The following is a 143043-nucleotide window of genomic DNA, read 5'->3' as shown; positions in this document are numbered from 1 at the left end:
AAAATACTTTAAAAAGTGGAAAAGAGAATGAACAATTGCGAAAGGAAATGCACAAATGATAGAATAAAGTGGTAAAAAAGACGAAATGCTGCCATCTAGCAAGGCGCCAACAGATTATAAGACCTTCGACCTCCAACTTGTTGAAAAACTTTTATTTCCTTTCAGAGAGCACCTTTTTGGATCTGATAGATGTGTATTGCGATGGTTGTAACCAATCGTAGTAATGACAAATAGTAATTGTTCTTAAAATGTTTTAGAGTTTGTATTTCCTGGAAAACAATCAAAATGGTGGTCGTATACACATGTGTCCAATTTAACTCTGTTTATACATGTATATAAACACAGGCCTATTGTGATGCTTCAGCTCTATAGCAATGATGAGCCTGTGTCTTCACCCACTGTATCACATCTTCAGATCTCTTATATGTTTGGACTCGCTCATAAAACCATTTTGAATGTTGTTCACCTGGATGCAATTTTTCCATCTGGAATAATAAAGTGACTGAAGTTCACTGAGTCCATTTTGGATGAATTCAGCAACTGTGTCAAAGAGTTTCGTTTTTTTAATTGCAGCAATTAAATATTTTAAATTGGTTACAGCTCTGATTCATGCCGCTGAATGGCTTCTTTCCTGAAGGCAAATCTTTTTAAATATATATAATTATGAATGATGGCCATAATGTAAATACTGTCGTTAAGTTTTACGCAAGACACTTTAAACTAACACTGAACACGGAAGATATACCTTAAAGGAAACCTTAAATAGGTTGCTAAAAGCAGTTATGCTTGTACATGATGTGAGGTGTAAAACACCTGTTAACATTTCCTCTTGCAGTTGTTCTGTGTTCAAGTAACTCAAGAAAATATCTATACCAAATATATAGAAAGTTACAAATCTGTCAAAATGACATGAGTGTTGCCTTGTTTCAATGCAGTAAAATCCGCCGTAAAAATATTTTCCTATTACAAACCTAAAACTATTAAACGTTATCTTTTTATAATATTTAACATTATATATGTGTCATGTGAGGATTTTTGTGTGTGCGATCTAATGGCTGACCAATCTCCCAAAAACCTGTGTATGCCTTTAAGATCGGCAGATGCTCTCGTCGGGTCATTATGGACCTCCTCTTCCTCTCTGTCTGTCTCTCACTACACTCTCCTATTTATCATTTTTTCGGTCACACTCTGTCTCCCAATCTTTTTCCCATATGTCTCTCTGACTTCCTTCACCGTGTCCATCCTGTCTCAAACTGCACGAGTAGCCATTTTGTGTCACTTTTGCTTCATTTTCTCCCCATGTGTCCCCTTTTCTCTGCTACAATCAAACCCTTTCACGCTTTCCTCAAATTCCCTCGGCCACCCCCGTGTTCCCTCTGTCTTTTTCCATCTGTCTATCTCCTCGTCTCCTCTTCCCTCTCCCCTCCCTCCCTCTCTGTTCTGCTCACCTGCAGCACATAAAAATTCCTCTTTTCTTTCTCCAGAGGATTGTTCAGTCTCTTAGGGATTTACTGCATTCCTCTATGCTTTCTCTCCCTCTTTCTCTCCATATTTGTCTCTCTGTGTTTCTCTCGGTTTTGGCAGCACTACACAACGTTTGATTCAGATCTTCTCTTTTGTCTTTTTAACACATTTGTATCCCTCTTTAAGCCCCTCTATGTTTTCTTTCTCTATCCCTCCCTGTCTTTATAATAACACATACTAATCCTATTGCTGTCGTTTCCATGACCCACCCTTTTTTTTACTCCATTGCGCCCACTTTACCTGCCCCACCTGGCCTCTCCCTGCTGCTGGGTTTCTGCCATGAGCTGAAACATCCCGCCTCCACTTACTTAGCTGGAGGGTACAGGGTTGGGCTGCAGCTTCTCATCGTTGTTTTTTATTTTGGGGGGGGTTGGTGGAGAGGCACTCCAGGGCCCGGGGCCTGGGATGAGTTTGATTTACGAGTTAATCAATCGGTCGTCCGTGTGAGTGAGCAAAACCGCAGAGGTGTGTGAGCTCTTTCATGTCACTGTCTCATCATGTTGACTTAGTCCCTTAGGAAAACACCGGGAGCTGTCATTCCCCATGTTGCTCAGCTCCCTGACATGTTTTCAAAAGCAATTAGGGAGAAAAAGGGGCCGGGTGTTCATTCATCTGATGGTTGAATGGGTTGTATGGTTGAGTATGTTTGTGTGCGTATCTCACAAAAGTATTACCTGTCCATGGAAAGCAGTGACATGGCGTAAAAGGTTTTAAAATGTTGGCCTCGGAAACAAACTCAAGCCTTGTTTTGCTATGTCAACTTATCATCTTCACATGGTGGATGTGACAGCAGACAACTTTCGAACATCCCTCACACTGCCAGCAGACTCGCAGTAACATCCCACTGCATTGATGCTACTCGCCTTTTGAAACTTATCCGCAATATCCAGTGTAAAACTGATTTGAATACCTTCAGTTCATTCATTTGTAAGATGATGAGAGATAATGTACAATATGATTACAAATTAATGTGTAGGACAAGAGTGCAGATGTCCCTCTTTTATCACCTAAAACTTCCCTATCATGTTAAAATTGGTCTAAAGAAAAGCTGATGAAATTGTTAAGGGTCAGTTTTTTCTGAGGCTCGGTTAGCAGGCTCAAATCTAAATCCCCTATATATTACAAGACCAAGAAGAAAAGTTCAACGTCTAATCTTTCAAATCAGGCATTATAGCTTCAGAAAAACATTTGCAGTTTTTCTTTCCTTGTGCTTTTCTTTCCCCCGCACTCACCGTTTCTCTTTTTTTCTGCTTGTCAGTCTTGCCAATGTTTGCGTTCAACCTATGCTGGGGAGAAAGTGATGAAAGAGAAAACAGGCAAGCTACTTTAAAGGGAGATCCAGATGACAGACATATGAAAGAGCAGACGTATGATGGCATCTAGAAAGTCTGATAACTGACATGCATCCTGGCAAAAGCCCAGAAGAATACATTCAAAACAGAGGGGGAAGCGAAACAGAGCGAGGTAAAGACATTCATCCATCACAGGTTACATCTCTGCACCTTTGTTCCATGAGCCAAGCTATCCTGAGGTGATTCCGGTTTTTAAAGCCAGGAACTTCCCTCTGTGCATTTATTTTTGATCAATTGATGACAATCATATTCCTCCCCATCCCTTGTGTGTGAGCAAAGACGTTTTTTTTTTGTTCTCTTTTCTTTTCCCCAAGGCCTTGGGTGGGAGTCAATGAGGCATTTTACATGTTGCTGTGTAGTGGTCTACATTAGATGTTTGACGTGTCACGGTTTGTTAGAGACTAAAACGCCTGTTTTGGACCAGCTGTCCACCCACACAGGAGGACTTACAGAGCTCTGTCTCACTCTTTGTCTGTCTCTCTCTCTCTCTCACACACTCACCTTCATCCCACTCTGTGACCTGAAAATGGGAGAATGGTGTGAAAGGTAAATAGAAAGCTTTTAAACTGTCTGCGGGACACACAAAGGCAGGAGATTATAGAAGAACTACCGACAATCTCTCTCTCTGTCACACACACACACACACACACACACACACACACACACACACACACACACACACACACACACACACACACACACACACACACACACACACACACACACACCACACACACACATCCACACACTTGTTATTGTCACTTAGTAGGAGACGTTGACTTATATTCATTCCTTGGAGACCTACCCTATAATCTTTACCCCACATTCCACAACCCCACCTTAACCCTAAAAGATAAGTATAATGATATTTTATATTTTTCTCATAGTCAATAAACTATATATTTAACCTTCCAATAAAAAAAAATAACAAGCATCCATCAGCCATTGTTGCGTTGGGTTCCTTTATTATGATGAACATGGGTTGTCGGTTTTGTTAACGGAAATTAAATAAAACAACCTACAAATGCAAGTCGAAGAAATGTATTCAAATCTTTAAAAAGTATATTTTGTGACAACTCTTCAAAAATATTTGCATATTTGGGAGCCACCATCCGGCTTGGGGAGCCAGACAGTTAGTTCTCTGTTGATTTCTGGTATTTTCATGGGCTTTGAAGACAACAATAAAAAAATATATATTGCAAGTCTTTTAACCAGAAACCTAAACCAAATAAATGTACATAAATGTTCGTTACAATCCCTCGAGGATTGGTTTGTTTGTCAGCAGGATTACAGAAAATCTAATGGCCTGATTTGTATTAAACTTGGGGCCATGGACAAGGAAGAATGCATTAGAATTAGAATGCATTTACTTTTGGAACAAATCCGAAATTCAGGGCAGACTAACAAATTACATTTTCACTGTTGTTAAAGTTGCAATAGAGCCTCTTCACAATGTGAATGTAGAAACCTTATTTTGTTCCAACAAAAAATGGTGTAAAGGAATACGCAGAAAGAGATTCATAAGCAGATTACCCACACCCTGACTTGTACACTCCTGAATACACAACACACATTTCCCTCAGACTCACAAGACTCGTTCAAGGCTTCCCTGTTCTTCTTTCCTAAAATTCTCACAAACGCTGGACTTTTTTTCCCCTATTCCTGACCCACAGTTCACCATTTCAAAAGCGTAGGAAATGGCAGAACCAAATATTTCCCCGTTCCAGGCCTGGAAAGTACACAGTGCATATCTTTTTACGGTCCTCTTAAGGACCCTAGGTAATACGATGCTACTTCTTCATTCCGTCACGCTGTCTGAGTTTTCTTTTCTTTAATTCCTTTCTGGTCTTTCACAATTTGAGCACATTAAGACAAGACTCGACCAAAAACAACCCACCAAGGCTTTTTTGTGTTTGCCTGGAAGGACAGACAATGATGAGCAAGGAAGAACGTTTAGAGAAATAAAGACAGTCTGGATTCTTTGTCTTCCTGACCAGATGGATGAATGACTCTGAGCGGCTTTGATTCACATTCTATTTGTGGCAATAGTTTGATGTTTGACAGAGATATCAAACCTGCAGAACCACTGCACAGATATCCAAAGGAGAGATTCCCACAGTCTCTGTTTCTCTCAGTGCTGGCAGTTTGAATAAAAGAAAAATCTCACAGCTGCCATGCAAGTATTTACTGCTAGGAGCAAGAACATTCAAAAGGATCCAGAACAAGTTGCTTTGAATAAGTTTGAAGTTTGAATAAGTGCTTTCATGTTGGGTTTGCTTGGTAGATGGAACAAAGATCAGTGGCGCTGGTCAGTTTCACCCTGGGTTCCTCGGTTCTGTGTGACAGTCGATGTTTGTCCCTGGGCAAATATCTCAGTGGGAGCTGAAGTAACGAATGACAAGAATTAGATTTTGCGCAACGTGCCCCCGCGTGATTGACACTTTATACAATCAAATCAAAGTGCTGACAGCTGGGACTGATTTCCCACAACTGTTGTGGTTTAGGGACAGAAAGCCGAACGAATGGGAAAGCAAAATACAGAGGAACCGAGTAAAACAGAGACAGAGCTTGAAATAAGGGAATAGGATTTTTTTTTCCTTGACGTCACATGAGATTATAATTTGGAGCTAGGATGCTATTTGTAATCTGTTACACTGACTGTTGTCGTTGTTTTAACAGGAAGAGTGACTGAAAAATGGGAAATTGAACATTACCACAGGATGCTCTTATAGATAGAGTCCCACAATCCACAGCAGCTACAGTCATCCAAGCCTGCAAGAAAGGAGTTTTGTGTCTATTCTCTTTTTTTACATATGTAACAGGTTGTGCTCGTAGTTTCAGATCCCATGTGAAGAAGCGTATGTGAAGCACCGACACAAAAAGCACAGCAATGAGCTAAAAGACACTAAAACTGTCTGTAAAGATGAGGGTAAGTGACCCCCTTTAACATTACACATCATCGGATCCATTGTTGACATACAAAATATTGATAAGAGCAACTTTAAGAACTCAGTTTGGTTGAAACAAACCATGTTGAATAACGTTAAACCACGTTTAAACTCGGGGCAGGACATCGTAGCGTCTGCCCGGCTACATCACACTGCCTCCCTGCTCTTTTTCTTTCTGAATATGTTGTGCGTCTCTGTAGCCTTGACATAGTGAACCTTACAAATTGGGATAACAGCAAAGAAAATTCACACCATCTAATTGTGTTGGACTTGGATGTACACACAAAAGGTGACAGTAGTACATACAACAGGCAGTCTTGTTTGTACAGGAAGAGGGGTTCCACTTTGTTGCCCTGCCTAAGATTTCTTTTTTTCTGCTTGTTTAAGTGATTTTATAAGGGTTTTCTTTCAGTATCCAAACCAAGTCATCGTATCTTGAAGCGCTTTGAGACACATTTGTATTTTGTGTATACTGAACTTTCTTAACTTTATTTGTTGGTAGTAGACATACATGTTTAAAGGCTGGAAAAGACAGCCTGCCAAGCACTGTGTTTGAAGCCCTTCTCTGGCACATATGATTCCAATAAGGGTCAAAGAAGACTTTAAAGTTGACTCAATCACTGTTGATTTGAACACAGGGCTGAGGTTGCGGCCTCTTCCTGAATTTGCTTTGCCCTCTCGTGGCTCCTCATGAGTCACAACATTTCTACAAAGACACTGAAGCTTGGGATTTTAAAAAACGTTTTCTCTTTGCTGCAATTTGTTTTATAAGGCGGTAAAGGAAGATGGGAACTGTGGCTAGGTAAAATGAGAAACATGAGGATAGTAAATAATTGTCTGAAGGGCATCGGGAGTTAAATGTAAAATCAGGAACTCAAAAACTTCTATCACAAACTTGTATTTTCTTAACCTACGTGGGACCTATCTTTGCTTCCCAGTCTCCAAAGCTCTCCGGGAAGTTTCATTAAAGTATGCTTTTAAGTTAATGCAAGATCTTATCACGCATCTCCACTCAGCTCAGCTCCTCTCTCTGCCTCTCTCGCTTCACTTGTTATCACTTCTAATCTTCTTCTTCCTTCCACCGTTTCCCACTGCCTCGCTCAGTCCACCCTCACCCCCCCTCACACACCTTTTCTCTCCCTCTGTCTGATTTACTCAGCCTGCTTCAAGGCACTCATTATCTACTTGAAGTTATGGAGTTCCTTAAAAGGCAGAAATAGAAGAGGGGCAATACTTGAGGCCTGAGACTGTAAGACCTCCACTCTTCTCTCCTCCTCCCTCAATCCATCTTTTGTTTTGCCTTTCACTCCGTCCACAGTTTGTGTTACACCAGTAGCCCTGTCGCTTGTTCATGTTTTCTTTCCCTGGCTCATCCATCATGTGCTGTCGCCAGCGGTTGTGATGCTGTCGTGTAATTATCTCATATTTATGCGAATATGCTTGTTCTGTACTAGTGCTGCTTGGTTTTATGCGCACTCAGGGTTCCTTTGACTCCATGCCCTTGGCTTTAAAAGCTTCATGTCATAATTCAAGCCAGAAGGAGACGTTTGATTGGCCCACAGGCCCAACGGCACAGCGGGATCTCTTTGATTTTTCACCACTCCCAGTGGGGGCTGTCATTTTCAGACAAACAATGAATGTGCTAAATTACTTATAGGCATCTATTCGCCTAACAGGGCATAAATGCACCACAAGCAATCCGGAGGATACAATTTATTATTGGTCTTTCAGTACTGTGAAAACATACAGTTTCAATTTGAGGAGCCACGCTGGGAGTCTAACCCATAACCACAGCACGGCTGGTGCCATGCTCTGCCCATGAGCTTCAGAGCAGGAGCGTGCACAGAAACAGCAGGCAGGGTAATCACAAACTACACCCGATGCCCTGAAGCTCCAAAAGCCTCCCGAAAGCATACTGTGGCTCAGGCCATGTTCAACCTGGACTCCATTTTCACATCTTCTTTCAATTCTGACCAAAGTCTTATTTGCTTATAATAAATCTTAGTACATCTTTCTTTGCCAGAATGCCTGGCTCTTAGTTCCAAAAAGCCTCCCAGGGTCTGCTTGTGCTTTAATGATGGATAATGCAGAAAGGTTTTCATTTTTTGAATAAGGAATCTATTATGCAGCTATTGTGTGATTTTTCAAAAGAGAATAAACCTGTTTTTTGGAAATAAATGTTGAAGTTGTACGTTAGTAGTTGCTACAAAGCCTTGGATTCGTTTTGCAGCAGAGTGACATCTTATGTCTAACATTGCAAGGAGACATGATGTCAGCGGTGTTGGGGAAATATTTTCCAAGGCCCATAACTTTGACCCAGTTTATCAGTTCATACTGTCCTGACTGAGCACACGCACCTGCAACCTTGGCTGCTGTGCTCTCAGTGGTTTGTCTCCCTGTTCCTGCCTGTTGGCGTCAGCTGATAGAGGTGTTATGATTCTATCTTGTTTTGCACAATGTTGATTATTCTCTCTGAACTAGCTAAATACATGGGTCTGGGGTAGAGTTCTTCAGAATTGATTGTGGCATCTCAACCGTGTGGTCAACCCGTGGCCCGTGACATGTCTTGTGAATTCTCCGGCCGAAGCTCCAAATAAACCGTCAGTGTTTGCCATCAAAGCTCCAGCTCTCCATCGTGTCTCTCTTTGAGTCCTGACTCCAATTGCTTCAGAAGTTTCCCCCACAAGCGGTACACTACAGCCCACTACAGTCATAGCCCTGTAGTCGATTTTTATTTTTTATTTTTCCCTCTCCTTTACCAAATACAACATTCAACATTTTGGAGGACCAAGCTTGTATTTCTGATAACTTCCACTGGCTTCCAAATTAGCCTGATTCCCACTTGACATTACCTTTCGTTATTTCATCTCCTGCTGAGTGCCATGTTAAGCCTCTTGCACATTAAGTTAATATAAAGTATGGTTTATGCAAAGAAAGGGGTCTTAGTTGTCTCTCTTGATGTGGTCGGAGCCCCACTCAGCGTTTTGTAGCACCTCATATGTTAACCTGTGGTGGTGACCTGTGAGGCGACTTGTAGTCACACCAAATAAATAGCCTAAATTGACTGTCCTTGTTGTGTTTGTAGTGATTCATTAGCAAGTGAAACCAGACACAAACAGCAGATAGCTCCAAGGGAATCTAATGTATCAGTGCCAATATTTGATTTTGCCAGTAGTGGTTGTTTTGCAGCCATGAGTGAAATATCGGAAATTCTGTTTTTCCAACTCTGCTGCTTGTAATTAAAGTTTAAACAGCGTTACATAAAAGTGGCAACTTCAGGTTTACTGCCTTGGCGGTTGGAGACAAAGAAAAGTGTAACTATAGTGGCCACCTATAATCAAACTTCCAGTACAGAAATTACCTAAAATTGTAATCACATCAAATAAATAAAATGAAGTTTTCTGATTATAATTGGTTTAAGTCAAAACAAACAGCAAGGCCACATCCTTTAATCTGTTCCTAATACCGTTTTCTTGTTTCCTTGCTCATTATTGACTAAACAAATGAATGACAGGTGGGCTTCAAGGTGTTGAAAACACTGCTGGGGCTGCTAGTAGGATTTGATTTCTTGTAAATCCATTCATATACAGGGTAACTGGCCGCAGCCACTTGAGGGAAGATGAGACGGCGACTGATGAGTTGTTGAGCAGAATGAGTTCAATGACGGTTAATGGGGAAATACTTTCCAAGTTGGATAATGCAATAGTTATAGATGGCTTTAGGAACGAAAAGAAGTAGAAAAGCCACAAAGTAACACAAGGGAACAAAAGGCTGGAAACAAGGCGAAAGATGTATTCACGCTCTGTTTTTCTTGAACACAGCACTGGATTACATTAAGGAAAAAGCTCCTGCTCTAAATCTTACCAGAGGGTAAATAACCTCACTGGAAACTCTTTTGTTTCAGCCCACAGAACAGTTTCCTAAATGATTGGCCAGTAGTTAAAAAGGTTAAATAGACTTCTCTTGTAAAAAGTAGCCCCATGCTGTTTTATAGGGCTCTGTTGCCCTCCTGTGGCAGGCAGTAAGCGTTACTATTAGTGGATCATGCCGCTTCAGGAGCTGTGAGTGTGTTTAACCACCTGTGTGTAGTTTTGAGCTGAGAAGAGTGATGTGTTATGGTCTCCTGCTAATGGAATCACAGGATTAGATATGTTTTATGTTTCAGGTACCGTGAGACTCGCCCTCTCCCCTGCCAACCCAACAAGCGTCCTCACATTAATGAAAATTAAGACCACATTGAGTTTGTGAGGGTGTGTATGCATTCGCTGATTGCTGTCTGGACCTTATTTAAGTAGAAACAGATTGAAGAATGATAATTAGGTCTAATAAGATGGAATTTCCCTAACTATGTCAAACAGCAGCCGCATCACAGGGTTGCTTTTAAAGGAAATTCAGGTCAATTGGAACCACACACACACACACACGCACACACACACACACACACACACACACACACATACACACACACACACACACACACACACACACACACACACACACACACACACACACACACACACACACGCACACACACACACACACACACACTATCCTGAGCACAAAACGTCATATGAGGATATGAGGCCTTTTTCTGCTATCATCTTCTCCTTCGTAAAGTAGTTTTTAATGTAAACTGTTTTATGTTAAATGTCAACTTCAGGCAGTAGTTCAACATTTTGGGGGAGATATTTTCTTCATTAAAAAACAATTAATAATAAGATTGATTCCATATCAGTGAACGGTTAATGTGAAGCAACATTCAGCAGCTGGTTAGCTTAGCCTTGCACAAAGACTGGATTCAGGGGAAACAGCTAGCCTGCGTACCAGCACTTCACAAAGTCAATGCGCTTAACCAAGAAATAGTCTAACATAACTCCCTCTAAAAACATAACTTGTTAATTTACTTGTATAGTTTTAGTACAGATTAAACAATCAAGATAATAATTATGTAATAAATATTGACTTTGATGGGTGCTCCTAGGCATGTTTTTTTCCCAACTTTATGCTAAGCTAAGTTTATTTAGAATTGGAGGATGAAACCCTCTTTAATTGTCACACATGCACACAGCACACACAGTGAAATGTGACCTCTGCATTTAACCCATTCTAGTGCTAGGAGCAGTGGGGGAAGAGAAAGATGTTGTTGGGAATATGCTTATTATAGCTGACGCAAAGTTAGATGAGGAAATCGATACCAGTCTCAAGTCTTTCTATGGTAAATATGAAACTAAAGTATACCGGCCGGGTTACTTGGCTTTGCTCAAAGATTGGAAGCAGAAGCATACAGCTTAAATGTAACACAATCGGCCAGCACCCCTCAAGCTCTCTATTTACCGTGTTACATGGTTGAATTAAGAACATTTGGACCTTTATTTTGGCTTCAGAGTCAAAAAAGAGAATGCTCACTTGATAAACAAAGTAAAAACCCCTCATAAAAGAAGCCAAAAGTCATTTTACAAACAAGATATAACATGTTCATTAGTGGGCTAACTTTCAAGCTTGTTTCCATTCTTCATGCTAATGTAAGCTTCCTATCTGTTTGCATTAGCCTCAAGTTTAACAGCCAGGTGTGAAAATAGTAAGATAGTTTTCTCAGCACTTTCTCACATTGTGAGATCAGTGGGAGTTGTTGAAAATATAACATTATCCATTGCTTCTTTTATATATTGTTAGTGCAGTCTCTCAGTTCTCAAACGTGGCAGCTAAATCCTGTCTGATTTGGAGCAGAACTGACACCTCTGAGAAAAGTTGGCCATGAGAGAAAACAGTGCCACGTCGGGATCAAACACAATCCATCAACGTCTCCAGAGATGGGATGTTGATGCCTGTCAGTCTTTAAATTCTTCCAAAGTCGTGCCAAAAGCTCCAGGGCTCCTCTGAATCCAGTCCAACTGCATGTTGTACAAATGGAGAAACTGTGAGACAGTAGTGAATCTTATAAGAAGTGATCATCCTGCCAAAATATCTCTTAAAGCAAAGTATAAAAAATGAGAAGGTCAAAACAGAACGCCTATTTCAATGTCCAGAGGTTTACAAGATCCTTTTGTCCTTGGCTTCAGTCACTGTTCATGAGTCCACCAACAATAAGAAGCTGGAGAAAAAAAATGAGATTCATGGCAGAGTACCAAGACAGAAATCACTGCTCCATGGGAAGAAAAATGAAAGCTTGTCTATATTTGGCCGAAAAACTTCAGTGATCTTAAAGCTTTTTGGCAAACACACATACAGTATGCTTCATAACCCAAGCCCTGCTGTTTATGGCATTACAAATGATATTGAGAAATATTATAGTAAAACCATAGATTGTATGAGTCAAACATGATAGAAGTAGTGTCTTTATTGTTTGCTGAATTGTCAATCAATTTGGATTCAGCAGGCTTGTATTAAGCTGATCAGAAAGTCTAAAAGTCATCATTTTAAGAATGTATCTTCCTAGTTTATTAACTCAGTTTTCAAGTTTGTTGTTATCAAGAGAGTTGTTTATTATTCGCGCAGTTAGAAAAGCAGAAGTTTTTGCAAAGGGTTAAGTAGCTTTTATAGAAATCTACAACTGCTTATGAGGTAATGGGCCATTTCAAAGCACAGCATTTGTTACTGCAGATATTGGAGCCGATAAAAACTCTGCTTTGTTCATGTAAACTTCTAAATTTCAATAACATCTTGGATCTTTTTGGGTGGAGATGTTCTGATATAGCCTCTGGATTTGCGACAAGCCTACTAATACAGAAGTGCAATAAAACTAAATAAATATGTAAATCAGCAAAAAGGACCTTGTTCAATGGTATTGAACCTAAAAGTAATAGATATGGTTCACATAAATGTGTTTCACCCATGCTTTTCCTGCTATGATAAGTGAAAATGTATGGTGTGAACAGACCTTGTCATATTCACTGAAATGGAAGTAGATAAAGCAAGCCCCTCATTCTCTGAGACCCCATCGAGGAATTCTCACTGTGAGAAGGCGTGAGATGGAGAACGTTTTTGGCTGCAACGGTTATTCTGAAATGGGATGATAGTCATTTTTGGATAAAATGATAGGTTATTGTTTGACATCCATAAGAGACAAGGCATTTTGCAGATGAACATACTGTATCAGGCACTAGATTTAAAGAAAACTTCCTTAGTTTGTCACTTCATTGTGCTTTTTAGAGGTAGGCAAAGTGAAAGGTTGTCATATTTTATCAGGCACTGATTTCATTTCCTAGGGCTCTCATTGCAAACAAACAAAATCACACTTGAAGATTGAATGTAGGGCATTGGTTATGATGTGGAGAAGTGATAATGTTATGGCATTGACCATGGGTGTCCAAACTACGGCCCGCGGCCCATTTTGAAACGGCCCTCAGCTAATTCAAAAGAATAATGAAATATGGCCCACAAATTAAACTAACAAAAATATATAATACAGTATTCATGTGTTAATAAGCCCACTTTTCAAATAAATTCAGTCTATTGAAGTTGAAAAAAATGTCTAACAGATCTTAGCTGATTACATAACAAGCTGGAAATCTACCCTTCATATTTCCTCTTTTTATAAGCAATCTGAAGCTTCTGTTTTAAAGAATGAGCTGCCAACAAAATAAATGAAACCCTGTGGTAAGCTGTGATGTATAGGCTGTTGTGTTTCTTAAAGCATTTTCAAGTATCAAGCATAATTTATTTGATTGATTTTGCTAACTTATAACTTAACTGATGAGGCAATATACCTCACCTCTAGTGGTGAGCCCTTCGTATATTGTTCTGTATGTGGCCCTCAGTGAAAAAAGTGTGGACACCCCTGGCATAGACGTTTCTTAATACCAGCTATTTTATTGTACATTTGGGTTGAAGATGCACACATTTTCTTTGACCCATGAGATTCCTTTTCTCGTTTGCAAAGTACTTTTTGATATATATTTGCAATACTTGCCCACTTTATTACTTTGTGTGTTTTCTCCCACAGCTGGAGTACTGTCCCAGTCACGCAAACATGTCATTTTGTCTTTGATTCAAATCAAAAACATGCTCTCTCGGAAGTCCATCTCCCTATTGTCATTCATGGAAGTCAGATGTCTTCATTGAACTCATCCGACTGTGTACTGTTTGTCCAAAGTTTGCCCGTTGCTCATGGTGACAAAACAATTTATTTAATCTCTTTAATGAGACGTTTTTGAGAAGAATGAAAGTGTTTCCATGGCCGTGCAGGCAGAATAAATGTCAGGAAACAAGTGTCTTTGTTTTGTTAATTATTTTAATACGAATATAAGTTTAATCATAACAATATACTCCATTTGATCACCCTGACTGTTTGAGATAAACATTTCTGAATGTCTGAGTTAAATACAGATGGCTTTAGAGATTTTAATTAATACATTTTGAATTACATTTAGTTCCTTTTCTTTTTCCTGAATGTGTTATCTATTAACTAAGTTATTTAAAAGCATTTAAAGTTCTGCTTTGACTCCTCTCAGTGGCTGTGTAACATAATTTTATTTTATGTATGCAACAAAAACAAAAAGATCATGGCAACAAAAACATCACGTTCAACGAGATGGTTGGGGGTTCGATCCCAGCCCTTGCAGTCAACATGTCAATGTTTCCTTTGGCAAGATACCTAACCCTAAGTTGCTCATGATGGCATGGTGTGAATGTTAGCTTAGTTGAGGAAATGGCACTTTGCTCTGTATGAATGAGGGGTGAATGGATGAGTGATGAATTGTAGATGTAAAGCGATTTAAGGAGTTTTTTTAAGTGCTTTATAAATACAGTCCATTAACCATTTACCATGTAGTCTTCAGGCTGTTCCATAACTAAAAAGGAGAGGACCTTCATGAAACTGGATATGTGTTCATGGTTGACAAAATGTTATCTTCTGGTTGTTGCCTGAATCCCTCTACAGTACCGCTGCCAGTCCAGCAGGTGGAGCCCTCGACCAGGAGTCCAAATGTGGCATCCTTTGTACGTTTTCTACTATGAATATGAAGTATTTTAACAGATCGGTCTCCGAATACATACAGAACTTTTTCTTACATGTAAAGAAAACCGATGCACTGTCGTCACTCCTTGTTATCATTTTAATGTGTGGTAGGTATTTTGATATGTAGATGAAGAAATTATCAAATGAAAAGTGTGAAGAATCAGTTTTGGCACTTACAAACCAAAAAGAGGGACATTACCAAAACAGTAATATCTGTACTATGATCTGTTGTAGCAGTAAGGCCTTGTCTGCACTATCTGACTGAACAGACTGTAGTTAGAAATGGACTGACGTCATGTTTTGAAGCATGGATTCTTGAGTTACCATCTTTGTACACAGTGGAACCTAACAAACTAAATTTGGATAAGAGCAGAGGATCCTGTGTGAAGAAAACTTTCATCACGGCTGAGACTTCGGTCAGTTCAGCACGCAGTCTGCTACTCTAAGCCCTAAATTAACATAAAGATTCACACTGGAAGAATGCTATAAAGACAATATCTTGATAGGAGGAACCTTTGCACCTATATAATAAATATATCCATGGAGCTTAAAATAGTTTGGATCCATCGGAATAATTAGCTGGTAACGTATAAAAGGTGTTGAAATGTGTAGTAACATCCCAAAACTGCAACAATTATGAAGTCAAAATCTTCATAATCTTATAACTTAGCTTTGAATCTTTTTCACTAGTTAAAACACTTGTAATAACCCTGAGTCCGTAGTGTTTTATTGTCTCTACTTTATATCCATGATGGCAGTCCCAACAAAAATTGTACATGAGAGTTTCACAAGGGTTTTTTCTGCATCGTGTCCACTCTACTCTGTACTCTAAAATCGCTCAGCTAAACATTTCTACCCGACTTCCCTGCTGTGAGGTATGTGCAGAACAACATTATCAACCTGAGTGTAAGTTGACCTGACTGACTGCATTTCAGTTTGCAGGTGGGGTCAAAGAGGACATTTCCAGGTGTCCGCAGCTGGAGAGGGCTCACACAAATTCCAATGGGATTATTTTATTAAGAAATTGGGGCCCAGAGTTCCTAAATTTGTCCCCGCAGCTGGAACACATTTTTCATGACTAACTGTAAAGGTGTGACTGTCAGGAGCCAACTATGGCAAATGTTCTCTGTTAGACATGGAAAACTGGACAGTTCCCTGTAGAGCCCAGCAGGGAGCAGATTTCCCTTTGTGGAGGGAGCACAGTGAGAGTGAATGAAAAGACAGGGCTAATGCTTTTGTGTGGGAACCAGAATTACAAGAGCTGAGCTGCACATACATGCTTACATGCTTGAAAGTCTTACTCATACGGAAAGTTAAGCTGGATCTTCTCTTTTTGTACCTTCACGTTTCAGGAAATCATTTTCTAGATATGTTGTGCTTTATTAACAACAGCCTCTATCAATTATGTATTTTATGAGCTGGACCAGGGTGTTTGTTCTGGACCAGAATTGGGAATCTTGGATGCCAAATATCATGCAATACCCTCATAAATCTGAGGGTCTTCATGCAATGGCAAATCGCCAGATTTCAATGTTAGCTTCAAAGATTTTTATCTATGACTTTTTATAATCTTATTTCCTTTATTTGTTACTTAATATGTAGACTCCACCCCAATTCAGATTAAAAAAAGTTCCTTTTGACTAAAATACCTTTAGTTTACACTTTAACTTACTTGGCAGAGTCAAACATTGTTTTATAAAGTGTGGTATTGCCACTTTTACTCAAGTAAAATATCTGAATTATTATTCTACTACTGGTTCCTTGTTTAGTAATGTTATTAAATATGAAAGTTAATTTTGTAATAGATAGCAAATGTTTTATTTCTATCATTTGTTTCTCACATTTGGAGTAAAAACGACTTGGTGAATGACTCCACTCCACCCATTGAAAGAGGGAGGGAATTAAAAGTCAAATTAGGAGAAGAGGGGGAGTCTGCGTAAAACTAGAGAAAGAAGTGTGGAGGTTCTTAAAGACTACAAGGGATCCTCCTCCACAAAAAAAGGAAGCAGAGAGAGGCAACGCTTTAATTCACTGCCTACAAGAACAACACTCATCTGAGAGCACTTTTTATTCCTTATTTTCTCCTCTCAGTGAGCAACAAACACTTTTACTTTTTTCCCTCTGAGAAGACCCACAACTGACGTAAGTAGCCCATATGAGTTTTTACACTTTGTTGGCATTGTTGGTCAATAATGTGTCTATATAAGGCATATAAACTGTAGTAACGTGTGTGTGCGTTTTCGGGGAGTGACGCGGCAGCATGACGAACCGGCAGCAGTAACACACACGTGGCATGAAACTGAGACTTTTAGCCCACGTTAGATACTATAAAACACTCTATTTTCCTACACAGTCTGAAGACTATTAAAGCTGATAAGGCTGATTCAACTTTTGGGGCGTTCATAGAAAGCGAGAGTGTCATTAGAAAATAGGAAATGAGCAGTAGTAGCTTCCCTGAAGATGTTTCGGGAAGTGACCATCCAAATGACTTCTGTTTCTGTGTTTACCTTTCATTGAGTGGAAAACCTCAAATGCTGTCATGGTTGCTCATGTGTAATCCTATAAAGTGCACGTAGCTAACTAGACACATGTTTCATTACAGTATAATTTAAAGGTAATTACCTGAAGCAGTGATCGCAGGAGTGTTTGGGTTAGATACATGGATGCCCCTTAAAGTCAGATAAAAACAAATATATATATAAAATACAAAACTGAATTTTATTATTTTTTATGATTCACTTCAACAAACAACTAAACATTTTCAAGGTGTTTTGTGACATATTTCCTTGTGGCAACTATATTTTGTGATAATTTACAAAAATCAAAAATTGACACCGTCACATTCTTGTTCCCAGCACTACCAATCCCATTTGATTCCATGCCTCTTTCACTGTCACCTGCACCAGGTGTAGTGAAACTGGAAACACGTAGTTTAGTATCCACCACTTTTTTGGGACAGGACAACACGTGAACGCCGCAGCAGACTTGCTCCGGGACACTGACAGGTCTTTTCAGCGGTCCTCCCGGTAACCAGAGCCCGGGCTGAGGTCATGCCCGCGGAGAGACAGCTGCTCGCCGGCCGGGCAGCCTCGTTGCTGGACTCCTCGAGGAACAGAGGCTCCCAGGGCGCGTGGTTTATTTTCTTGGAAACTTGTGAGAGTAAAGAGTTTGCCCTGCAGTCCTTTATGTCCGGCAGAGGTTGATAAACACAACTGGTCAAGGTCAGAAACATCCCTGCAGGGAAAAAAGAGCAACTCAGGATGGGGGCATTAACAGAAAGACTTGAAAGAAAGCAGTTCACGTGATGACTGAAGTACATCATGTTTAAGCCAAATTGTTATAGCCTACAGAAGAAGTTAAAAATAAATCGTCCTTATCCACCATAGCCTTTATTGTAAAAACTCTACATAGCCTATACAAAAACTCTCCTCTGACAGTGGAGTCACTCATGGCAACATTGCATCAGCTACTGGTGCTCAGGTATTTCAGGAAGCAGGATCCTTATATGGTTTTTAGCACGGTGCATACTTCACCTGCTCTCCAAGACACACTCACACACACACACACACACACACACACACACACACACACACACACACACACACACACACACACACACACACACACACACACACACTATGACAACAGCTCACAACTCCCTACCAACCAGCGTATTAGCTTGTTTGCATATCTTTGTTGTTTGTACGGCACTCCTTTTGGTCAATAATGACAACGTGAAAGGTTCTAGTGACTGCTGCTGTAACACGCAGCACAGAATAGGCGGGAAACAGAGCGAAGGAATCTGGGTAATCATAATAGAAAAGGAGGCATATGGTTTTTTCTTTACGGTACGTATACACAGCAGCATTAAAAAAATCTTGGAGGTGGGCGTATCTGAAGCTTGGGGATTTTTTGCGAACAACCAATCACATGAATCTCCCGCCCGCGACATACGAAGCAAAAAAGCCCGAAGTAAACTGGATATAAACTCCCCAAAACAGGCGAAAACATACCACTGTCTCTGCCACCTCCCTCCATGCCTGGCTCCTCCGGTTTATATCCCGGTAGGTCTGGTCATAAAGCACCGGGTGATTGATTCGCTACCGCTAATTTCTCCTCCATTTTTTGGAATATGAGGAAATGACCTGCGGTATGTCTCTCCCAGCATACACGCCGTTTGATTGGCTAGAGCTTGAACTGTCAGATTTGCGTACACGGGATTTGATTGGCTGACGCTTCCACCTCAGCCTCGAATCCTCAAAATCCTCAAAATCTCCGCTCGCCTGCCCACAATGCATTTCGGCGAAAAGTGAAACTATGCAGATACAAGCAGTTTTCTCCTCGTGTAAACGGCGCCTTATCCGACCGGCCCACCTCGATGCCGCAAGTAAATACCGCTAGTAAATTGTCAACGGGGGGGGCATCCGACCGGCCTGTGCATGATAGCCCTATTATTTACACGAGGCCGATAGAAACTGACCCCACAAACGATAACGGGTCCCAAGGTGGATAGATTTGCAAACGAAACGCTCTGGGGGATCAACCGAGTCCGTGTAATCACCTCTATACGAATATTTCCTGAAAAAATTGCGATAGCCCCACCTCTCCTGCTCACTGCTGTAGCAACTATCAAAAATAGCTGTGTTAATTAAACGCACAAGGGGTTCTTGAATGAAATAATATTATAAAAGGCAAACCAGAATAGTTAACGCCCAATATACTCCTTAAACAAAATAAACAGAGTCAGATTTCATGCATTGATCCATTATATTGACAAAGGAGGATCTCACCCGGTGTTTGTAGAGAATATCTCTCTTTTCTGAGCGGGTCCTCTCCACGGAGACGTCGGTCGATGCAATATCCACAGATTCGGTTTCTTTCAGTTAACTTCCCCGTTGCATTTATCCATATGCTGAGGAAATTACTATATCCCGCTGAATACCAGCAATCGCCACACACACCTGTCAGTAGCTACTGCTAGTGCTACTGCTACTGACCATGCTACATATATTAGTGCAAAAATATACAGCTCCTCTACCACAACCATCAGCAACAAGTGGACATGGAGAATTACATGAACTACATGTTGCTAAATACACTGCGGAGCATGAACAGAAGGGTAGCCATGGCAACATTGCGGCGGGGGCTGCTGGGCTGCTCTTCTTCGCTACTTTTGGTGTATTTTGGCGGAAGTTACAGCGCCACTTACAGTCCCGGCATATGTACTACAGCGTTTCCAGCGGTCTCGTTTGAACAGACACGTTAAATGAAACGAATGCATGTGAACGGAAGACTTTTTTGAATACGCATACTGTGCATAAACGCAAATGTTCCCGTGTGAGCGGGGCCTTATGTGTCGTACATCAGTCCAGGTGGGGAATAAAACATGAGCTGAAATACACACCAAGGAGCAACTGATACCTTTCATGCGGACCAATGCTCTGTTGTTGTGACACCAAGTAGCCATTGCCCCATGTTGAATTTAATATGTTGACTCTCTGTGCTATATGTGTGAATGTTATGTGTATTTATTGTGTGTTGCAGCCACAGCACAGCAAATCCAATCCATGTGACAGTAGCCTCTACTTAGGCCTTCCGTAGACTGTTCATGTTTGAAATCCTGGTCTGTCTAACCGTTCTGCTGCATTTACTCAAAGAGAAAAAGAGACCGTTTATCAACCCGATGAAAGAGCATCCGCACCCTCAAATCTGTGCACTTTTTTAATCTTATGGCAGCATCAGACATTTTAATGCTATATATTTCTTGCAGTTTTCTGACTGATGCATCTTCTGTGGCTTGTTTTCTGCTTCAGGCCTCCAAGCGTTTGATTTCAGCCGTGGGACCTTTGTTGCATGTCATGTCTCTCTTTACATTACTACACTTCTGCACTTTTCTACAATTTACTACACTTCTGCACTTTTCTTAAGAAATGCTCAAAAAGCAATCTCAAAAGTTAAAGAATAAATTCACTTTTTTTTTTTACAATTTTCATAGCCACTTAGTCTCTGATATTCTGCCATTTGTCAAGGTTTTCTGATGTATTATAGGCCAAACATTTATTTGAGAATTTTAATCCATCATGAAGACAATCGTTACTTGTCCTTATCGGCTATAGTCTTAGCGCTGATTTCAGACACCCATGGGCCACAAGTTAGCCTGTTTACTGTGCAAATCTACTCTTGTGGTTTAATGATCAGGTTAATTTGTGGATTAAGCATTCACAGGACTGAATGAGCGCCGCCTTGCTCTGTCGCCTCATTGAGAGTTGGGGAGTTGTGTGTGTACTAAAGGGGTTTCCAGACTTGGGTGTCAGTTACACAGAAATCCCCCCTTTTCAAACTCTGTTTTCAGCACAAAGGCAGTTCAGTGTGCTTTAGATAATCGCATTACAAGCGCGAGCACATATGCAGACTGGTAGACACACGCAGAGACAAATCTGTCCCATTAGATCCTCCTGACTTCTTCCGTACAACACACACACAAACACACACAGACACCAAAGAGACACCCTGTTAGTAACTACTTTGTGTTTCCTGTTTGAGGCCTTGACTTGCAGCCCTTCCCCCCCTCTCTTCAAATGTGGTTTGACTGTACCTCCCACTGTTTCTCTCCACCTCTTCTCTGGTTTCCGCCAAATGGAGTTGCTGGTTACTGTGTGTGTGTGTGTGTATGTGTGTGTGTGTGTGCGTGTTTCTATTTGTTTGTGTGTGTGTTATTTGATTTATAAAGTCTATATATATCCTGTCAGGGTGGTGGGGTTGACTTCACTGTGTTTTGGTCACCCGAGTCCAAGGTTACAGTGACCAATGACCTGACCTGTGTGTTTATGTGTATACATGTACGTGTGTGTGTTTGTTTGTTTGCAGTATCACTGCGGTCGGTTTTTCTATAAGCTGCCTCACCACTCACCTTTTACCCATTAATCCCAGGCAGTTAAACCCCTAAACTAAGCTGTGGTTACATGCTGTTTAAAGACTCCTTGAATCCAACTTTCAGATTGAAATGTCGTCCTTTTAAGATGCTATCCCTATTTCTAGAACAAAAGTAGACACATTGAGCGCTCAGCATTGTTTCCTCTGGTACCCCTTTCACACCAACGGTGTTTCAGGGCCGGTTCGGTGCTGGTGCTTGAAAAGCACCGGGTTTTCCTGTTCACACCGCAGCGGAGCAGCGTCATAGCTCCGGAATCCGGTTCGTTTCGAGCACCAAAAAGTTGTCCGTCTAGAAGCAAGAACCGCATACGTCACGCTTACGTCGGAGGGGGGCGAGATTAACCTGAGCTAACACTTAAGGCGAGTACGGCAAAATACAAGTTGTAACAAGCAGTAGTGCTGAGCAAAGTGACTAGAACGCAACCACACACTTGTTAAAAAAAACACACTTTATAAAGTCAGGCAACACTAACCAGGCTTCGTGTGATTCTGTTTACTTTGACCATCCGTTCGCTGTTATTGATCATTGTGGAGAGCAGGCAGACGTTTTGTTTGTTATTATAGCAGCTATCGGATGGAATCAATACATGGGCTGCACAGGTTGTCATGTCCGACTATCACAAGTAGAATCATAATGAAAAATACGTCGGTAAAAAGTGCCTGTAGAAAACTGCTTAGCAAGTAGTCAGTTTAGCTTCGGTTGCTATGCTAACATCACCCATGTTATACCAGAGAAACTTTCATAACAGCGTTGTGATGCCAAACAGCGTCAATTCAGACTGACACCAAACAGCGTCAATTCAGACTGACACACATTCACTTAAGGGGAACTGGGGATATGTATCAGCTGCTTGTGTGACAGTCAGACAGTGAATACTTTAGAGCCGTGTGAGCTAACCCGGAGCTAACGGGAGAATACACTCCCGTTGAAGAGCAGCCGGCCAGCACTGCAGCGGTCGGTAAATGCCGCTGAAACACATTAATAAACAATGAACCACGGCACTCTGGAGAAAAGTATAAGGTTGGAGAAGTCGTTATTTAATTTAATCTGGCTTCGTATGATTAAAAGCAACGCAGTCCCCGGCCCGTTGTTGTGAGGTGAGCTCCGGCGTTGGGGAGAAACTCAGCGACGTAAACTGTGACGTCATGACGCAGCAGCGGCAGCACCAGTCGGGCTCTGAGCGGTGTGAAAAGAGCCGGCGCTAAACCGAAGAACCGGTTCTGAACCAGAAAAGCTCTAGCACGGAGCTTGAACCGGAGTTGCGTTGGTGTGAAAGGGGCATGGGAGAAATAGCTGGTCTGCTGACAGCACAGTGGGAGTATTTCTGAGGACAATGCAGTGCAAGGTGTCAGGTACCCAACTGGGATTTACAAAACAATGACTGGTCACATGGGCACTCATTAGGCAAACCGAGAGAAGAATGTCCCGTCTCAAGGGGCTTCATTAGGTCTCCCCAGTGAAGTAAAAATAATAATTATGTCAGATTTTCAATGGAGAGTAAATAGATGCTGTTTTGTAAATCTTTGTTTTTGTCATATATGTGGAGCGTCTTACTCAAAATGGATCCTTTTAAACTCAAGTTGTATCAACTTCTCATAAAGAGGATCATTATTCATGAATTATCTAATGCTTCCTTTTATTTTGTTGGCAATATTGTTTGTTTACTGTTCTGTTTGTTCTTGAGGTTCAACCATAAGTCAATCAACAAAAAAATAGGCAGAACTAAGCATGTGTTAATCAAAAGTAGCAAAACGTTTTTTTATATTTCATACTTTTCTTATTTTTTTATGAATGTTTATTAAAGGTCCCATGTCATGGCCATTTCTACTGATCATAATTCCATTGTTGAGGTCTACTAAAATATATTTACATTGTTCAATGTTCCAAAATCACATTGGTTTTCTCATACAGCATCTCTGTATAGTATGTGTATTCACTCTCTGTCCTACACGCCTTGTTGGAGCTCCTGCCCCCCCCCCCCCCCCCCCCCCCCCCCCCCCCCCCCCCTCTCCCTATGAGCCCACTGTGCTCTGATGTGTGTTTATGTGTTACAATGGCGTTTGTTAGCAACCAGAAAATGACACCAATAATAACAAACTGATGAGAATGCTGCGTGGGGTCTGGGTGCCGTGTTGGCGGGACGTTGCGGGGCTCGCTGCTCCGCCCTTTGAGACTCGAGGAGCCGACAGTGTGAGCTGTATTACTGGTGTTGTTTCCTGGTTGCTGCGTGGGGTCTGCGAGACAGCGAGACAACGCGGAACTCAGCCTGAACACGTGTGTGGTGAACTGTGAGTGGAGATCCACGCAGCTGCGGCTGAGAAAAGTTCTATGCAAATCAATGGGACTCCCTGATAGTTGAAAATCTACGCTAAAGGTCCCCCCGCTGCGTTTGATAGTGACGCCAAGGGATCCTGGTGTGTGAGGAGCTCCACGGATTGGTCCATTTGGACCAATTGGTCCATTGGGTCGTCGTTACGTCACAAAAATCTCCAACGAGGCGTTCTGGGGCAGCATAGACAGGTATTTTCTGTGTTAGAGTTGTACTCGCTACAGGGTGTACTTTGAGGGTTTGTGACTTTGCAGACCGTTTACATGCATAAAAAGCTACATAACACACAAGGGGACGGGTAATAACCGGAAAAGCATGACATGGGACCTTTAAATAAAATGGTATATTTGACTGATGATCACATCCTGATAACAACTTGCGCTCCGGAATTGTTGTGATGGATTTTATTTACAATAGTTGAATAGAGATGGATAGATTGCTGCCTTTAAATAGTTTCTTGTTGAGTTTTGTATATTTGGATAAAAGCTAATCTAGGGGCCTGCTGCGCTATGTGGAAGTGGTACATTGTATATACTTTGTTGCTGGACAATCATTTACCCACTAAAATGGCCTTACATCTGAAAATTCTTGTTCGACATTAAATGAATTCTCACATGTGTTTCCTCGCAGAGCAGCAGCGATGGCGCCCTCTCTCCTGCAGGCGTACAGGAGGCGCTGGTGGATGGCGGGTGACGGCAGTGCTGGAGAACCTGCTGTGTTCGGCCGTGCTGCTGGGATGGGGCTCGCTGCTCATCATGCTGAAACGAGAGGGCTTCTACTCCCACCTGTGCTCAGGTAAAACCAGCAGCTGTCCATCACTTAACCCTTGATGTGTTTCTCTTAAACAGCTCCCAAAGCATACTCGTCATACTTAAATCACTGTGACACTTTTTGATTCTTTTTGATTTACAGAAGCATTACAGAGGAATGTTATATTTTGTATATCTGTGTTGGTGTTTATAGTCATTTGTATGCTGCACGTTTTTTAGAGTTTTGTTAACTTGGGTCGAGTTGACCTCAAACATGAGTAATACTATTTTTAAGATAACATACTGGACATTTGAATACAAGTGAATGACTTGAGCAACTCAAAGGAGTATATGTTTGTTTATAGGTAGCCATTATATCTTGTTAATCATTAAAAGGTTGCCTTAGCTTTTCTATATTTTGATATCTTTATCATATGTGCAAGCTAATGTGGCAAAGAAAAAGGCTATTTTCCATGTATTTAATTTGTTTTTAAATGGCAATTTGCAATTATTATTTATATGTTTTCAATGTACACTGTACTCAGAGTCTCTGTGACCCTACATAATGAGTATTTAAAGCTAATGTTAACAGTGGTTTCCAACTTGTATGGCTTGTGATCCCTCAGTTTGGAAGCAGTGTTACTTGGAAACTCTGTGACACTGATTGCACATGTCTACCTGTTGTAGCTATTTAGAGACATGAGACGGACAATTCTTCCAATACCCAATAAAGGGCAAAGGTTAGAGAAAAGTCTGGAGGAAACATTTTTTGGTAGCATATCTGGTACCTGATTACTTTCTTCTACACCGTCTGTAGACCCAATGCATGGTCTTTCTCTGTTCATATTCTAACTTTCCCCTGTCTTATCTCGCCCCCACAGTGAATGAGTCCTTAGTCGCGTCTTCGGGTAACTCTTCTGAAGGTGACGTTGAGTGGCTCTACTGCCTGGACCAGGAAGAGATGCTGAATCTGGGCTTCACTATTGGGTCCTTCTTGCTCAGTGCCACCACCCTGCCACTCGGGATCCTGATGGACAGGTTTGGACCACGCCCAATTCGCCTGGTGGGCAGGTAATGATTTTAAAATAGTCAGAGACATTTTACCATGTTAACTTGTTTCATATTCAGTATAATTTATAAAAAACCTAAATCCGTTTTTTCACAATTGCTTATTGAAAAAGTGTTGAATTTGTCCTTTTGACTACTTCCGATTATGATAACATTTCTGCGATACTGAAATCTGGAAGGAGAGTCAATTCCTCAACTACTACTGAGATGATAGTTAAAAAATGTTGACGGCCCACATTCCTAAAATGGCTTTTGTGTGTGAATGAATACATTTAGGTGGGGCAGAATGTGTGTGTGTGTCTTTGGCAGATAACTAACAAAATAACTGCTGTTCTGTGAATCCTACTTTTAATGTTTTCCATGTATGGAAATATGGTAAAGTGTAATCCAGTCCATTTTTTACGATCTCTTTGTCATACTGAACAGTGTCTATTTTGAATCATACTTTCACTAAATAGCGTAGCAGTTGTATGACTGAAGACACTTACTTCCACAGATAGTGCTGAGTAATCTGTGGTATTTCCAACACGGCCCTCTGGGAGTTTTTATACGTCCTACATTGTTCCTAAAAACACTTAGAATAATTAAATGCAACTTAATAAAAATAAGATGTGCCATGTAAGAGCTTATAATGTTCTTTTTTAACTTTTGTTACAGTTTCTGTTTCGGCCTGTCCTGTGTTATAATGGCCGGGTCTGCCTACAATCCTCAGGGTGAGTACAAACACATACAGTGAAAAATGCATGTGCCGGATATCGATGAATCAGATGCAAAATGTGACGTAAGAAATGTTTAGATCTATTTCAGTTATCTTTCAGTTTAAGTTGAGTGTCAGCTTTTAGCACACCATCCGTGGTCATGATTACATGCTGCTTGTCTTGAAGAGCAACATCTTCACGTTTACAAATTATTAATAAATAAAACAACTCACTCGCAGCTAAGACAATAAGGGCTACATGAAGCATGCCCTAAATAAAAACATTACAAAAACAAATAACACTGATATAAGTGGTGCCATTTTTATCTCCATAGGTCCAATAAAAAAAAATACATTATAGCAAATCCGTTTTAGTTTTCAGTTTTTCTTTATTTTTAAGCATTTTAACAAATGATACAATTAAATGTGTTGGACAAGAGAACGAGTTTGCTCAGCAATAAAAAGATAAAATAAGATTTAAAAAATGACAAAAAGGATAGTGAGGTATAAATAAAGTATAATATTTAGCAGTGTAACGCTACATACATATAGAACATAATGTATTAGTCCAAGAGTAAGGTACAAGTTGATCCAACATTATCTCACAAGTGTAATGACAAGCAGGAATGTGATAAGAATATAAGAAATAAAGCACTGAAAACATACATGAAGAAGAGCATTTTACAGGGTATTACATTTCCATATACATTACCACAAACATTTTCTCAGCAGTGACACAAAAGGTCAAAAAGTGTGATCTGTGTGTGGTCAAAGTTACCCATTAGTAAACTTCAACACAAGGCAATTGAGCACTTACAGCAGGTGTAATTGGATAGGTGCGAAAATATGTAAAAATAGACAAAACAATCCATATTTAATTTTGTCCACATTCTTTACACTCCTTTCTTCACAAATGTCCATCTCACTGTTTGATCTAACCGATGCCTCCGGCTGCAATGGAAACCAGGTGGTTAAGTTTCAAATGTGATTGAAATCAGGATTAGGTTCAACAGTCGCCTCTTACCACACTACACACATTATAAAACGAAGTGACTCAGCTGGTCAAATACACACCAGGAAGTGCCCGTGAGCTACCGAAAAATGCTATATTTACTTCCTGAAGCTTATTTATTTAACTCCTATATAAACTGATACTGCAGTGTCACATGTCTTTTCTTGAAGCTATTATTAAATGTGCTATAATTACACCAGGTAGTTTATAAAGATGGACTTTGAAGGGTGGGTGTACAAACATAACATAAACAAGCAAAAATATAGCAAGAAAAAAATACTTACTTTTACCTTAATTGTGACGTAAACTTCTTGCTTAATCTTCAAGTGCAGTCAATAAAAGGATTGTAAACACTTCGGTGGATGAGGTTGAAGACATGTCCTGATTTTATTTTGAGAGAGTTGATTTTAACTCTTCCGTGTTTCTGTTTTATTTTTTAACGCAGTCCTGTCAGCGCTCATTTTCTTGGCTCTCTCCTTTAATGGCTTCGGAGGCATCTGTCTGACCTTCACATCACTCACGGTGAGACACAATAATAGACCGGTACTTATAAGACCAATGTTTTAAAATGAGACGGATTACATAATCAGTAGCAAATTATTTCAGATCCTCAAGATTCATCATTAGAGTATTGTATATGTACACTGCATAGAGTTCACTTGTATTCACCTGTGATACAAATCTGATCCTTTCTAACTATAACTACTGTTAGTTGTTGCTAAAACAGATCCAGTGTTGTTGTTTTTTCACAGAACAATCAAAAGCTGGCTTCTATCAATGTGTCTATCTTGTTTTGATAGTAAACATATTTATTGTGTATTTTTGAAGAGACAGTCGCTCACCTGTGTTCGCTCACATTGTTTTGGTAGACGAGGTCCTGCTCATTGATACCTGTATTTTGACGGCTGTTGTCACCTTTGCTGACGTTGTAAAGAAAGATAGACAGATAGAGAGGAAAAAAAGAAAAGGAAATGACATTAACCTCTAGGGTGGATTGTATTTCAGGAAAACAACATTACACGGTCGTCTCAGGCTCAGAGGCTACACTTGTTTTCACACTATGTATTGTATTAGTACATTGTGTGCTGTGCTAATACTGTGTGTCCCTGATCAATTTCAGTAATGTTGTGAGTGTGTCTTATATTTAAAGCTGTCCAAGAAAAGCTGCCACAAAAGAACACGGACAGTCGTTAAAGATACTTTAATTGGCTACAGGGTTTAAATCTTTAAACGTAATAATAATTCCAGACTCTTAGCCAAAAGGAAACACGTCAATATCTCTCTGTTCCTCCATCTGTCAATGTTTGAGTTGCTAAACATACAAACCGGCGCGTGTGAGAAAATTTAAACACGTCTATTTGATCAAGAATATATAAACAATTCCAGATATCAGCACCGTGAGAGGGTTATTTGAAAGGATATAAATCACAATTTGTTCCATAATTAGCCTTTTCCTTTCTTTTTTGCTGTAGTTACGTAACTCATATTCTGAGAAAGTAGTAATTTGTGTTCCAGGAATAAATGAGCAGGAAAGTTTTAGTAGCTGAGAGTCTCAACGTGGTCGGAGCCTATTTGTGTCAGCTGAGGAAACAGTGTGTGCTGCGACTGGGAGCTGTGTTTGTTTACACTCACGCCAGGCATGTGTGTTTGTGTGTGATGTGTCAGCTGGTACCAACATTATCAAGTGTTTTTATTGTTGCTGCCGCCTCCTGTGTCATGGCAGGTATTCCGGTATGTGTGTGCATGTCCCAGAGTCAGAGCAGCGCACGACCTCTCCCAAATGGAAACTCTCCCATTTGTGTTTCCACCAATAACGGCCCGTCAATGATAACACACCCTCCCCAAAGCTCGGCCCCTGCACCTCTATTCAAAACACTCAAGGACACGCTTTCTGTAGTCTCCTCAGTTACCTCTCTCTTATTCCTTTGTTCTTTTTTCCCATGTTCCCACTCTCTTATATTCCACTGTTCTGCACAGCAGTCAGCAGAAAATCAATGCAGAACCTTTTCAACTCTGCATGACTGTGCGTATGTACACACGTGGTGGCATGGTTATGTACATACAGGAGACGAACATGAAACATATGTTTAGATAAGGAAGCTGAGTATAGAAAGATGACCCTCGCCGGTGACTTTCCCCCCTGTAGCCTCGCTCTGTGGAAAAGAAAGCAAGGCTCTCAGTCTGGGGATACATTTAAATAAATAGTCTGCTCCTTTCAACTGTTACCATATATCTCACTGAGACGGTTTTCAATGTGAATCTGAGAGGGCTGTTTAACTAAAGAAACATATAAGGAATTGTTTGCACTATGTCACAAGTTATGTTAGTTTTTTTATTTGAGAGATTTAAAATCCCAACAACATTGTTAAACGAAATCATTTGCCGAGGCGTTATGTTGGGTTGTCCATCTGTCTGTCCGTGCGTCCCATCCCTTCAAACATGATCGCTAAGGAAGAATTTCTTTAGATTTGGTGCAAACCTTTACTTAAACTCACGGATGATCTGTTTAGAAAAGATGGCTTCAAAGGTCAAGGTCACTGGGACCTCACAAACATGTTTTTCGGGCTTACTCAACAATGTATTCATGTTTATTAGTGCAATCTCACATAAATGTCAAGGATGGAAAAATGGCATGTTGATGGAATTAAGTTCATAGCTTTACCAAGTGGATCATATGTTCTGTATATATTTATCCAGGTGGTGCCTTTTCCACCAACAATTGGCTTGTAAGAGTTCTACAAAGGTTGTATTGATACCAGTACATTTTCATAGGCAAACACACCATGTGAAACACACACCAACACACACACACCCACACACACACTTGAGTAATTTCCAACTCCTCCCTCCTCTGTGTCCCTGTACGACCTCTGTATCTCAATTGGGTTTGGTGTACCAGCATTGACTGACCTCCACACTGTTGTTGTTGCTCTGAAACAAATGATGGCATGGTTCAAAGATGAGAGATATACGCACACATACCATCATCATTAAAATCATATGCTTTACAGAAATAGCTCAGAACACAATAATCTCTGTTACTGCAAGGACAACATTTTCCCAAGTCAGTTAATGAGGGCAAACCTCCCGATTCAGATGCTATGATATCTGTTTTGGTAGAATTACATGTAGCACTTTATAATATAGAACAATACAATTTGAACAATCATAATCTTTTTCCAATTCCGGCAGAAATCCCATATCATGATTGCTTTTGCTTAAAGGAAAGTTTTGAATGTTGATAATGAATTAATCTGCCTGTGTGACCTTGATCAAGGTAGTCAACTGGTGTTATGTGCACATTCACTTTGTGTGTACTAATATAATAATATATCAAATTATGTTGCAACTAATTGGCAGAGAAATATATATTTCGAAATGAATTACAGCAAAAAGGCCAAAGGGTTTTACTGAAATAAGGCAGTGATGAAAATGTTAAATGAATAGCACACCAGCAGTTCAGCTGAACAGGGGACAAAATGAAACATTTCTAGAGAGCTCAAATAGCCCTCTTTAAAATCATACAGAAGTTCAGTTTGTGACACGATTTAAAAACTATTTTGTGTGCTTTTGTGAAGGAATGGAGGACACATTTTGAAAGTAAAAATGTTAAATAGAACAACATAATAGAGGGTTACATTTTTAATAAATGTTCATAAGATGCAATTATCATCTTGTTAAATGTCCATATAATTGTAAATTCTTACACTGACAGGCTCTGACTGAAGCAGTGATCAGAGACTGATGCAGGCGCAGTGATTTTCAATCTACTGGAAATGGCAATTTAAAAGGCGTTCCTTAACTGGAAATTCAGAAAAAAAGCTTTGATACACGTCCAAATCTTGTGCTAGACTAATTTACCTGTGCGTACACACCCTTGTGGTTTCCTTGTCACACACAGCCCTTAACTACCCTTAATGGTGCATGTTAACTATGTATGGTATGTATTTCCCTTTGTCAATGAAGGAATGTGGACAGTCTTCCTGCTCTTACAGTCAGTGGACAGTCTTCCTGCTCTTACCCTGCCCTTCATCTGCATTGGGGCCTGTCTGATCACATGCTAGTGAGAAAAGTGCTCTCGGCTATTTCTCACTGCTTGTTAAGAGGGCTGTCAGTCGTCTGCATGCTAACTTTGGTCGAAGCTAGAAAGAGAGGCTCTTTTTAAATGTACTCGACAAATGGAGCCCATTACCGGGAATTTGGTATGATAGTTTGGGACAAATACAAGAAACCAGTCAAAAGTGAGTCCCACGTTGTGGTTTGAAGTTTCCAGACAGGGCAGTTGAACCACCACCATCTTTACATTGGACCATTATATTTTGTGTTATATAAGTGTATTGCAGCTGGACACTCCGCCAGCGCTGTGAGGAATACGGGTTTGAATCCATGAACAGTGTGAAAGGGCTGCAGAGGATTGAGGTGGAGAGAAGAAGCATGTGTTAATCAGCTGTGGTTGAGTGTTTCCTGCTGGGATCTCCACAGAGAGAGGGGGTGCAGCTGCAGCTTGGGGAGATCAGTCAAATCTAAAAAAATGTTCTCCCACTACCTCTTTTTTTTGCTATTTCTATCCTTGCTTATTTTCATGCACGGCTCTCCTTCTTTCTCCCTCTCTCCTGTTCCCTTTCTCTTCCCATTCCCCATATCAAAATCTCACTGCTCATTAAGCTACCATTTGGCCTGTTCTCTCAGCGATTAAAGTCTTAATTAAACTCAATGCCAAAGTCTTACAACACCCAAGTGAGCGAGCACAGCAGGAGTAGAGCCTGAACTGATTTGTCGTGACAAGCGAAAGGCCAAATCTCCAGTTGTGTGTGACTTCCTGACTCCGGTTGACCCTAGTGTTGCCTCCACAAAGGTCACGTGTTTCTCTCGTTGGCATTAGCATGCAGAACATGTGCTGCAAGGCTCTTTTTGAAAAATGTATTTATTAAAAACTGCCCCAACACCAGTGGTGGGAGTCCCGCTTGCTGCTGGCACATGCACACACACGTGCAAACACACATACAGACGCACATTTCACACTTTTTCTTTACTTTCCACCTCACATACAGATTTCTCAGACACACTACTGCACCTCTGAAAGCAAACATCAGTTATCTGACATCTCACATGGCCGGGAACATCTTCGCTTTAACATTAGTAAGAGATGTATACTGTCCTGTGTGCTCAGAGGCTCCTCTCGGCTACGTTCAACAAACCTCCGCAGCCAGAGAGTCCAGCGCTTTACATCTCATGGTCACAGTTAGACCGCGAAGTATTTGGATTCTCAGAAGCGCTGAAAGGGACGGGTGTTCAGCGGGATGTTTTTCTCATCTCACCCTGACAGTTGGGCTCGCTTTTTGAACATCCTCAGGAAAGCTTTTTTTCCTGTTTACCTGCAGACCTCCTTATGTAAGACTTAAGAGTAGATCTTTCTTCCGCCTGCGACAAAAACACACACACGAACATATTAGTCTGCCAGCCACAAACAGTCACCACAGCCTAATCTCCAAACAACAGCACAAGAACACACACCAACATTTCTACAAAGAAAAGTACACATTAGTTCTCACCGTCATTTAAGATCTTACTGGACGTAGGAGGCAGAACAACTCTAGAAATCCTTAAGGGGTTCTACATTTCCTGGAAAGCCTTTCTTGTAAGTTATTTTAATGGTTTGTGGCTCCCCAGAGACCTGTGTCCTGGTGACCTTGTGGTCAGGATGCATACCAGAAAGCTGCAGATTTACGCTGCAGCTGAATTCCCCATGTTTTAGTTGATTCAATTAGTTTGAAGTGTATTATTGTCACAGCGTTCCCAATTTCCCAACTCTGACTTGCCATCATGTGGTCCAGCGTCAGTAAGTGATAAGTGAGGAAAGGGCAGACTGGGAGGAAAAATGAGGCACACTGACACTACAGGATGAACTCTGACCCAGCGGGGAGATTAGGTGACGTCAGTAGAAGTTTGTAAAACCCTGGTCAGTGTTGAGAGAGAATAGTGAGCTTGTCATGCAGCCCACCAACAATCCCATACATGTGATTTTATAATCGTGATTGACCCTTTTACAACTCTAATCAAAGGACACTGAGTGGGCTGCCAGCACAATAGGTCATTGTTACATTGTTAAGCTTCTTACTACAATAAATAGGTCGACCTAATATATGATGTGTTAGTGCCTGGTGCCCACCACCTTGTTTCCTTTGCTGTGTGTCATGCGTGCCCCCTGACTGGGTCCACCGAACCCTCAGAAGTTCTTTGATAGCTGCCTATAGATCGGCTTCCAAATGTTTAATCCCAACTCAAAGAATGTGTTGGAAAAAGCAGGAATAAAGACGATGGAAGGGTGTCCAAGTAAAGCTTAGTCTGCGTTTGAACTATAGGGTCAGTGAGGACAAAACCTGGGTCATGGTTTTGTTTCTTGTTCCCTCACGACATGGAAACTAATATTTCTTTAATGAGTCTGCTCTGTGGGGCGAGAGAAGTGTGACAAGGTGCAAACGCCAGAGGCAGGAACCCTTCAAGAGGAACTCCAGCCTGCTTCATCCTGCTCACACAAAGCAGCTTTCTGCCCTCTGCTGGTCAAAATAACATACTGCGTCAGCCCATCTATGTTACATACCAAAGTATTGTATGTCCTATTGTGAGGTGTAGCGGTGAATATGATTGATCAATAACTAACATATATTTCCCCTGCAGCTGCCCAACATGTTTGGTTCTCTGAGCTCCACCATCCTGTCTCTGATGATCGGCTCCTACGCCTCCTCTGCTGTCACCTTCCCTGGAGTCAAGGTAAATTACAAAGCATATGTTAAAAGATCACTTTGTACAACACAAATGGACACTTGTATTGACCCTTAAGAATACATTGAAGAGCATTTTGGGATATATAACATTTTAGAGCATTATTGCAATATAAAGACAAATTATCACATTTCTTTTTATTACTTCTTGTTCTGACATTCTTAGATGTTTCCTTGAAGTCAAAAACAATGTCAATCTCTGTGCCTTTACATTTCACAGCTGCTTAAGCACATACATTAGCATTAACACTTGTGGAAGTGAAAAGGGTCTTTTGTAGTGATGAACCCACAGATCAAAATCTCATGACTGCCACTCCCCTTAGCTCTACATGGTGCCGTTTACACGAGGACAAAACGGCTTGTATCTGCATAGTTTCTCGTGCGTATAGCCCTATTATTTACATGAGGCCGATAGAAACGGACCCCACAAACGATAACGGGTCTCAAGGTGGATAGATTTGCAAACGAAACTCTCTGGGGGGTCAAACGAGTCCGTGTAATCACCTCTATACGAATATTTCCTGAAAAAATAGCGATAGCCCCACCTCTCCTGCTCACTGCTGTAGCATGGCCAGTAGCCATCTGTAACGATCAACTATCAAAAATAGCTGTGTTAATTAAACGCACAAGGGGTTCTTGAATGAAATAATATTATAAAAGGCAAACCAGAATTGTTAACGCCCAATATACTCCTTAAACAAAATAAACAGAGTCAGATTTCATGCATTGATCCATTATATTGACAATTTTCCAGCCAAACAACACAAACAAAATTAAACAGTCCGCTCTGCGATACACCAAACTTGTCTTTACTGCCTAATCCAGGCCATTATTGTTCATTGCTCCTGCGCCCGTCGGCGGCAAAAAGAAAAATGTTTGTAGGCAGAGGACCGGCGTGTCCCAGAGGAGCGATCTCACCCGGTGTTTGTAAAGAATATCTCTCTTTCTGAGCGCGTCCTCTCCACGGAGACGTGCTTCTTGGTCGGTCGATGCAATATCCACAGATTCGGTTTCTTTCAGTTAACTTCCCCGTTGCATTTATCCATATATTTACATGCTGAGGAAATTACTATATCCCGCTGAATACCAGCAATCGCCACACACACTTCCTCCTGTCAGTAGCTACTGCTGGTGCTACTGCTACTGACCATGCTACAGATGTTAGTGCAAAATCTACAGCTCCTCTACCACAACCATCAGCAACAAGTGGACATGGAGAATTACATGAACTACATGTTGCTAAATCCACCGCGGGGCATAAACAGAAGGGTAGCCATGGCAACATTGCTCCGGGCTGCTCCGGGGTCTTCTTCGCTGCTTTTGGTGTATTTTGTGGCGGAAGTTACAGCGCCACTTACAGTCCCGGCATATGTACTACAGCATGTCCAGCGTTTCCAGCGGTCTCGTTTGAACAGACACGTTAAATGAAACGAATGCATGTGAACGGAAGACTTTTTTGAAAACGCATACTGTGCATAAACGCAAATGTTCCCGTGTGCACAACGCCTAAGTGTTTTTCATTGAATTAACCATGTGAATGCTACATTCACACTTTCCCCATTACCTAAAGGCCGCTACACACCCACCTGAGACCAAAGAACGCGTACCGAAGGCGTCCCGACTTTTCCCGACTTTTACGTCAGCTACGTCGCCTGCGTCGGCTATGCCGCCCGCCTACACCGCCCGCCTACGAACACACCGCAAATACTTCGGTCGACGAGTGGCAATAACTGTCCTTACCAGCAGGCAGCGGTAGTGTGAACAGCCAATCAGAGTGATTGCTTGTCCCGACTTTCTCTGACCTCGTCGGGAGGTGTGAAAAGGTGCCGTAAAGAGACGACGGTGCGGGACATACAAACCTGAGTAGGGCGCCGCGAATGCCCGACTGCCTCTGACGGCCTCTGACGGCCTCTGACGGCCTCTGACGGCCTCTGACGGCCTCTGACTCCCAAAATCGGGCTGGTGTGTCCGGGCCTTAACAAGCAAACATAACAAAAACAACTCAAAGCAAATACCAGATGCTTAAACAATCTGACAACCCTTCCGCTCTCTTTCTACCAGCTCATCTACGATGCAGGTGTGTCCTTCAACGTGATCATGTGGGTTTGGGCAGGCCTTGCCGGGTTCGTCTTCTTCAACTGTTTCCTCAACTGGCCCACTGAAGGCTTCCCAACCCCCGACGAGGTAGACTACAGGTGAGTGTGAACGCCAGTTGATCGCCTTATCTCTTGAAGATACCAAGGCACAAGCATGTTCATCAGAAGAGCGGACCTTTACTTCAACCTCAATGTGTGTGTCTGTGTGTTTATAATAACAGTAAGATCCTCACACTGCAAGAGACGCCTTCACCTGACCAGAAGATTGTCGCAGAGAGACTCAGCGAGAAAAATGGAGATATCCGACACTCCACAGAGAAACTCCCTAATGGACCTGACTTTGATTCTGCACCCAGTAAGTCAACAAACACAACTAATTATCTCTGCTTTTATATCCTGCCAGTCTGTGGTCAAATGTGTGGTTTTACTTATGAAGGTTCTTTAGTGAGTAATATAACCTGGAAATATCGCATTTGTAGCTAAGATAAGAGCTGGTTGAATTTTCCAAATACTTAAAGGGGACCTATCATGCAAAATGCACTTTTGTACGTCTTTTATACATGAATATGTGTCCCCGGTGTTCCAGGGAACTCACCAAGTGTCAGAAAACACAACCCTCTCTATTTTCCTCCATACCCAAATCTCTAAAAAAGGGGCTGCAACGGATCTGATAAAAACTGATCCAGATTTGAACACTGTCCTGACGTCAGGACAGTGGCGCTACGGCTATTGGGCCAACTCCACCAATCAGGAGGAGACAGCCACGGCCATTGCCGTTCGAAAGCGCTGGAGACGCTGTAGTACATATGCCAGGCCTGTAGGTGGTGCTGTTCTCACATAATCTGCCCTTGCAAAAACAGAGCTAAAAAATTTCAAATTGAGTGAAATGAGGCATGGCTAAAATGCATGATCTGTTTGGTATTTTGGAAAAAAAAAAAGTATAAATATGCCTTATATAGGTATGGTCCTACACTATATTATTGAAATATAGCATGATAGGTCCACTTTAAATATTGCCTCAGTGTTTCCATTCTGAATCCCTGTAACATAAGATTTACTTGACAATCCTTTACAAAAGGTAAGAAGATAACGCCGTCCCACAGTTCCTTCTAGCAGCATAATATGTAGCCTAGTAAAAGTACAATCAAAGAAGTCCTAAGTCCTCATGATTTCTCCTTCACATCAAAACTGGGTGGAGATCAGCTCCCACATTTGTAATCCTAACTCAAAGAACATGCAAGAAGAAAGACGGTAGCTTAGTCTGTGTTTGAGCGACAGGGTCACTGAGGACACAACCGGGGTCATGGCTTTGTTTCTTGTTCCCTCACGACATGGAAACAAATTTTTCTTTAATGAGTCTGCTTCGTGGGGAGAGAGAGAAGTGTGACCGGGTGCAAAGCCAGGGGCAGGAACAGTTCACGGAGTCTGGGTTCCCCGGCTCACACAAAGCAGCTGTCTGCCCTCTGCTTGTCAAAAGAACATACTACATCTGGATTAAAAGACTGTTCAGAGTCAAGACAGCCCATATATTTTACATATGGATGTAAAATTAGGTGCTTGTTTAAAATACGTTTTAGAGGCTCATATGGCCATTTATAATAAAAGTCCTTACAGAATGTTTCTTAAGTTACTTCTGTCTATATTGTAAATCATTTAGTTATCCCTCTGATATATCATTAGACCCTTTGACCTTTGATCTAAAGATATATCTGAGAAGGGGTCACTAAGAAAGGAAGGCTGTTCCCCTCGTCGGGATGCGACCCCTAAGATGGGAACTACCAATTTATACTGTATGATAAAACTGCTTTTCTGAAAGACTGACAGACTCTATGTTTTACAACGTTTACACTCTGATAAGAAAGGTCATCTCTAATATGCATATAAATGTACTTGCGTCTCGTCTCTCAGAGTCTCCTCCCTTCCGCCGGTCTGTGTTCTCGCCCATCTTCCTGTGGAGTCTGGTGACGATGGGGATGTCCCAGTTGAGGATCATCTTCTTCATGGGAGCGATGAACAAGATGCTGGAGTTCATGGTCACCCACGGTGAAGAGTCTCGTGAGTTTCGAACCCCCAAGCACTTTCCCAGCCATTTTATTGTTATCAAGAACTAAAATCAAATCAAATCAAATCAAATCAGGTTTTATTTATAAAGCACATTTAAAAGCGATTTTTGGTCGAGCCAAAGTGCTGTACATGTAATAAAAACACATTACTACAAAACACAATAAACGACAATAAATTACAACAGATATATCTTAAAAAACAAAATAAGAATAAAACACGGAATAGTCAGGAGTCGTGCTCCGCTCTAACTAGAAAGCCAGAGAGAAGAAGTGTGTTTTTAGTTTTGATTTAAAAACCCCTAGGGTCTGGGCCGACCTCACATGGAGGGGCAGAGTGTTCCAGAGCCTAGGGCCAGCTGCTGCGAAGGCTCGGTGCCCTTGGGTTTTTAGCCTGGTCTTGGGCACTACCAGCAGCAGCTGGTCAGCAGACCTTAAAGCTCTGGCTGGGGTGTAGCGCTGGAGCAGTTCAGCTATATAGGCCGGAGCCAGCCCATTTAGTGCTTTAAAAACAAATAAAAGGATTTTAAAATCAATTCTGAACCGAACTGGAAGCCAGTGTAGTGAGGCCAGAATAGGGGTGATGTGGTCGCGCTTTTTGTGACCAGTCAGCAAACGTGCAGCAGCGTTTTGGACTAGCTGTAAGCGTTTGATTGAGGCCTGGTCCATACCCACATACAGAGCATTACAATAGTCCAGTCTCGAGGTTACAAAGGCGTTGACAACCCTTTCTAAGTCATTAAAAGATAAATACGACTTGGTTTTGGCCAATAGTCTTATTTTAAAAAAGCAGGATTTTACTACGGTGCTGACCTGCTTGTCAAATTTAAAAGTGCTGGTGAAGGTCACTCCAAGGTTCATGACCGAGGGGAGGATGTTTTTTTTGATAGAGCCCAGAATATCAACCGGAGAGGCTGGAGGTTGCGGTCCAAAAAAGATGACCTCGGTCTTGCTCTCGTTGAGGTTGAGGAAGTTTTTGCTCAGCCAGGATTTTATCTCTGCTAAGCAGTAAAAAGAACATTTACTGACAGAGTGGTGTTTATTTTTACATTTCAGCATCTGACGAGCTCGAGATAGAAGAGAAAGGTTAGTAATGGAATTTTAATTTGTATAATTTCTCCGGCAAATCCTTCTATTTTCTTTATTCTTATTTGATTAAATGTCTTGTTCTTCAGTGAGTTTCTACTCGTCCATCTTCGGCACACTGCAGCTGCTGTGCCTGCTCACATGTCCTCTGATTGGATACATCATGGACTGGAGGATGAAGGATTGCACCGATGAGAAGACTGTCCCCCCAGGCACAGAGCAGAGGTACATTTTTGAGATAAAATAAAACAATAATTACCAACAGAAAACACAAAGGTGACTAACAATTGAGAATTCCCTTTTCAAAAGAGAAATAAATTGACATATTTGGTAATCAACCTCTTATTCTTTAGTTTGTATTCTTTAGCCTTTAACAAAGTGTTGTGTTGACGGTACATTATGTTCGATGTTTCTAGATATGACAGACATAAACATGAATATTGGATGGTGTCTTCGAGAATAACAATAATGTTAAAACCCCTCTCTGTCTGTTCCCCATCAGGCAGACCAGTTTACCCACGAGAGACCGTAAGATCCAGAAAGTGACCAACGCCATGAGGGCTTTCATTTTAACCAACCTGCTGCTGCTCGCCTTTGGAATTTGCTGCCTCATCGACAACATGCCTCTACAGGTAGCACACACACTTCAAAACACATGAGAACACACCATGGATGGCTTACTGGGCACTAACCTATGGGCCCATAGTGTCAGACATAAGAAATGTTACTTTTAGAGACACATGAAAACCACAATGGTATAATATAACTACAAAGAGACACCAAACTACACCATAAAGTCACAAATGAACCAAAAAGTGAGCCACCAAACATCTACCAAGACACACATGACTGTCCATGTACAGAACACTATTATAAAGACACAGGATTATCTCTAAAACAAAAAGAATAGAGGCAAAACCACTACAAAGTCTGTGTCTGCGGTCCAGTGCCATAATCACACATTATGGTAAACAAGTAAATATAAACAGTCCCCGTTGATTGTGTTGCTTCTCTTCTCCTTCTCTACCTCAGATCCTGACCTTCATCCTCCACACGATGGTCCGAGGCTTCATCCACTCCTGCTGCGGAGGGCTTTATGCTGCTGTGTGAGTGCAGCACTGCTAATTCATCAAGCTACTACATCTAACTCCCTGTTAAACACATTCACAGCTAAAAAGAAGTTGAAAAACAAACCTTAGGGGGTGATGTTTCACAAAGTGCACGCCTAAATCACAACAAAATAGTTCTAAGTGGCTTCACAATTTAAGATATTTCTATTAAATGATATTTGAGCCACATGGGGATGCTGCATTATATGTGTCAAACATTCACACCACTGAAACATATTCTTTTGACAACAATTAGGAACTAGTCGACAGAGTAAGGCATTCAAAAGGTATACTTCTTCAATGGAGTGTCTTTGTTACTTAACCTTTTTCTTTTGTAAATTGGGGCTCATTTAATTTGGTGCTTCAAACTCTTGGTAACCACTTGATTCTCTCCCACAGATACCCGTCCAACCACTTCGGCACGCTGACAGGCCTCCAATCCATGATCAGCGCTTTGTTCGCTCTCCTGCAGCAGCCGCTCTTTATCGCCATGGTCGGACCACTGAAAGGAGACCCCTACTGGGTGAGGACATACACTGTTCTCTAACTCCACACACTTGCAGCGAGTTACAAAATGAATGAACTTTGTGACTGAAACTGTAACTTTCTTCTCTCAGATAAACCTGGGCCTGATCCTCTTCTCCTTGGCTGGCTTCCTGTTACCGGGTTATCTGTACTACCACCGCAGACAGCTGATCAGGGAAAAGGAGGCCAACGACAAGAAGGCGGCCGGACAGGAGATGCAGGCGCTCAACGAGAATGAGACCAACGGATACAAACCTCACACTAACGGGCTCCATGCTGCAGAGGCTTAGAGCGGCCACACAGAGCACAGAGGGCCTTGTAGGTTTTTTTAATAGGTGCCTTCAGAATGAGCACCAGTAATCTACGCATCCATATACACTCACTGGCCACTTTATTTGGTACACCTGCTCATTAATGCAAATATCTAATCAGCCAATTAAACGGCAGCAACTCAATGCTTTTAGGCATGTATACATGGTCAAGATGACCTGGTGAAGTTCAAACAGAGCATCAGAATTGGGAGGAAAGGTGATTTAAGTGACTTTGATTGTGGCATGGTTGTTGGTGCTAGACAGGCTGGTCTTGGAGTATTTCAGAAACTGCTGATCTACTGGGATTTTTTCGTTGTTCCAGTTGTGTTTTGGTCACTGCTGGTATACATTTAACTCACTACAAACCAAACCACAGAGAAAATAGGATTCCTCATGTTTCATTATGACTCAGATTTAGTCTTTCAGTTCCTTGTGATTTCAGTAGATGTGTCATCATCATTTATTTATTTATTTTGGAAATAAGTGTCAAATAGCCAAATTACTGTGATTTTAAGCCATAGATTTCAATATCTACCACACAAAGAAACGTGCACACACCCTTTGACAGACTGTGTGTTAGGTTGCGGATATCATGGTACTTGAAATTCTATTATATAGTTTTAGAAATCGCCTGATAATCATTACAATCCTCGCTAAAACCAAAGAACAGCTTGAAAATACTTGGAAAGTTGCACTTTTTACTTCAGTATTGTTTCAAAAGTGTGCTTAATGAAGCAAACTTTTTGTGTATTGTGCTGTTTCTACTGTACACCCTCCGGTTAAAAAAAACTATACTTATATATGTGTAAAACAGATCATATACGTATCAAAGAAAAAATAAAGCGTTTGAACATCTCAATACCAGACTTCTGGTACATGTAAAGAAGCATTTGAGGTCATTTCAGAGCCCAAGTTATTCATACACACACACACACACACACACACACACGCACAGATAGGCTGGTTGTAGAGACACCATATCTACCTCCTCTGTTTCATTTTTGTGTACTGTCTCTCTGCAACCGACCCCCTCGTCTGTTCATCAATGTTTTGTTGTCATTAGGAACAATTAAACATATTATTGTTAAATACCTGAAATGAAAAATTAATCATTAATCATTTCTTATTGTGCATTCATCACAGAGGTATTGCTTAGTCAGCCCTTGCATTTCTGGATTTTTATATTTAAATATTTTTTTATATAAAGGAAAAGTTTGTTTTATGGAACATTCACAAGGAAAAATATGACTGATTTAAAATTCTGGCACACAGTGTTTGTTAATGTTTTTGATCACTTCGTACTGCTTTATGCACAGAAATGAACTAGTGTGTGTATAAAATAGGTATTTAAGTGTATTTTTTTACTCTAGCTGCATTAGCTTTAAAAGGGAAGCGTTTGTTTCATCAACAGTTATTTTGTAGTGTGCTTATCATAAATGAAGCTTTGATGATTGATTGTGTATTCTGCATTTGCCTTTTTTGGTTGCTTTTTTTTGTAAACAAACTTCCATCAAATTGTTTTTTGTAAATATAACTGAGGTGTGCCTTGTATTTTATCACATATTCTGCTTGCTTTACTATATATGGGTGTGTACAGTATATCAACCGATGGCTTTGTTTTAACATGCTTTTTAAATTTGATTGTTCTGCTTGGATTCCCAAAGTCACATTAAAAGGACAGTTTCAACACAGAAATTATATTATCCCAAAGTGACAACAAATGTTTGTATACATGTTTGATCTGAACACAGCAACAGTAAATTGTAGAGTTATTGAATCAATTGTACAATTTTAAATGTGTTGACTATTATTTTCAGTGTGAAGTGTGCTTTAGATGTTTTTCGTTCTGGTCTGATGCATTTATTTCCTGATTTTTTTTTCCGTACATAAAACGTTTTAGCTTTTTGAATTCTTGCTCACTTGCCATGAAGGAGATTGTGTTTTGTTTTAACCCTGTGCCTTTGCTCCTATCTTGCCTTTATTTCAACAGATTTGAATGTAAGATGAATGCCTCTGCCAAACATCTTTCTAGGTGAACCAAAGCCAATGAGTAGCTTGATATGTTGAGTGCATTACAATAAGAGTTGGTGAGGTTCTCCAGTTTGGCTTATGTCATTACTTTCCTCTTGTACAGTATTTTGTGATGTTTGAAACATGAACCAGCAATTCCAGCAACTACTGACTTGTCTGTACCTCTGCAAGTTTCCATAAAGGTCAATAAATAATTATTATTTATGTCAGACAACAGTAATTTGCTGTCTGATTCCTTGGGTTGAAGTTTAGTCAACATCTCTGATATCCTCTACTACAACAAAACATCCTTTGCCTTGTCTGTATTAAGACCAACACATACAGTGGCGTATCTTATTTCCTTACCCTTGGGGGTTGAAGTGTAAAAGTGTGTCTTCTTTCCTTCCATAACTATATCCAGCTTGTGCATTTGTTAAACAAATAAAATAATAATTGTAAACATATCATTTTGCTTTCCATTGAATGATTGTTGTTGCTGCTGCAGAGTAAACCATGTATCTATGAACCTGATCACATTATCTAAACGCCCACAAGATGCCCTACAAGGAAGCACAAGCAAAGATAATAACCAAAGTTTATTGGATTTTGGCATTATGGTCAAAAGATATCACAACAAAATCATAGAGGGACATTCATACAGTGCCAGCTCGCTCAGTCATTCATAACATCAGCATCTTTCTGCCTTTGACACTGTTCTGTAACGTTGCCTTTCATCATCACACAAAACCACTGCTCCTTTCATTCACCCACACATCATTGCATCCCCTCTCTCATTAAACATACTCCCAATAATACAATTATCTGAAAAACACACACACGCATCCTCTTACAAAATGCACAGTCACACACACACTCAAACACAGGCGTGCACACAGTGGGCTCCTGTCTATCTGAGGCTGTTGCTGTTAGGTTGTGATCCAGCGAGGCCGGGGTGGTCGGGACTGTGGCGGTTCTGGAGGGAGACAGAGAGCAGCAACACACTGTTTACATGCTGATTTAAACAAGACTGAGCCAAGCACACAGCTGTTGTGTTCACTGTCTCTGGATGATGTGGGAATTGACATTAGAGCAGGATCTTGTTTACAGTTTAATACCATATTTAGGGGAACAAATTAGCTTTTTATTAGCTTTAGATTAGAGATTAGTTCAACTGACCAACTATCCATACATATTGCTTTAATAATACGTTTTGGGCAATAATTACATCACATTACATGTCACTTGTTAGATGCTTTTATCCAAATATTCATCTTGTGGTGAAAATCTGACATTGTGACAGTCCAATTTAATATATTAGGGGGATGTGAACTGTCTAACTAACCCTTCCCCAGCGACTACTATGCACCTGGACGTAAAAAAAGCCATATTTGGTAAGATGCTGTTGTCTGCCAGCGTCATTTTGTGTTAGCTCTTTTACCATCCTGAAACCTGAAAATACCTAAAAATGTATTTGCTGAAAAACTTGGTATTTGATATACGTTTTTAAATAAAGTTTAATTATGGGTTTGGTTTGGTTAGGGTCAGGGCACTATATCTCTGTCCATAAACATAAAGACCCACAACAAAACCTATGGGTCAACTTTATAGTTACTGGGTACTTGATATATTTTTCTTACCTTCTTCTTTTTCTTGTCTTTCTTCTTTTTCTTGCGGTCAGGATCGTCGTCCCTCTTCTTCTTCTTCTTCTTGGGATCGGTGTCTGATGGAGTTTCTGTGACGCCAAGAAAGAAGCAGTTTAGTCGACTGAAAACATTCCTTTGCCTTGGTGTAAAAATGTATAATTGATGTTATACCTTGTGGTAATGGGTCCTGTTGTCGATGGTGTTTGTGCTTGTGTTTGCTCTTCTTCTTTGGAGGCTGTATGTGCATCAATCTGTACTGTTCTGGTAGCTGGGGAAAAGAAACACAAACACATGGATGCATGTAAGAATGATCTGAACACTATAATTAAGAGATTAAAGAAACCTGTAGGCCAGGGTTTGCAAATGAAATAGACTTTGCCATAATATTGTTAATATATGCAGTAAGTACCGGTCCTGTGTGTAGTCTGAAGCCTGTAAGCAGGGCGCCTGTCAGCGGGCTGAAGGAGTTCCCACACACTGGAGGCTTATCAATCAGAGAGCGCAACGAGCTGCCCTCCTGAGTGCCCGGACAGTCGATCATACCTGCAGAGCAGAAGAGAAAAAGGACAGGTTGGAGTAAATGTGAGAAACATCAAAATATAAGCAATGAAAGAGCAAGGTTGTCCTTCATTTGGAACGTGAGCAACTAAGTTGTAACGCATAAAGGATTTCCAGATTTCTTTGTCAAAATGCCAAAGACAAGATGTGCAATTAATAAATATGAATAATATAACAAAAACAATCAAATACAACTAAACATCACTAGCAAAAGTCCAATAAATGGACAGTATTACAGATATGTAATTAATCATAATGGTGTGTTGAATGACATGCGTAGATTGTATGGGAATACTGCACATAATCGGTGGCTTTGAGCGACATGAAAGCTGATATAATGTTCTCTACACCTGTTTATGTGGCGAGTTTATAGATCAGAACAATGATGGATCCTAAATTATTATACAATATCTACTTATAGAACATCATTTACTTTTAGGTTTGGGCAGCATTTATCATCAACCCTTGACAGTCAGACCATAACCCACCTGGTAACTCTGGCAGGAAGTTGCTGAGCTTCTCCTTCACTTTCTTTCCACAGAATTTGTTGTAGGCGTGCTCTAGGTTGTAGTGTGTGATGAGGTTGGTGTTGCCCGTTAACTCGTTTCCCACTAAACACACAGATTGATATCACGGTCATTTAAGCAAAAACAACAAATCATGTAATATGTAATTCATTTTCATCGTAATAAGTATCAGCAAAAAATATTGCTAGGTCTATCCACTAAATACATTTACTCAAGTAATGACTTTTGAGAGCTTGGTACTCTGCTTGAGTTTTTATTTCTACCCAATTACAATTCAGAGGCAATCATTATGTGAAATATTAACAACACTTAAATCAAACTTTAGTTTCACCTAAAAGTCAGTAAGTCATTCAAACTAGATGCACCTTTATAATCTTTGATACAACTTTAATGCATCAATAATTATAATCAAAACATATGATATATGATTCTGAAATGGGCCAATCTGCATATTGAGTACTTTTACTCCGATGACAATACTTTTGTACTTTTACTTGAGTAACATTTGTATTGCAGGACACACTCTGGTACTTCTACCGTTACTTTTACTCAAGTACAAGATCTGTGTACTTTTACAACCTCGGCTAGCCACATATGACTTATATTACGTTAAACACAGATGCAAAGTAATGCGTAGAAAACTCAAGTGATTGTTTTTGTGTAACATAAGATATTAAATAACAATACCTATTAAAACAGTTAGGCTAATACCTGTTCTGTTAAAGAGCTAACTCACTATTTTAGGTTTCACTCTTGTTGGCTAACATTAGCTAGCATTGTTTACTCACTGCTTGGCAACCTTTGGTGACAGCTAAACTATTTGTTCTAATAAACAGACAAACATAATACAAAGTATAAAACAGATATAACTGTATGCCAGTACCAGGAAGCTCCCGCAGTAAGTAGAAAGGTTCATTCATGGCTCCGGGCTTCCGCAGAGCAGGCCCTTCATCCCCGAGCTGCGGTGGCATCTGCCCCGTCATGGAGGCTTGGTTTTGCGGCAGAGGCGGCGGAGGTTTCCCCGGTCCGAAACCCAGAGACGAAGAGCCGGGCGGTCCCTGGGCTTCATTTTGCCCGAACAGAGTTGAAAACATTTCCGTCATATCTATACCACGTTTCTACAAGCAATTGGTGTTATTTGTTGAGATGTTCACGTCAAATCCACCCGTGGTTCAACCCAGAGAACTACTCGACTCTTCACTTCTTTGTGGCATTATTTTTCATGGCCAGAGTACCGTAATACCAGGCGACAACACGCACGTTACCATAATGATTGTTGTACGGTGGCCCTCATGGAAATAATCAATGAGCTCACCAAATGGTTTTAGTTTTGACGATATTTCATTTAATTTCAAACCTTTATTTATGCAGGTGAATCCCATTGAGATCATTGATCTCTTTTTCAAGGGTGACCTGCTGCAAGTAGGTTCCACATGAACACATATAAACATAACAGAAATATTAATTAACTTTATTTTCAGAAAACAGGCAGAGTAAACAAACAATATATATGTACAGTTAATTTAGAGAAGATATATGCAGGTCAATGAATTAGATGATCACACATCGAAGACATCAGCAGGGCCAAAAGAAGATGTCAACCTTTCAAACTCTGTGACCGTCGTCTAAAAGGGAGAGAGAAAAGAAGACTTAAAGCAAACTTCCATTTTATAATCCTACATTTTTCATGTGCACATTTCATCTGTCAGCAGTTGCAACATAATTTTAAAACACATCAGTCCTATTTACAATACATTTATGCGTCTTGATAAATACTTTCCAATTATGCAGCTTTTATATAATTGATGATACTTATGTTGAAAATATATAGTTTAATCTATACAAATGTACATATTATATTTAAATATACATTTAAGAGTAAGTAATTTAGCATTTCCTACTCATGCATCCCCTTTTTGAGTGTAAAAACAAACATCTTGATTATGTTTTTTTCTGAGTATTATCCTGTACAGCTATATTGTCTCTTTCTCTCTCACCTTCCACTCATCCACAGCGGTAGAAAGAAGTTGTCCAGTCTGAGAAACGCTCTCTCTGCCAGCCAGAACCTTCTGTGCCAGGGCAGCATTCTCTGCTTGAATCTTTTTCAGCTCCAGTCCCATGTAGATCTCCTGCTTTTTATAGTATGGCATCAAAAAGCTGCAAAAGTCCTTCTCAGGAACCCCGCTCGGCCGCCTGAATGAACAAGGGACAGGGTTACAAATTAACATTTGAATCACATTGCAAAATAGAAATATTACAGAGGTGATGCACAATGCATAGAATCAACAGGGTTTCCCACACATAGACTATACTTGGGCGGGCCGCCCAGGTATATTAACGGCCGCCCAAGTATATTTCGCAACCCATTTAGGTTTTTTTCTTTTTTTCTTAATTTTAATATATTTTTTTTTTCCGTCCGCAACCACGATGCCATCTGCGATCGATTAACTTGTGGACAATGATCTCTCGCTCTACGCCTCCTGTACCCAGTGCCATCGGGAGGGCCGGGGGGTTTCCCGATGGCCTGGCCTGTTAAGTGGCCTGCTGGCCTGAGGATTTTTTGATTTTTTGATTTTTTTTTTAATGTATTGTGAACGCAACACTGCGCAAATGTGGGTCTGCCTCACACAGGGTGACTGGCTGTCTACATGATGTGGCCTGCCGACATGGCCACTGTCATACAGATCATAAATCAAAGCCCTTGATTGGTCTCTGTGTGTCATTCAAGCTCGGGATAACCTCAGCTCAGGTGAGGTAAAGGACTCTCCGAGTGTTTAGATAGTTAACTTAGTCTAAGTTCTCAGTGGGTCTCAAACGGTTTGGTCACCATTTATGTAAACACATATTTCCATTTGAGGGGGTAGTGATTAGTAAAATATGCATGAATAAAAAAAAAGAAAAGTTAACTAGGTGAAAAAAGGTAAGATACACTTTTAAAACTTGTTGAGAGCTAAAACTAGTCTTTGCTGCTGCCTCAAAGAGGAGCAGGGGGATAGGAGGGAGAGGGGGGAGAGGAGCAGGGGGGAGAGGGGGGAGACAGGTGAGGCGGATTCAGGAGCCCAGACACACTCACAACTATAAATGAACCAAATATAAATAAACAAGTTTCAGTGTTTTTTCATATTGGATATGGTGTGTTATTGGTTATGGCCATGATTGTATGATTATTGAAATGTATACAGTTCTGTTTCATATAGGTGTTCCCATAGATCTAGTCTCTTTATTTCCCCCTCAAAATGCACCAGAATGATGCATTTAACTCCAAAATAAAATAAAAAAATCTTACCGGGGGAGCATGCCCCCGGACCCCCCTAGAGGAGTTGAGGTCCATCCCCACTTAAAATCACAGGGATAGGTTCCTAAATACATTTACAATTTGTTTAAAATAGTAACCCATGTCCATATGTTTATTTGTGGGTAGTAGATTTAAACTATAGGGCTATCACTATGGGCCCTGCCTGTACCTGTTCGCTCTGCCATCGCTTGAAGGGTCTGCTAACAAGCGACCAACAGAAAGGTTAATGTTAATGTTGTTGCACGACACAAAGGCACGTTACCTCAAATCCACTATTAGCTACCACCACCCCCCCCCAAGTATATTTCAGATCTGTGGGAAACACTGATCAATGCACTGCACCTTAATTACAGGTCCTTTTGGTGAGGACAAAAAGCATCAAATAGTGTATACAAGTGCCTAGACAATAACATAATCCATACTGGTTAACACAACAATGCTGGGGCAAATACTTTTGTACTGTTACCCTTTGTATCCACCTTTATGTATCTACTTTTAGGAATTCTTAAAATTTCAATTATGACTATATTTTCAATCTTACAACAATCATCAGTTAGATATTTTATTTAACTACAGTTTACATAGACATGTTTTTTAAGCCGTTGCATTCAGAAACACATCAGATCAAAATGCAGCTCAGAAGGTTTGGATTACCCACTGACTCACTACTCGCTTGTTGTTTGCAGAAGGTGCTGGAAGGTGAAGATTAATGCTTTTTACTCACCATGCAGGGGCTGTATTGTTCTGGGCGGCGCTCTCCAGTTTGTCTAGCTCATTCATTTTTAACTCTAAGCGGCCTTCTTCAATCAATCTGCTGATGTCCTCCTACACATGATACACAGGCAGGTAAGCAAGTGCATACACATGTTTAATACAAACAACAAGACAGTACATCTTACATTTGTTATTATTATTTTCATAAATGTGATGTGCTACATACCTGTATACTTTTCCTCAACTCCTCAATGAACTGCTTGTGAATGCTTTCCATCTTCTGCGGGTTCTTCTTGTACAACGGGCGAAACGTGCTGGCGAATCTGTTGAAACTGTGAGTGGAAGCAGTGTCAACCAACAGTGCAGCGAACAGTGGCTTTTCCAAAACACCAGACATTTTCTCACCTAACTAATCAAGTACTGAAAGTATATATGAATCTATTATTGATAGACAGAACATTATTCATGACAGCAGTTCCATTTACCGAGTACTTTTCAATTATTTTATCAAGGGAAAGTTACAACTTTTTACAGGATGTGAGGATTTTTTGCTTTTCTTTATTATATCATTCAAGGCATATATATCTGGGTGCTGGATTGTACATTTGACAAATCAACTTAAAAAGGGGTCCCCTTGGACTTAAGGAACCTTTCTGGGCATATTTCACTATTTTCGGAAATAAAAAGACAAAATATCTATTGATAACGCTGACATAATGAAAATATACTGAATTGTTGATGCCATGCTATTTTAATATATATATATTAAAATAGACAATAAAAAGAAATTAAGCAGTTATTATTTACAAACAATTAAAAGTCTAATCTTGTCAATCAATAAACACAAGTCTTGCATTAACTCGAGTAAAATAACTTCTAAAAAGCAGGTCTTTTCTACAAGGTTTGGGGATTCTTTGTATTGTTAGTTTTGACTTTTTCTCTGATGGTTTTTCTTTTGGTCAGAAACACACCGAGGCAGGTCCCTCATGATTGATTGATTGATTGAAAAGTTTATTAACAGCTTGTATATTGGGTACAGTACAGTACAGCTCAAAACATACAATTGTTAAGGGGATGCAGACCAGAGAAAGACTTTCGTCTTGTTTACATCAGGGTCCCCCATTTCCAATTCATCATATCATTTAAGACATATAAGACATATTTGACATACAGATGGCTTATTTACAATTTACATACAGGTGGTTTTTTACATACAGATGGCTTATTTACAATTTTCATTTTAGATTTCGTTCTAATACATCCTAACCGGACATTTAAGACATACCAAGTCTACAGATATACAGTTAGTAACAGAGTCTAAAATGCGAGTATATACATAGATGGGGGGGGGGAAGCTGTCCATTGTACGACAGGTTGAGATTTGTACCATTACCGGGGCCAGTTTTGCAATGCTTTCCCCCGAAGGTGCTCTTTAAGAGAGGTTTTGAAGGTAAGTATAGTTTTACTTTCCTTTACAGTTGTGGGAAGAGCGTTCCACCTTGATGTGGCATAATTGCGAAACGTGTATTCCCCTTTTTTTGTGCCAAATCTGGGTTTTACATGATTTGTGGAGCTCCCTCTGGTGTTATGATCATGGTATTCCTTGACCTTTGGGAAGAATTTTGACATGTACATGGGTACCATAGAGGTGTAGTGGATCTTGTAGACCAGGCCCATTGCAAGTAGCTGTACTCTGTCATCTACTCTAAGCCATCCTAGGTTGTCAAAGTGGGCAGAGGTGAGGTGGGTTCTAGATGAAAGGTCAAGCAGTAGTCTGACCAGTTTATTTTGCGATGTTTGAAGTTTTATTTTTAGCGCCTTGGAGGTGCTATGGTACCATGACGTGCAAGCATAGTCATAGTACCCTTGAATGAGTGCTCCTGCCAGAGTTTTCAGGGTGTTTTTGTTTACCAGAGAGGAGATCCGGTATAGGAATCTAGTTCTTTGATTGACTTTTTTTTATTACATTGGATGCCATTTTGTCACAGGAGAGGTTTGCCTCAAGAATAGATCCTAGGTATGTAATTTCCTTCTTACTTGTGACAATAATGTCCTTTTTTTGCGCCAAATCTGGGTTTTACATGATTTGTGTATGACAAATATGACAATTAAGTTGTATGACAATACAGTATTTAATCTTGGGCAACTCAAATGACAATTGTTTCAATGAATGCTACAGTCATGATCATCATTTACAATGCTAAGACCTCAGTCATTTACACCAGCACTTACACACTGTTTTCGTCGCTCATCTCTGTCTTCATGTTAGCTTCGTTGCAACTTCAGAAACATACCTCTCCCACTCATCTCAGTTTATGCCTTACACTGTAAATTAGCGAAAAATAATGATCTCGAAGAGCGCTACAAACTTTAACTATTGCATACAAGGCTTTTTACTGTCGTTTTGGGACATGTTTCCACAATAAACACAAATTACTCTTTACGTTACCTGGCATGCTCGATGAACTTTTCCAGGCTTTTCTGCATTACTTTGTCGAACAGCTTCAGCCTGTTATAACCAGCTTCCGGCTTGTCGGGCGGCTTATCAACTGATTCAGTCTTGGACAGATTTGAGGAAAGGTTTCCTTTAGCTTCATTATTTCGAGTTTCAGCCTGCTTTTGTGTTGGGGCTGCAATTTCCTCCATGTTCAGCTTGCTCTCTTTATGTTCTTCTTCTTCTTCTTTAGTGTTTACTGTTTTTGCAGTACCCGCCAAATCTACGGCGAATCGCTGAGCCCAAAACATACGAACTCGGTTTTGTTTTGCGCATGCGCGAATGTAGTAGAAGTCTTGCCAGTTGTTCCTCAGCTGTCATTGCCCCTCATACCCCTCGAGGTGGACTGTAGTCTTTGCCACCATGGGTCTTATCACAGGACTGTTCTCTTTCTTGTACCACTTACCTCAGATATACAAATGGCTGCTAAAACCGTATTATATCGCCTCGGTTATTATGACTGTCGCCTTTCTGCTGGTCCGAAAGACTCCAGGTCTGTGCGAGCACCTGGCGACCCAGCGCGAGGACGGCAACTCCTGCGACTTTGACTGGGTGAGCATGCTGGGGATAGTGTTGCAGACATGCTGCTGCTAAATATGGACGGGCCCTGCTACAGGAGAAAGCTAATTTACTCTTTTAATATTGCATTTTTTTTTATTTTACAGAGAGAGCTGGAGATTCTTATGTTTCTGGGTGCAATAGTGATGATGAAGAACAGAAGAGCAAGTAAGTATACACATCACACACACACACACACACACACACACACACACACACACACACACACACACACACACACACACACACACACACACACACACACACACACGCACACACACACAGAACACAACCCCCTTTGTTTATGTGTAAACCAACAATTTATATTGTTTACACTGTAAACAAACACATCTCAAAGGGGGCCCCATGGGTTAAGCAGATGGGATACTCAATTTGGGAGGAGGGGTGGACCAACATGAGAAATGTGTCTTCTTAATAAAGTTGTACTGTATACAAACGGTATACACAGTTATCTAGGGCTACAACTAACTCGTATTTCCACTATTGATTAATCGGACAATTATTTTTTAATATAAATATTTTGGTCTGAAAATGTCAGAAAATTGTGAAAAATATTCATTCCTGCCCCTCAAATCAACTTGGTGTTGTGATGTCTTGTTTTGTTGGTCCTAATTTCTGAATACATTCTTTGATGTATTTTTATCTTATAATGTGTAACTTTCAAACTTTTACCCAATAGCTATTTATGACTTAATGTGTAACTGTTTTCTAATTGTTAACCTGAAACCAGAGGAGAAGCTCTGCAGCAAGCCACACAAGAAGTGCTTCCCCCAAAACGTTGCTTTGTTGTGTAAACATGCAGTGTGATCCCACCTTCTCTTGACCTTGTTTCCACAACCTGAAGGTTTTCCATGTGCTCCATTCATTGTTCCTCCAATTCTTCTCTCCCTGTTCCTCAGTCACAATGGAGCAGCACGTGGGCAACTTGTTCATGTTCAGTAAAGTGGCCAACGCCATCCTCTTCTTCAGACTGGACATCCGGCTCGGCATCTTTTACCTCACATTGTGTGTTGGTCAGTGGTCTTAAAACTTCTGCCCCACCCACAACATATTGAAGTTATTTGAAGGGATATTAATTATAAGCAGTCTGTCATAAAGGTCACATTACACCTTCTCACACATATTGGTGTTTAATCTGCGTTTTTTAGTAAATAAACAATAGAAAACTCATAAAAAATGTAACATGCGCTAATCAAAGTAGCACATCTGCTCTTTTTCCCATAAACGTGTATAAGTATTAATAATGTTTGAGTATAATGAAACTTAAGAACACTACAGGAGACCCTCTAAATAGGGCTTCTAAGGCTTCATATTGACTTGGAGCTATATATTCCCTTACAGTTTCTATAGAATTACTGGTAGATATCTGTAAAGTCATCCAACATTAGGGGAAATTGACTTATGTGAGTACAAAAAAAAAATAGCAGCAAATTGCAGTTGATACCCATTTCTTAACACAACGTGGCTATTCCTCAGGACACCGTGACTAAAGCTTAAAAAATTCTGATTCCAGTGTTTCCTTTCTTTTATACAACTCTTCCACTGAAGTCTTGTAGATTGGCACATCACTGCTTTTGCTAAATTGCATTACATGTTTAGTATCAAACAAAGCTTATAGAGTTGAAATGCAATTTATTAACCTAAGCTGATATTTTCATAGTTTTAATAAATGTAAAACTTACATTTAATAATTGTTTCTTTCACCACAAGCCTGTGTAATGTTAACTTATCAGTCTCTTTCTCTGTGCCTTCTCTTCAGCTTTCGTCATGACCTGTAAGCCTCCGCTCTACATGGGTCCCGAGTACATCAAGTACTTCAGTGACAAGACCATCGATGTGAGTGTTTCACTACAGGCCACACTGAATTACAGTTTGTTTTTAAAAGGCTTGTACATTCCTTTATGATGGGTTACTACCATTTGGATGTACAGCAGAACCTCAGGCATTTGAAATGTTAGGGAAAAATAACAATTAGTGGGCATTATAACAGAAAATCTAGTATTCGTATTCAATATAATACAAACATAAACAAGCTAACTTCTTATTTACAAGACTTTAACCCGCACTCACATCTGCACACTTATGTTAATATATTTAACATGTTCATTCAACGTTTTACTGTGATATCTTGTTTCAACACTTTATCACTTTATTTAACATTTTTTAATTTGTATTTAATTTAATTTGTATTTTGACCTTGTGTAAATCCTGTTTTTAACTCTTACCTTGTTGCTGCTTCAAACGCCGGAATTTCCCCAAGGGGATAAATAAAGTTCCATCTTATCTTATTTTATTACACAATGCAATAGGAATGTTTTTGCATTTATGACAGTGTCCATGAGACAGACACATTATAATAGCAGTATGCCAAATTATATTATGTAATTGAATTTGAAAAGAAAATAGTGAAATGTAAGACCTCTCTATCTGATGATGTCCCAGTCGTGGAGGCGAGGAGAAGTCAATGACTGACATACTGATTAAATACTCTGTTTTTTATTCATCAGGAGGAGCTACAGAAAGACAGCCGTGTCACCTGGATTGTTGAACTCTACGCAAACTGGTCCTCTGACTGCCATTCTTTTGCTCCTGTCTTTGCAGACCTTTCACTCAAGTAAGAGTCTCAGTCATGGTTTCCCTAGGCCCCTGAACAAGTTAATAAGTCACTTATATAGAAAGACATCTATGTGATAGGATTAGTTAAGTTAAAATAGTAGAGAAATACACACTTTTTACTATAAACCTACAAATCACTAGTGTTGCTTTCACTTTAACAAGCAACCATTATATCTATTTCGTTTTTATAAAGTATTTTTGCTTGAAGATCTACTTTATTAATAAACAATTATACGTTTTACATCCATATATTTCTCGCATTCACCCCTGCATTCCCTGTAAAAGCATGGTCTTTGATATGAAAAATAAGAATAATTGCATTTATTTAATACCAGCTACAAACAGTCAACAGCCTCCTGCTACATGACAGTGTTTTATTTGTATGCATTTATTCCATGGAAGATTGGCTTAATAACTCACTTTCATATACGATACAGTATTTCTGTCTAAATTTGTCTTTAGATTTGAACATTAAAATAACATTTAAATTCATGTTTACATACTTCCTTCAGTAATTATAACCATGATGTTTGATTAAACAGATGTGACTGTTCTGCAGAGGTATCAAAGTCATATGCTCACCAAAAATGGACTAATTTTAGGAAGTGTTTGCCTACCATTAGTTAGGCATGAATGTCTCACGCTTCTTTCCCCTGCGTTCTGTAGGTACAACTGTCCTGGACTCAGATTTGGGAAGGTGGACATCGGTCGCTATGCAGAGGTTGCAGAGAGGTAAGCCTGTCTATAATGATATAGAAGTACAATAACATACTATTGGTGTTTATGCTAACCACATGTTTTACATATTCTCTGAGCTATGGTTTTGACTGTCCCATGATTTGTTCCTACACAGGTACAGAGTTAGTACTTCTCCTCTGGCCAGGCAGCTGCCCTCACTGATGCTTTTTCAAGAAGGGCAGGAACTTATGAGACGTCCAATGGTGGACAACAAAGCAAGAGCTGTGTCTTGGACCTTCAGTGAGGTAAGACTCGTCCGTTACAAACACATTGAGCAAGTTCTGCGACATTGATGCTAACTTGTACATTATTTAATCTCTAGGAGAACATCATCCGAGAGTTTAACCTGAATGAGCTCTTCCAAAAATCCAAGAAGATGAACAAAAGTAAAGCTTTGAAGGAAGAGGAGCAGAACGACGCTCAGCCAGAGGAGGGCAGCGACGAGCTCGAGCCTGAAACCGAAATCACGGAGCAGCCCACAGAAAGCAAGAAAGACCAGTAAAGAGAAAAGAAGAAGATTGCATGAAGTCTCTCCTTTTCTTACCACGCCTTAATTTTTGCAGAAGTCCAGAGTATTATGGAACGTAGAGAGGAAAATAGGTTGGACCCCTGCTAGATGTCATCTCTTTACATGGGAAAATAATGACCCAGTAAACTGCACCATGTTCCCCTGGTCCATCTGGGTATTAGGCAGGGTGGTGCATATTACATTTATAACTTAAATTATTTGAGAACATGTGCCTTTTTTGTAATGAATGCCTTTTGATACTCTCAGCAACATCTCATCCCTGCGTGTGACATTTAGCTGCCTGTATTTTGCAATGTGTGTGTTTACTGATGTCTCATGTTTAATACCAAAGAATTGAAACTGAAAAAAAATACACAAATCCAGTTTTTATCAATTTGACCTTTTTTATTCTGAGAAGACATCTTGTTAAAAATTCTTTATAAGGCCATTTTGGAAATGTCTTTAATGTACTCGTTACAGATATTTGTGAAACTCGTTCCATTCGCCACAGCCCACGATAGCGATATTTTATCTCACACAGAAGTATACATACTGTTCTCATATAGTTTCAAATTGTTCAGTGGCCATCATCCTCGGCCAGAGTAGGAAGAAAAGTAACACAGGTTCTCTTAATCTCCTGTGCCATTAATGCTTCTTTTCTTGTTTGCACCCACACGTCAACCAGGTGGGCTTCTGACAATATTCTCACAAGTACACACGCCAGAGAAGCATTCAGCACGACAAACAAAAATCACATGCACACTAACGACATAGGGAACTGGCAGGGATGAAAATCACGGCCATTTGGGTTAAACAATGATACCTGTGTGCTTCAAGCGTGTTCTTTCCCCCAAATACGTGCCACATTCAGCCAGCTTTGACATTCTACTGCTAGAAAAACTAAAACCATAACTCTAATGCCCAATCCTGAAACTCAAGCACACCTCCCTTTCTGTAATTACTCTTCAACATGGCTGTGGGTTAAAAAATAATCAACTGTACCTTTACAGACGTTTTAAAGTCAATCCAAAAAATCTGCGTTACATATTTTTTCCTTGGAAAAAAGTGTAAAAAATACAAACCAATAGAAAAAATTAAAATGTGCACGATTCACTATGAATGGTCTCAAGGCAAAAAAAGAGCAATGAACAGCGTCTCCAATTGCAAACCAGTCCCCACTTCTTTGTTTTCTGTTCAGTGGCATATTGCATTCACAATATCATTTATAGTATGATTTTTCATAAAAATAATATATTCTTCTATCCATTAAAATAAAAGAACTGAAACGAGTAGAGACTGGTTTGAAATCGTGCCCAAAACTACAAGGTCTGGTGAAATAAAGAAATAAATAAGCCCATCCCTCGCTGGCCATCTGGTAAAGGTTCTGCAAGCATCTTGATAGACTGACTGACAGAGCATTACAGAAACTGAAATAAAAAACACCAAAAAGACATACCATGGTCTTAAAGCTACTAACAGATTTTGCATAATGTCTCTAGCATCAACATTACAAGCGTACATTCCACAAAGACGCTTGTGCCGAAAACCGTGATACTGAATTTCTTTGTGGCTTTCAGAAAATTAAGCTCAATTATTTGCCATTTCAGCTGTCCACCAAACGATCATCCTTCTCTTTGGACGATGATATTTCCAGCAAGAGCTCATGAGCGGCTGATGCAGCCATTAAATACAAACCGGCAACTGATTTGAAATCGCTTTCATGAATAATTACACACAGTACATCTGCCACCCTCATCCATAGTCATCTTCAATACCTGACAAGTTGACCCAATAATAATCTGCAAGATTTTACACATTTATATAAAACAATATTTAAAAAAAAGATTTATAAAACTAAAATGATACTGTGTTTATAGGTTGGACTCTTTTTCCATGACTTATCGTTAAACAGGTTGTGTGGTCCATTCAGAAAGTGAAGAAGATGTTTCTATTGGTCAACAAATCCTCGCGGTCCACTGGATAAAGGCCATCCTCTGTTGAAGGGTCAGACACAGTGGTCAATGTGTGTGCTAATATACCAAATGAAACAGCAAATCATTGGATAACTCTCTGTGTTCTGCAGATGTTTATACCCAGCCTTGATCGTACAGTCTATGGCTCACAAAGTGGCTGAATGGAGACGACTTGATCCTGTGAAAAATGAGGTGTCCCCTTATACTCTTTGTTCAAATCTGAAAGGATTGGCCAGTGGCGTTACAAATATAACAAAGTGGGTACCAGACAGGTCTGCTCCTTTAGTCTTTTGCCGTGGAAAAAAAGTATTTTTTCAGGAGCCTGCAGTCGTGAATAATGTTCAGCTCAGGTCAGAGACAAGTGGAAGTAGTCAGGGGACGTTTCCCCTCCTGTGATGGACAGCAAAGGATGTCTGTCCCTCAAACCGATATTTCATAAGTGGTCCCTCCGACGCCTGTCACCTTCTTCACTCCGCCACCTGGTTTCGATGTGGTGTGATTGGCCAAGACTGGACGAGAGGTGGATCTGATTGGACAGCCATCAGGAAGGGGAAAGGAGGAGGGGGAGAGATTAGGGGTGAGGACAGGGATAAAAGGATGTGGAGGTGAGTGGTTCTACTTCAATACAAACAACAAACAATTACAAACAGCACTGTTTTTCTCTACCATCAATCTTGTAAGGCATTTGGTAACTTGGTGAGTAAGAAAAGGAAAGAAAAGGTTACATGACAAATAAATGGTAAGGCATGCTTCCACAGAGCTACCATGCTTTTATTACTAACCCACAAACTGAACCGATAAGACTTACATACACACAACAACTGTTAAACACTTAACAAGCAAACACTGACGGTAAACCGCGGAAGAGGAAAAGGAAGACTCACACAGATCAGGGAGGAAGAGGAGGACTGACAAACCAGGGAGAAAGAAGCAGAGAATTAGGAGGAAAAGGAGGAAAGGTAGCAGGCTGAAGGGTCTGGAGACGGATCATTACTCACTGTGGAGCCTGTGGCCCTCCTCCAGCTCCTCCTCCCCCCAGCACAATGCCTCCTCCTGCAGGCCGAGGCTTGTGCTGAGGCCCTACCTCCGCTATGTAAGACGGGGACTTGCCGAGGGAGAGGCCGCGAGGTGGCGGGGAGATAGGGGGCTCGAATGAGCGAGGGGAAGAGGATGAGGAGGAAAGGTGACGAGGGGCTCGGGAAGAGTCCTGGTTATGTTGGAGCAGGTGCTGGACCTCAGGAAGCCCAGAGGGGGAGTGGGGGGGCGGGCTGACGGCACGCAGGTAAGCCCTGTGGGGGGAGGAGAAAGTGGCAGAGCCCTGGAGGAGCTGCCCCTCCCTCTGCTGGGCGATCTGAGCTGAGAGGAAGGGCGACGTGTAGCCCTGCAGTGGGCTGCTGGGCGACACCCTGTCATGCTGGCCGGTCACAGTTGCCGAGGGAAACGGAGCACGAGGCTTCTGCGGCGACAGCTCATGAACAGCGGACTCAAACTCTGGGCTCTCGGATGGCGTCAGGAGGCTGTCATAGGACAGGCTGCCATTCCGAGGCGTCTGATTGGCCAGGCTTTTGTAGCTGGTGTCTGTGGTGCCCTCTGATTGGAGCGTGGTCAGCGGGTTATGTGCCGTTTGCGCTGAGCGCAGGCTGGAGGAGCGAGAGCCGCCAGCGGACAGAACCAGAGAGGACGGGTAGGAGGTGTAGGAGCGCCCAGTCAGGGAGTAGCCCGACATGCCCCCCGACATCGTCCCAGCAGTCCCGCCAGGGCCTCCGGGGCCCTCACCCCTTTCCACTCCCCCTCTGCGCGCCCCCATACCTCCCCCCACCACTGTGGTCCCGTCCAGGCTGCTCGGTTCCGAGCGGTAGCTAGACTGACGGCTGGACTGGAGGATGGTGGGAGACGGAGAGTCAAGACTCTCCCCACGGATCATCTGAGAGGAGAAACAGATAGAAGGTAGAAAGAGGAGGAAGTGTGATGAAGATGAATGCAGGGATGAAGAGGAGGGGAGAGAGATTAAAATCACCATGTGTCTTCAGGAATTTATTAAATATTCTTACAGAAAAAAAAGAGTGTTGGGGAAATATTGGATGCTTGACCGGTGCTCTACTCCAACATCACACTACTGGAGTGGAAACATTGACTGGCTTGAACAGGCACTGACACTGCATGTCAAAGAATGTGTATCAACATAGAAATGGAAATACAAGTACATACAGTACAGGAAGTACACATTGCAGTCAATGCAGTCTTAGGGGAAAGGATAGATCCACTCAAACACAGAGACAACCAGAAGGACACACAGAGATGACACTAGCTGAGACTTACTGATCGACCGATGGCCACTGAATGGTCAATTCAAAGTAAAAACAAAAAAGAGGGGCATGGCATTAACCACAAAGGAAATTAGAAGGGTGCGGGCATAACAGCCACCAGACCATCTGTTACAGAAATCAATGGGATATTGTTTCCATCTTTTTGTGCGATAAGGTTAACCACATCCCTTTATGCTTTTTTAAATGTCTTGCTATTTGATATCAACAAGGTTTTATATATTCATAAGTACAAGGTTAGATTTGCATGAGTCTAACATGTGTCTGTTTTTCTAATAAGGCATGACATGCGGTTAGCTTCACTCTAGGCTGCTTATTATCTTATGTGAATAGTTGATACCTTATACCTGTGCAGGTGTATGTACCTTGTTGGGGTGTGTGAGTGCAGTGTGGTTCCTTCCCGGGCTGTTGAAGGCTGGTCGGTACTTGAACATTGACGGTGTGGGTGGAGCTTCAGTCAACAAGCTGCTCTCTGAGGGGCAAGACAACAAAAGTGACATTTGAAAAAGAGGCGTGTTTGTGATTAGCAAACAAACATAATCTGTTAGGAGGTAATACTTGAAGTTCCCCGGCTGCACTTGGCCGGTTGGCATGTCAGGTGACAGATTCCCTCGTGTGTGTGTGTGTGTAAGTGTGTGTCTCACCCTCAGTGTCAGCACGGGGCAGACCAGGGTACCGAAGCTCTGGCTTTGGAGGAGGTGGAGGAGGAGGCTCTGCATCAGCTGACTGGCTCTCTATCTGATCTAGACTGCTTTTGGACTGGAGAAGATGCAAAAATAAGTGTAAGCAGACTTACAGCATCAGGCCTATGACTAAAAATCATTGTTAACCCTCGAACACTCTGACTTTTTGACAGGAAAAAAGAAATCATATGTTACATATAGGATTTCTTGGAGGTATGAAAACCATTTAAAAAATGTTCACGGTTTTGGCATCTGATAAACTCAAAAATACTTTCAGTATGAACGCCCTCGTACGCAGCTGATAACACATTATTGAGATAGGGTGGGGTTTTCATGAAGCTTAAAGTTTCACTCAGTAAACAGAATACGGTGGCAATCAAGGGAATCTTGTGACGTGTGGCGCAGGATGTAAAAAATATTGGGAGAAAAGTTTGATCTTCTGTTAAGAGTCCTGTTCCCAGTTTTGCAACACCTGTTGCAAAGCGGCAAGGCTTTACATCGGGACCGAACATTTAAATGCAAATATATCTCAATCAGTTTTCATATAACGCTCCAAAACTATGTAAATAGTACTCATAACTAGCAGAGCATGATATCTTAATTAATTAACGGAATCTGGTGATATGACGTCAGGTATTTGTACTTTATCTGTTCTGAAAGATTTAGTAAATCGCTTGAGATCATTTGAAGAATATCAGCATACTTATACACTTCTAGTTTTTTATGTTTTGTCTGGGATTTTGTTCTGATTTTATGGATTTTGCCTGCTGCAATGCAGACCAGAACATTGACTTTATAAAGTGAGTTCAAGTTTTTGAAAGTGTATGGGATTCTTTGGTTTCTTTTTCATTCCGAAGCTTTTGATCCTACACACCAGTCACAAAGAACTGTTGGAAAATAATGATCTGGCAATTTAACATTATAGATAAATCGAAAATAGTAAGGCCCAAAATGTTATATACATTCCTTTTAGGGGGGTCCCAGATGTAAAATAACAGTAAAAGCACACACATAAAAGGCAAGCACACAATACCAATAATTATGTATCTTCTGTGGAGTTCCTACATCTAAAACTTCCACATTTAGATTGCTTGTTTTTGCACGTTTGTCGGTTCTCGTGTCACTCACCCTGTTGCTGTGTCGGTCATTCTGAATGCCGTTGTCCAGGACCTTGGCCTCCAGCTGAGCCTCAGTGAGCGCCGGTCTGAGGAACGGCGGCTGCACGTCCATCGTGAGAGGGCTCCGCTGCCGGCCCATGTATCTGAGAGAGGCAAGACATTTACTCCTCAGTGTTATATTTGACAAGAGCAAACTAAGTTCTAACCCAGCAGTGCCTACATGTACCAGGATTCATTGCGCGCCAGCTTCTGAATTCCTGAGGTTCCCGCCTGCCATATCCTCTTGCAAGGCAGCCACAGCCTCTCTACTGCATTTCTAAGGCCGTATACTCCGGCTCATAAAAACACGGCCGAACATCCAAAGTCAGCTAAATGACTGTCCTTCTCATCCCTAACATGCATGCGCACATATTTTGGGATGCCATTTCTTTACTGTTGAAAAAAAGTGGCTAGGTTGCAATGCAAGGGAAGAAAGGAAGGAATTTTATTTTAACATAAAATGTTTGAATATGTCCCGGCTACCAAGAGTAGGGCGAATCTGAAATAGCATGTTGTTCCTCGAAGAATAAAATCACTGTCTCGACAGATTGTGCAGCTGCAAAAACAATAAAACTGCAAATACTATATGGCACGCAGTGAGAAATGTGTTGCCAACACAAAAAAAAACGACTTTTATGATCAACAGTGATTTGACAGTAACAAAAAAGGTGAGGTTTCTCCCTTTAAACAGCTGTAGCAGTATTTTGCTCATAATCTAACACCAGAAGCAAATAACACTGAAGGCTTTTGTTCATATATTCTATTCACTAAACAGACAAGTAAGAACAATCAAAGAGGAGTGTGGCAAAGTGAAAGGGGAGAGAAAGCAGTGAAAAGAGTTATGAGTGCAGAGGAGAGAGAAAGACTCACCTGGGGGCCTGGGAGCTGCAGAGCACATGAGAAATATTCCTTGTGCAGCCATTGGTGAAAGGGTTAACACCTCCCCGAAACTTCCCCGTCACCTACAGTGAGAGGGAGGGGGAGAGAAAAACGTGACAACAACATTAATGCAAGAAAATACAGAAAGGAAACTTTTATTTCTGGGTGAATTTAATAATGCGGGATATGATGCACACAACTAGCTACCTGTTCATTTGTGGTCCTGCCGCGAGAAACCAGCACCATGTGAAACCCAGTGAGGCCCGCGACTGGGACAAAAAACAGACCAGCCACACACATTACAGCCATACTGGGAGGAGAGGGTCAAGGAGGTAACAACAAATCCAGCACAGAAAAACAACCACAATGCCAAAAAGACAAACAAATGAAACGTGTGAAAAGCAAGTCCCTTTAATAGTCCTGCATCTTAAGGTCAGCAGTAAAGGATACGTTACAGCAGCGTGTGGCGTGTCCAGCTGATGGCGGTGGTGCAGGACATAAACCAGGCCAAAGCCAAACACGTTAATGATGTGGGTGGTAAGTGATATCAGGAAGAGGAAGAAATGGCGATAATTCCTCCGACCAATGCAGTTGTTCACCCAGGGACAGTGGTGGTCAAAATCCTGAGAGCACAGGGTCAAAGATTGTGTAAGCACCAGGGAGGATATGAGAGGAAGGAAATTAAAGATCATATGCAAAACATCAAATAAAACGATTTCTTCCTAATGTTCAAACATGGAAGATTAAACAATAAGAGAGATCTACGTTGAGCAGTGAAGTCATACAAGGGTTATAAAAGTGTGTTGAGATATTAGGACTTGCTATTAAAACTAGAACATACACATTAAACACAGGTATATGTATTGTAACCTCATGAGAGAAGCACTTTAAAAATAAGTGCTGTGAATATTTGGAAACATAAATATTCAAATATATATTTTGTAATTGTTACTAAGGCAGGGAGGGATGTGTTGTAATAGTTAAACTGAAATTCAAGCAGTAAAGAAAAATATACAGGAAGAGTAAATACAAAGAAAATAGGATATTTATAAAACGCCTAAAACAAGACAGAAAAATCTGAAACTGTCCCCCAATTCTGCTATATAACTTTTAATAATATTTGTGAAATATTGTTAAATAAGGCAATCTAAAATTAGGACTCCGGCTCATGACAATAAAATACAATGTAGTGTGTGTGTGTGTGTGTGTGTGTGTGTGTGTGTGTGTGTACCTCCACACAGTTGTCGCAGACGGAGCAGTGCGAGCAGCGCGGCGGGCGGTAGAAGCGACAGGTCGAGCACCACTTCATGCGCACCTGGATCCCTTTGATCTCCACCGTCTTATAGAGCGGCGCACGGAAATCATCTTCTTTGTCCTCATCCTCTTCGGCTGAAGACAACAGAAACAAACACTGAGACGGCACTAACATCATCTAATGAACTTCCTGCTTTACGTTATACTATTTCAGTCTATTTAAAATGAATCGTGCTCATGGGGGATTCATTTCGGTGTCATGTGTTTACCTCTGGGGAAGACTCCAGGGTCCATGAAAGTTGCCATACAGAAGTTGGCGAGGGTGAAGAGGAAGATCACCGCAACGTAGATGGGAATGACAAAGGAGATATACTCTGACAACCATGGGCACCTAAACAAAACAGCAAAGGATATTCAATTAAATATAAAATGACAGTTGGACAGTCGATTGCTTTAAACACTGGTCTGCCTAGTATCTCTCAGACTTTGTTCAAGGCAATCTACCCCCAAGCAGCTCAATTGAACTCAAGTGAATGTGATTGTAAAAAAGGAGCTCAGAGATGTGTTTCTAATGAACCTTGTTATTACAAGTGTTCCTGAAAAGAGGGCAAGTTTACTAAGCAAACATGCACTCTTTTCAAGAATAAACGATAGGATAATCCATCAAGAGGACTTCTGTAAATACTTAGGGATATTCACACGCCTTTAGCACACACCAAGGGTACAGATATGATTAATAACGCAGTGACGTAGAACCCTTTCACCATGTTTGCATTATGTGTTTGTGCATGTGAACAAGATAAGGAAAGAGACACTCACGTGAAGCAGAAGAAGAGGGTGGTGGATCCGACGAGGAACGTGGTGGCTGCGGACACCGGGACATATCGGCTGGGACGAAATGGACGGGGAGGAGCAGAAGCAGGGACACCTACTCCTCCCCCAACCCCCCCACCACTGAACCCAGGCATCAGAGAGAGACGGAACGAAGACAGAGAGAGAGAGAGAGGTAGATTTCTAAAGACTACCTACTGTCAAGGCTGCTTTACAGGTCAAAATGGCGAATATGGAGTTTGTTTGGTGGGAGGGGCCATGACTACAGACTGGAAAAGAAAACACTATGCAAAGCAGCAACTGAGTGGAAACATGAATGATTCTCTGTATCCAGACAGTCTTCTGGCACTTATATAATCAGAGATTTTTTTTATACAGTAATATACAGCTTGTTGTAAATATTTAATTTGTGTGCATAATCTTAATAGAGGCTTATAAAAAGAAAACTATAGAGCAATGTGATACAAAAATATGTGTAGGTAATTCATAAATATTTTTGTATGGCTTTAATGCAACTGTATTTGGTGCGACAATATAAATAAATCTAATCGGTCTGCTTTCTGGCACTAGTGTAACCGTTAAACTTCAGTGCTTGAACACCAAGGCAGAGACACTCGCACACGGGAAAATTAGGTTTCAGTTTACTCCTGAAACTCAGCTTTTACATTAATGCTCGCCAACTGTGCTTAGGTTCTGATTATGCGTCTCAGAGAAAATGAATATACAAACAAAAGAGCAGAAAATAAAGAGGTAGTGGGTGGATAGCCAGCAGGCCGAGAGCAGAAGCACAGAGGAGAACAGGCAGAGGATTGAGCGCAGCAGCTGCTGATGACTTCTGCGATTGTCCCGAGAGGGCTTATTTAGGCACTGGGTGGGTGGAAGAAAGAGGATGGCGGCAGAAGGGACAGTTCCAGCGCTCAAACCAAGTCGTAGTTGTAAAAACAACTAAACCAACTTCTAAACCAGTTGCGGGAAAGCTGCTTAACAACAAATAAAAAGTAAAAAAAATAAAACGTCCAGCTGCAAAATATATTTAAAAAGCTGATAAAAAATGTTTTTTAAATTGTGTCTATCTTTGACTTTCCGAAGTACAATCGCTCAGCCAGAGACCCTTAGTTCTTGCGAGACCCTTGCCTCCAGTCTTTGTGTTGTTTTGAGGACAAAATCAACTCATTCCAAAAAGAAGTCCTTTGCATGTCATCAAAGCGTCATCGTACTTGGCCGGTTCTGGGTGAAAGGACATCTCCCACCTCCAAATTCTCTGCAGATAGACCTCCTTTCCCATTTTGCATTTCTTAAACAAAGTCATGTGCAGCAGTGGTGTTATGTAGTCTGATGCATTTTAGTCCCGTTTTCCCACAATCCTTCTGTTGTCTTTTACCGACTGGCTCTGTGGGTCGGCTTTTAGATGCCCCTGTGAGGAAAACAATTAAACAAATGTCAGTGGTAAACAAAAACGAATGCTTTAAATAGTTACAGATTAAATAAGAACTTGATTATTATTTGGCAGCGATTTCAAAAAACATATATTAGACAAATTTCATTTTTAAGCATATGCTGTTTTCCTTTGTCTTCATGACTGTAAATCAAACATCTTTGTTTTGTTTACAGTTGGTTGGATAATAACAGCATTTTGGGCTTTTTTATTAAATAAAGAGCATTTCATTAATTTATAATTACTGATATTTTATTAGCAGATTCAAAGATTTAATAAATAACTTTGGCCTTCCATTTATGGATGTGAATGGACACGTATCCATGTTTCATTTTGCAAGTTTACACTTCACTGTCAAAAGTAGATTTCCTTGTTAGGTTACATAACACAGACAGAGTTATCTAAGAGGAGCAAATGTTTCACTCTGATTTCACAACAATCAGACGTTACACTTTTGAGTGTTTCCCACCATTACTCATATTGTTCAACTGCCTGATGTTGCTAAACACACTCGAGTCACCTCAATGCCCTCCGGTAGTCAAATGAAACACGTCCTTCCACTTCTTGAAATTCAAAACACCAGGGAGTCAACGATCTGGGACGAGCCTGAACGCCTTTGACATACATCAGACTAATTTCCCTCATCTCCAGATTAAATAAAGCGAAGTGAGGACACTGAAAACGGATCCGGAGTAACAGTGAAACCTGATAGTTTAGACACACCCCTCTTCTCAACAGTCATCATTGCTAACAAATACACATTTTTGAGTATCAGTGTGACTGTTGTTAATCAGCTCACCTGCAAAACAAACAATAAACTATAAAGGATGTGAATCCTAAAATCCCCATGTCGAGCCTGTCATGTCACCTCAACAATCTTCAGCTCGCAATCTACATCGTTTAAGTGCCAATGAGTTTACTAAATGTTCCAAGTATCTGTCAAACATCTTGCTGGTGCCTTGTTTGGTTATAAATCAGTTGATTGACTATCACTATCATCTTTTGATCATACAGACCAAAGCGTTTAACAACAGGCCAGGGCAGTGCCAGGAATAAGTCAAGACAGCGACCACAATAAACCTCATTAAAACACACTTCACTTTGTTAAACTCAATGATAGACGCTGCGTTGTTTCATCTCTGTGTAATATCGCTCAATTCAATAACGATATATTTAAACCGTACTTAAAAATCAGCTAGATCTTACCTTAGCCTCGAAAGTTTTTGCGACACTGCTCAGTCCTTTACCACAGCTATAATAGTTAGCTAACATTACCTGGCTAGCATGGGGAGCTTTATACTCGCGGAGTAGCGTTTATTGGCGACTAGCAGGATACATGTTCGGCTAAACAGTGACCAAATAAGGCAGGTAAAACAAGAAGGACATACCTAATGCCGAACAGGCGAGCTGTCGTGCCTGTGGGGTGTGGGTCGTTACGGTCCTCCTTGAGTTTAGCCGCTAGCAAACTAGTTAGCTCGCTGGCTAGGCCGACATCGGAATCCCGGAAGTAGTCCGTCGTCTCTCAGGTGGGATTAACAGCCAATCAGAGAGGAGCAGGTGTGGTCTTAAGAAACAACCCCGAATGATAATGAAGTTTTATTGTATCATTTTACAATTATCCAGAGTTGGAAGAAGGACTCAGATCTTGTACTTAAGTACAAGTAAAACTACTAGAGTGTAGGTTTGAAGCAAAAGTCCTGCATTCAAATTTGACTCAAGTAGTACAAAAGTAAAACATAAACAAATACTTTAAAGTATTTATTAGGCAGATTGTTCCATTTCAGAATAATATATATTATATGATTTAATATAATCATTGATGCATTAATGTGTTGATCATAGCTGGTAAAGGTGCAGCTAATTTTAATTACTTTATGCTGCAGGGTAGCTTTTGCATTTTCTCCAGGTGTAACTAAAGTCTTATTTAAGTGTTGGTTATATTTCACATCATTCATCAAAATCTGCAAAGTAAATAAAGCTATTCAATTCATGTAGTGGAGTAAAAGTACATGATTTGTCTCTGGATTGTAGTGGGGTATTAGTACAAAGTAAAGTACAAGTTCCTTAACATTATACTTAAGTATGGTACTTGAGTAAATCTACTTAGTTAATTTACACCACTACATTTATTGCCCAAATCAACGGTCAAATAGCTTCATAAAATTTGTTTAAACACAATACGGAGGTTCAATTCCTAAATAGATGGCATCTGGATAAAGTTGTTACTGAGTACAAACCATCATTGATGATACATTGATAAAGCTCAATTAATCACAAATATAGAATATAATAGAATAAACAAATAAAAATGTCATGAAATGGAATTACTGAACTACAAATCAACTTCTTCCTCCTTCGTGTCCTCTATTTCAATAGGTTTTTACTGAGATGCTATAACCCTTAAGGCTTAAGTAAATCAATTGTTAAAATGCATTATCATGTCACACAACTGTCATTAGTTTATCGTTTGCTTCCTATGGAAAAGAAAACAGTACTAATGCATGGTGGTAACTTTGCAGGAGATTTAGTACAGAAGCTTGATTAATCAATTTCTTTGCAAAGTTTTCACCCAGATGGTCAGCTCAAATCCCCCACAACAGACCAACCTACAACAAAGAGAGCTTGTTACTGTATGATAATAAATGTTTTCCAACCGTATGTATGCTTGTAGAATATTTGATGAACTCAAGTGTGTGCTGGCAGGTGTTTACAGTACAAACAAAAGAGCTTGTATTGTGGTGCGCCTAACAATAACGGACATATTGTAATGTATTTCAGTTGGGATGTGGCCTACAGTTTAGTGGCCTTTGCCCTACTTCTTTCCAAACACACATGCACACTACACAACACTTCTCCCACTCCACAGACACATTCACCATAAGTTTGTAAATGTTCGATGACTTTTTTGGAAAATACTTTTCCCAGGCTTGATAAAGTTGTAACTAAGTGAAGACACAATCCATTACGTACTGGACATATGCACAGAAATGTAATCAGATATACTGACATACGGTGCTAATATAGAATAGGTAGTCAACCATGGAACTAAATGAAATTGAAACAAAACAGCATTTTTTTACATTTAAAACATTTATTACTCAACAAACAAAAACATTTCAAAACAGATTATCAAAGAACAGTTCCTGCAATAATAAAAACATCCCATTGTCACAAATAGCCGAAACGTCTGTACAGTGTTTTATAAAATAGGGTACATTTACAGCAACTACTAATTTCAGTCCTTAAATCTTACTCTTTTGCCCTCTGCAGTCCTTACAAAGCATATAGAAAACAAGTAGAAAACAATATTATTTTCAACAGAAATTCACACTCAGTCCTCTTCCCTAAAGTGCAACTTCATTTACTGTCCATGAAGCGGATGTCCATGATAAGCAGAGTGTGTCTGGGCAGGGGTCTGGGTGCCGGGGACAGCACCTTCATCACCTGTGTTTGTGTGTCCACATTAGTCACCACGATAAAGCCACACACAGGGCTCTCTACGATACCCTTTCTAGCCCCTTCCTCTCCGTCCTCTGCGCTGCTCACGCTCAGCACATGATACGTAAGGTCTCTCCCTGGAGTCACAGGCACCAGCTTCAGCTGTGTGTCGTCCTGAGACATTCCCAGGGGCAAACATGAGTCCGGGATGGATGGTGCTCCGATCTTGTAGATGCGGACATCTGAGAAACGTACTTCATAGGAAAAGGGGTAAAAGGTCACTCCCCTGAAGCCGTAGAAATACTCGCGGATCTTCTCATCGCGAGTATCCCGCCTGCACTCCTTGGAGCGCTCCACCACACCTCCGGACTTAGGGAGGAGCACAACCCGTACAAAGTGAGGGAGGTCTCGTTTGAGTTCATTATAGAGCCTCTCATGGTCCAGCACCAGCACCACGTCCACCTCAAAGGCAGAGGCACAGTGGACCAGAGCCTGGTATCCAGAGCCCTTCACCCACCCGCAGGTGTTGATGATGCAGCCTCCCACGCTGGCCTTCCTGTTCACCTCACAGCGCTGGGAATACACCTCGGCCAGGCATGACGTCAGCTACAAATGGTGAGAAAAGAACTGTGAGAAACTTGGAGGCGAATAAAACAAAAGAACTGATGACAATGCAGACAAAGTTTGTAGTTTGGCAGTGGGCTTTTGTTTTTAAACTCTCATGTTACCCAACAGCCAAAATCTTTATTTTCTTACCTTATTGTAAAGTTTGATGTTTGTCCCTGGGGTAGTAGAGCCAAAGTGGTAGACCAAAGGAGCCTGGACGGAGAAACCCTCCTCCACGTCTGCTGGGCGCTCAATGCACAGTGCCGAAACTGTCCCAGGTACTGACACCTGACGAGCACAATGTTGTTAACTCTTGATATCAAAAGGAGTTTGCTCTGACTATTGTAAAAAAAAACTTGAGATCGCTGGTTGACTAAATGATGCAAAATATTTAAATATCAGTTGTTGTTATTCCTCTCCTTTTCATAGTCTAGGTCAATGTTAATGATAACTCAAATGTATCTCACCCCACTCTGTCCAACATCCAGTTCCACCAGTGTCGGCCGCCGGCCCACCCTTACAGCGTAGCTTAACAGAAGCCGGCACACTGTTGACTTCCCCACATCTGTAGGTCCAACCACCATAACCTGAGGAATGAGAAAATATTCTAGATCAATGAAAATGCATTTACTGAGATCTGGTACCCTTATATACAACATCCCCAGAAAAGAGTATTTTTTTTAAAAATTCAAACCTACTCTTGGCCCCCTCTCATTGTCCCGCTCTGCTTGTCTTCTCATCTGTTCCAGGGCAGCATGTGTGTTCAGGTAGAGCAGCATGGGAGTATCTTTAGACACATAAGCCACCTGATGAAGGAGAGATACATCAAATGTAAAAATCCCAAAGTTACACAGGGTTAAATGTGGTGCCGTATCCAATTGGTAAGCATAATCGCCAAATAACCCCACAAAAAACCACACATTTGCATGGACCCTCTTCCAGTTGCTCACCTCTGGCTTCCCGTAGAGATTCACACTGCAGCCTTGCCAGGTGAAAACTGCAATCTTGGCTCCTGCTCCAAATGTGTATTTCTTGTTGCGGTTCAGCTCTGATCCAAACACCTCAGCCATTCCTGTGAGGAGCTCCAGTTCAATTTGCTCCACTGCCTCCCCTGACTCCACCTCAAACCTGAGTTCAGTCTCCTTCTCGAGATCATACCTGGTGCTGAACTTTCCAGGTACTGGGACCTCTTCACTTGTGGTTTCCACACCTTCTGTGGCCATTACTGACAAGAGAAAGTCCAGGTAACAAACACATGGCGATAACAGCACAGTGAAAGAAACGTTACAGGAATAATAAACAGTAGAATATCTTACGCCTCTTTTACTGCCTCACTTTTAGTTATATATATATATATACATATATGTGTATATATATGTATATACATATATATATATATATATATGGATATATCTTTTCATGTCTTATTTTTTGAATGAGTGTTATATATATCTTTTTTAAAGTAAGAGTTGACTTAATCATACTAAACACAGCCATTGAGATCACTGTGAAGTTGTGAACACATGTACACAAATGTAACGTGCAATTACGATAGTAAGTTGTGTGGAAGAAGCCCAAGAACATTAAGATGTGAATTGAAACAATCATCTTGAAAAGCAGAAATACCCCCAGTCCTTGGCTGATTTCTGGCTGTAGGAAGAGGTTTTATAACGTGAACTTATCGATAAAAACACTATTTATCTCATCGATCACCTGCAGGCAAGACCAGCTAGCTAGCCGTTAGCAAGCCGTAGCTAACTTAGCCCTCTTAACTTCAGCAGTAAAGGTGGAATGAGGATTTACAAAACCTCCAAACATCAATAAACTACTCCTATATTGTCAGGTGAATGTCTACGAGTGGATTATTTTGTATTGTGTAGTACTTACGGACTTTTTCAAGGCGTATTGTAGAATGAAATAGGTTTCCAAACTCTGAAGCAACCAACGCTGTGGCTGGTCCCGTAATGATGACGTCACGTCGTTCCCAACCAATCATGTCTGAAGTTGGCTTCAGAACAAGATTTTAAAAGTAGTTATACATTTTATCGAGAGAAGAAAATGCTTCTTTCATTATTCCTAAATGTCTTAGGAGCTGAAGTGGGTTGATATATTTATTAGGTCATAATTTAGCTTTATAGTTTTATAAATCACACACCTCTGAAAGTACTAATGTCCTACTGTACAAATACTCTAATAACTACACAAGTCATGTATTGTAAAGGTATGCAAGTCAAAACAGAAATATGTAAATAAGGTATTAAAAGGGAAATAACTAAATGCAGAAAAATATCAGACTGTTATTCTAGATCATTCCTCTTGCAATCATAAAAGGATATTTGTGTATTCATTATTTGTGTTGTCGGAGGTTAGGGTGGTAAAGGTGTTAACTATTAACGTATAACTTTCTCCATTAAATGCTTGTTTGGTTTGTAATAACTAGTTAGAAATACTGTCAAAAATATCTAGAGCCTAAAGTGAAAACGTAATATTGTTACATTACCAACATAAAAATAAGTAATAGGAAAATGCTCTTTTATTGCTCTTAATATTCCCCTCTGAAATCTAGTGGAGTAGAAGTAGACCGTGGCATAAAATAAAAGCCTCGTACAACAGAAAAACATTTTCAGGGTGTTGTTGCAATATATTAAAAAAACGTAACATATAAAAAAAAACAATTGGCTGGAGTCAAAAAACATACACCCACAAGTAATTATGAAACAAGAAAAACTTTATTCACCAAAAACAAATTAAAAGCACAATAAACCATTGAGACATAATAATAATAATAATAAGAAAGACGTTAAAAAAAACAGCAGGACTGGGGATCTTAGAAATGTATTTGCTCAGAGACGCGCCACTAGATGTCAGCATTCATCCAGAAGATGTGAGCTGATGGAGCTCGATCATCCGAGGAGGGACTGAGGACATCTCATTCGTCGCTCCTCATCATTCTGCCTCCACGGCCACATCCACTGAACTGTCGGCTGTACGTAACGTAAGACAAGATAAACCTTCGTCAAACTCTGAAATATCAACAATTCTAACACCACTGTTGTGTACCACAGCCAAAAGACACCTCTAAGGAATTCAGTCCAAGTGAAATTTGCTATAACACAAAACACCAACATTACTGTATCTATATTTGAGAGTCTGAAAACAACATATTCTAAAATATCTGTTATGAGAAACTGATTCATCAATTATCAAGTTTTTTGTTGGATCAAGTAATCGATTAGTCAAAACACGTGTTGCAGTTCTACTCTGCGTTTCTATATATTAAAGTTGAACACATTTAATTATTAAGTGCATTTCTTGAATAATGTTTGTGGCCATTGCAATCTGTTTATTATTCTGTCTGATAGTTTTGAATGGACAAACCTAGGCATCTACTCAGCCTTCAGAGCGTCCTGAAGAGCAGCGACCACAACATCAGGTTCTGGAAACTTGAGCTTTCGTGGCGGACCTTTCTTTATTCCAGTCCATAGAGATGTTTCTTTAGGAATTGGACATTAAGACATTTGTAAGAGCAATACAGAAGATGACCAACACTAATAATTTGTTTCCAAAGCCTTAGCAGTAAAAACAAATGCTCGTTGAACATTTTTGAAAATGTGTTGATACTCCAACACTAACTTCAGAAAGTGACTAAAATCAACCTATTTGACTAAGTAAACATATTATAGGTAATTAGATAAGGGAATATTATGTGTTTGCACATGTGTAATTCTTTTTTCTCTCGTTGCTTTTTAGCATTTCTGATAAAACACAGCTACCTGTTGTTATTTTGATTAGAGTTCAATAAGGCAGAAAAGAGTTTACCAATGAACTAAAATTATGATAATTGTCCAAAGCTAGTCTAAAAGTAATATCCTTAGGCTTTACATTCTGTTTATGCACATTTATTTGTGATATTATTGTTGCTTTGAACACCAAATGAAATGTAAATCATCAACACCAATATCCTCTAAGAGGTGAATATCCTATAACCTAGCAAATAAAAATCAAGTAGGTGCATGGCAAGCAGAGGAATAAATAGGTTTTGGTTATCAATAATTGTGACAAACTGAATCTCTAAAAGCCCCTACAAATAACTGAAAGTCCAAAGAATTATATAATGACACTCCCTCTTCCCTTTGTCACAAAAGATGGCAGAGTTATTCTTGGTTTTCCCATTTTCGTCCTCCTCACCTTTGCCTCCATCCTGCAGAGTGATCTCGAAGCTGTTCCTGCGAGGTTTCTCAGGGTTGGAGACCACAGTCAGATCAGGGTGGGCAGCCAGGAGGGCAGATTTCACCTCCTCAGCATTACGCCCATACACTCGTCAGCTCTTACTGCCAGAACAACAGATCAGCCATCAGTTGGACGTCTGTTCAGCCTACTGTAGTCATCAATGACGAGTGCTTATGATAAAATGTCAGAATCATCATACTAATCATTGATATATTAATGTGTTTATCAAGCTAGTGAAGGTGGAACAAATGTTAGGTAGCATGTGAATTTAAATAACTGAAGTCTTATATGAGTGTTGATAATTGTTTTGTGTTATCAGTAATCCATATCTGCAAAGTAGCTAAAGTAAATGTAGTGGAGTAAAAGTACAATATTCACCTCTGAATTGCAGTGGAGTAGAAATACAAAGTAGCATTACATTGAAATTCTACAATTACCTCAAAAATGTAGTTAGTTGACACCACTGAAAATGGAACTACAGTATCATCTTCAAAAACTACAGGCAGCAAAACGGGCATCATTTTATACTTATGTACAGTATTTAAACCTGATAGTATCGAGGTACTTCCACCACTAAGGGCTTATCCACTCATAATGTGACTCACCAGTGTTCAATGACCACCCTCCTGCCCGGGTCCTCCGCCTCTCCTCGGTCCTTCTCCTCCCCGGAGGGCAGCTCCTCCTCCGCCTGGACGTCCGCTTTTCGCTTCGTCCCTCTGCGACCTAAAAACACACATGTAATGTTTGTTTTGATTACACGAATTACGCTTTAAATGAAGGAAATAATGCAATGCTTTGTTATTGGAGCGAGTCAAAGCGTTGAGCTATTAAACACGTGTGTGACTAAAATAAGAAACTGTCTTATTTGTTGTTGTTCTTTAATCATTAAATCCCCCAGATTGGATGTTGTGCTCCACTGTAAGCCTTACAACAGCCTAAAACTATTGGCAAAGCATGTTAACCGTTAAAAGTTGAACCTGATTATCAACTTTAAACAACATACGCCAAGTCATGTGGCCTAATTACAAAGTAATTTACTTTCATCACACTCACCTGCTTTCGACGCCATTGGTGTTACAAAAATTTCGCGCGCATGTGACCCGGATGTTCACTCTTCTTCTTTAATGGGTTGGCGGGTTGCAAACCAGTTTGAAGATACATTACTACCAGCAACTGGACTGGAGTTTGCATCGAGTTGTTGGGTGGATTATTTTTAGCTGATTCAACTCCTTTCTAAAACCTTTTTTAAATGTATTGTAAAGTATTTTGCCTGCTGTCTTTCCTTAAAATAAATGACTGTGAAAAGTCATGTTTTTTTACTCTCTCTTGGACTAAAGAGGTGATTGATGCTGATATTGCATTTTCTAAAATTAAGTATACTGTTTCCGGATCGATACACTGGGTGTTTCTCAATGGCGAGTACGCTTGCTTGGTAGCACATGTCTGCCGAGCATCTTGCTTCAGAAGCGAGTCAAGAATACTTCCTGGCATTCGGAAAACGAAGTGTGGAACACGCTAGCAAGTGTGCAGGTGTGCGTCATATGAGAGGCCTCGCCTTACATCTTCCGCCACAGATTTGGGGAAATTGGTCCGTGCGCAAAGCATTGTGGGGATTTTAAGACCGCGAAGTCTACTCATGTGCAGACTCGATATTTCTCCAAACGGAGTACGCCGGGCTCGGTAGATTTCCAAGTATACTGGAGATTGGAACAGTACTTCGGCGGCACTCGATGACGTAGTATGCTTGAAATAGTGGCTCTGAAGCAGCTTTACTCGCGATTGAGAAACACCCAGTGTGTGCAGTTTCCATTTGGGAGATATTTTATATCATAGAAGTTGTACGAAAATATAGACACAACTTCTATCTTTGACTACAAATGTGTGTGTGACGTTTACCAGCTAAAATCTCAATAAGAAATAGGCCTATGTTGGCAAATGTAACTCTGAACACTCTTTGTTTGTACTTTGTCAGTAACACACTGACACAGTCCAACTGTTACTATCTTAGTGTAAAGGTAAAACATTACATAAAAAGCACATAATATGACCTTAGAGTCTGATATAATATATTTTTTAATTGAGACCTGTATTACCTCTTATTTTATAATAATTGTATTTCCTTAATTTCCACATCTCCCTCAGCACCAACATGTTTTTGTAGACAGTATTATTTAGATGTATTCCAGTTTCATTATCATCCCAATACTCCCGCCATACTGAAGCGAGTTTACCTGCTGACTTTGGAACAAGGACCCCACTGAAAGTGTTTGTCAGTTTACCTTGTTTTTGTCCAACAATCAATCAACACTAAGCAAAATCAGTTTTAATCTTAGCCTATATGAATGCCACATTTTAAGCTTTGAAATCTAAGAAAAATGTTGTGTTCTTCACCAGATCATTCGGATGTCTTTTATACATAAATATGTGTCCCCGGTGTGTCGGGGAACTCACGCAGCGTCAGAAAATAAAACCCTTTCTCTTTTCCTCCGCACCCAAATCTTTAAAAAAACGGGGGTACAACCATAGATATATATATAAACATGTTTATATATCTATGGGTACAACGAGCGGATACAGATTTGCTGCCGATATGACGTAATTTCTGATGGTGGACCCACAGAAAGTTGCTATCAGAAACAATGCCTGACGTGTTTTGGACGTAATCTCGTCTTTGTTTACATTAGCAAGCCTCGCTAACACTCAGAGCTAACCTGTACTGTAGAGCACATGTGTTTAAAAAGCAGGAAATAAAAAAAGGAACTTACCTTGTGATAAAACCGCAAGAGAAAAAGCATTTGAGCTCCATACTGTTTCAGAAATAATCCTTGATGTGGTTTAGAACAGGATGGCGTTCGTTTAATCACGGCAGAATTTAACTTTATCTCCGGTAGAATTCTGATCAGGCATTAGCTCCGCCTCCTTTTTTCTTTCTTTTTTAAGCTAAGGACCCAAAATCCGCGTTTCTCATACAGGGCTGGAATAGAGGGATATGAGGGATGTCTGAAATGTATGATCTGTTTGTATTTTGAGCAAAACACATCATAGACATGTTTTTATATATTTTTATATATCGAGACCCATAATATATGCCTTAAAATAGCATGATAGGTGCACTTTAATATAAAGGCCACTAGTGGACTTGTTCCTGCTGTTCCTTTTGTTTCCAATCATCACAATTGATTTGACAATAGAATCAAAGGTTGCATATATTGTAAAAAAAGAAAGGTTTATAAAGTTCATATAGTAAAGACACCACTTTTGACACAAAAATGGTGTGTGGGGACCTCTGATTCGGCCTTATATACATTTGCGTCATTCCACTCAGCCAAGATGTCCTCTGCAAACAGTTGGACAGATGAATGCTGGTCCCAAGAGCTGTGTTCCATGTTCCATTGTTTGCATAATTTATGTAAGCAAATATGGTGTTACCGGAATAGCAATACTGGATCCATGTTCCTTTCCAAGTGCAGGCCAGTCATATTTTTGGGCATAAAGCACATTTTCTAAAGGACGTCACACGCTGCGTCTGTGCCAACAGATAATGGCTATACTACCCCCCCAGTGCGAGGCAGTATGATGACTCACAAGTGCACAAATATGTTCTTTTGTTCACAACAAACTCAGACCCACACTTTATCTTGGCCATGTGGTACATTTTACTATTGCTGTTTTTGATTTTTAATACATCTTTCACTTAGCATAACACTCTCTGAAACAGACCAGACACAAAGACACATCAAATCTCTACAGTGTATTTGGATCCCAATCTGTCTTTGCAGTCTGTTGGAGTGTATTATTAGCCATGTGCGTAAAGCTTCAGAAGAGAAGACAGACTGTCTGACAGATGTGCCCTGTCTTCACCCTGCTTTCCTCTTTTACTTCTCACTGACTCAACAAACACCAGATGAACAGAGCAACTGGTTGCCTCCACACTACGTAATGTGATCAAATGCACACATTCACAAACACTCATACATGCATGCAGCAACAAGAGAAGACATATATTTCATTCATAAACTCTGGTCTTTTTTTCTGTATGCTTGCTGCTCTCGGCTCCAGTATCTTATATTTTGGTTGATGGACTCAATTAATGATGAGTTGTTTTAATATAAAAAAACAACTGAGTTAAGTTCACGGGTCAAAAAAGTTCAATTATTGTATTCTATTAAGTTAAAATAACTGTTAAGTCACACTGACACACGTTACAGTCAGATTTTGCTTTACAGTTAATTTCCCTACGTTTAAGAAAACTGTTTATACAACAGGTCTTAATATTTATTTGATAACAGTGTGCTGTCCCTTTGCACAATTTGTTTTTTATTTACTTTCCTCTCATGAATAATTTCAGGGCTATTCAGATCTACGGTGTGATGCCTTGGAGGAACCCTGACACACAGGTATAAATAATGTAATAATGTGTTTTTAGTATGTATAATTTTGCCTATAATGCTAGTACACAAGTAGTCATTTTTGTGCAGGGCTTTTACTCTAAGGGGAGTATTTTTAAATTGTTGTAATCAAAGTTTTATTCTTGGGTTCAGGGTACATCCTCCAGAACTGAATGTTTCTTCAGGTTGCCCACTGATGCCCTTTTGTAGCATTTAATCCAGTGACACACAAACACCAACCACACAACAGGCTCATTATGACTCAGTAGGGAACTCATGGCAAAGTCTCACTCTCTTTTTGGAGTATAAACAGTGTTTCTATGATTCATTCAGATTGACAGAAGATCTCATAATCTCTGTGTTTATGGTTTTTCCTTCCGTTTTGTTGAGTTATAACGAGCTGAGGCTCGCTGCTCCGGAAGCTTGTGTTTCCATGCAAAATACAATTAAATTCATAAACACTTTGTGAATATCCATTTGCTCCTCCTCAAAGTCTCTCTCAGACTCTTTGTTTTCTTTCTGGGCCCTCTGACGTCAGTGTGTTCATTCTTTATCAAACAAAAAACGTCACACAAACTGACGTGCCAACTCACACAAGCCAACACACAGGCTTGGCCAAGACAAGTTTAATAATGTGGGGGAGAGTGTGTGACAGAGAAAGATTTCTGGAGTGATAGGGATTCAGACAAAGACTGAGTGACAGTCTATGAAAGGCAGGCAAACACACAGAAGATTGAAAGAAAGGCAGAGGCAAGACAAATATGATAGAGAGTTGGGGGAGGATAAGTGGGCACAATGTATAATAAGCGTACATCATCAAAGTCTGGCGACTTCAGAGAAATTCTCGCTGGTTGTGTTCCTGCACCGGAAAAGGCATTAAAGATATCCCATGACCACCCAGGCAGGGGCTTTCAGGCATAAAGGAAAAACGCCTACACTGCCATGAAACAGCAACTTGGAAATATAGGAAGGCTGAGCAAGTCTGTCACGATTCAAGTTTTTGATGTACATTTCTCGAGGTGGTTAACCATGGCAACATAAGATGTCCCGCTCATGCATTTTTTCCATCTGCACTTTCTCTGTGAAATCATGACCCATAGTTAATGTCCTTTTATATAATGTAACTTCAAAGCTCCTGCCAAAGCTGTGTTACAATAAAACATTTTAAATGTTGTTGAACTTGGTTACCATCTGCATTTAACTATTCATTACCGGCTTAAGAAACGTCCTTTGACATTTTGGACAGCAGAAGTGAAATTAAATTTGTTTCCTTTCACAAAAGAAGAAAAGTCAAAACCCTTGATTGAAATATATAACAAATAATCGTTTTTAGACAGCAAGAATGTTCCAACCTTGTTTTCTTCAGCCAATCAGAGGACATTAACACAACATATCACACTAGTTTGCCACATTTGTTGATTTTATGTGCTTTTTTAATGATAAAATTGTTACTCTTAGAAACAAAATGAATGACCTCTTGCCTTTGACCAGTATAGTGTTATCAACAGCTCCTGGAAATGTAAGTTCTAATATTACACTAGATAGTAAATTAGAATGCTTTTCAGCCATAAACCTTGAACAATTGAATTCAATGATTCTTTCTTCTAAACCATCAACGTGTATCTTAGACCCGATTCCAACTAAGCTGTTAAAGGAAGTTTTTCCATTAATTAGCACTTCTTTATTAAATATTATGAATATGTCTTTATTATCAGGCTATGTTCCACAATCATTCAAAGTAGCAGTGATAAAACCTCTTCTTAAAAAGCACAACCTCGATCCAGAGGTTTTAGCCAACTATAGACCTATTTCTAATCTTCCGTTCCTCTCAAAAATACTTGAGAAAGCAGTCGCAAAACAGTTGTGTTATTACTTAAAAAACAATGATTTATTTTAAGATTTTCAGTCTGGCTTTAGAACACATCATAGCACAGAGACAGCTCTGGTTAAAGTCACAAATGACCTTCTAATAGCCTCAGACAAAGGACTTGTCTCTATTCTTGTTTTGCTCGATCTCAGTGCTGCATTTGATACTATCGACCATGATATCCTATTGCAAAGACTAGAGCACTTAGTTGGCATAAAGGGAACTGCTTTAGGCTGGTTTAGATCCTATCTATCTGAACGCTCTCAGTCTGTGTGTGTCAACGATGAATCTTCCATGCAAACCAAAGTTAGTCATGGAGTGCCACAGGGCTCAGTGCTTGGACCTATTTTGTTCACATTATATATGCTTCCGTTAGGCAATATTATAAGGAATCACTCTGTACATTTTCATTGTTATGCGGATGATACTCAACTATATTTATCCATCAAGCCTGATGAAACCAATCATCTAAATAAAATTCAAGACTGCCTCAAGGACTTAAAAACGTGGATGACCTAAAACTTTTTGATGTTAAACACGGCCAAAACTGAAGTTATTGTACTCGGCCCAAAGACTCTACGAAACAAACTATCTAAAGATATATTAACTATGGATGGCATTAATTTGGCCTCCAGTGAGACTGTAAGGAATCTTGGTGTTATATTTGATCAGGATTTATCCTTTAACGCCCACATAAAATCAATCTCAAGGACCGCCTTTTTTCATCTACGTAACATAGCAAAAATCAGGCATATCTTGCCTCAAAACGATGCAGAGAAACTAGTCCATGCATTTGTTACTTCAAGGCTGGATTATTGTAACTCTTTATTATCAGGGTGTACCAAGAAGTCAGTTAAGTCGCTTCAGCTGATTCAAAATGCTGCAGCACGTGTACTAACCAGAGTTCGGAAAAGGGACCACATTACTCCTGTTCTGGCTGCCTTACACTGGCTCCCTATAGAACACAGGATATAATTTAAAATTCTTCTTCTCGCCTACAAAGCCCTTAATGGGCAGGCGCCATCTTACCTTAAATAACTCATTATACCCTACTGTCCTACTAGGGCATTGCGTTACAAGAATGCAGGGTTGTTGGTTGTTCCGAGAGTTTTTAAAAGTACTATTGGAAGCCAGAGCCTTTTCTTATCAAGCTCCACTTTTGTGGAATCAGCTTCCAGTTTGTGTTCGGGCGGCAGACACCCTATCCGTTTTTAAGAGTGCGCTTAAGACCTTCCTTTTTGATAAAGCTTATAGTTAGGGCTGATTAGATTCAGCCCCTAGTTTTGCTGCTATAGGCTTAGACTGTCGGGGGACACCTTACTTCTTCCTTCTCTCTGTCTGTACCTGTGTACTCTCATGTTCCGAATAACCCAGCTTCCCCCAAATTTCTTTTTGGTGTCTATCTACGCTGGGATCCTGAGTCGTGGCTGATCCTGAGTCCTGAGTCCTGATCTGAGTCCTGGATTTCGAGTCGTGGCTGAACCTGTCACTGTGGTCCTGCCTGACTTTCATCATACTACTTCCCTGATGGCTCCCACAGGATTGTTGACATCCTCGTGGAATCATCTTCTTATTATAGACACATGCATTTCCAAACATTTGGTCTACCTATGCTGTAAATGTATTATCTCTTCGATTTACACACGGCATCTATTGCACGTCTGTCCGTCCTGGGAGAGGGATCCCTCCTCTGTTGCTCTCCCTGAGGTTTCTCCCATTTTCCCCTTTAAACTGTGGGGTTTTTCCTTTTTTGGAAGTTTTTCCTTATACGATGTGAGGGTCTAAGGACAGAGGGTGTCGTATTGTCATACTGATATTCTGTACAAACTGTGAAGTCCACTGAGACAAATGTAACATTTGTGATATTGGGCTATATAAATAAACATTGATTGATTGATTGATTGATTGATTTATATGAACTATACTATAATACAACTAATCAGAAGTTTTAGTGGTTTTAATACATATCCTTTATTTAACCAGGTAAAAGTCTCATTGAGATTAAAATCTCTTTTTCAAGAGTGACCTGGCAAAGAGTTCTTCTTTAATGAAGAAAATCTGCTTTTTAACTTTGAGGAAATTAAAAGTTCTGAAAGTAAGATGCTGTTAAGGACAATAATGCATGTGGGTTTGAGGATTTGTTCTGTTTTGAACTATGACTAAAGGCTTTTGTCGCAGAAAGTGAAATTGAGGTGTGAAATTGAGCTGGATGACGAAAAACATTGGGGCCCTCAACCAAACTTTCTTGAACACTTTTGTATGTGTGTGTGTGCTATTTCTCCCTATTTGCTTATGTAAGTTAAGTGTATGTGCAACACATGAGTGTATCCATCACCCTCATTATCAGGGTGAAAGCTAATCTGTTGAGGGGGCTGATTCTGGGACACATCGTCACATTTTCATTCTGGCGTTTTCCCCATTCATCCCCTTCCCTGAATCATAAGGAATCATCTTCACACACACACACACACACACACACACACACACACACACACACACACACACACACACACACACACACACACACACACACACACACACACACACTCTTTGTATAACATGACCCAATACAGCTGCCTCCTGCACATGGTGACAAAATTGATTGGGCGAGGAGAGAAATTGATATTGTTGACCTTTACCAAACACACTGACACATTGGATTACACTTCACACCGTTGCGCGCACACACACACACACACACACACACACACACACACACACACACACACACACACACCATGTATACATCACTTCAGGGGACATTACATTGACTTACATGCATTTCCTGGAGACTTATCCTAACCTTAACCATAACCAACACATGCCTAACCGTAACCCTTACCCTAACCAAGTCTTCACCCTAAAATTAATGATTCCCCTCATCTATCATGGGGACCTCCATTATGTCCCCATAAGGGAGGTGAGTCCCCACACGTGACTATGTAAACATATGTAGGTCCCCACAAGGATAGTAATGCTAGGCCACACACACACAACAAATACCACCTCCTTTAAGGTTTGACAGAAGCACTATGAGTAAACTCACAAAGTCTAGACTAACTTTATCTGCCATTTACGCTCATGATTCTCTCATCTTACTGTGCTCATAGTGCCAAAGTATAAATAATAATAATACTGCTTGTGTTAAAGTTAAGTTAAGTAGGCTAAGTTAAGTGTTGCAATCTTGACTATCATCACAAAGCATCATACGTTACATGTCATTTGTTAGACGCTTTCCAAATATGAATATCTGTAACCTTTGTTTTTGTGCCTGCTCATTAACTTTTGCCATTTTTCGTTTTCCTTTGTGTCCTTAGCGAACAAAGACAACAGTGAATCAACAGTAAAAAAAAAAAAAAACACACACTTCTCTTTGATTGTTATTTTGTTTTTTAATAAAGCAAAACACTTTCATAATACATTTTCTCATTGAAAAATACATCTTAAAGCATCAAAGTATTCCTTCATGTTCTTTGCAGAAACTCACAGTCATTTTCCAGGTTGAATGGTATGGACTCACTAACATTAAGAGCTGACAAGAAATCAAGAAATAATGCTGATCACTACCAGGTTGGATTGGTACTGTGTTGAACTGATCTCGGTATCCAAAAACCCACAGGAGAGTAAAAAAGTTATTTTAGGAAGTACAGCTTTAATATGTGAGATTAATTTATGCATGACAGTTTGATTGTCATCAATGTCTCTTTATGGTCTTACAACACATATATCCCACTGCTATCATATTAAATCCTTATTTATGGAAGGGGTTAGACAAAACAGGCATAGATTCCCATGTATTTTGGAAACAAAACATTTTTTATTAAGTGAGACCTGTCCATAAAGGACTTTTTCACATTTAAATCCAAGCTCATCCTCATACATAAGGCAAACAGTCACACTGACGGAGACCAATTGCAGGTCAATGTGTAATGTAACAGGAGCCAACAAGAGGACAGAGACCTGAGGCTTCAAACAACACAAAGGGTTATGTAGTGATTAGCCCTGGGGTTGTTTTTACCGTTCTCTGTGTCATGTTGGACAACTAGACACACAGAAAAAGGCCATATTTTTGTACATACACACACACACACACACACACACACACACACTCATTTTAAGAAGGGAGAAGAGAGTCAAACTGTTCTTCTCAGTCAACAAAAACTAGATCACGGACCAAAAACCCACATCGGCAGAACAACATGTTTAGGTTGTCTGTGAGAAAAGAAGACAAAAACATGGGGGCCAAAAAAGTAATTCCAACGGTTCATTTATTTCATTTACATTCAATCAAAGTTTCTCTTCTATTGCCACAAGCTGCCATTCACAGAATGATGCTCAATGAAAAGTAAAAACACAGCTAGTATAAAATACAGAGCCGTTTTTGATGCATGTATTTACAGTTATGAGTGGTATTTACAAGTGTGGGCAGTGGTGGTTTGCCGGCCTCTCTGGGATCAAAAAAGGTTTTGAATCTGAAGGAGAGAGGAGAGCTGCTCTTGGATGCAGTTCTTACGATCCTGTCATCTTGTTCTGCCTTAAGATTAATAACTTAAGCTCACTTTGTATCGATTTGCTTTAATTCGCCATTTAATTGTTTCTTTTGATTGTCATTCCCTGTATGAATCCACATATCTTTCCAACTTCTGGCATAATATATTACCAGTTGTATTCATGATAAAATGCATGAAATAGTGAGGGACAATGTTAGCAGTGAGTGAGATGTGAGCACTTGCGGATATAGAAAATAGCTGTTGACGAGTCACAACGCCTGCGTTGCTAACAGCTGTGATATCAAAAAACATCTGGCGACTCCACCAGTCTACATGTTCTGTCTCTATAATGTTGTTGTAGGTTTCTGCCTTTGTACCTTCACTGTCAGAGTCAGTTTCTATGATCTGCTTTTCAAACCAGTACTAATAAGCAGCAGCTACTTCAACAGTGAAATCCTGTCCTGCTCTACATCAACTCGACAGACCTTTGCTCTTCGGAGCTGCTCCCTGCTGTCTCGCCTGTCCCCTGTGTCAGTGTAGCGCCTCCTGCGAGTGAAGGAGGTTACTGAAAGGAATCATGATCCAGGTTTTTGTTATAGGTGGAAAGAGCAAGGGGAGAAATCGGAAAGGAAAAAGGAATGGTGAAGGGAAGAGTTCAGCCAAAAACGAAATTTAGAGAGAATGTTACAATGGAGAGGGAGAGAAGGTGGAGGAGGGATGGGATGTTGGGAAAGGAGGAGGACGAGGGGAAGGCTGGGTCGTCAAAGCCTGGGGGGCACTCCAGCTCGAAGCAGTCGATGGAGGCGTCTTCATTGCCATAGTTGGCCCAGTATTCTTCTTGGTCCAGCTTGGGGAGAGCCACCTCATCGTCTGAAAGTTCATACTTAGTGGAGAGGGTTTCTGTGGGGTTCTTGGGAAGGTACTGAGGCTTTCCAGCCTTCCCCCCTTCTTTGCTCTTCTGGAACGAGGCCTTGGATGTAGATGCAGGCTTGTTCTTGGAGAACCACCAGCGGGTCTTGGTGCTGAAGGTGGTAGTGGTGCTTCCTGCCATTGAGCCGGGGTCAGGAACTGGGCAGAGGGCAAAGTCCATCTCCCGGAGGAATCTGAGGTCCTGGCCGCGATGTTGGGATGGGGAGGTGCACATGAGCTCAGAGGAGGAGATGCGGGCCTTGCGGAACCACTCCCAGAGGGGGCGAGCCTCACAGCCGCAAGACCAGGGGTTACCGTTGAGGCGGAGGAACTGGATGCCCTGGGTGTCCCTCATGGCCTGGCCTGGCAGCTCGGCCAGGGAGTTGTTGAACAGGTAAAGGATGGTCAGGCGGCCCAGGTCACGGAAAGCCCGGCGGTTGACTTGCCTGACGCGGTTGTCATGGAGAAGAAGGCGGTCCAGGTTGACTAGGCCTCTGAACACGTTCTCAGAGAGAGCACGGATGCGGTTTCCATGAAGGAAGAGATGGGATAGGTTGACCAGATCTGAGAACAGGTCATCCTGCAGAAAGTGGAGCTGATTCTCCTGGAGCAAAGTCAAAATACAACAAGATTCAGTGCTGGGGAAATGCACATGGGAAAAAAAGAGTATTATCCCAACAGCAGTTTGAACTTCTGAGGCAAATTAAGGGATGTTTTCCCTCTGTATTGTAGCTGGTGTGTGGCTGAAATGCTGCATTGTGAGTGGGTTTAATAATTTTCAGTTATTTAACTGTTCTTTGAAGAGTTGATTTTGTCTTGGTCTTCTTTTATTTAGCCCTGTTCCTGATTTATGTTGGATTGTTTAGTTTTATTTGACTTGGAGCTAGAACTGCTGGTAAGCGGAAATGTGTGGGCATACAATACCTTTTGGGTATTGTATATGTATACTGTTTGTTTTGTATGTGTATTGAGTATTTGGCAGCCCCTACCTTTGCTATCATTCTTTGTCAATAATTCCCAACAAATAATCTGAAAGTATTCTGTTGTGCTTAATAAATAGTAAAATGGCAACAGAAATGTTTTATTTGATTTTCCACTGTTGAAATCAAACAGTACAAATGTCTCTGTGTGTGTGGGTGTTCAGTCTGCATGTTGGCAACTAATAAATGTGTCCATAAATCAATTCTGCAAGTAAAGTGTGTTTTATACAACGGGTTTATGAACAATCATGTGTCTATACTCATGCATAGCTATTAAATATGCATCTTTGCATGTGTGTGTTTATACGCGTGTGAGTGTGCATGCTGGTTTACCTGCAGGTAGAGGAACTGCAGGCTGTACAGCTTGTAGAAGAGGTCATGGGGGAGAGTGGCCAGCTTGCAGCGATGCATGTGCAGGCTCTGCAGCTTCTCCAAGCCCCTGAAGGCTCCACCTTCCAGACGCTGTAGCGGATTATCGCCCAGATCCAGCTCCTCCAGCACCCTGAGGTTACTGAAGGCCCCGGCTTCAATCCATGTGATGTTGTTGCCATAAAGCCAAAGCACCTGCACAGAGTGAAAAACAAATAACATGATGAGAAAGAGGAAAGACATAAAAACGTCTACAAATATTGCCAGTACATTTAACAGCTGCAAAAACACACACACTGCACCATCTTTACCTGTGTCTCAAAGCCGAAAGAGTCTGCACGCAGCTCTGTGATGCGGTTGTTCTGCAGGAAAACACGTTGTGAGTCATATGGCACACCGGCCGGCACTATGGTGAGGTTCTGAGACTGGCAGCTGACCGTCATGGGCGTAGGGTAACACACACACAGTCGAGGGCATGCCGACACCCCGCCCGGCTTCACCACCACCAGCCACAGAATCAGCCACAGAGTGAGTCCACCTGCAGGAAGATGGAGGAGGTTAATTCTCGAGGAGAAAAATAAAAACGATTGAAGCTCAGGGTATAAGCTAAGGATCATTGTTGAGTGGTTAGTCCCTGAGATGCACACAAAAGAAAGACAGATTGATTCCAGCCTTCCTTTACTGTCTGTCTGTCAAACCTGTTGCTGTTGTCAGTGATTCTTTTGAACACTGCTGTGCTCTCACCCCTGACCTGTTGATGGTTTCCAGAACTTTGGGCTTCATATATAATTCACAAGATAACATTACAGAAATCATTGACCCATAACTCCAGATCACTTTACAAAGGTCTCTACGGCTTTTGTGACACAGTTACACAAATCTTGATTTTTGGCTGTTTAGATGGTAAATCAACATAAATCTACTATAAAGATCTTTAAAAGACAAGAAACGTGAACTCCAAGAGCATCACTGCATTACATTAACCTGGTTTCCTAGTTCTCAGGCAATTTAGAGGATGTTTCTGTTTGCCACGCAGAGGGTGCGCGTAAAACCTGCAACCAGACCCGGATCAGTTTCGGTTCTTATCAATATTGCAGCAGCATCTTGGCACAGCTCGGATAACGGTACACAAAGGGTGCGCTGCGGGAAAAGTGCATGCATTAAATAATGATGAAGTTCCCATTCATCTATTGTACGCAAGATTTTCCAGGAGCTCACCTCCTGACCTCTTTACACGCTCTACTATTAGCTGCACTGAATACTGTTCGATAAGGTTTCATGTGTCTTAAGGCAACATGAGATGAAGAACAAAGTAATATGAACATACATTACATCATAATAATTGCATTTCGAGTAAAGGTGAGCTAGCTCATTAGGGGATTGGATTAGGCTGTTTTGGCAAGCTTTAAGGGGTAGTTCAAACCAAAAATAATTACTTGAATTACTTGTTTTAAATAGTTTTTTGTATATCATGATATCACATAAATTCACGGTCAAATTAGACTTTCTAATTTAGATTTTACTGTGAAGTCTTTTATCCTCTTAGTATTTAGTCCTTTCCCATCATGCTACATGCAAATGCAATTCACCCACATTTAACAATAATGATTTAAACTTAAAATAGGTCTTGAACACTTTGTAAATCTTGGTAGAACATTTAAAATACATGGAGAATGACCGTGCAAAAGCAATAAAAAGTATTTAAATGCAGCTTCTACAATGACATTGACATATTTCTGTGACATAGCCTATGAAATATTGATTGTTACTTGAATCACTTCTTAAATCGTAAAACATGCACACAAGTTTGTTACAAGCTGCCTATGTCAATTAAATCACAGAAATACGTTCCCAAAGTCAAAGTCTCTCAGTCCTTTCACACAGCAGGTGCACCAGAGAGTAACTCACCCTTAAAGTTGTGCGCTCTGGAGCGCCTCACGGTGCAGAGAGTCTCCATCTCGAACCAAAGCCGAAAGCGAGTTAGCCTGCGAGGCGTGGAAGTGCCTCCTACTGCTATCTCTGCTGAGGTTCAGAACTGGCGAGGAGTTGTTGCAGTTGAAGGCAGTGACGTGCTGGAGTACCGGGAGGCTGTTTATACCCGCGGCCGGGGCTTCGCCCACAGTCGTGGGCAGTGGAGGATCTTCTCTACGTCAGCTGGGAGGAGGGGCGAGAGTCACCGGAGGAAGAGACAAGAAAGGCAGTGATGGGGCGGGCTTTCTCTCTGGCTTCATGAGGCTTACCTAAAACAGTAAACCATCACTCACTAGTACCAACAGTAGGGTTATTATATCAGTAAAGTAATTAAACACTCCATAAGATGAGAACAACAATTTATTTATAAATGTAAAAGTAAACAATGCTTAATCTTGCCATTTTTAAAGACATACATATGAATGTTATCAGTTTGATTAGGTAACTCCTGTCTTCATCTTTAAGGACATTGCCAATATGGAGGAAGCCAACTGACTATAAAGAGGTGGGGTGCAGTTTTTTGTGACAAAAAAGCAAAACTATCTCTGAGATAAAGTATGAATATTTACTGCATAGCTAAAGGCTAGTCTTTGTGTGGATCCACCGTGGCTCACAAGGGGGTTGGAGGAGGACAGAAGGTGAACTCATTTGGCATTAAACCAAAGAATCATCTGTCTCATTCAGTGTAGGCACATTTTGGAAAGAAGCCGAGAGCCTCCTACATTTCAGCACAACAGATGAACATGTAAGGAAAACTCAGCGGCAGAGCGAAATTATCCAACGCAGCATATGGGCTGATCACAATGTGTGAGGAGGAGAGGTGACACACAAATTATAATTTCAGTGGGACAACACACATTGGTACACTTCTCTCCAAGGAATTGTTAAAGCACCATAACACACACAATGTAAATGGGCTGTTGTAATAGGTTGAAGTGGCATGCATTAAAGGTCACCTATCATGCTATTTTTAGGCAATAGCATAGGTCTCAGATATATAAAAAATATAAAAAACATGTCTATGAAGTGTTTTGGTCAACAACAAAAAAACAGATCACCCATTCTAGCCATGTCTCATATTCCTCTATTTCACTTCCTGTTACAAAAGTGCTGATTTTGGGTATAAAGTGCTCTCTTGAGAATGAGACCCTGTGTCTCAATGATATTTTCACCTGTATAAATAAAGGCTAAAAAAACTAACAAAAAAAAAGCTTCTTTTAAAAATAAACTGAAACAAAATAAAATAAGAGGGGGCGGAGCTTATGCCGGCTCATGCGGGACCTGGCAGATACTGTCTAAAATGCTGCGGTGATGAAACGCAAGGATTATTAGATTATTTCTGAAACAGTATGGAGCTCAAAGGCTTTCTCTCTTGCCGGTTATACCACAAGGTGAGTTCCTTTTTATTTCCTGCTTCTTCACACACATGCTCTCTCCAGTACAGGTTAGCTCTGAGTGTTAGCGATGGATCAGCTCCGTTGTATCCCCATTTTTAGAGATTTGAGTACGGAGGAAAAGAGAGAGGGTTTTATTTTCTGACGCTGCGTGAGTTCCCTGACACACCGGGGACAAATATTTATGTATAAAAGACATCAAAAAGTGCATTTTGCATGATAGGTCCCCTTTAACTTGCTCTTAATCAAACCAGGTCAGGGGTGGGCTAGGTTTAGTCAGAGAGGACAATACAGTCCTCCCTTTATGATATGGGTCAGACCAGTCCACCATGATGCACATCATCTGTTCCCAAGAGAACACACACTCACCAAAACCTGCTTCACGAAAGGTCATCTGCAACTCAAGCTGTGAGCAGTGCAGGGCATAAGTTGCGCGTCTGGAGTCACACTGTTTCTTGGCGGGAGAGTACTGATTAGTCGAGGCAGACAGCTCACCAGTCAGACTTTAGTAGCCTCTTCGGGAGTCTGTGGGACACTGAAGGTTGCACGACGTGGGTGGGTGCAATGTATTCACACTTTTCTTGGCCCCAGGGCAACTGGGGGAGGCAGCCAGCTCACCAACCAGACTCCATCTTTAGACCCACACACACACACACACACACACACACACACACACACACACACACACACACACACACACACACACACACACACACACACACACACACACACACACACACACACACACTCTATGGATCATGGTCCTGCGGCCCTGGGGAACATGAAAATGTAATTTAAAAGCTCAATACAATACGAGATGGGTTAGTGTTTCAAGATGGTCGGTTGGGTTGCCGACGTCGCTGCAGACCCTGAAAGTTTGACCCAGTATGGGCACCGGGAGGCCCCTGGGAGAGAGGGCCAATTAGTTCACGGCCTTGGGAAGCGAAAAGTCATCGTCCCCCCGAGGCCTTTCCAAGCCAACTCAGAGCATGTAATTAGGCAGAATTGTGTGCAAAATTGAAAAGTGTTGTGAGAAACCGGGGCCCTATTGGCATATACAGTAACATAAACTGTATTTAAGCAGAGAGGGAACTACAGGCCCTCACATTGTAAAACAACACTTACATCATGGTGGGGTGGGTTCCATATTAGAAATCCTTAGAAGCACAGTGGGGGTTTCTGGCACAACTTTACCTACTACCAATGTGCACGGAGATGGAAAGAAGTTTAACGATTTAAAATTGCTGCCTAAAAGTGCTGCGCCCAAGAGGTGAAAAACCCCGCTGGAGATTCTGTTATTTTACCCCCAACATAGATATTATCAAGTTATACTGAACACTTTGATTGTACCTGAAATTTGACTACATGGTAAAACAACCGTCGAGATTTTATATCTCAACATCCACTAAATGCCAGTACGTTTTTCACATTCTTCAAATCCAAGCTAATATATGCAGCGTGAGGCAGATATGTGTAGTAGAAGTGCATGAATCAGTCAAAATGTGGGTGTCATTTGGGACAGTAAAGGTCGGACCAGACTTTGTTAATGAGACAATGAATCATTTGATATTTAGTTGCAGTGTCAGAAGAGAAGCTTCTCTTTGTAAAGTTCATCATTGCAATCAATTTAAATATACGCCTGGTGAGGTTCTTAAAGGGCTCACAACTAGTTAATTGTGATGTGGGTGTCAGAATTTCATGCTTTCTTTTGTGCAAGCCAATAATTCAGGATTCTTCTTCAGTAAAAAAAGGAGCCCTGTTGCCTTTCCATCCAAAGACGGTTTAAATCACATACATGCAATCCTATTTAAATTCCATCTGGCAAAGTTGGACATCATAGTGTATAAAGATACACTACCCAGCTAGAAATGTTTGGTTCTAAAAACATTTTGAGAATGTTCACTGTTCTAGGAATGTTTTCAGCGGGAAGTTTTATTTTGGTTCCCAGAATGTTCTTCTGAAAGGTAATAATAATAATAATAATAATAATGGGTTCGATTTATAAAGCACTTCATATTCGAATTCAAATCCCGAAGTGCTACAGGCAGTGAGCAGGAACAGTATAAATAGACATGACACAACACGGTAGAATTAATAAAAAGCAATAAAAAATAAATAAATAAAAATAAAGATAAAAGGATGGTAAAAGGGGTCTAGGCAAAGGCTCTTTTGAAAAAATGGGTTTTGAGGCCTTTTTTAAAAGCCTCCACGCTCTGTGGTGCTCTCATGTGGTCGGGGAGAGCGTTCCACAGACTGGGGGCAGCCGAGCAGAAGGCCCGGTCTCCCATGGTACGGAGCTTAGTCCTGGGGGGTTTGAGCAGGTAGGAATCGCTGGAGCGGGTGGTCCGCAAGGAGGTATGGGTGGTGAGGAGTTCCTTGAGGTAGGGAGGGGCAGTTCCATGGACACACTGGTGGGTGAGGACGGAGACCTTGAATTCTATCCTGAGTTCTACGGGTAGCCAGTGTAGTGCTTTGAGGATGGGGGTGATGTGGTAGGATAACGTTCTCTAAAAACATTCTTAAAATGTTTGGTGATAACCTTCTTAAGATGTTTTTGATAACCTTCTTAAGATGTTTTTGATAACCTTAAGATGTTTTTGATAACATTGTTAGAACATTATGCCCTACTGTTCTTTAAACGTTTTCAGCGGGACGTTAGGGTTAGGGGGAGAGAGAGAGAGACAGAAACAAACACATACAAACACTAACAGGGGTTTCAGGGATGGGCAGTGACAGTCGGTCCGTTCTTCTATAGGCGCGTTCACACCAAGTACTTTTCCCACAATAGTTCATGAGAACTTTAGTTCATGAGAGCTCTTTTAGTTCTGATGAACTAAAGCAGATCGCGTTCACACCAAAATGAGTTCCTGGGGGTGGATTAGGCAAATGAACCGCTGACGTCACTTCTTCTTCTTCTGCTTTGGGTTTACTGGCAGGCCGCAAACAACTTCACGGCGAGTACAGTAGGTGGAGGTATGCACCTTAAAGTTGCAATCCGCCAAAAAACCGAGAGAAAAAGAAGAAGAAAAACCTCCCGCGCCCACTTGCTGTAAATGAGGCGTCTGTTTACCTTCCGACCTCAGACATGAGCTTCGTCTGAGTTATTTAAGCAAACACAAATACAGATCGTCGACCAGTCAAATGCAATAGCAATGCTGATTCGGAAGCTACGCTACGTGTGAAATGAATAAACTGTGCCAGGTGTGTCGTATGCACACTAAATAGGCTCAGCAGCTAACACACCTTTATTATATATCCTCCTGAGAACTGCATCCGTCTGCCATGAACCCTACAGAAACCTACGTGTTAGTTGTGGCCCATAGTGGCCTCCATTTGTGTCGTGTAAAATGGGGGAAATCAAAAGTTAGCAAATCCCCATGTCATGTTCATAAAAACATTTAGTTTTAGGTCAAATAATTATTACACTGCTCTGAAACTCACTACACTAACTCCTAAGATGTTCCCTTACTATAATTAATTAAAAATATTGAACTCACAACACTGGTAATAACAAACTTAACCATTTCTCTTTCTATAAATAAATAGTGCTTGTGTTGGACGCCATTTTGAAATACAATGAAATTATCTTTTTGAAAGCCACAATAAATAAAGCTTCGCCAGTTTATAACCGATGAAACATGATGGTATCAGAATAATCACTTACATGTGATGTATAGGATGCTACACAGGTCACTGTAAAGATAAAGTGTCAGAGGAGAAAGAAGCAAGCTTAGTTACATGAAATGTAATGAAAAATGTAAGATACAGGCTCCGTTTAATCGCCATGTAGGTTCTCTTTTATTGCACACTCAAGACAATATCAATAACAGCATCACGCTGTCCCAGGTGTGTCGTATGCATGTAAATAGAAGTTAACATTTTCAATATCAAATAAAGTGTCAGTAGTATCAAAACATATATATATAATAACAATAGATAGGCTCAGCAGCAGACACACCTTAGTGCAAAGTGAAGTGTCAGTATTAATAACAGTGGCATATATATAATCACAATAATACAAAATTAACTTTCCCAGGTGTAGGCAATTTGGGGTGAAGTGTCTTGCCCAGGGACACAACGACACGCTGACTGCAGTGGGGTTTGAACCTGTGCTCCCCTGATCCGAACACCAATGCACCAGACCACTGCACCACACGCCTCCCAACAAGTCATTGTACAGTTTATCAACGACGACAAGTTTTTCTTAATTTTTTTATTGAAGGCCTGTTGGATTTAATCAGCTCGCTTTGCACTGCCAGAAGCCCTGCCTGAAAGGTATTTTGTTGCTCCACCTGGCGCGCCGACACCTCCACCTGGTGCGCCGCCGATTCAGCATGGCGCTGCATCACCATGAGCAGCTGGTCGTCCGATTCCTGGGCCTTGTGTGAATGCAGCAGCCGTTTGTCGTGCATCTCCTTGGCACGCAGGTCCTCATTCTCCTTGCTGACCATGGCACGGCAGTCCATCGCCATGATGGTGTCAAGGAAGCTGTCATCCCGTGCCCGCGTTCCTAAGGAGAAATAAGCAAGATACAAGATCAGTTTAATCGCCTGGTAGGTTGTCAACAGAGACAACATTGGACATGGTGCAGGCAGGGACAGTGTACAAAATGCAGGTGTAAAGTAGAAGATAAGATAGGATCAAATAATATCAAATAAAAAATAAATATCAAAGTGCCCTTATATATTGTTTTGTGCTTAATGTATGCTTGAACTTTGTTTTATAGGGATTAGTGGACATCAGTTAGATGTGTAACCTTCTTTCAAGGCCAGAGTAGTTACAGTGTAAGTGGATTGACATCTAACATAACATGGCTGAGTACAATTATAACAATCAATAAAAAAAAGGAAAAATAAATAGAATTTCAATTACATTTCTACTTAAATGTGCAAACATATTAGAACATCAGTCTTTGTGGCATGCAGGTAATCAACTGTTTAAGCTTTTACCATTAACATGTAGAATTAATGTTGCAAATGACTTGAAATTATAGCAACTACAATGTATTGTTAGAAGTAGCATTATGTCCAGCTAGCATGCTAATTGCTAACGTTATATTATCGTTTTATCCCGGAGGGGAAAATAGTTTCTAATCCTGAGAGAAACACCTCGCCTGAAACACACGATTAGTGCCATGAGTTTGTGAAGCAAATTACAGAACATTGCACACTTATTCACAAGTCAAAACGTGTTCATAGCGGGCACGGCTGAGAATAGCTAGCTAGCTAGATGTTGTTAGCCAGCTTGGACCTATGATAGCAAGTTCTAGCATGGCTAGCTCGATCTACTGAGCAAATAAAAGTACATCTAAGACCAGTATTGTGCAGATTAAAACAGTGCAGTGCACAGTGGCGTTGCCTGGCCTGGGTATCCGGGGCTTTAGCCCCGAATGTTTTTTCTGTAGCCCCGGACAATTCTCCCTCAATAATATAATACATTAACCGTGCTTTACGGTGAACCTCATCATGACACAAGAGAGGACGGCAACACTGTAATTTCCCGTGTTCAGTGAATGCAACAGAGGCATGACACCAGACCAATCAGAGAGTTGCATGGAAATAAACGTGTGCTTGTGTCATTCAAGCTCGGCTCTGTGTGTGTGTGTGGCAATAGCGCATTTAGTGTGATAGAGAGAGAGGGGGGGAGGGAGGGAGGGACCGCTGCCAGCAGGGACCGCTGCCAGCAGGGACCTGTTGTTAGCATCTGGTTAGCTAGCTGCACTAACGGACATAAGGAGCTGTTTGTTCCACAACAAGCTGGAGGAGAGTCCTCTCCTCTCAGACTGATACCCCATTCACACCAACGGTGTTTCGGGGCCGGTTCGGTGCTGGTGCTTGAAAAGCACCGGGTTTTCCTGTTCACACCGCAGCGGAGCAGCCTCTAAGCTCCGGAATCCGGTTCGTTTCGAGCACCAAAAAGTTGTCCGTCTAGAAGCAAGAACCGCATACGTCACGCTTACGTCGGAGGGGGGCGAGATTAACCTGAGCTAACAGTTAAGGCGAGTACGGCAAATAAAAGTTGTAACAAGCAGTAGTGCTGAGCAAAGTGACTAGAACGCAACCACACACTTGTAAAAAAAAAACACGTTTTATAAAGTCAGGCAACACTAACCAGGCTTCGTGTGATTCTGTTTATTTGTACCTTACTTTGACCATCCGTTCGCTGTTATTGGTCATTGTGGAGAGCAGGCAGATGTTTTGTTTGTTATTATAGCAGCTATCGGATGGAATCAATACATGGGCTGCACAGGTTGTCATGTCCGACTATCACAAGTAGAATCATAATGAAAAATACGTCGGTAAAAAGTGCCTGTAGAAAACGGCTTAGCAAGTAGTCAGTTTAGCTTCGGTTGCTATGCTAACATCACCCATGTTATACCAGAGAAACTTTCATAACAGCGTTGTGATGCCAAACAGCGTCAATTCAGACTGACACCAAACAGCGTCAATTCAGACTGACACACATTCACTTAAGGGGAACTGGGGATATGTATCAGCTGCTTGTGTGACAGTCAGACAGTGAATACTTTAGAGCCGTGTGAGCTAACCCGGAGCTAACGGGAGAATACACTCGTGGAAGAGCAGCCGGCCAGCACTGCAGCGGTCGGTAAATGCCGCTGAAACACATTAATAAACAATGAACCACGGCACTCTGGAGAAAAGTATAAGGTTGGAGAAGTCGTTATTTAATTTAATCTGGCTTCGTATGATTAAAAGCAACGCAGTCCCCGGCCCGTTGTTGTTGTGAGGTGAGCTCCGTTGGGGAGAAAATCAGCGACGTAAACTGTGACGTCATGACGCAGCAGCGGCAGCACCAGTCGGTCTCTGAGCGGTGTGAAAGAGCCGGAGCTAAACCGAAGTACCGGTTCCGAACCTGAAAAGCTCTAGCACGGAGCTTGAACCGGAGTTGCGTTGGTGTGAAAGGGGTATGAGAGACTCAGGTGAGCTAAAGGACTCTCTGAGTGTTTAGATACTTAACTTTAGTCTAAGTTATCTCAGTGGGTCTCAAACTGTTTGGTCACAAATTATTCAAAAGATTATTTCCGCGGCACACCTTCATATGATCATTATAGTTATAAAAAAAATAAGAGAATAAAGGAAAAACAGTTATGAAATACTATATGGCAGTAAAACAAGAATAGAGTTTAAAAGGGGAGTGATTAGTAAAATATCCATAAAGAAAAAGTACATCTGTTTACAGTTCTGTTTCATATGGGTGCTGAGAGAGGTATCCATAGATCTCTTCATTTTCTAACCAGATTGATGCTTTTAACTTCAATATTTAAAAGAAAATCTTCCCGGGGGAGCATCCCCCCGGACCCCCCTAGAGGAGGTGAGGTCTGCCCCCCACTCATAAAAAATACCACTTTACCCCTGCCTATATGCCGTGAGCTGATTATCGAGCCTTTATTGTAACAGTCGCGGGTGTACTGTGTGTGCGTGTGGGGAGTGTTGCAGTAAAAAATGCCACTAGTGCCGCCGCCACTGTGGGCTAAGCCCCGAATGTTTTCAGGCCCAGGCGACGCCCCTGGCAGTGCATGTATTTTATTTTACCTTCGTAGTCGTCCCGACATGACTTTGCCAGGTCTGCTAACTTTGCTGAGCCACGGAAACTGCATTCAGTAGAAGCTTCGTAGTTCTGATGAACTATTGTGGGAAAAGTACTTCGGTTATGAAGGCTTCTCAATTCTCTAATTTCCCCTCCTCGACTCCTCGACTCCTCGGTCCTCCGGTAGTGACCCGGAAATGGATTTCAGCGCGCCATGTTGAAGAACATCTAATTTCTCTAAATGCACATCGAGGACCGAGCATCGAGGAGGCTCTCTGGAGGAGCTATAATCGAGGATACAATGATGGTTCCTCCACGGCTCCTCCGCGGATGTATTTCCGGCAACAGCGATGTTTCAAAGAATCGTGACGCACGGCCGGACTTATCTCAGCCAATGACAGCTCTGCATGCATCCTCTGGATATTATTTTACTAAGTGTTTTCATCGCGACGCGATGTTTCCAGTGAGAACAGATGTGAGGTCCGTGCAGAAAGCAGAGCAGTGTGTATAATATATATCACTCAGTATAACAGGCCTACATTACTCTCTGTATTTGTATGCTTTAGTTTAGTAGATATCTACAAACAAAGAGTCGATATTTTTCTAAAACCATTTAGTGCTTCACATAATAAAAGTGCATAGATGCGGCGGACAGACAGGTCCCAGTTGGTTTGGTGTCCTATGCTTACTTTTAATACTTAATACCCGTAATTTCAATTCCCCATTTCAGCGACCAGAGAGAGGGGGGGGATATATCCAGTCTCTGATTGTGTTACGTTATTATGAGAGTGCTCTCATACTTGTTTGATTCTGAAATTGTATATATTTATATAAATATATGTGTGTGTATATGTCCGCATCTGTAGCCTGTTATTGTCTCATTATACCGCACTGTCAATGAATTAAAAGTAAATATATAAGTCGTCATGAACACATCTGTCCATCAGACAGAGTGCTGCTGTGCCTCCTGTCATCATTAATGGACGTCTCTTTAAAATGAACGCTCAGAGGAGAGGATTTCTCATTTCTCTAAATGCCTGCTGCTTCCACTCCTCTCTCCTCGGTACCCCTCCTCGACTCCTCCGCTCGCATCTCCTGTGGGCGGGACTAAGACACGAGGATAGGAGTCGAGGAGGGGAAATTAGAGAATTGAGAAGCCTTCTCTATGTCTGTCGGTCTCAAATCTAAAGGGTGCAATAACGATTTTCATAAACAGCTGATACTGTTTATACGCAGCCTTCACAAACCACACACGGCCAGATAGCTTATCTAACAGTTAGAACCTACACGAGACACAACCTTTATAGTCAGAAAAAAAGTGTGATTATTTTCTTATATTTTACACATATGATATTATGAATACTGTGGGCCTACATACCTTAGTGTGATTATAAGTGCATGTGAGTGAATATTGGCATGCAAATTCGTTTTTATACGTCCTATTCATTGTCTTAATGCGCTCATACATCTTAAGAAAGTTATCACCAAAAATGTTAAGAATGTTTTTAGAGAACGTTATCCTACCTTTCAGAAGAACATTCTGGGAACCAAAATAAAACGTCCCACTGAAAACGTTTAAAGAACAGTAGGGCATAATGTTCTAACAATGTTATCAAAAACATCTAAGGTTATCAAAAACATCTTAAGAAGGTTATCACCAAACATTTCAAGAATGTTTTTAAAGAACGTTATCCTACCTTTCAGAAGAACATTCTGGGAACCAAACTAAAACATCCCGCTGAAAACATTCCTAGAACAATGAATGGTAACATTCTCAGAATGTTTTTAGAACCAAAAATGCCTAGCTGGGAACTCACACATGCCACCGCAAACATGCAATATCTGCTTACAGCTTATCATGAATTACTGCTTGTTTGTTTTTTTCAAAAGGAAAATGTGGTGACATCAGATTTTGTAAAACATCCTTTTCAAACAAATGCAACAAGTTTGTTTTTTAAAGCGCTCTAGAAATAAATCTGACGTTGACCATGACCATGTTAATATTTGCCATCACAGGAACGTTTTATAAAAAAAGAATAACCTCCTGAAAACATTATCCGAATGTTGCTTAGAAAATGTTCTTCTTTTGTTATCATGTAACATTGAGGGAATGTTTTATAAAATAATATCTTTAATCTGTTACCTCAACAACGTCCAAAAAACATCCTTAGAATGTTGCAGGCAAAACGTTCCACCTTTGTTAACATATCACTGTTGGGGGAAACTTCTGAAGCAATTGGAGTCAGGACTCGAGACACGAGGAGAGCTGGAGCTTTGATGGCAAACACTGATGGTTTATTTGGAGCTTCGGCCAGAGAATTCACAAGACAAGTCAAGAGCCAGAGGTCTGACTACACAGGAGTTGCCACAATCAATTCTGAAGAACTCTACCCCAGACCCATGTATTTAGCTAGTTCTGAGAAAATAATCAACATTGTGCATAACAAGATAGAACCATAACACCTCTATCAGCTGACGCCAACAGGCAGGAACAAATATTATTTTTTAGAATATCTTAGGCCCTAAGAGAGGGCCTAGAGGGCCCTGACGGCTCGCCACTGGCAATAACACAACTACAGCAAATATAGAGCAAATATCTTACTGTTCAAAACAAAGTGCAGTCCTTGATTATGTACTGAGGTACTTTCCACTACTTTATTTCGAGATCCCCATCTTGTATCCTGTTAAGTCATTCAGTGTCAGAGATAATTTGTTTTCCCACCAGCTCCCCACAGCATGCTGGAAAACAACACATTAAGGACGATAAACGGAGGCAGTTACAGTCTTTTCCCCTGTTGCTCTAATCAAAGCATACAGACATGAGAAAGTTGGCACAATTTGAGAAAGCCTGTCACTCTATGTGTCATAAAGACATCCTCAGGCCTTGCGACAGTTTCATTCAGATTAAAAAAGGCAAAACAACTCATCACATATCACCTCATTAATTAAGAGACTGGATTATTATTTATATCCTTCCGCCTTCACTCCTATTTCTGACTTAAATCGGTATTTTTAAATCGTCAAGATTCTGGTTTTGATCATCAATGACTCAGATGCAAGGGAGGCACCTGTCATTATGTTGCCTGCACACACACACACACACACACACACACACACACACACACATTCTCTAATTAACATCATGCAGTTGCCTATAGTTTTTCTGGGCTCACTGTGTCGGCTGTTGAGGGGGTTGTTGTGTCCCTGTTATTTCAGGTTTAAACCCTGCCAGAGCCCATCCTGCCCCGTGTGAAACCTCTCAACCACTATCAGCAACAACATGGCAACTCCTACCCAGAATGCGATGACTGGAGATGGGAGACTGTCCTCTGAGACGGCTGTGAATCCAACAAGTCAGACTAAGTAGGATTTTCTTAAATAAAACTAGATTTAAACAAAAATAAAACCAAAGACATACATTTACTAAAACATATTAACTTTCATGACAAAAAGTACACGCCACAAATACGAGACTTGGATATAACTAAAATAAATGTAAAACTCTTTTCCTACCACTCATTTAGCTTTATGGGTGCTATTGCTACACTGTTGATTGGGATAATGATAAGAGGCCCACACTAATAATGGCATTATCTATAATGTGTTTAGCTTTTTACTTTTAAGTCAAGCATAAAATCAGCAACAAATTACACAAAAATTAAAGAGTGTAAAAAGATTTGATCAATTCATCAATGAAAACAAATGATGTTTCCTGGAAAGGGGGTATATGCAACGTGTTAACTGTAGCAGGCTGAACACCATAATTATAATTAAAACCTAATAATAATGGATGAACTCAATTTGGCACATACAATTATCCACAGAATAGATGTTTTATCAAATACATTTTAAGTGTCAGTCGTATTTAGGTCCAGGTTCTATTTTTTATGAATATTTTAATGAAAATATAGCACTCTTTGTGGAAAAGTGTCATTGCTTTTCAATAGCTTCAATGTCATGCGCCCTTATTACTTTTACTAATGTGTTATGAATTGATTTTACAAATAAATTCAATTGAAGATCATTTCAGTTTCTTCCATGTCATGCGACTAATTTACTCCCAGTTGATACCAGATATTGACTTAAAAAATAAAACACACTTCTTTTTATGTGATTGTAGTTCTATGTTATTTGAATATTTTAATGAATATTCAGCTGCTTTTTATTTAAAATTCTTGATTTTTTTCAATAGCTTTTGTCATGTGACTCCAAATCAATGCAGCATTGTATTACAACACTAGAAGGATGTAGTTCTGGTCTAAAAAAAACAACAACCACTTATTAAATTGCATTTTCTGTACCCTCTGTTAAAAAAAAAAAGAAGGTAGTTGCTTGTATGTGCATATAGTTTGTCATAATAGTTTTATATGAGGAAGAGTAAGGATACAAAAATAATCATTCTGTTTGCTATACTTATTTACAAAGATTCATTTATTTTGGTGCATCACAATGAATAATATACAAATTTAAAGTGACATTTCAACAACATTACCACCTATTCAGTCTTGACCCTCAAAATACACAGTCAACCTAAAACATAAACTTACTGATACAAAAAAACTTTTTTATAAGAAAAGGGAAATGTGAGAACGGAATCCTTCATTACTCTCAATTATTCTATTGAAATATAAAAAAACACTGGAAACATTAGACTTCATATCTTTGATACAACCAACAAATAAAGGAGATCTTTACTTGGCACAATATTGATATCAGTAGGTTAATAAAACTGAGAGGCACAGCTTTGCTGGTTTTTGATCGGTTCACATTTGAAATTCACAAAATGTCATAAAGTATCAATCATAAAACATATCAAGATCATGGTAAGCAGAGAGCAAATGGACATTTAACCATAAAAAGAGACAGTGCTAACAGATGCTTAAGCTTAGTTACCTGAGAGCACATATGCACCATCAGCTGACACTCAAGTAACACTCATTATGCAACAGGGAAAATAAAAAACACATATCCAGGAGAATGTGGTGAATGCGCTTTGAATGCACATTGCTGCCATTTGAAATGCATTTACAAGCATTTAAAGATACAAATATTACCGGCATTAACCATTAAACAAACGGAGTGGTTATAATTGCATTTTAGAGTCTCATTTTACAGACTTTGAGAGGAGGCACTAATGGTTCGCTGGGAGGCGAGACTTCTACAGTGCAGGAGCACAGAGAGAGGATGGATGAAGGCGAGCAGGCTGAGCAGCGCCAGACCAGCGTTCACCTGCAGACACATGGGGGAGAGAGGAGGTGGAGCGAGAGAAACAATGATAGATTAAGATCGTTATAAAGCGAGAAGGATCAGAGAAAAGTTTACAGTATCAGTTATTTATTGTTTACTCACATATAAAGGATCTCCACCCAGAGGTCCATTCACCAAGGCAAAGAATGGATATTGCAGCACAGAAAACACTGCAGACAGAGCCATGACCAGACCATACAGTTTCCCAAAGTGGCAGGACGGGAAACTACACACACACATCGTGATGTCATGGAAAGAAAAAGGAAGTAGTGAAAAGACATAGAAAAAGGGACATTTATTTGTAAAAACAACCACTTTATGTTCACCAACTAAGTATAAACATACAGTAAGTAACAGATTATAATGTTATTATAAGAAGAAATAAGAATGCTTTAGTGTAATGTAGTCCACAAAGAGGTATGAGCACCTTTGTATATTTGTGTATGTTTGATACTCACGCCACACTGAGGAAAGCTGCGTTTCCGCCATAGAGGAAGGAGCGGTTGAGCACCTGAAGGATGAAGGTGAGGTACTGAAGCGGCAGGTATGGGGTGGCGGCACAAACCGAGAACAACACACACTGCAGCGCCGTAAGGAAGAGAGAAAGTATGGAGGCACGCAGGTCCGCTTCCTGTTCACTTTCTCCTACAAACAGACACACGCACAAAAGAAAACAGTTGTATTTGCTTGCACAGTCATTTGTATAGCTAACAAAGAAGGAACATGAGGTTGGGATTCAGTGCATTTTAACTGCTGTTTATCCATTACGGTTAATAATGGGACTAGTAATGATCACCCTGAGAGCACACTTGGGACACTCTGATTATGTCTGCAATGACTGAGGACTGTTTGGTTCATTAATAGTTGTTAAAAGCATTAGTGTGTTACCTGCAGCACGAGGTTTGCCCTTGTGTCTGTCAAAGATGAGGCCGTTCCATGGAGCACACAGCACGCCACACAGCTGTGTTATAGCAAAGGCATTGATGTACCGGCTCACTGTGAGATACACAAGCCAGACAACATGGTTAGAGACTAAATACTTTAACATACAGTTCAACAAATCTGCGATAACAGTTAGTACTCATTTAACTTAATGGACCTAATAAAGAAAGTTTGTACAAATGGATCTTTGCTAGGACAGTCAGACATGTTGTGGTTTTTGAGTGTGTTTACCTAATGAAGGCTCTCCTTCTGTCAGTCTCTGCAGCATGGGGTTGAGGGTGCCGATGAAGAGGTAATGTCTGAGCTGCATCACTGACAGCCACAGCAGGTGGAGGACAAAGAGCCTGGACATCAAACACTCCCGGAAACTCTTCTCTGAGGGAGACCACAAGAGAGTGGAGAGTAAAGAAAAAAGACAAAGTGAAATACGATATTTGAATGTGTTTTTCCGTTATCTTTGACAATATATTAATTAGGGCAACATTAAAAGGAACAAACCTTGTTTCACCGGGTCGTCTGTGTTCAGTGTTTCCTCTCTCGTCTTATGAGCGTTACCATAATCTTGTGTCTGCTCTAAGCTCAGAGCCTTTGATTTTCCACAGGTTATCCTGAGAAAGGTCAAAGGTCACATTGAGTCAGACACAGACTGTGGCCATTTTTAAGGTTTTATGATAAATATTTACTTTGCAAATGACATTATTAAGTTATAACCCGCAATAATCACATAACAGGATATGAAGGATATTACTTAGGAATGTTGGATAATGATGTGAAAATGAACTGTGCCAGTAAGATTCAAAGCATATGTTGTTACTGAAAGAAATGTGATTACCTCAATGTATTGTTTGACTTGAAATATCAAAACTGGGTTTATTCATCATTAACCATTTTCTTTGGAAAAGGAAAGTTAAATGTTTTAATGTTTTTTATGGATTTTCTGAAAAATATGCACATTTCTGTAAAATAGTTTGAATTGTTTTTTACTCAGACCTAATTTCCTGTCACACCCAATACAGCTTTTTCTTGCTTAACTGTATAGTAGAGTTATAGCAAAGAGCCAAAGCAAGTCAATATTCAAACTTTTTTTTGAAACAAGATACATTCATGGATTTATATTCTTGGTTTCACTTGATGCACTTATGAAGAACACATGCGATGTTTGTATTGGTATCTGTACCCGTATGTGTATTCATCCGGCAGTGGGTAGGGAATGTGTTTTCTGGGCAGCAGGAAGAAAGTCCTGAGCAGGTGAAGGACGCTGCAGGCGCACAGGAAGAAGAAGGAGGCTCGCAGAGAGACGCCCGCCTCATGCAACAGCTGAAAGAGACAACAAGATCATTGACACAATATGAGATGGTATAAAACATTTTCATTAATGAGACCATAGTGTTCCTTTTCTCACCTTGATGACAAGGAAAAGTGCTGATGAAGAGTCGAACGCCCCGTTATAGAGAGTAATGATGGTCGAGCGACGGGCGCCAAACAGGTTTCCAACCTTTAAGAGAGAAGTTTGAATTAATTCAAACAGAGGTTTGTCGTGTTTAAGTCTCTGCTTTTTTCCTTTCCTTTTTCCTTTTCTTTCATTCAATGTTAAAACTAGTTATTGCCGAGTTGAATTGCCTGTGTGATCATGAAGATGTAGTTTTATCACTGGAAGAGATTGGTATTTATTTCCCCACAAGATCTTGAGCTTAGTCTGAGAACCACCTTGCAGTCAACATAAGTACATGTTTGTACATGCCTTGTTTTTTAGATGTGGGAAACACTTGGATCTTGAAAATCAAACCGTTGTGCTTCCTAAAAAAGCTCTCACAACCAGTTTTGTCAGTCTCAGCTTTACTCAAAAACATAGTCCTAGCTCGATTAAGAGCTGCTGATCATATGGATTGATTCTCAGGGCAAACTTAAGGAGTTGCTGCTGTTCTCTGTTAAATATATATATAATTGTAAAATACATAATATTATAAGAGGGTTTCAGACTGAATAAAAAAGCTATTTTAATACGTCAACTCGAGAGAAATTGTGAAGGGCAGTTTTTACAATTTTCAGACATTAAATGAAGAACATAAAAATGAATTAAGATGAATTAAAGCAACAGTTTTCTTTTTAATGTTTATATTCTGCGTGAGTGCTTCAGTACCTGCATGTTGGTCATTAAAAACAAGATGCCTCCTACTGCCACGAGTGAAATAGCTGGATAGAGAAGGTTGGAAAAAGCTGATAGGAAAAAAAAAAAGATTAATAAATATAAGTGTCCACAGATGCAACACCTAACTATTAGAATAATACGGTGACACACAGGAATGTTTTTACCTGCAGTTGACAAAGCCAACATCAAGGAACCCAGGGTATAAAGACAGCTGGAGGGAGAAGAAATGTCAGTGTTATTGAGTCATGTTATTGGCTTAATGGGGTCTTAACAGAAACATGGCTAGATATAATGGTCATGTAAATGTTTTCAAGCCCTGTTATACTCATTTTCAGGTTCATATTTGTGTTGGAGCGCCAGCCAATAGAAGCGCAAGTGTTACATAGTGATGTCACTGAAGTTAACAAAGGAGTCCAATGGAGTTGTTTCAGGCAGTTCACTTTCCCTCTAAAGTGAACTGTGTGATTTTAGCCTATGCAAACCACACCAAAACCTATATAACACACTACAGGAATTTGAAGACACAAAAAAGCACAATAGGGCCTCTGTGTCAACAAAATTAAAAATAAATATTTGAGATGGGAAATTGTTCTGGAATAGAAAACACACTTTCAGTGAACAACATTAAACAAGCTTTCAAACGCAGGTTCTTTTTCTGCTGCTGTTTTTGAAGAAATGTAATGTCCTTTATTTGGTACATCCTAAACGAAGATCTTCCCTACTCTCAACACGACTAATCTTGTCCAACTATTTGCATTCCTTGGCTTTTCCTTCCACCCTCTTTTAGTGGAAACATATGGATGTCCTTAGTGCCCGTTTGTTATTGTGTATTTAGATATATCTGAGGCAACAAACTGGGCAGGAATGTGTGTGTGTGTGTGTGTGTGTGTGTGTGTGTGTGTGTGCGCGTGTGTTGTTATGATATAGGATGTGTATGAACTCTGAGGCAGTAAGGAAAACTTCATGTCACAAGATTTAAATATCTGCTCCAAAATAAATCTTTCTTTCTGAAATTCCACTAACCTCTTGTCATTAATGGTCTTGACCTTTTCCTTATTTGTTATTATTCTCTAAACGTATTCCAGTGCTGTTGCCCTTTGCTGCTTAACTCCCTTTTCTCACAAAACGTTTTCATTATATACTTCATTGCCAAGTATCCGGCTCTGGTATGTAGACTGCCTCTTCATTCTTGTGTCTGTTGCTGCCTGGAGACTGCAGCTAATTTACATAACATACCTTGAGGGAGATATTTTAACATATGCTTGCTTTCTTGGTCTTCTTGCTTTTCTACGTGTATGGGTTTTACCTTACATGAGCATGAACTTCATTTAGCAGCAAATAAATCTGAGAATCCATCAGAGGTCAAAATACCAGAGGCCGACTTTACAGCAGATCGCCACCATTGCATTGCAGTATTAGCCACTACCGGCAGAGGCGGGAGGGATCAGAGGAGAGGGTCCCATCTGGCTTTAATGAAAATGTGTTTTTTTTTTTCATTTATTGTTGCACCAACAAAGGGCAAAACGACTTGTTCGGAAAAAAGAAAAATAATTTAATGTTTTTAATTGTTTTTGTTTTTGGAATGAAAACTTTCATTGCAATAGCCTAGTACACACTTTATTGCTTTTAATGTTTAGCTTTGTGGCAACCTGTTGCATGTTTACATGCTTTAATGTTCGAAAAGCTCTTTATTTTTCTCACGCTGCAGCATCTCTTTTCTCCCCAGTCTGCTCTGATTGGTTAGCTGGCCGGCTTTGTTGTGATCAACTGTTTAGAGATGTCCCGCTACTAAGCCTATCAAGTGCAATGTGTTGGAGCGTTAGCCAATAAAAGCCCTTGTTACATAGTGATCTAATTTCACACTACAAGAGAGAGAAACCCCCAAAAAGCATGAGAGGGCCTCTTTAAGTGATGTTTTTGATTGGAACATACATTTCTTGCTTCCGCCTGAACGGCTTTAAAACACACACTATCTATGAGCTAGTTATTTTTTAAATATAATATATTGAATATTTTCCTAAAGGAAATCTAAACAAACTATTGTTAGATGAAACCATCACACCTATAATCAATACACCTACAACCAACTAGGAGAGACTCATTACTGCAACTTGCACTTGTTCCTCAATAATCAGACTAATGAACAGCTCTGTTTCTTGATTACTGATCAATTTGTATTATTTCTGTCTTTTATACTCTCAAGATAATATATTGTTCAACTCACGTTCCAAGGAGTCGAGCCACTGTAGTACCAAACCGGTCAAAGAGGAAACCATTAGGCAGCGTCAGGAAATTGTTCAGAAAGGAGGCGGTGGTGAAAACAAGAGAGAACTGTTCATCCTGCCCGCTGCAATCTGTACACAAAACATAAAGAGAGAGAGAGCCATGGTTGTACAATATACGGTTAACAGGTGGTTATTAAGAAGGTCTGCAGAGAGAGGTAAATGGTTCCAGGTGCTTTGAATTCAAATGAGTGATAGTGAGAAACTGACCTAAGACCTGCGTTGCATTGACTCCTGTGGTGTTGACGCACAGAGAGCTGAAGTAGCCCTCCGTCTTCAAGACAAAAACAAGAGAAGCCCATCCAAACACAGCTCCAGCAAAACACAGACACTCCACCAGACCCGTAGCAAAGGTGAGGCAGCGCTTCACTCTCAAACCTTTCCCGAGACATGACATGGTTCCTCAAACACACACACACACACACCCACACACACACACACACAGGCAGACACTTCCCAAATACTATACTTTCAGCCACATGGACACACACGCACAAACACACAAGTGGTTTCTGTTACTGCACCTGCCAAACAAAGGGAATACAAACAAATGTTATTCTCATTAATTTAGAGATTACATGTCACTTGTTAGACGCTTTTATCCAAAGCGACTTACATACTCAATACTGTGGGCAATCCCCACAAGAGCAATTTGGGGTGAAGTGTCTTGCCCAGGGACACAACGACATTGTTAGGATGCGTGGAAAGAGTAGGACCCAAATGCAGACTACAAAACAAGGTAACAAGGTCTAGAAACAAAAGCGAGCTTTATTCCAAAAGCTGAACAAAAACATGGCATGAAACACATAGGTACTACAAAAACTGACCGTGACCAACATGGTGGGAGACAGGAGAAACAATGAACCGACAAGGCACACAGGGGAAGACAAGACTAAATACAGAGAGGGGTAATCACAAGACAAGACACAGCTGGGGTAAGGGAGGCAGAAACACAAGGGCAACAGGTGAACACAATCAAACAATCAGACACACCAGGGAAACGAAGGGTGTTTCTCAATCGCGAGTAAAGCTGCTTCCGAGCCACTATTTCAAACATACTACGTCATCGAGTGCCGCCGAAGTACTGTTCCAATCTCCAGTATACTTGGAAATCTACCGAGCCCGGCGTACTCCGTTTGGAGAAATATCGAGTGTGCACATGAGTAGACTTCGCGGCCTTAAAATCCCCACAATGCTTTGCGCACGGACCAATTTCCCCAAATCTGTGGCGGAAGATGTAAGGCGGGGCCTCTCATATGACGCACACCTGCACACTTGCTAGCCTGTTCCACTCTTTGTTTTCCAAATGGCAGGAAGTATTCTTGACTCGCTTCTGAAGCAAGATGCTCGGCAGACATGTGCTACCAAGCAAGTGTACTCGCGATTGAGAAACACCCTAAGACAGGAAGGCAAACACAGGAAGAAGGAACAGAGAAGACACAAGGAGGAAAACATTTCAAAACAAAACAGGAAACCAGAGACAGAAAAAGACAAGACAAAACACAACACAGACAGATCGTGACAGACATGCTGACTGCAGTGGGGATTGAACCTGTGACCCCCTGTTCCAAACACCAACGCTCAATCCACTGCACCATACGCCTCCCTAATGATGACTACGTGTTGAGACAAGCGTTGCAATTGTATATCAAAAGAACCAGCCATGCATGACTGAAGTATTTTAAGGTTGCACAAGGAAGACATGAGCTTGAAACATCTGGGCACGGAATGTGCTGCTTGGTCCAGGCAGTTATGTCAGATGGACTTCTGCATTAAATGTGTCTTTGGATAACAGAAGCAAATGACTGTTGTTGAGATAATGGTAGGTCATAAACTCCAATTTCAACAACAAAAGATGAAATTAGAATGTGCAACGGTGGACTTTTATCAAAGTAAACACAACAAATGTGCAGTTGTAAGGCTGCATTATTATCCAGTCTAACAGTCTGTAGTACTCACAGTTCAGTCTCTGTAGCGCTCCCCAAATTGTACAAATCACAACTCTCTGCTCTTGCTACACTCTCTTTCTTTATATAGGCCAGCTCTTCCTTCCTCTTTCATTCCAGTTCCCTCCCTCTCCTCCCTCCCCCATTATTTAAATATTTGTATATTTCTCAATCAATCTCTCTGCTGCGCAGGAGAGAAAATCCCTCTTGTTGCAGTGCTAGTAGCTGCAGAAAATAAACATTCCCTGCAAAGGAAAACAGCGATGAAGCAGCCACTGAAGCTGTGAGATACACTCCAGATGTGGATGCTATTAACGCTGGCTACACTGGTTTAGCAGAAAGGTCATGTGACAGGAAAAATGTTGGGAGTGCAGTGTGGAAACTTGCTCTCTGTGTCATTACTGGGTAAATATGTGCAAAGCATCCTTGGCCTGATCACTGCTTAACAGGCTGTGAGGAAGGGTGCTGCAGTCCCACACTGCTACAGGTTTCTCCGGAAGAAATAATCACAATTATCTTTACTTTATCTCCTCGGTAGTTAACCATTATGTTGAAAATTCAAGATAAGAAAATTGAACATAGGACCCTCGCCTGAGTTTAAAATATATTGTTATTGGCAGTCATAAAAGACAGGGGGAAAATTGCAGTATGGGAAATGTAGTACTAATGATGCATGGGGTCTAAAACGGGGTTGCTGAGTTTCAACGATCATTTTTTAAATCCGTCCCTTTCCGTAACCCAATCTACTTTGGGTCAATTGAGCACAATACTAAGTTATTTTATTACCATTTTAATATAATTTGGAGTGTTAAAAAGTTACAATTTGGTAAGAGATTACAGTTTCCAATTATCTTTTAAGATAGAGCACACAATACTGCAATATTTTAAATGTATGTAAATAAATGAAGGACAACCTGAATCATTTTATGAAGCCAGGAAATATATCCTAGGATCTAATCAGTATCTAAATTCAATCATTCTCTATACATTAAAGGGGATCTTTAAGTGTCTTTAGTCAAATGTTACACTTTTGTTAATAAACAGATAAACAACATGCCATTGATTTTAGAGTACCAGCATCAACAGAGCACTTAATTATAGACACAAGATCAATCAGCATCAGCATTTCAACTATGTTATCAGCTACAGTGAGATCTAATGAGTAACTCAGGTCTGTCAGTACCTGAGAGTCACCTCCACTAAGACTGTTATTGATAATTATTCTGTCAGGGGAATTTTATGATTGCCTTGATTTTCTCTCCTTTGATATAATTTATGCAAAGTGACGATACTACAGAAATGGGTCATTAATAAGTTCTGAGAGATATTTTGCATTTAGTGGGATTATACAATGTCACTGTTGCTGAGGCACATGAGCAACCAGAGCACATACTGTTACATGATCATCATTATGGCCCGATACTTTGCACAATGGTTAAGGCAAATCCCCTTTTATGATGCTGAGGCAGTGGTTGCTGATAGCTAAGGGCAGAGATGTATCACACAGCTGGAAGTCTTAAACTATCTATAACACCACTCATGAGTGTTAGGATGCGTGGAAAGGGTAGGACCCAAATGCAGACTACAAAACAAGGTAAAAAGGTCTAGAAACAAAAGCGAGCTTTATTCTAGTGATGTTACGTATTGTGCCGAGGCTTCGGAGCGTGTGTCGAGTAATCCCCGAAGCTTTTTGTGAAGCATGTATCGAGGCTTGTATCGTTTTGGGCCAGTGACGTCATCGATGACAAACGAAGCCTCGCTGCCTGTCGATACCACGTGACTGCTTCAGGAAGCGATTCAGATCGGTTGAACCGTTGAACCACAACGCTCATAATACCCATGGATGTATAATAAGAACCATATTACCCCTCCTGTACCCGGGTCCGCTGGTGACACGATGGAATTAAAAGAGCTCAGACCCTCACTTATATAGAGGTCGGAACATGTCATAAGTATAAATAGATACAAGCATAAATAAATGTAGGAATAAAAACATGAATAAATAAATATGGTGTAGTGTTTTCAGAGAGTTTCAGCGTGTGTGCTGTGGCTCAGCTGGAAAGCAGTTGACTCACGGCCGCAGGGTCCCTGGTTCAACGACTGAACAATACATATTTTTTGTTGTTTATAAAAGCTACAGCTAGATGAGATAATGTAGTTAATAAATGTATTCTTTGATATGGTTTAGCCTTTCTCAGGCTACAACATGGTTAAGTTTATGAATATTATTAAGGAATACAAATCCCTCTTTGCAATGTTTACGAGCCTCCTTAGGCTTTTCAATCACAATCATTCAACTGGAATAAAAACAATATTGTTAACATGAACATATGATTTAATGTTCGTTGTTTAGAGTTATTCTTAGGCTTTACTCATTGGGAACTCGGTATGAGATAGAGCACACTGTTGAGATGTCCAATCTGCCTGTTTTACACACTTTGACCAACAGGGGGTTTGTGTTCAAATGAAGCCCATGATGAAGCCTCATGAGATGAACCCTTTTGCAAACCAATTGGCTGGAAAGCTTCAAAGCTTCATAAGGCTTCATCTCGCCATCACTACTTTATTCCAAAAAGCTGAACAAAAACATGGCATGAAACACATAGGTAGCACAAAAACTGACCGTGACCAACATGGAGGGAGACAGGAGAGACAATGAACCGACAAGGCACACAGGGGAAGACAAGACTAAATACAGAGAGGGGTAATCACAAGACAAGACACAGCTGGGGTAAGGGAGGCAGAAACACAAGGGCAACAGGTGAACACAATCAAACAATCAGACACACCAGGGAAACTAAGACAGGAAGGCAAACACAGGAAGAAGGAACAGAGAAGACACAAGGAGGAAAACATTTCAAAACAAAACAGGAAACCAGAGACAGAAAAAGACAAGACAAAACACAACACAGACAGATCGTGACATAACCCCCCCCTCAAGGGACGGATCCCAGACGTCCCAAAAAACATAGTCCAACATTTCCAAAAGGGTGGACTATGACTATCGACTGACGCTGACGTCATTGTGTTATCAGAAACATGGCTAAATAAAACTATTTTGGCCTCTGACATATCCTTAAATGGTTATAATGTGTATCGTACCTGTGGAGGAAACTTCTGTGTAGCAATGCATGGAGTCACCGACTCAGGAAGGAGACACGGTGAGAGTTGGAGCTTTGATGTCAAACACTGATGGGTTTATTCAGAGTATTCGGCCGGAGGATTCACATCACAAATCAAAGAGTCAGAGGTTCTGACCACACGGTAGAGTTGCCACGTCAATTCTGAAGAACCTCTCTCTATGTTAGACCTTTTAACTGGTTCACAGAGAGAAATCAACATCTCTGAAGGATAAGGGAATGCTCTGGTTTTTGGACAAAATTAACATGGGATCACTCCCGTCACCGGACGTACTTCGTCTCACTGGAATAGTAACGGTCATAGTGAATATAAAATCGTCCCCATGTATCCGGCCAATGACGGGAGAGTTTTGAAAGAGACAAAACACTGTTCCATACATTTAAAAACACTTAAACAATTAAACAATGTTTACCTGCCAACAAGCAGCAGTGTGCTGTCATTTCAAACATGTTACCCCACTGTTTAACACACTTTTACCTGTGTTTTGAAGACTCTTTCCTGGGTCAATGTGTGCTCCAATGTGTCCTCTTTCTCCCCCCCTGGGTGTGTGTGAGACAAGTCAAGTGAGTCAGCCTGCCAACAAGCAGCAGTGTGCTGTCATTTCAAACATGTTACCCCACTGTTTAACACACTTTTACCTGTGTTTTGAAGACTCTTTCCTGGGTCAATGTGTCCTCTTTCTCCCCCCCTGGGTGTGTGTGAGACAAGTCAAGTGAGTCAGCCTGCCAACAAGCAGCAGTGTGCTGTCATTTCAAACATGTTACCCCACTGTTTAACACACTTTTACCTGTGTTTTGAAGACTCTTTCCTGGGTCAATGTGTCCTCTTTCTCCCCCCCTGGGTGTGTGTGAGACAAGTGAAGTGAGTCAGCCTGCCAACAAGCAGCAGTGTGCTGTCATTTCAAACATGTTACCCCACTGTTTAACACACTTTTACCTGTGTTTTGAAGACTCTTTCCTGGGTCATTGTGTGCTCTTTCACCCCCCCTGGGTGTGTGTGAGACAAGTCAAGTGAGTCAGCCTGCCAACAAGCAGCAGTGTGCTGTCATTTCAAACATGTTACCCCACTGTTTAACACACGTTTTACCTGTGTTTTGAAGACTCTTTCCTGGGTCAATGTGTCCTCTTTCTCCCCCCCTGGGTGTGTGTGAGACAAGTCAAGTGAGTCAGCCTGCCAACAAGCAGCAGTGTGCTGTCATTTCAAACATGTTACCCCACTGTTTAACACAGCTTTTACCTGTGTTTTGAAGACTCTTTCCTGGGTCATTGTGTGCTCCAATGTGTCCTCTTTCTCCCCCCCTGGGTGTGTGTGAGACAAGTCAAGTGAGTCAGCCTGCCAACAAGCAGCAGTGTGCTGTCATTTCAAACATGTTACCCCACTGTTTAACACACTTTTACCTGTGTTTTGAAGACTCTTTCCTGGGTCAATGTGTCCTCTTTCTCCCCCCCTGGGTGTGTGTGAGACAAGTCAAGTGAGTCAGCCTGCCAACAAGCAGCAGTGTGCTGTCATTTCAAACATGTTACCCCACTGTTTAACACACTTTTACCTGTGTTTTGAAGACTCTTTCCTGGGTCAATGTGTCCTCTTTCTCCCCCCCTGGGTGTGTGTGAGACAAGTGAAGTGAGTCAGCCTGCCAACAAGCAGCAGTGTGCTGTCATTTCAAACATGTTACCCCACTGTTTAACACACTTTTACCTGTGTTTTGAAGACTCTTTCCTGGGTCAATTGTGTGCTCTTTCATCCCCCCTGGGTGTGTGTGAGACAAGTCAAGTGAGTCAGCCTGCCAACCAGCAGCAGTGTGCTGTCATTTCAAACATGTTACCCCACTGTTTAACACACTTTTACCTGTGTTTTGAAGACTCTTTCCTGGGTCATTGTGTGCTCACCAGGGGCACGAGAATACCCTCCACAGAAGGGGTCGTGGTTCCGTGAAGAAGGCCGAATTTGGGTGCTCATAGGCAGCCTGCTGCAGAGTCATTTTCAGGCTCCTCTCCACAATTGTCCCCCTAAAATGATTTAAAATCATTATTTTTGCATTTAAATGCATTTATTCTATCATTTATATGGTTCCCCAACACAATGCACATAGTCTGGAGCTCACTGGGGTCCTGCATATAATTTAATCAGGCGTTTTAACACTTTTTCCCATGAAAATGATTTTTAATCACTATCATGGGGCTATGAAAATAAAATTCCGGGTAATGCAGAGCACAAGTGCACCTTTTACTATTTAAATGTATTTGTATTATATATATTTGGGCTAGAAAGGTGACCTCTCTGGGTGATTTAGTCAGTTTATGGAGCTTAGCCCACAAATCCTGGATGATCCAGGCCGAATTTGGGTGCTCATAGGCGGCCTGCCAGGCGCCCCCACCCGTGGAAAGCAAAAAAAATTGAAGAAAACGCTTAATTATAACTTAAAATAATCAAAAATGAAGTTTTGAAAAATTGTCAAAAAAATGACAGAGTGCCAACGGGAGAAGGGGCCAGACTATTGGCGCTTCGGGCCGATTTTTCCCCTTCTCCGATGGTTGGTACAACGGAGAAGGGGAAAAAGTCCCTGGGCTTCATTTCCACTTCTCTGTCAAAAAGATTCATCCATACTTTTCAAACTACCGTCTGCACGAATTCGGAAACCCAGTTTTTGGGTGCACTCAGAAAAAAAACGGCTGTTGCAAATCATGGAAGAATGTATCCGCTCACCAAGCACTTTGAGTGGGCCTAATTTTGTGGCGCAAGGACCCCCCAGCCTGGTTCTCTCAATACTTAAAGTTTGACATGGAGGAATGCGAGGGCACTTTGCAGGTGACTCTACCCGATTATGAGACACTATTTTGGGGCGTATTTTTTACATTTCTCTGGTTCTCCAAATAGTTTAAGTTCGACATTTTGAGCCATGGAGGAATGCGAGGGCACTTTGCAGGTGACTCTACCCGATTTTGAGGCACTATTTTGGGGCGTATTTTTTACATTTCTCTGGTTCTCCAAATAGTTTAAGTTCGACATTTTGAGCCATGGAGGAATGCGAGGGCACTTTGCAGGTGACTCTACCCGATTTTGAGGCACTATTTTGGGGTATAATTTTTACATTTTGACCCCTTTGCCCGGTTATCACCAAAGTTGAGTTGGATGATTTCGACCATGGAAGAATGTCAGGGGAGTCCGCGGGGGACTCCTGCGGGGTCATGAGGCACTATTTTGGGGTACAATTTTTACATTTTGACCCCTTTTCCCGGTTCTCACCAAAGTTGAGTTGGATGATTTCGACCATGGAGGAATGTCAGGGGAGTCCGCGGGGGACTCCTGCGGGGTCATGAGGCACTATTTTCGGACACTTTTTTCCCATTTCCCCCCCTTTTGCCTGGTTCTTTTTATTTTTATTTTTTTTCCTGTTTTGGCCCGTTTGACCCGGTTCCTTCTGCCCGGGGGCACTGCCCGGTCCCGGGTGCCCCCCCAGGGCTCGCGTACAGCCGTTTCACCCCCCCACATTGACGGATTTTGACCCCTTTGCCCGGTTCTCACCAAAGTTGAGTGTGATGATTGCTGAGTCATGATGCACTATTTTGGGGTACATTTCCCCCATTATCAACACGGACTAGAGATGTCTCGGAGATGGCTCGGAGCCCACACCCTGGTTCTATGTAACCCTGTAGGAATGTCACATGAGTCGACAGGGGACTGCTGCTGGCTAATGAAGCACTATTTCCGGGTACTTTTTTTTCATTTTCACCCAAATTTCCCTGGATGAAATATTTTTTAGTTTTTTTAGTTTTTAGCCCAGTTTTGGCCACAGCGTTGCCTGGAGGATAGGACCGAGATATGACAGACTCTCTGGCCGCCTCACAAGTCACTATTGTCGGACACTTTCTTTGCTTTACCCCGGTTCTATCACTCTTTCCTCCTTTGACCATACAACCCGTTTCCTGCTGGGGTGGTGCCTGGTTCCGGGGTACCCCAAACCCTCTCATGGTCGGGGCACCATGTATTGATGCATCGGACCCAATGTTGCCATCACCAGCCCCGCGTTGGTGCGGAAGTGGGACCATCTGACCCGGTGGTAACCCAATACTTCCCTTCGTCCATGCACCATGAATTGATGCATCGGACCCAGTGTCGCAACCACCGCTCACGCTAACGCATATAAACGGAGAACTATAACATAATTTTGATCAAATTCATTATGTGTGTTTCAGGAAGGATGTCATCTGAATGCCCGGTGTGCAGACTCTTCTATCTGGCATTGAACAAACACCTTAAGCACAAGCATGCAGTGCGGAACTTGGAGGAGAGGGGAATCCTCCTGAAAATAGCCAGTGGAAGGATAAATGTTCGGACCAAACCCTGTCCCATCGCTGGGTGTTCGTACGCTGGGAAGAGACTGGACCGTCATGTAAAACATGACCACCCTGAGTTGTCCCGACATGAGGCACATCAGGTCATGGCAAGGCTGAAGCATAGTGTGGCACTGCAGTTGCTCCATGACCTCCGTGAGACTAACCCCATCATTGGAATGGCTACATCATTGGATATAGACAATGAGGAGGAATACCCCGGGCACCCTCCACCCTTCTCCCCACATACCGAGTGTGACAACGAGGACTGCAGGCAGGTGATGCTGGAAAATGTGGCATTGAGGGCTCAGAAGGATGCCCTCAATGATGAGGTGAAGACCCTGCGCTCCAGGCTGAAAAAGGAGCTAAAACCCAGGAAGCAGAGTGCTGCTGTTCTTGAGGAAGAGGACGAATGTATACGATTTAAGGGCCTGGCAATCCCAAGTACCTCCGGCATAAACACAGTAGCCTCAGGCAGCAATACCCCTGTGAAGAGCCCGGTGAAGACTGTCATGCAGTCCCCAGTAACCTCCGGTAGCGAGACCCCTGTGAGGAGCCCGGTGAAGACTGTCATGCTTGCAGTAGCCTCCGGTGGGAAGAGACCGGTCAAGAACCCTGTGAAGAGCCCAGTGAAGACTGTCATGCTTGCAGTAGCCTCCGGTGGAAAGAGACCGGTCAAGAACCCTGTGAAGAGCCCAGTGAAGACTGTCATATTACCAGTTTCCTCCGGTAGCGAGACCCCTGAGAAGAGCCCGGTGAAGACTGTCATGTTTGCAGTAGCCTCCGGTAGCGAGACCCCTGTGAAGACCCCGGTGAAGACTGTCATGTTTGCAGTAGCCTCCGGTAGCGAGACCCCTGTGAAGACCCCGGTGGAAACTGTCATGTTTGCAGTAGCCTCCGGTAGCGAGACCCCTGTGAAGACCCCGGTGGAAACTGTCATGTTTGCAGTAGCCTCCGGTAGCGAGACCCCTGTGAAGACCCCGGTGGAAACTGTCATGTTTGCAGTAGCCTCCGGTAGCGAGACCCCTGTGAAGACCCCGGTGGAAACTGTCATGTTTGCAGTAGCCTCCGGTAGCGAGACCCCTGTGAAGACCCCGGTGGAAACTGTCATGTTTGCAGTAGCCTCCGGTAGCGAGACCCCTGTGAAGACCCCGGTGGAAACTGTCATGTTTGCAGTAGCCTCCGGTAGCGAGACCCCTGTGAAGACCCCGGTGGAAACTGTCATGTTTGCAGTAGCCTCCGGTAGCGAGACCCCTGTGAAGACCCCGGTGGAAACTGTCATGTTTGCAGTAGCCTCCGGTAGCGAGACCCCTGTGAAGACCCCGGTGGAAACTGTCATGTTTGCAGTAGCCTCCGGTAGCGAGACCCCTGTATGCCGGAAGACCCGTGCCTCTAAGCTGGCTAATGACTTGCCCTCTCCCTCAAATTACTGGTCCACTGGGTGTGGACGGGGGAATACCATGCGTGAAATCACGTTGCCTAGAAGCATGGAGGCGTACCTTCAGACATACTTGGATCACTGTTTGGGTGTCGCTCCGACAGTAAAACAGAAAGACAATGTTGTGTCGAAGATCAGCCGGATAAAGAACTTCATAGTATACATGGCCCATGGTGTTAACCGCCTGTCAGACTGGCTGTTCCTAAGAAACATGAAGATGATCCGTGGCTGGAGCGAGTATATTGTAAAGCCGGGCCGGGCAGTCACAACATCAGAGTTCTTCCTGAAGAATGTGCACCAGTTCATGGGGTACATGTCTGAGTCAAAGCCCCGGGGGTGCAAGCTCACCCAGTCTGATATGACCCACATAATGAGAGAGGTGAAAGCCAACATGAAACACTTGAATAAGGCAGTCACTCTACATCAGTTTAAGGTGAAGAGGAACAAACTGGATCGTCTGCCGAGCCAGGCGGAGCTTCTCGCCGCCATGGCGGCCGCTGAGAAGCGCATCCCGGAGCTCCTCGACCTGATGGCCGGCACGCCGACCTCAACCACCCAGAAGCTTCTCTATGGCTATCTCACCCTCCATTGGAGCCTCCTGTATGGCCACCGTACGGGCGTGTACGCAAACATGAAAAACAGTGAGGTCTTAGAGGCAGCCATAAGGGGAACTGCTGAGGGCTACATCATCCATGTGCAGGATCACAAGACGGCCAAGACATATGGCGAAGCACAGCTGGCGCTTACAGTAGAGGAGTTTAGCTGGGTCATGCGGTGGATGGGGATTAAAGAGGCATTGCTGGGTCCTCAGAATGAATTCTTCCTTTTCACAAGGGGGAATCGGGCCTCCAAGAACCTGAACGCTCACTTGAAGAGGGCATGGGCTGATGCTGGGCTAGAAACAGCCGTCACCTTCACAATCCTGCGCACTGCCCTGGCTGACAATATCAAGCATCACCAAGATCCAGAAAGCCGGTCGATTCTCGCCAGGTTTATGTGTCACGACGTAACCACGGCGGACCGGTTCTACGCGAATGCGCCAGGTATAAAGGAGGCATTGAGAATCCGCTCCATGTTCAGGGCGTCATCAGATGCGGCAGCAGCTGCATCATCATCAGAAGGATGTCTACCGCTGTCAGATGGGGAGACCTCCGAAGAGGGCTGCTATAACAGTACTGCTCTATCATCTTCACCTGATGGGTCATTGGAGCGGCAGCAGCAGCGGAAGCGGAAGCGGGAGGGAAAGAGGCCAATGAAGTCGGGACCGGGGCTGGTTGACACTCCTGATGATGGGGCAGGGGCCGTGGACTCAACCTGTTTGCCCTGGTGCACCGTAAGAATTAGACGCCTAATTTGGTCCCCTGAATCCCGCTAAACATTGTGAATATGTATACCGTGTATATAATTATTATTATAATCCTGTGTATACATTTTGTAAATAGTACAATATCTCCAGGGCGCATAACTGCACTTTACAAGCCAGGAAAGGTGCCAGAATCCTGGGCATACATTTTGTTAATAGTGCAACACCTCCAGGGCGCATAACTGCACTTTAAAACGTAGGTTAAGAAATTTAGTAGTACTGTTATAGCAGCAGTAGTACGTGTAAATAGTTTATGTTTTAGGCTCTGTGTACTGTGTTTTTTGTTAAAATAAAATAAAAAATAAAAAAAAAACAATAACCTTGATGGTTACCAGGGGCAGAAAAGTGCCACTTTCCATCAGCACCGGGGAGGCACTCTCCTTGGTGCTGAACCCTGTGATGAGCGCTCAAGTGTTGGCGGAGGAGGTGTAAGCCAGAGGAGGGTGAACAAAAGTTAAAGTGTTTGAACCTCCAGCCCAGAAGGGGGGGTGATGCCGTGAAGAAGGCCGAATATGGATGCTGATGGGCGGACACAGAAGCACCATAAAACCACCCCCTTGTAAGACCACCAGGGGCACGAGAATACCCTCCACAGAAGGGGGGGTGATGCCGTGAAGAAGGCCGAATATGGATGCTGATGGGCGGACACAGAAGCACCATAAAACCACCCCCTTGTAAGACCACCAGGGGCACGAGAATACCCTCCACAGAAGGGGGGGTGATGCCGTGAAGAAGGCCGAATATGGATGCTGATGGGCGGACACAGAAGCACCATAAAACCACCCCCTTGTAAGGTCACCAGGGGCACGAGAATACCCTCCAGCCCAGAAGGGGGGGTGATGCCGTGAAGAAGGCCGAATATGGATGCTGATGGGCGGACACAGAAGCACCATAAAACCACCCCCTTGTAAGGTCACCAGGGGCACGAGAATACCCTCCACAGAAGGGGGGGTGATGCCGTGAAGAAGGCCGAATATGGATGCTGATGGGCGGACACAGAAGCACCATAAAACCACCCCCTTGTAAGGTCACCAGGGGCACGAGGTTCTGGTGGGTGTGAATACCTGTGTTTAGTCCGTGGGGGAGTGCTTAACTGTGGGGGCCCGGGGACTCAGGGTGTGCAAGGTTATGGAGGTCCCACTGTTAGGGGCCCATGCTGGAGGTAATTAGTCCGTCCTTGGGGCTCTGTGAGCGGGCAAAAAGAGGTGATTTCCCCCTGGTCTCTGCTGGAGGTGCAGAGTCCCACTGTTAGGGGCCCATGCTGGAGGTAATTAGTCCGTCCTTCGGGGCTCTGTGAGCGGGCAATGAGAGGTGATTTTCCCGGTCTCCGCCCTGGAGGTGTGAAATAAACAGAGTCCCCCTGTTAGGGACTGGTGCTGGAGGTCTCTAGTCCGTCCTTCGGTGCTCTGTGAGCGGGCAGAGAGAGGTGATTTTCCCCTGGTCTCTGCTGGAGCTGTGAAAGAAACAGAGTCCCACTGTTAGGGGCCCATGCTGGAGGTAATTAGTCCGTCCTTGGGGCTCTGTGAGCGGGCAGAGAGAGGTGATTTTCCCCTGGTCTCTGCTGGAGCTGTGAAAGAAACAGAGTCCCACTGTTATGGGGACATGCTGGAGGTCTCGAGTCCGTCCTTCGGTGCTCTGTGAGCGGGCAGAGAGAGGTGATTTTCCCCTGGTCTCTGCTGGAGCTGTGAAAGAAACAGAGTCCCACTGTTATGGGGACATGCTGGAGGTAATTAGTCCGTCCTTGGGGCTCTGTGAGGGGGCAGAGAGAGGTGATTTCCCCCTGGTCTCTGCTGGAGGTGCAGAGTCCCACTGTTAGGGGCCCATGCTGGAGGTAATTAGTCCGTCCTTGGGGCTCTGTGAGCGGGCAGAGAGAGGTGATTTTCCCCTGGTCTCTGCTGGAGCTGTGAAAGAAACAGAGTCCCACTGTTATGGGGACATGCTGGAGGTAATTAGTCCGTCCTTGGGGCTCTGTGAGCGGGCAGAGAGAGGTGATTTTCCCCTGGTCTCTGCTGGAGCTGTGAAAGAAACAGAGTCCCACTGTTATGGGGGACATGCTGGAGGTAATTAGTCCGTCCTTGGGGCTCTGTGAGGGGGCAGAGAGAGGTGATTTCCCCCTGGTCTCTGCTGGAGGTGCAGAGTCCCACTGTTAGGGGCCCATGCTGGAGGTAATTAGTCCGTCCTTGGGGCTCTGTGAGCGGGCAGAGAGAGGTGATTTCCCCCTGGTCTCTGCTGGAGGTGCAGAGTCCCACTGTTAGGGGCCCATGCTGGAGGTAATTAGTCCGTCCTTCGGGGCTCTGTGAGCGGGCAATGAGAGGTGATTTTCCCGGTCTCCGCCCTGGAGGTGTGAAATAAACAGAGTCCCACTGTTAGGGACTGGTGCTGGAGGTCTCTAGTCCGTCCTTCGGGGCTCTGTGAGCGGGCAGAGAGAGGTGATTTCCCCCTGGTCTCTCCTGGAGGTGTGAAATAAACAGAGTGCTACATTTTGTAAATAGTGCAATATCTCCAGGGCGCATAACTGCACTTTACAAGCCAGAAATAATGTTTAAATGGTCGGGGAAAGTATTTTTAAATGTCTGGAAGAGAGTTTTAGACAGTCATTTTGCACGAAATCATTTAACATAGACGCTCTCCTGAAAATGCACAGAATATGTGCTTTTTCAGGAGACCGTCAATGTTAAATGATTTCGTGCAAAATGACTGGCTAAAACCCCGGAATAAGTGTTTGAAAGGCGGGGAAAAGTTGTTTAAAATAGTCTGATACCTCCAGGGCGCATCACCAAAAATGTACAAGCCAGGGAAGATGCCTGAATCCCGGATACTTTAGGTCTGTCACTTAGGGTGACCGCACCACTCCGACGCTCCCGAGAGCGGACGTCCATTGTTTGTAAGGCACCTAAGAGGGAGTAGACTAAACACTGAATCACCTGCGTCCGACGCTCATGGCCTCAAGGATTTCACATCCTAGAGCCCACAAACACCGATAAAGAAGTGCCTCAGTGTTCCCACAACAATTACCCTTCGTGCCAGTCAAGTTGACAACAACACATATGGCACTAAGGCCTTTCCTTAAAGGAGATAACATATGTCAGAGTAAAAGGTTAGATATCTAGAAGAATTATTCCTTAACAGTACCGACCGGCCTAATAAAGGTGGTGGCGTTGCCATTTATGTTAAGAATAAGTTCAGTGTAACCACGTTGGTTTCCAAATCTATCAGTAAGCAATTCGAATTTTTAGCCTTAAATATAGAAGTGGCAAAGGGTCAACTGGTCATGGTGGTGGGCTGTTACAGACTCCCCTCAGCTGTCAAGGACTCCTTGTCTTCACTAGCAAATCTTTTATCGCAACTAGACTACAAGGAAATAGTGCTACTTGGTGATTTTAACTGGGACTGGTTAACTGCAGTATCAGAGGATTTTAAAAACCTTTGTATCTCTTTAAATGTTACTCAGATTGTTGACAGTCCTACTCGCCCTAATATTAAGTCCCCTAATAAATCATCCCTAATTTATCTCATTCTAACTAATGTTCCCTATAAATACTCATCTGTGGGAGTATTTGCGAATGATGTGAGTGACCACTGTGCTGTAGCCACAATTAGGGACACTAAGGTCCAAAAGGGTAAACCTCGCATTGTCATTAAGAGAGACATAAAACATTTTGTGGAGCAGGGTTTTGTAAATGATCTGTTTGGCTTTGATCGTTCTGTGTGCTGATGTAGAAACTGCATGGTCTTATTTTTATCTTGGTTTTGTGGAGATCATTGATAGACATGCACCCCTACGTAAATTTAGAGTAAAGGGACGAGACAATCCTTGGTTTTCTGCTGAACTGTCCAGTCTCCTGCATGAGAGAAACAAGGCTTGGGCAAAGGCTAGGAAATCAGGCTCAGAGGTAGAATGGCTGCGTTTTAGGCAACTAAGGAATAGCTTCACTTCACATGTCAAAAGTGCTAAGTCGAAGTACTATTTGTCAGTTACTAAAGAAAACCTAAATAATCCTAGGAAATTTTGGAAAGCCATAAAATCGATATCCACCGGTGAGATACGAAATGAGCTACCTCCGTGCCTTACCACAGCATCTGGCACTATATCGCACAGGGCCACCATGTTAAATTGTTTTAATGAGCATTTTGTGTCCTGTGGCTCTCTGTTTGATTCTGTGACTAACTCTGCTTCTGTGAACACCCCAATCCGTGACTCTGAACAATGTCGTCTGGAAAACCCTTTCAGTTTTACTCCTTTTACTGTAAATGTTGTTCATGAAGCATTATCTAAGTTAGATCCTAAGAAACCGGCTGGCCCGGACAACGTAGAACCTTTCTTTTTAAAGATAGCTGCAGATTTTATTGCTCCACATCTTACTTCTCTTTTTAACCTCTCCCTCAGCACAAACACAATTCCAAAAGTATGGAAGTCAGCGTATATCCTGCCACTACTAAAAGGAGGGGAGGCAACTGTTTTAAATAACTATAGGCCAATCTCTAAATTGTCAGTTCTGGCTAAGGTGCTTGAACGCCTAGTGAGTGAACAAGTAAAGGTGTTTTTATGTAAAAATGATATCCTGTCTAAACATCAGTCAGGCTTCAGAAAGCAACATAGCACCATCACTGCGACAATGAAAGTGGTGAATGACATTACAAGTATTTTAGATAAAAAGCAGAGCTGTGCAGCTCTATTTATTGACCTTTCCAAAGCGTTTGACACCGTCGATCATCGCATCTTAAAGCAGAGGCTACTCAGTATTGGCATATCCAGCCATGCAGTGGGGTGGTTTGTGAACTACCTCTCTGAAAGGTCCCAATGTGTTCATTTTGATGGGCTGTCTTCTGAGTGGTTGAACATTGCTGTACCCTGTATGCCAAGGCAGGTCTGCCTTCACTTACTGTACGGAGGCTCAGTCATTGGTACATATTCATCTATAAAGCTATGTTGGGTAAACTCCCAACTTATATATGCTCTTTGATCTCACAGAGAGTGGCAAGTAGCTATTGCCTGAGATCCCAGGATGTGTTTTTGTGCCAAGTGCTAGGACTGTTTTAGGTACTAAAGCTTTTATGTGCGCTGCTCCTCTAGCTTGGAACACTATGCAATGTACATCATGGTAAAGTCCAGGTTAGCCACGTAGCTGTAATGTTCACATATACAGATGGGGGCTAGAGAATGCATCATTGAATTATAAGTCCCTTAAGTAGTATAAAAGTAATAGAGGGTGCATCTCTGTGTATGTATGTATGCACTCGTGTGTTTGTGTTACCAGAAGTCAAACAGGGAACTGCATCAATCAGCAACTTCAAGGACAGCTAATGGTCAATGTCATCATCTCTTATATCATTTTTTTTTTTTAAATAATGCAGAAACCACGAGACTTTCGTTCTCCATTTTCATACTTCTTCTTTGTAAAAAGAACATTGGTGGTGCAATAAATAAGATGAAGGTCCATGTGACTTAAATGACGCAATCCTTAACATTTCATAGATGAAATCCATCCATCCATCGGTCAATCCATTACAACACGTATCCTGTAAAAGGTGTCAGATGTAAAGCTGATCCCAGCTGAGTTTAAGCGAGAGTCAGGGGTCCCTCAGGAAAGTTCACTCAATCACATGGATGACGAGTCACAAAATCCACAATTGTTTTCCTTTGGTTTTGCTTTATCACAAACTCTCCTGTTCCTTACACTTTTACCTCACCTCGTCTCCCCCTTCCATTCACCTCACCTGCAGCTTGTGAGTCACTCAGTGCATACAGTAGTCCTGTATCGCTGGGTCCATGCTAGTTTTTCTTATGATTTTGCCAAGTGCTCCAGCATTTACTGTTCTGTTTTTAGCTGTTCTGAACCTGCCTGCCTGTTCTTTGGACCGTGGCTATCCTGCCAATATCTCTTTGGATTTGTTTGCCTAAGTGATTTGTATGTGTTTTGCCTGACATTTTTTAAGTAGTAACTCTCTTTCCAACTCTGTGTGATTATCATGTTTTTTGTCTCAAAATTGGCCAGTACACATAAGCTATGAGACATTCAGTCTATCCGTGAAATATAAAGTAATGTTTCCTGCATGGAACCATGTGGGTGTGAACCATGAATAGCATAGGCACTGACAGATGTTCTGTACTCCAGTTCCCTGGGGCCTGAGACACTGGCTAATGTTCAACTGATGATTTTCAGCTGTACATCTGTTTGAGGGTGTTGACATTTGGTAAACAAAAATTTAAATAGAAAAGAGGACTCAACACTACTTAATAAACACCCAATCATCAGTTTTAGGAATATGTGATACTTCCTTGAAAACATGTTCAAACACATGATCTCAGAAGAGGAAATAAATCCAGCTGCTCAGGATATGTCATGTCTCAAGAAACTTATTGTGAAAGTTTATTCTTTATGTTAGTTTTGTTATGTCCTTCTGTCCTGTGCTTTATGTTTATTTTGAATAGTAATTCTCACTCTCATTTCAGGCCTCCACGCTCCCCGCCCCTATCTGTCTCCTGCGTCCGTGATTGTTTTCCCCGCCCTGATTGTTTCCACCTGTTCCCCTTACCCTGTGTATATATTGTGCTAGTTCCCTCCTGTCCGTTGTCAGTTCGTTTCCTCATTCAGGACTTTCGTGCAAGCTTACTCCACAGACGTAATACGTACCTCTGAAGCTTCAGATCATAGTCTTTGTTTTTTCCTCAAAAGAGTGTTATTGTTTTCCCTGTTTTGTTACTGTGTCAAATCCAGTAAAGTCTTTATTTTGAACCTCTACCTGAGTCTGATTTGAGACGTGCATTTGAGTTCATGCCTCAGAGTTCACTCCTTGACAGGATAGACATTCAATCTGAGAGACAACACACCATTCAGCTGCAGTTCGTGACCAAGCATGTTGTAAAGGCCTACTGGTGAGACTACAATACAATACTATTGATTACAAGTTTTTCATTAAGACCTGGCTGAGTAAAATCAATACAAAATCCCACACTTCTTGCAGACTTCATGCAGCAGGTCTTCACTACATGGCTCAGTTTCTGCACAGCCCAGTGGTCAGGATGTGGTCCGTTTCTGCTCACTCTGAACTCCCACATGAACAGCCCTTTAATAAGATTTGTGCATGGGCTCACACAGAAGAGAGGTTTGGATTTATTTTCAGTCTTGAGCTGTCTGATGTCTTTTCGTGGCAGGATGTAAACTTACATGATGTTATGCTCTCCCACAGTGATCCCATTGTCCATACCATCCACATATTGTTCATCCCATAACATGTAAAGACCCTGCAGGAGGAGCTGCTGACATGCTGGGTGGGGAACAGAGAGCCTCCCTGCACCGCTGCTCCCATCTCTCCTTTCTGAAAAACCCCTCCTGGTCAAAATGACCATTCATCCCAACTGCCCTTTAAGAGACGGATCACGTTTTGTTCAGCCGGATAATATCCACATGTCTACCCTACTTTTATAATTTTCTAATCATAAATCTATTGATCATAAATCTATCAATTCGATTTATGATCCGACTGAACAAAACGTGATCCGTCTCTTAAATGTGTGTCAACCACAGACCTTATTTCGAGCTATTTTCCAAAATCCTATGGAGAAATTGCATTGCTTTTTTGTCGAGGGAACCGGAAGGAGTTTACTTCCGGGTTTTAGGACGCGTCACTGTGGCACTCTATTTCACACACTTTCCTGACTTCATCAGTAAGCTGCGCCATTGTCTCTGGAATTCCATTAGGCAGATATAGCTTCCTGGTGTCATCGGGATTCAGAAGAATTTGTAACTTGGCTGGCGTTTTCACAGTCATGTCAGGCAACCCAAAAGGAACTAGAAAAAACAAGAACATAAACAATGATAGTAATAGTGCAATGATACACTGACAACTGAATGTCAGTGTATGTCTCACAATAGTGACATGCCTGGAATGACAGAGCAAATTATTGCCACCATTAGCTCTTGTTCAATAAACATACAGATGTGAGGATTGACTTTACATGCAACAATATTAATGAAGTACAGTCTTGTATTTTTCATTTACTTGTACAATACATACTTTTTCTCATTTAACTTTAATATTTTAAATTACCTTACTACCTAACTAGATATATTATCACTTGAGATTAGAGTAGAGTAACCCCTAGATTCCACCGGGTCCGTCTGCGTTGCGTCACCCCTAGATTCCACCGGGTCCGTCTGGGGCGCGTTACGGGCGCGTTACGGCTGCGCCGCGGTGCTCACGGCGATCGCGGCCACTCTAGTCAATGGGTGCTATTCCACCACACGCGGCGCATTACGGCTCAGAAGCGTTCCAGAAGCGTCCCAGAAGCGTCTCGGCGCAGGGCTCCTCTAAAATTAGAATGAATCCTATTTTTGACGCGACGCAGCCGTAAGGTAATGTCGGGCAGGCAGGAAGTGGAACGTTCAGAGCATATATAGCATATATATATATATATATATACACATACACAAACTAATTTTGCAGACCCTATCCCTCCGTAGTCTTTCAAGTAGGAGGAGAAATGCCAGCGTCTGTGTAAATTATATATATAGAATAATTATGATGATGAATGCATTTTTTTACCACTAAAATACAGCAACACATCTTTGATTCATGTCGTTTATAACTGGAATATTACAGTTATTATTAACTTTGTCTGTACAAAGTAGCCTGTCCAGGAAATATGCCGAAATCAACAAAAACTGCGAGTCGGCAGGCAAGACGCTCCGCTTCTGAAATGCTTCTGAAACGCGCCTGGTAGGGTATGACGCCGGACCAAAACCTCGGCGCAGCCGTAACGCGGCGCAGACGGACCCGGTGGAATCTAGGGGTTATGGCCGCGTTACGGCCGCATTACGGCCGCATTACGGCCGCATTACGGCCGCATTACGGCCGCGCCGCGGCTTTCGCAAATATCGCGGCCACTCAAAACGGAAAGTACGGTGAAAAGTACTCCGGTGTGAACGCGGCTATTACATTCACACCGGAGTACTTTTCCCCGTACTTTTCGCGTTTAGTTCCGTTAGTACCCCTTATGTCTCGTTCACACCAAAAAGAGCACTGAATCTCAGGAACTTTTACCCCCATCTTTAGTGCCTGCTGAGCAGTGACGTGCGGTGAGGTTCATGGCTGGTGAGGCACTGACTCTTTCAGAGTCAGATTTACAAATATTATAGCCTATTTTGACCTTAATCGAAATATTCTGTTATTTTCAAAAGCTTTTTTAGTCTGATGCTATGATTAATTTTAAACAGACCGATCAACAAAAGGATACCCAAAATCTAAATATTGGATTGTTCTTTCTAAGTAAGATCCCATTTTCATTACAGTTGTGGTCTTACCTTGACTTGAAGATGAATATAAGTCCATGCTATCCTTCTGGACAACAATCTCTATTACTGTTTTGTAAAAGTCCTCCTTATCTTGCTGTAGTTTCAAAAGTCTAGTTTGTTGTTTGCGGTAGAATAACAGTAGCAACAAGAACCTGTGGGCTCACGTGCGCCCCCTTCAGTGCGGCAGAGGTTATGGCTGCCTCTCCTGGTGCTTTTTTCATTGCCGTTGTACGATGAGACCAGCGAGCCTAAATATCATATATACGTGAAATAAGTTATTTAAAGACTATGGATGGTGAGGATAAATGTAATAAAGGGATCGACAAACATTACATTGGTGACCTACAGTGAGATGGGAACAGGCATGCGCTTAGGGCCCGCTTTCCAGCCAGTTTCTGTGGGGTGACGCATTCTGAAGTGAGGCAGAGCTCATCTGTGCCTCACCTCACCCCACAGTAAATGGCTTGAGCGCGCTCACAAAATAAGTGGCCACGCTAAATTAGTGCCCGCGCTCCAGCAAGTTACTGTGTGTAAGGAATGCGTGGAAGGGTAGGACCCAAATGCAGACTATCAGAAAAGGTAAACGGTCTCGAAACAAAAACGAGCTTTATTCTCAAAGCTTAACAATAGCATGGCATGAAACACATAGGTTCTACAGAAAACTGACCGTGACCAACATGGTGGGAGACAGGAGAAACAAACAATGAACCGACAAGGCACACAGGGGAAGACAAGACTAAATACAGAGAGGGGTAATCACAAGACGAGACACAGCTGGGGTAAGGGAGGCAGAAACACAAGGGCAACAGGTGAACACAATCAAACAATCAGACACACCAGGGAAACTAAGACAGGAAGGCAAACACAGGAAGAAGGAACAGAGAAGACACAAGGAGGAAAACATTTCAAAACAAAACAGGAACCAGAGACAGAAAAAGACAAGACAAAACACAACACAGACAGATCGTGACATAACCCCCCCCTCAAGGGACGGATCCCAGACGTCCCAAAAAACATAGTCTAACACTTCCAAAAGGGTGGGTGGAGGGGGTCCGGAGGACGGGCCCGAAAGGGGTCCCGGGCGGATGGCCCGGGGGCAAGGCAGAGTCCAAAAAGGGGCGACGGCCACAGCGGGCGAACTCAGGGGGCCGAGCATGAGAGCAAAGGCAGCGGCTCTCAGGGGACCGGGCTCGAGGGCGAAGGCAGCGGCTGGAAGAATCAGGAGGCCGAGCCCGAGGGCGAAGACCGCGGCTGGAGAACCCAGGAGGCCGGGCTCGAGGGCGAAGACTGCGGCACTCAGGGGGCCGGGCTCGAGGGCGAACAAGAAGGCGGCGACGAGACAGCTCCGGAGGACGGGCAGGAAGGCGCCGACGGGACAGCTCCGGAGGACGGGCAGGAAGGCGCCGACGGGACAGCTCCGGAGGCCGGGCAGGAAGGCGCCGACGGGACAGCTCCGGAGGACGAGCAGGAACCAGTATCGGCCGGACAGGAACCGGAGCCGACGGGACAGGCGTAGACGGGGTCCTGAACATGACATGGGCTGGTGTCGACTGGACCCCCAACGGAACAGGACACAGAGTTGGCAGGACCCCCGGTGGAACAGGTGTCGGCGGGACCTCCAACAGGACAGGACACAGAGTTGGCAGGACCCCTGGCAGGACAGGTGTCGGCGGGACCCCCAACAGGACAGGACATGGATTTGGCAGGACCCCTGGCAGGACAGGTGTCGGCGGGACCCCCAACAGGACAGGACATGGAGTTGGCAAGACCCCCGGCAGGAGAGTAGTCGGCGGGACCTCCAACATCACAGGACATAGGGTTGGCAGGACCCCCAACATCACAGGACATAGGGTTGGCAGGACCCCCGGCAGGAGAGTAGTCGGCGGGACCTCCAACATCACAGGACATAGGGTTGGCAGGACCCCCGGCAGGAGAGTAGTCGGCGGGACCTCCAACATCACAGGACATAGGGTTGGCAGGACCCCCCGGCAGGAGAGTAGTCGGCGGGACCTCCAACATCACAGGACATAGGGTTGGCAGGACCCCCGGCAGAAGAGTAGTCGGCGGGACCTCCAACATCACAGGACATGGGGTAGGCGTCGGCCATAGAGCCAACAGGACACGGGGTGCTGGAGTCGGCCGGACCACCGACAGAACACGAGGGGCTGGAGTGGGCCGAACCACTGACAAAACACGGGGGGCCGGAGTCGGCCGGACCACCGACAGGACACGAGGTGCTGGAGTCGGCCGGACCACCGACAGGACACGAGGTGCTGGAGTCGGCCGGACCACCGACAGGACACGAGGTGCTGGAGTCGGCCGGACCACCAACAGGACACGAGGTGCTGGAGTCGGCCGGACCACCGACAGGAGACGGGGTGCTGGAGTCGGCCGGACCACCGACAGGACACGAGGGGCTGGAGTGGACCGAACCACTGACAAAACACGGGGGGCTGGCGTCGGCCGTAGAGCCAACAGGACACGAGGTGCTGGAGTCGGCCGGACCACCGACAGGACACGAGGTGCTGGAGTCGGCCGGACCACCGACAGGAGACGGGGTGCTGGAGTCGGCCGGACCACCGACAGGACACGGGGGGCTGGCGTCGGCCGGGGAGCCAGTACTGGAGCCGAAACTGAAGCCGGAACCACGGCTGCTGGGGCCGGAACTGGGGCCGGAACCATGGCTGCTGGGACCAGAACTGGGACTGGAACCATGGCTTCTGGGACCAGACCTGGGGCTGAAACCATGGCTGCTGGGGCACGGGCTGGAATCCTGGCCCTGCGTCTCTTATGCCGCGTTTCCACTACACAGCCTCGCTCGGCCCCGCTCGGCCTCATTTGGCCGCGCCCGGCCTCGTTAGGACCAGCTCACTTTGTGGCGCGTTTCCATTACAGTTTAGGAACCGGGTCAGTATCTATAGTAACACAGTGTAGGCGGAGCGACGCTGCTTAAAACTGCCGTGACGTCATCTTCAATGCGACACAACAATGGAGATGTGAAAGCGATAGTTTGCTTGTTTTTTGCTGTGTGGTTTATTATCACAAGAAATAGACAAGAGTTGTTTCGAAAGAGGCGACGTATAGCAAGACGAGGTATAGAAGAAGCTGACGCGAGAGTTCGGGCAGTCCTCCTACGCCGCAGAGACTACAGGACGACTCGAATCACTACTAACTACAATGCTACTTGGTAAGCTAACGTTCGCTAACTAGCAATGTGTTTAGGCTCACGCTCCCTATACGACCAAAGTATTTCAAGTATTTAATTAATTGTAGCTACCACTTTTACGTATTAAAATATGTATGCTTTTGTTTGTGTATTTCAGAAGTTACCGACCGAGCTACCGAGTGGTGGAATGTGATTGTTCCATCTTTCACACACTCAGTGGGTGGAGAACTTCAGGATGCCTGAGGAAAACCTACGTGTAATACCTAAATATTCATTGTATTGTATTGAACATAAATACATCTTTTCTTTTTCACATACATGTGTTTGTCAAATTATTTAAACCAAAAAAATGTTATCAGAATTGACTATTTAATAAATATTTGAATTTCAAGCACCAGTACTGCCCCCATAATAATAATCTAATAAATTAAGCAAATATCAAAGCAAACTATAAACATAAATACAAAAGTGTAAAACACAACAGAACTATATTCATAAATGCAAGTGTAAAAAATTGTTAACATGGATGGAGGCTAAAGTATCCACAGCATAAAATAATATGATTATGATGGTTTGTCTGAAAGACACAGCCTCAAGGTTCAAGGTTTTTTATTTTGTCATACGAACATAGCTAGTGTAGTTATGACAATGAACATCTTAGGTCACAGGCTCCTCCAACAGTGCAACACAATAACCCAGATCAACAGAAATATAGTGCAAGTAAATATTAAGCGCTGTGCACCGCTCTCTTTGTATAGGTGTTTTCTTTTGTTCTCTTCTCTTTGAAATATATAAGCAATGTGTTTGAGTCTAGCACAACGAGGGTATTACAATTGAGTAATTTTTCTACATGTATTTATCATGTATTCTTAATACCATTACAAAATATGTAATGTTATGTTTTAGAGGAGGACCTCAAGCTAGCAAACTCAATTTCAAACAGTATGCAGAGTTGTCCTGCTAAAGAGTTAAAATGTATTATTTAACCAAGTATTTATTCTCTTATTTGCTTTAATTGCAACAGATGATAAAGGTTTCACTGTGATAAGTATTCTCTTAAATCCATAAACCCCTGTACAGTGCTTTGTGGACGATGGTGTTTATGATATTTCTGACTGCAGAGGGACGCCTAGATGATGCCATCTTTCTGTGCGATCGCTGGTGGGTGCAATTATTTATCAACAAGCAATAAGATAAGACATGGCATTGATTCTGCTGGGCCAGTTGCCGTTCCTGCAGGGCCAGATCCTCTCCTCCTCGGTTTGTGCTGTTGATGCAGAGGACGTTGTTCGGAACTGTTCCTCCTCGCTAGTCCCAATGTAATCATCTAGAACAGAAACATGACTTGTAAATTCCACAAACTACTGCAGCACAATACTATAAATAGCAACAACAACTATAGAAAAGACAAACTGAACGTAAACAATGGCACATATGGTGTTAGCAAACAATAGCTCTCGCTAATGCTATCTGCCTAGCTAGCCTTCGGGGCTCCATCGGGGTTGTCGAACATAAATGTAAGGATAAAATAGACTTATTTGTTAGAAGTGAGCTTTAAAACAGATAGGGACACAAAGCAGGGACACAAAGCTTTCAAGCAAATAACAGCGTTAGCAAAAACGTACCATGCAGACTCCAGTAACGCCGTTGGAGAGTCCAGTGTCTGTGTAGAGACCTCCTGAAAGACTTTGATATTGCGAGTTGTCCCGTCGAGCATCCGCTGGACCTTATCATCTGCAATATAATGGACGTCGTCACTTCCTCGACCGACCATGGTGTGCTTTTCTTTGCCATTGTTGTAGCTCCTCTGTTAACAAAAATGCTGTTTGTAAAAATGGATTATCTCGCGCGCAGATTGTGACGATTCTCTCCGACCAATCAGCAGCCGAGAGCGTTGACGTCACAAACTCAGCCCGGTTCTCTCGGCCCTGGCCCCACGATTTTATGAGGCCAGAAAAACTGAGAATTAGGACCAGCCGGCCGGTACTAGGCCAAGTGGAAACGCAACCACAAACGGGCCGCTGACGTCACAGCCCTCTTAAACCGGGCTGCGCGCTGTAGTGGAAACGCGCCATTAGAGGCCTTTTGGAGACGCTGTGGACCTCCAACATCACAGTAGTCGGTTCCCAGGAAAGGGTTAGAGGCTTGAGAAAAGCTTCCAGGAACACATGAAAAATGTTGTAGCCACTCAGGCAACAAACCCCTGAGCCCGGGCTTGCGAGCAACCTCCCGGCGTGCCTCCTTCAAAGCCGCCACTCTACCCCGTATAGATGTGGCGTCTCTCCAGGTATAAAAAATGTACTCCAGAGAGCACCCAAGACGATCCGCTTGTAGCAACAAACAATCAGAGTCTGCTGAGTCCATATTTGGTCGGTTCATTCTGTAAGGAATGCGTGGAAGGGTAGGACCCAAATGCAGACTATCAGAAAAGGTAAACGGTCTCGAAACAAAAACGAGCTTTATTCTCAAAGCTTAACAATAGCATGGCATGAAACACATAGGTTCTACAGAAAACTGACCGTGACCAACATGGTGGGAGACAGGAGAAACAAACAATGAACCGACAAGGCACACAGGGGAAGACAAGACTAAATACAGAGAGGGGTAATCACAAGACGAGACACAGCTGGGGTAAGGGAGGCAGAAACACAAGGGCAACAGGTGAACACAATCAAACAATCAGACACACCAGGGAAACTAAGACAGGAAGGCAAACACAGGAAGAAGGAACAGAGAAGACACAAGGAGGAAAACATTTCAAAACAAAACAGGAACCAGAGACAGAAAAAGACAAGACAAAACACAACACAGACAGATCGTGACACTGTGGGCTTACGTGAGGCAGTGCTCGTCCCTGCTCGTCCCTGCCTCACTTCTCATCGCTGCCGTAGCGGAGCTCGGCAAATTTGCTGATTTTGACTATAAAATGCGATTGGAATCATACAGAAATCACATTTACACAAGATCAGTGGAGACATTTTATTATTATTATTATTTCGTTTTTCTTTAATTGTTTTTCCGTTACATTGGAGTATGACAGGTGAGGCTCTGCCTCCCCTGCCTCCACTGACTGCACGTCGCTGCTGCTGAGAGATGGTACTTTCCTGAGGGAAAAAAGTGCCCCAGTTCTGATTGGCTGGGCGAATTGCAAACCACGCCCCATACAACTCTGAAATGTTTTGTAGAGCCGCCATTTTATTATCCTGGCATTAGCATTATTAGCATTAGCATTCGCCCAGTGCACAAACGCAGAGAGACTAACTTATGGCAACACAAAATAAAACATGGGAGCGGTGGAGATGAGGAGGTGTCGGCGTTCTGGCGATTTACTCAGAAGGCTTCAGTAGAAGCTGCTGGGAGTCCCAGCAGCTTCTATTGAAGCCAGTCCCCAACTCCGGGGACTTCGGGTGGCAGTATACGCCGTGAAGTTGTTTGCGGCCTGCCAGTAAACCCAAAGCAGAAGAAGACGAAGTGACGTCAGCGGCTCATTTGCGTAATCTTCCCTCAGGGAAAAGTACTCCGGTGTGAACGCGATCTGTACTAAATGCCCTGGGGTAATAACTGCCGGGGCACTGAGTGCCGGCACTAAATACGGCAAAGTACTTGGTGTGAACGCGCCTAATGGGCGCTATTCCACCAGACGCGCCGCGTTACGGCTCAGAAGCGTCCCAGAAGCGTCTTGGCGCTGGGCTCCGCTCAAAATAGGATTCAAGTCCATAGAGGCTTCTCAATTCTTAAATTTCCCCTCCTCGACTCCCCTCCTCGACTCCTATCCTCGTGAGTTAGTCCCGCCCACAGGAGATGCGAGCGGAGGACTGAGGAGGGGAACCGAGGAGAGAGGAGGGGAAGCAGCAGGCGGTTAGAGAAATGAGAATTTTAAAGAGACGTCCATTAATGATGACAGGAGGCACAGCAGCACTCTGTCTGATGGACAGATGTGTTCATGACGACTTATATATTTACTTTTAATTCATTGACAGTGCGGTATAATGAGACAATAACAGGCTACAGATGCGGACATATACACACACATATATTTATATAAATATATACAATTTCAGAATAAAACAAGTATGAGAGCACTCTCATAATAACGTAACACAATCAGAGACTGGATATATCCCCACCCTCTCTCTGGTCGCTGAAATGGGGAATTGAAATTACGGGCCAAAAGTTGTATTTACAAGTATTAAAAGTAAGCACAGGACACAAAACCAACTGAGACCCGTCTGTCCGCCGCATCTACGCACTGTACAACACGCACCTACACACTGTACCACACACACCTACAGCTCCTAAAGCATTATCAGGCTACAGCAGTTGTGTATTTTATTATGTGAAGCACTAAATGGTCTTAGAAAAATATCAACTTTTTGTTTGTAGATATCTACTAAACTACAGCATACAAATACAGAGAGTAATGTAGGCCTGTTATACTGAGTGATATATATTTTACACACTGCTCTGCTTTCTGCACGGACCTCACAGCTGTTCTCACTGTAAACATTGCGTCGCGATGAAAGCAGTTACTAAAATAATATCCAGGGGATGCATGCAGAGCTGTCATTGGCTGAGATAAGTCCGGTCGTGCGTCACGCCTCCACCGTTCCCGGAAATGCATCCGCGGAGGATGCATCAGTGTATCCTCGATCATAGCTCCTCCAGAGAGCCTCCTCGATGCTCGGTCCTCGATGTGCATTTAGAGAAATGAGATGTCCTTCAACATGGCGTGCTGAAATTCATTTCCGGGTCACTACCGGAGGACCGAGGAGTCGAGGAGTCGAGGAGGGGAAATTTAAGAATTGAGAAGCCTCTTATTTTTCGACACGACGCAAGGCGTTGCAGAGGCGCCGGGCAGGAAGTGGACCGGTCAGAGCATCCGGCCCATCCCCAAAATAAACTAATTTTGCAGACCCTATCCCTCCGTAGTCTTTCAAGTAGGAGGAGAAATGCCAGCGTTCTCCTCCGGTTTACAGGCACTGTGTACATTATATATATAGAATAATTATGATGATGAATGCATTTTTTTACCACTAAAATACAGCAACACATCTTTGATTCATGTCGTTTATAACTGGGATATTACAATTATTATTAACTTTGTCTGCACAAAGTAGCCTGTCCAGGAAATATGCCCAAATCAACAAAAACTGCGAGCCGGCAGTTAAGACGCTCCGCTTCTGAAATGCTTCTGAAACGCGCCCGGTAGGGTATGACGCCTGACCCCTAGATTCCACCGGGTCCGTCTGCGTCGCGTTACGGCCGCATTATGCTGCGTTCACACCGGACGCGATGCGCTATTTGGGGGCGGCGCGATTACATGTAAAGTCAATGCAGAGACGCGGACAGACGCGAATTCGCTCCGACGGCGCGAATCACACGATTGAGGCGATTGAACGGTGCCGCATTAAACGCGAGAGTTCCATTTTTTCAACTCGAGCGTCAAATTCACGTGACGCGTTCTCGCGGAAGCCAATCAGCGGTGAGAATCTCAGCCGCCGTCACTGACGTTCAATCAGAAAACATCAGCCGTTAGCTGTTAGCAGTTAGCACACAGAGCTCACAGCTCCTCATATCTGTTCAGAAACTGGACAAAAGTTAAACAAGTACACACCACAGACTGTCTGTGTCATGGTGAATACAGTCGCTGCTTTATTTATGTCTGTAGGCCGTTGTTATGAGTGTGGAATGAGCATATACAACGTTAGCTTAGCCTGGTCGATCCGATCTTCATTCAGAAAACAAGCATTTTAAAAGGTGTTTTGCCTGCCGTCTTGTCTGCAGACTTGTCAAAGCCTTAATTCATGGTTGTTACTAACCGGTATCAGTATGTTGTTACTTCGGCATCATTTAGAAACGTGTATTACAATTTAATCACGGTAAAATATGTTCATTTGTTGTAGTTGTAGCTCCCGAGCCAGCGCGTCTTGTTTGAATGATGCGAGTAAACACAGCTGGCAGCCGCGGTGAACCTCCAGCGTTTAGAGCGATGCGATAGGAGCGATTAGAGCGAAGCGAATATTCGCATCGCGTCCTGTTGGAGTAGAATACTTCTGCTACGCGCCGTTCGTTGGATGAGGCTGGATCTCTATTAAATTAAGAAAGGAATTGAAAACACCGGAATCAAAGTTATAACAAATTATCTGAGTTTACTTCTAGTAGGAAACCAAACACATATACAAGTTATACAGAGTACTCGAGCACTCCGGACTTTTAGATTTGTGATGCGATGCGGATAAATGCGTCAGGACCCGCCAACTCATCAAACCAAAAAGAAATTGGACTTCAGGTTTGTGATGCGATACGGACACAGTTCTCAGGACCTGCCACTCACCAAACCCAAAAGCAATTTTACACACACAAACATCAGTATTTCTATCTGTCTTTGGGGCGGAGATTTGTCGATTCTTCCTTCCCACTTTTCTCCCAAGCGAATTAGAGAGCCCCTGGGGAGGAGCTGTTTAAACTGACCACCTCCTCCAAGTGTCCTGATTGGCTGGATTCGCTTCTGGCCGAGGTCAATCAGAGTTCCCACCAGGACTTGAAATTCCAAAGTCCCCTAAGGTCAAAAGTAAATTCTTATCTCCGTCCCGATCTCCCCTCCCTACCTTTTCCAGGGGAGTTATCTCATAAACTTTTCTTTTTCAAACAATTAAACCTTTAGTGCCCCCATAAAAAGAGACCCAAATCTACCTTAAAAACAACATCTGGTGTGTTGAGGTGAAAGGGACAGGGTGTGTATATGACCCAGGAGTGTGATTACTTAAAACAGTTTAAACATGTTCACTAAAATACAATTCAAAATAATACATCTTTACTTCAATACAGTTTAGAATCATATCTTCTTACTTCAGTCCGGTGTGAACGCAGCATTACGGCTGCGCCGCGGCGTTCGCAAATATCGCGGCCACTCTAGTCAATGGGTGCTATTCCACCAGACACGCCGCGTTACAGCTCAGAAGCGTCCCAGAAGCGTCTCGGCGCTGGGCTCCGCTCAAAATAGGATTGAAGTCTGTTTTTCGACGCGACGCGGAGGGACAGACCCTATCCCTCCGTAGTCTTTCACGTAGGAGGAGAAATGCCAGCGTTCTCCTCCGGTTTACAGGCACTGTGTAAATTATATATATAGAATAATTATGATGATGAATGCATTTTTTGCAAGTATATAGTATAAAATATATAGATATTAATTTCATGATGATAAACATTGTGGAACAATGATGAAAAATGTGAATGGAAGTGGCGACGTAAAACTGACACAAAACAACAACAAACTTTTGCGGAGCCAATTGGAGAGTTTCATCACCAGCACGGGGTAAACACCACCAATGAGCGCTCAGCTCGATATGCCAGCGAGTCGTTTGCAACCTTTTTGACCAAACGATTTTTCCCCCTTTTCCAACAATCTTTTTTGTCTGGAGCCGCAAAATATATTTGATAGCTTGATAGCTTATACAGTTGTATTTATTGTTATATCAAAAACTACAGCTTTTTTGCATTTATTATTTATTACATTATATAAAATTGTAAAAGAATAAAAGAAACAAAGAACTCTTATAAAGAGAATTAAAAAAAATACACAGGCCTACTTTAAAATAAATCAACACAGCACGTGGGGAGTCCTCTGCACATTTGAAGGGAAAAAAATACAATTAAAATTGACCCACTTTGAAATAAATAAAACGTATAGCTGCACCCTAAAAAGAGTTAACTGATTGAATTATGACTGAAGATCGTCAGCTGTCTTCCTCTTCCGTTTTTTTCCTCGATACGTAAAGGCTGCAGCACCTTTGACC

At 41.9% G+C, this 143043-nt stretch overlaps 9 protein-coding genes across 12 annotated transcripts; 2 read left to right on the top strand and 7 right to left on the bottom strand.

Moving 5' to 3' along the window:
- Nucleotides 1-24683: 24683 nt before the first annotated feature.
- slc43a1a (solute carrier family 43 member 1a) lies at nucleotides 24684-44015 on the top strand. The gene is given in 15 exon segments (XM_034137632.1): nucleotides 24684-24731; nucleotides 24733-24838; nucleotides 25674-25863; nucleotides 26518-26573; nucleotides 28015-28091; nucleotides 34248-34340; nucleotides 36413-36546; nucleotides 36669-36802; nucleotides 38356-38502; nucleotides 39564-39593; nucleotides 39683-39818; nucleotides 40096-40225; nucleotides 40626-40699; nucleotides 41102-41225; nucleotides 41320-44015. Coding segments are annotated over 15 exon segments (1677 nt in total). The 3' UTR covers nucleotides 41518-44015.
- A 110-nt stretch (nucleotides 44016-44125) lies between these two features.
- On the bottom strand, nucleotides 44126-47511 carry med19a (mediator complex subunit 19a). Its single transcript, XM_034138814.1, has 6 exons — nucleotides 47160-47511; nucleotides 46238-46360; nucleotides 45601-45734; nucleotides 45363-45459; nucleotides 45186-45280; nucleotides 44126-44521 (listed from the first exon to the last, which is right to left on the bottom strand). The coding sequence occupies exons 1-6, from the start codon at nucleotides 47377-47379 to the stop codon at nucleotides 44456-44458; spliced, it is 735 nt and encodes a 244-aa protein (XP_033994705.1). The 5' UTR covers nucleotides 47380-47511; the 3' UTR covers nucleotides 44126-44455.
- A 220-nt stretch (nucleotides 47512-47731) lies between these two features.
- si:dkey-6i22.5 (polyamine-modulated factor 1) lies at nucleotides 47732-52997 on the bottom strand. The gene is made up of 5 exons (XM_034136713.1): nucleotides 52735-52997; nucleotides 50512-50617; nucleotides 50296-50396; nucleotides 48274-48469; nucleotides 47732-47901 (listed from the first exon to the last, which is right to left on the bottom strand). Exons 1-5 carry the CDS (start codon nucleotides 52929-52931, stop codon nucleotides 47836-47838), a joined length of 666 nt encoding a protein of 221 aa, XP_033992604.1. The 5' UTR covers nucleotides 52932-52997; the 3' UTR covers nucleotides 47732-47835.
- Nucleotides 52998-53064: 67 nt separating this feature from the next.
- On the top strand, nucleotides 53065-57614 carry tmx2a (thioredoxin-related transmembrane protein 2a). Its single transcript, XM_034136698.1, has 8 exons — nucleotides 53065-53331; nucleotides 53445-53505; nucleotides 54258-54371; nucleotides 55118-55194; nucleotides 55866-55972; nucleotides 56641-56706; nucleotides 56828-56957; nucleotides 57035-57614. The coding sequence occupies exons 1-8, from the start codon at nucleotides 53143-53145 to the stop codon at nucleotides 57212-57214; spliced, it is 924 nt and encodes a 307-aa protein (XP_033992589.1). The 5' UTR covers nucleotides 53065-53142; the 3' UTR covers nucleotides 57215-57614.
- Nucleotides 57615-57775: 161 nt separating this feature from the next.
- zdhhc5b (zinc finger DHHC-type palmitoyltransferase 5b) lies at nucleotides 57776-69267 on the bottom strand. Of its 2 annotated transcripts, none has more exons than XM_034136678.1 (12): nucleotides 69145-69267; nucleotides 66310-67735; nucleotides 65760-65881; nucleotides 65468-65625; nucleotides 64687-64859; nucleotides 64444-64546; nucleotides 64228-64319; nucleotides 63329-63461; nucleotides 62162-62276; nucleotides 61883-61989; nucleotides 60192-61117; nucleotides 57776-59719 (listed from the first exon to the last, which is right to left on the bottom strand). In XM_034136678.1, the coding sequence occupies exons 2-12, from the start codon at nucleotides 66456-66458 to the stop codon at nucleotides 59614-59616; spliced, it is 2184 nt and encodes a 727-aa protein (XP_033992569.1). In that variant the 5' UTR covers nucleotides 66459-67735; nucleotides 69145-69267; the 3' UTR covers nucleotides 57776-59613. The 2 variants fall into 2 exon arrangements, with proteins under 2 accessions (XP_033992569.1, XP_033992576.1); XM_034136685.1 differs by lacking the exon at nucleotides 69145-69267 and adding an exon at nucleotides 68963-69064.
- Nucleotides 69268-70837: 1570 nt separating this feature from the next.
- clp1 (cleavage factor polyribonucleotide kinase subunit 1) lies at nucleotides 70838-73784 on the bottom strand. 2 transcript variants are annotated; one of them, XM_034135802.1, is made up of 6 exons: nucleotides 73692-73784; nucleotides 72751-73025; nucleotides 72499-72606; nucleotides 72268-72387; nucleotides 71951-72088; nucleotides 70838-71800 (listed from the first exon to the last, which is right to left on the bottom strand). In XM_034135802.1, exons 2-6 carry the CDS (start codon nucleotides 73021-73023, stop codon nucleotides 71114-71116), a joined length of 1326 nt encoding a protein of 441 aa, XP_033991693.1. In that variant the 5' UTR covers nucleotides 73024-73025; nucleotides 73692-73784; the 3' UTR covers nucleotides 70838-71113. The 2 variants fall into 2 exon arrangements, with proteins under 2 accessions (XP_033991693.1, XP_033991690.1); XM_034135799.1 differs by having other exon boundaries at nucleotides 73688-73775.
- A 735-nt stretch (nucleotides 73785-74519) lies between these two features.
- On the bottom strand, nucleotides 74520-77181 carry selenoh (selenoprotein H). The gene is made up of 5 exons (XM_034137720.1): nucleotides 77084-77181; nucleotides 76636-76753; nucleotides 75989-76131; nucleotides 75179-75293; nucleotides 74520-74784 (listed from the first exon to the last, which is right to left on the bottom strand). The coding sequence occupies exons 1-4, from the start codon at nucleotides 77097-77099 to the stop codon at nucleotides 75187-75189; spliced, it is 384 nt and encodes a 127-aa protein (XP_033993611.1). The 5' UTR covers nucleotides 77100-77181; the 3' UTR covers nucleotides 74520-74784; nucleotides 75179-75186.
- A 9187-nt stretch (nucleotides 77182-86368) lies between these two features.
- Nucleotides 86369-91080, bottom strand: rtn4rl2b (reticulon 4 receptor-like 2b). The gene is made up of 4 exons (XM_034136111.1): nucleotides 90942-91080; nucleotides 89345-89571; nucleotides 88998-89228; nucleotides 86369-88288 (listed from the first exon to the last, which is right to left on the bottom strand). Exons 1-4 carry the CDS (start codon nucleotides 90988-90990, stop codon nucleotides 87431-87433), a joined length of 1365 nt encoding a protein of 454 aa, XP_033992002.1. The 5' UTR covers nucleotides 90991-91080; the 3' UTR covers nucleotides 86369-87430.
- A 13269-nt stretch (nucleotides 91081-104349) lies between these two features.
- Nucleotides 104350-112591, bottom strand: slc43a3b (solute carrier family 43 member 3b). Of its 2 annotated transcripts, none has more exons than XM_034138259.1 (13): nucleotides 112526-112591; nucleotides 110777-111090; nucleotides 110509-110638; nucleotides 108449-108495; nucleotides 108276-108352; nucleotides 107538-107630; nucleotides 107313-107452; nucleotides 106634-106743; nucleotides 106367-106510; nucleotides 106082-106189; nucleotides 105652-105838; nucleotides 105296-105419; nucleotides 104350-105175 (listed from the first exon to the last, which is right to left on the bottom strand). In XM_034138259.1, exons 2-13 carry the CDS (start codon nucleotides 110961-110963, stop codon nucleotides 105056-105058), a joined length of 1467 nt encoding a protein of 488 aa, XP_033994150.1. In that variant the 5' UTR covers nucleotides 110964-111090; nucleotides 112526-112591; the 3' UTR covers nucleotides 104350-105055. The 2 variants fall into 2 exon arrangements, with proteins under 2 accessions (XP_033994150.1, XP_033994158.1); XM_034138267.1 differs by lacking the exon at nucleotides 112526-112591 and adding an exon at nucleotides 111394-111411.
- Between the last annotated feature and the right edge of the window lie 30452 nt (nucleotides 112592-143043).

This window comes from Trematomus bernacchii, unplaced genomic scaffold, assembly GCF_902827165.1.
Source record: "Trematomus bernacchii unplaced genomic scaffold, fTreBer1.1, whole genome shotgun sequence".
NCBI lineage: Eukaryota > Metazoa > Chordata > Actinopteri > Perciformes > Nototheniidae > Trematomus > Trematomus bernacchii.
The sequence above is the reverse complement of the archived record's forward strand: the minus strand, read 5'-3'. Positions and strand labels throughout refer to the sequence as shown.

Excerpts from the sequence above, each read along its gene's own strand:
- med19a (XM_034138814.1), bottom strand. The coding sequence starts at position 47,379 with ATGACGGAAATGTTTTCAACTCTGTTCGGGCAAAATGAAGCCCAGGGA. Across the intron at positions 45,735-46,237 it reads CTTCCTGCCAGAGTTACCAG|GTATGATCGACTGTCCGGGC; the intron begins GTGGGTTATGGT and ends TCTGCTCTGCAG. Across the intron at positions 44,522-45,185 it reads AAGACAAGAAAAAGAAGAAG|AACCGCCACAGTCCCGACCA; the intron begins GTAAGAAAAATA and ends GTCTCCCTCCAG.
- si:dkey-6i22.5 (XM_034136713.1), bottom strand. The coding sequence starts at position 52,931 with ATGGAGGAAATTGCAGCCCCAACACAAAAGCAGGCTGAAACTCGAAAT. Across the intron at positions 48,470-50,295 it reads AACAATACAGCCCCTGCATG|GCGGCCGAGCGGGGTTCCTG; the intron begins GTGAGTAAAAAG and ends TTGTTCATTCAG. Across the intron at positions 47,902-48,273 it reads CCGCTGTGGATGAGTGGAAG|ACGACGGTCACAGAGTTTGA; the intron begins GTGAGAGAGAAA and ends TCTCCCTTTTAG.
- tmx2a (XM_034136698.1), top strand. The coding sequence starts at position 53,143 with ATGGGTCTTATCACAGGACTGTTCTCTTTCTTGTACCACTTACCTCAG. Across the intron at positions 54,372-55,117 it reads TTACCTCACATTGTGTGTTG|CTTTCGTCATGACCTGTAAG; the intron begins GTCAGTGGTCTT and ends CCTTCTCTTCAG. Across the intron at positions 55,195-55,865 it reads TCAGTGACAAGACCATCGAT|GAGGAGCTACAGAAAGACAG; the intron begins GTGAGTGTTTCA and ends TTTATTCATCAG.
- zdhhc5b (XM_034136678.1), bottom strand. The coding sequence starts at position 66,458 with ATGCCTGGGTTCAGTGGTGGGGGGGTTGGGGGAGGAGTAGGTGTCCCT. Across the intron at positions 65,882-66,309 it reads ACCCTCTTCTTCTGCTTCAC|GTGCCCATGGTTGTCAGAGT; the intron begins GTGAGTGTCTCT and ends TGTTTTGTTTAG. Across the intron at positions 61,118-61,882 it reads CACTCACACACCCCAACAAG|ATGATCCGTGGGGAGAGTCT; the intron begins GTACATACACCT and ends TTCTCCTCTCAG.
- clp1 (XM_034135802.1), bottom strand. The coding sequence starts at position 73,023 with ATGGCCACAGAAGGTGTGGAAACCACAAGTGAAGAGGTCCCAGTACCT. Across the intron at positions 72,388-72,498 it reads ACAATGAGAGGGGGCCAAGA|GTTATGGTGGTTGGACCTAC; the intron begins GTAGGTTTGAAT and ends CTCATTCCTCAG. Across the intron at positions 72,089-72,267 it reads TGGATGTTGGACAGAGTGGG|GTGTCAGTACCTGGGACAGT; the intron begins GTGAGATACATT and ends TGTGCTCGTCAG.
- rtn4rl2b (XM_034136111.1), bottom strand. The coding sequence starts at position 90,990 with ATGGAGACTCTCTGCACCGTGAGGCGCTCCAGAGCGCACAACTTTAAG. Across the intron at positions 89,572-90,941 it reads CAGAGCGCACAACTTTAAGG|GTGGACTCACTCTGTGGCTG; the intron begins GTGAGTTACTCT and ends ATCTTCCTGCAG. Across the intron at positions 89,229-89,344 it reads CTTTCGGCTTTGAGACACAG|GTGCTTTGGCTTTATGGCAA; the intron begins GTAAAGATGGTG and ends CACTCTGTGCAG.
- slc43a3b (XM_034138259.1), bottom strand. The coding sequence starts at position 110,963 with ATGTCATGTCTCGGGAAAGGTTTGAGAGTGAAGCGCTGCCTCACCTTT. Across the intron at positions 106,511-106,633 it reads AGACGACCCGGTGAAACAAG|AGAAGAGTTTCCGGGAGTGT; the intron begins GTTTGTTCCTTT and ends GGTCTCCCTCAG. Across the intron at positions 105,176-105,295 it reads TGGGTGGAGATCCTTTATAT|GTGAACGCTGGTCTGGCGCT; the intron begins GTGAGTAAACAA and ends ATGTGTCTGCAG.